The sequence below is a fragment of the Mastigoproctus giganteus genome, chromosome 5, assembly GCF_048544385.1.
Source record: "Mastigoproctus giganteus isolate SK-2022 chromosome 5, ASM4854438v1, whole genome shotgun sequence".
Taxonomy (NCBI): Eukaryota; Metazoa; Arthropoda; class Arachnida; order Uropygi; family Thelyphonidae; genus Mastigoproctus; species Mastigoproctus giganteus.
The window spans coordinates 134,555,338-134,695,828 of record NC_143579.1 but is presented as its reverse complement, the minus strand read 5'-3'; the positions used below and the strand labels follow the sequence as shown (position 1 = coordinate 134,695,828).

The 140,491-nt window shown below is 37.9% G+C and overlaps 2 protein-coding genes across 3 annotated transcripts; one reads left to right on the top strand and one right to left on the bottom strand.

The window, feature by feature from the left end:
* The first annotated feature begins 48,871 nt into the window (after positions 1 to 48,871).
* On the top strand, positions 48,872 to 80,209 carry LOC150085715 (uncharacterized). Of its 2 annotated transcripts, none has more exons than XM_090374197.1 (5): positions 48,872 to 49,017; positions 59,096 to 59,231; positions 63,369 to 63,514; positions 65,802 to 65,937; positions 79,752 to 80,209. In XM_090374197.1, exons 1-5 carry the CDS (start codon positions 48,978 to 48,980, stop codon positions 79,996 to 79,998), a joined length of 705 nt encoding a protein of 234 aa, XP_090230323.1. In that variant the 5' UTR covers positions 48,872 to 48,977; the 3' UTR covers positions 79,999 to 80,209. The 2 variants fall into 2 exon arrangements, with proteins under 2 accessions (XP_090230323.1, XP_090230324.1); XM_090374198.1 differs by lacking the exon at positions 79,752 to 80,209 and adding an exon at positions 68,928 to 69,316.
* A 1,970-nt stretch (positions 80,210 to 82,179) lies between these two features.
* Positions 82,180 to 114,915, bottom strand: LOC150085714 (uncharacterized). The gene is made up of 5 exons (XM_090373460.1): positions 114,792 to 114,915; positions 112,416 to 112,542; positions 91,223 to 91,368; positions 82,685 to 82,820; positions 82,180 to 82,544 (listed from the first exon to the last, which is right to left on the bottom strand). The coding sequence occupies exons 1-5, from the start codon at positions 114,826 to 114,828 to the stop codon at positions 82,304 to 82,306; spliced, it is 687 nt and encodes a 228-aa protein (XP_090229586.1). The 5' UTR covers positions 114,829 to 114,915; the 3' UTR covers positions 82,180 to 82,303.
* Between the last annotated feature and the right edge of the window lie 25,576 nt (positions 114,916 to 140,491).

Genomic DNA, 140,491 nt, shown 5'->3' with positions numbered 1-140,491 from the left:
ATTGTTGATTTACTAATAACCTCAGAAACGCATCCAACGGTTTTATGAAAGAGCTGCTGCACCCCTACCCATCTTATATCACTTCACATCTAAATGCTTGCTCTGAGCACAATTCCAGGCTGAGTCCGAGAACAGAGCTGCTTATCTGAAGTTGGTTACACACACACACACACACACACACACACACACACACCACACACACACACACACACACACACACACACACACACACACACACACACACACACACACACCAATCCTTCTAATAATGCTAATTTAATATTGTTGTGGTGGCACGCCATTCGCGGGATAAATCTAACACTTGCTCTACTAAAAGCAGCTCCTGCAACTAAGAATAGTCTGTAGGCCCTCTCCCAAGGGCAGATGTAACAGCTTCATTCACTCAAGTTCACTCTCTGATCTGAAAACTACTTCACAAATATTACACCTCTGACCTCAAACTGTAGGCAAATCCTACGCCAAAACAGTAGTATTGGTTTCAGTCTGGCTTCTTTTGATATTTCAAGATGGACATGCTCCAAAAGCATATGCCAAGACAGGTAAAGTCTGTTGTACGAATATTAAAGACAAAGACTACGCACATTTAAATATTCAAGAATCCATTATAGAAATTCAAAAATTTTTTGTTGAAGTGGATCAGCTTAGAACGATTTTTTAGAGTTGATTGAGTCCCAGAGTCAAATTTTGGTGAATAGCGATCTGTTCATTTGACCTAACGGGGACATTAATTAGACCGTGTGTTCAACAAGTTGCATTATTGCAACAGTACTTTACCTAATTAAATTTTATTCTACATAGAGGGGTTAGAAAATCTTCCGCTAACTGCTTTCATGTCACAGTGACTCTGCAATCGTTGTAATACCCATAGGTCACATTTAAATGAATGCAAGACTTGGATGACGTCTGGCTTTATTGAACAAAACTAACATCTGTTCAAGAAGTCTGAGAAACTATGCAACCACTGATATACCGAAGATATATCAGTGGTTGCATCGTGGAATAAGGCCCAGAGAAAACTTTCATTGATTTATTTATTTGGATATGACTTTTGTGACATATATGATTCGTACTCCTACAACTTATGCATCTTCAGAAAAGTTTGATACAACTCTTGGTGATATCATAAATCTTTTTTAAGATGAACTGAACTGAATACCTTCTTATTGATTATCACATTTTTTATGTTTTTTTTAGTGCGTATAACGAAGCGGTAGACTGTCTCCGAAATTACACTTCAAAAATGGCTCACACCAATGCAGAGGGAGATTATCAGTTTGGTATCAGATAGCCCAGAAATCGTTATGAAGGAATTTTGCACTCAGGGATCAGAGTTGCAGAACAGTGAGTATTATGCTGTACATTATTGCTATTCTGTGATATTCAGTTAGTCATAGCTTTCCAGCCATATCTGGCAGAAAGCCGTTGGCGAAAATTCAACACGTCCTATTAGAACTTCTAGAGTATTTAAGAGGCATCAGATTGTCAATGGCGATAATCTGATGCCATCGATAATCATCGAGGAACTAGTACTTTAAGAAAGAAATGTTTTTTAATGATCCATACACGTGTGATTTTATCATTTAAAATTTAGATCAATTTTATGAAAGTGTCCATGAAAACTTTCTTAGATTGCGATCAGTAGTTGATCGAAAGCCTTTGAGATGTCAAGAGCAACTACTTGTGTTTCACCGAACCTTTCCATTGGATTAGTCCATAAATGGACTAATTTGATTTCCATTGGATTAGTCCATAAATGGACTAATCCAATGGAAAGGTTCGGTGATACACAAGTAGTTGCTCTTGACATCTCAAAGGCTTTCGATCATGTTGGCTTGTTAGTTTGTTTGTTAGTTTGTTTGTTATTTGGTTTTTAGGAGCATTAGCAACTGAGGCCATATTGCTCCGAGATATGCGGTGGTCATTCCCTGACCTTTCCACATCCTCCGTATTTGGTGGTGACGGGCTCGAACCCTGGTCTAATCAAGAAGCGTGTGCTACGCCCTACTGCTCCTTCCCACCTGGCTACGAAGGCGCCATCGTGTTGGCATAAAGGTCTTCTAAACAAGCTTCCATCTTATGGTTTGCCAACTGTTTTTTGTAATTGGTTATCCAGTTTTCTCTCTGATCGCTCACTGAGGGTGATGGTAGATGGCTCTCTGTCTTCTAACTTCTCGCTAATGCTGGTGTCCCCCCAAAGTTCAGTTCCTTCCTCCCCACTCTTTTCCTCTTGTATATTAATAACCTACTTCCATTGACTGGAAATCCTGTCCATAGATTTGCCGATGATAGCACATTGCATTCCACTTTCCAGTTTGAGAAACCTTGCCTTGCTCAAACAGCTTCTACTTCTCGAATATCCGCTACCAATTCCTTAAATTCCGATCAACAGGTAATTCTACAATGGGGTAAAGACACCTTAGTTGATTTCAATCCCTCTAAAACTCAGTCTTGTCTTATTCTTCTGCTCCTATTCTTATCTTTAGCGACACTTCGATTTCTAGGCAGGATGATATATCTCTTTTGGTTGATTACCCTGACTTCTAATCACTCTTGGCACAAGCACATTACAAATATTTTTCGCAACTTTTCTTCCAAACAGCAGTTCACTCTGTACAAATCGCAAATCCGCCCTATGGGATATTGTTCCCACATCTGGGGCGGTGTCCCCAAAACCTCTCTCAGGCTTCTAGATTCCATTCAGAAGAGGGCAGTTAGGTTAATTAATGACTCCTCTCTAACAGAGTCTCTCCACTCTTTGTCTCGCAGACGTACTGTTCCTGCTGCATGCCTTTTCTACAGATACTTCCATTGGTACTGTTCTTCTGAATTGGCTTGTTTAATTCCCACTCTCTCTCTCTCTCTCTCTCTCTCTCTCTCTCTCTCTCTCTCTCTCTCTCTCTCTCTCTCTCTCTCTCTTTCAAAACAGTCCGAACACGTGCCGCCACCAGCCAACATCCATTTACTCTCCAACTTCAAATTCACAGAACCAACTTTTCATCTTTTTCGTTTATTCATTCAACTGCTGTTTTCTGAAACAACCTTCCTTCATATGTATTTCCTGATAATTGCAGTCTACAGAAGTTCAAGTCTGATGTCAATAAATATCTTGTTTCGTCTTCTCAACCTTCGACCCAAGCACAGTACTAAGTACTATTGGTTCTAATACCTCTCGTATTTGGGGTTTTCATAAAAAAATAATATTTTCTTATATTAAATTCCCTGTAATCGCTTGTTGACTTTCACTGCCGCCGATTTTCCTGGAAATTTATCTCACAAATGGCCTACCTTCTGGCTAGTTCATGGATCTGATTTCTTATTACAGTCCACATTGTTATTCATTTCGCTTTGCTGTTCACTACAAGTTCTTAAAATACACACTATTAAATTTAACATAGAGGAAGTACTGAAGGGATAATTAATAAGGAAGTTCAGCACAATTAAATTCTAACATTGGCGATAATCATTGTGATGATCACCCCGACATCGAGGCACTGCATTGTGGAAACACTTGACTGTGACATCTGACGGGCCATAAACATGTCCCCATGAATGGTCTAAATTCAACACATTGGGCATCTGCAATTTGGATGACAGTCGTGATTACAGTAACTTCTTATTTACATGTTCCGATAGTTGATGGAAAAAACACAAAGAATGAAGTTGGGAAATATGTGCAGTAACATCCGCCATACGATTCCATATACATATATCTGCATGTATTTAGTGGATAATTTATCAGGATCTTTTTCCTCCATGCCAACAAGGAAATGAAAATTTATTTATATGCCAGAGTCATGCGTCTATGCTTGTGCATATAACATACAGACACATCAGCAGTCATTTATGACTGCCGAGTCTTTGTGCATTTGACAGACTTTCCCGAGTAATCGAAATTTCCTCACTGATTCCGAACTTGGCCTAAGAACAAAAAACATGAGTAGCAATTTCATAGCACCGATCTTAACTGGGGAATTCTATCCCTTGACGAAAGCAACTTCCATATGATACAAATAATCTCTATTTCTCAAATCCTGTAATTTTCTTATTTATCGTGCGACCTCATAACACAGTGAAAAGGTCGAAAGCACCATCGTGAATCCGTTTATGAATTTATTTATGGCCCACGCGGGGGTTTGCAGACTGTGCATCGCAAAGGTGCCAAGTCAAGGGGACGCCATTCAGAATGTAACATAGTTCACAAATTTTGAACATTAAAGTATATAAAATTAACAACGATAATGAGTATTCTTGCTTTTGTTTGTAGTTTACTACAAACGTTATAAACTACATATTGTATAACTTTTATTTATTTTACTATGCTGTCCCAGCGAGCTTTCCCGAAAACCCTGCAACCTAATTGCAGTGTTGTACCACTGAACAATGTTGATGTACAATTATCTCAGATTCCTTCGTAGAGAGTCGATTCGTTCTCAATGTACTGTCCTAACACCATGCAATACCATGAAAATATCTGACACTCTAAAGGCGAAACATAAGGTTGTGATGATTACCAAGGATCCAATTGAATTGCAGGATTACAGATCAACAGAGTTTTATAAAGATATTGAGTTGCATAAGAAACTGTCTTTGTTAACCGACCAGGTTGATGATGTGATTAACTATAGATCAAAATTAAATGATTCCTCGCAATTAATAATACAATTGGTTTCAAACATAAAGGAAAATTTTGAAGCATCACTAAAACAAAATTCGATATTGATTTCATTTCTGACCAACTCAGTATCTACAGCCAATTTAAATGGATCTAGTAGTAATGTCAATATGAAAAAAAAATAAATAAATATATATATATATATATATATATATAAGATAATAATATCAGAAATAGAGCTAAGAGAAGTTACAGATAATGTCGATCTTTCTGATATAGAAACGGATAAGTCACCCCTGGGAATAAATACGCATACATTAAAGGATGATGTCGAAGATAATAAATTATCAAAAGTAGGTATTATTTCTAAAGATTTAAATACTGCCAAACGGATGGAGAATTTGGAAAATAATCTTATTAATATAGGTACACAAACAGGATCACACAGAAAAAGAAAAAAAAAAATATGAATATAAAATACTAAGTTACAAATAAGTGATGATATCACAGATCAAATTATTTGTGCTTCATTATATATAATTCATGATAATGGTAATGTAAATAACAAAGAGAAAGATATACTATTTACGAAAATAAGGAAGAGATATCAGACAAAATTACAATAAATGAAAAGACTATCAATAAAAAATACAATGATTGATTATTAATCAGATAATTGAACTTGATAATGTAAAATAATTATAAAGAAATTGGCTTAGAACAAGTTCTGGAGAAAAATATGAAAAAATCAAAAAAGTACCGAAATCCTGTTAATATGGATATTAAAACTGTATAATGATGGGAGACTAATGTACCCTTTCAATGGGACTCTAGTACTGTAATGGTAAATTGGTCATGGAAAAATCTTATCAGGCTAGTGTCAATTGTTAAATATGTTTTAATATAATCTAATTCAAAGAAATATTCTCCCAACTAGAGGAAATATAGTATGTTTATACTAGATCTAATATTCTCAAACTTTGATATTAAGGTCAATTATACAGAAAATAACTATTTTAATTCTGCTCATTTTGCCCTACAATTGGATTTAACTTTGGAAACCAAGTTAAATAAACCTAAAGATATAATAGAGTATTTTGATTTTAAAAATACTAACTGGAATATGGTTCGATGGGCTATCTCTCCTTTAGATTGGAACAACTTCTATGACATTAAAGATACTGATATTATTTTAGAATTCTTAACACATAATTTGTCAAATGTTATAGAACAAACTGTTCCTATTAAGACAAAAAATGTAATGAAAGTTAAATAGCCTATTTGGTTTAATTATGGTATAATCAAATATTTGAGAATAAAAAAAAAAAAAAATGGTTCGATAAGTTTAGAGAAATTAGAAGTTTAACAGATTACAGTAGATTCTCTTTTTTTTTTTAGGAAAGAAGTGAAATTCAGAATAAATAATGCTTATATTAAATATTTATCCTCAATAAAATCTTAAGTTATTAAGAAAAATAACGTTAATTTATTTCGGAATCACTGGACCAAATATAAAATGCAATCAAATACGAAAAAAAAAATACATTATTACCTTATTTACCTTATTTATATTATTACCTTATTAATACATTATTAATGTGCATTATTAATTAAAATGCATTAATACATTTAAAATACATTATTAAAAATACATTATACATTATAAAAAAATACATTAAAATACATTATGAAAGAATTCATGGAATTGTTTGAAAAACTGTATTCATCAAAAAAGTGATAAAAGAAATAATAATCCTACTTTGCAGAATATTTTGGGAAATGATATTAATATTAATAATTTTGAAAATTAGTAAATTAATTTGAAAATTAATAATTTCGAAATTAGCACAGAAATATTAGTAGCAACAATTAGCAAATTTCCCATGAATTATAATACTAAAGTGGATAATGTCCAAATGGCCTTTTGGAAGAATTTCTATATTGTGTTATGTAAGCAACTGTTACATTTCATAAACATTATTTTTAAGCCAGGTCATTTACTTAATTGCTTTAAGATCACTACTACTAGTCCTTTATTATAAGAAAGATAATAAGAGTAATCCTGCCTCTTATAGATCAATCTACAAATCAAGCTCACTGACTAAAATTGTGGAATGCATGGTGTATAAACAAATAACTGCTTTTTTTTTCATAATAAAAAAGATAACATTCATCATGGTTTTATAGAAGGTACGTAGGTCGACAGTTACAAATTTATTGACAATGGAGCATGATATTAAGAATACGCACGATAACAACAGACAGATGGATATAATTTATTTAAAACTTCAAAAAAAAGTTTTTGGTTCAGTTTCTCATAATATATTGTGTATTAAGCTTGCTGATATGGGTGTAATAGGACTAGCTTTAACCTGGTTTCAAGACTATTTTAATAATAGGAAAAGTGTAACCTGTTTTAATGATTTTTATTCGGATCACCTTAATATACAGAGAGGTGTTCCACAGGGTTAATCTCTTGGTCTTTTATTATTTAGTATATTCTTCAATGACATATATTTATGTTTACAGAAAGCCAAGATCAGTATCCTTACATATGCTGATGACGTAAAGTTGTACAGAGAGAGTGAGAGAGATTAACCAGTCTATGGACTGTGAGGGGTTACCAAAGGGCATTCAGTTGATTTATACTTGGATTAAAAGGCATGGCATATCTGTGAATATTGATAAATGCCATGCCATTACCATAACTGATTCTCACAAACAATTAGTCATCTGTTATAAAGAAAGTTAAGGTTAAAAAAAAAGTTAAAAGAAATAAGAAAGTTAAGGTTCATTAGAGCATCAAGGTAAAATTGATGTTCTAATTCTCCTATCTTATATTAATTTAAACTGTCCACCTAGGCCTTTAAGAGAATATAATTTATTTCATATCACCAAATTTATAACAAATCATTTGTTTGTTTATTATTTAGGAGCATTAGCAACTAAGGCCATATTGCTCCGTGAATATGCGGTGGTCATTCCTGACCTTTCCGCACCCTCCGTATTTCGTGATGACGGGCTCGAACCCCGATCTAATCGAGAAGCGTGTGCTACGCACTGCTGCTGCTCTTTCTCACCTGGCTAAGGAGGCGCCTAAACCAAATCATCTTAAATTTGAATATTTTAATAGAACCGCAGCATTTCTAAGTGAATTTTTTTTTCAGCTGGTGCAGCATAAGCCTCAGGCTTCCTTGCACCATGTGGCTAATAATAACAATAAGATGTCGACTCATACTGATATCTCCATCTGCTATCTCCTATGAGGTGCATAACGGCACGTCGCAGGCAAATCGACGAACTGTCTTCACAAGAAAATGCAATACCGAACAATAATTTGGCACTGTGAAATTTTCTGACTTGTGTGAATATGCTTAAATATGTGCTTTGTACATATGAACGTGCACATACCTTGGTGTACTGTCTGCCTCACAACTATGTACATACTCATACCTATTGAATGGCTAATGCTACGTTTTTAATTGTTATGTAATCTTTTATACTGCACAAAGTTTTATACTGTACATATTTTTATATTACCCTATATCATTGTCAAGCCCCTGGCCTCCTGGCTGTGGCGGGCACATTATTGTATCTTTACTGTACAATAAAGATTTTCTAAGATGATTTGGTTTTAGTCACAGATTTGGAACTAGTGGCGTCATTTGTTAATTAGTTATTAAATTTTAATTATTTCAGAATCTAAGGAGACAAGCATATTAAATAACAGAAGCTTAGAAGAATGCATTGTTGTAATGCTCTTTGCAGGTTATCTTGAGGTTTCCTTTTGCATGACTGAATACTTAAACAGTGATGACAGCATTAAATGCATGTTAGACGCTCAGACAGTCATCGAGTTTCTTTTGGAAGAAGATCCACAAGAACGAATAAAAACGATGTGTTGGTGAGTACTGTTAAAGATGATCTGTAAGAAGCAGCGATTATAATAATTATAATATTATTGAATAATATGCAAATAAGATAAAATTCGAAAAAAAAATATTGTTGATACAGGAACTACACGGCTCGACACATTAACTGAACACGCAAAAACGTGGTGTAACTCGTGAAGCTTGCGATGAAGCAGGGCAAAATTTGGTAAGGTGGTGTGTCATAGAATAACAATGAAATGAGGAGACAGCGAGAAACTTCGGACAGATATAAGGGACATTTATAGCGGTTGTATAAGAATTACCAAAGAGGTCACATTACAGAAGTCGATAATAATACTCGAAAATCACTGGCTGCACAATATTAGCCGTATGGGACCTGGCATTGTCTTGAGGGAGAACCCACTTCACACCGAAAAGTTCTTGATGCTTCTCAAAAATGGCGCAGCGAAGTTTGACTCTGAGTTATTCCACGAGACACGAAATGTCACTGGAGATGTGGCTATCCCACTGCTCAAGTCAAACAAATGGGAATGAAGTGATTTGGTCGCAACCCGTGTTTTTATAGGCAAGAATAATTTGGATAAAGTGCTGCTCTGTAAGGTGGTAGATCGATTTCTATTGGATATTCGGAATTTTCATGCCAAGATGCCTATTATATGAAATATTCGCCATCGGCGACACTGTTTATAATAAAATATTCATGAAAAACATTTTGTTCTGTTAATTTGGTCGAGCAGTGTAGTACTAATAGGTTCGAGTGCCTTTAGTGTTTGAGGTTTTCATTACAAGAAAACAGGTGTGCATGCCTATTGGTCACGCAGAAGCAAGAGATGCCCAATTAAAATCGCATGTCTCAGAAAAATAATATTATTACCAGTCCAATTTGAGAACTGGTTATAACGAAAAGTTGAATATTTACACATAATTGATTAGTTCTAATTCTTTATGTTTAACTTTATTAAACTGATTGAAATTAAGTACGCTCGTTATAATGGACTTGTTCTTATACAAACATCGATATATAATGCGCTTATCATTTTGCACACAGTCGTAATAATGAGTGCTTTCTTTTTATTTTTTAACGATGTAAATGTTGTTTGAACTCGTACTTCATTTTTTTTTATTATTAGCGGCTTCCGAAGACTACTGAATTGCACGAATGCAGGGATAGAATCGAGATGCGGCAAGAAAACTGTCGAAAGAACAGAAGAGGCTCTGAAAAGGTTGACTGCCGATTTGCCTCATTTAACCTGTCAAAGTTTTGATCCAATAGGACAGAAATGCCAGGGAAAAATTCCTCCTTCTGGTATACGACCTCAAGGTTCAAGTTCAAAATCTCATGTTTCAAGAGTTCTTTCTGTTTTCTTAGAAGACTGAACCCCAATCCAACACACACACGCACGCGCGTTTGACAGTTTATTACTCATTGCAATTCTTTATTTTTTAATTGAATTAAATGTCATAAGCAGATTCTTTAAGACTATAAATTAGGTAATATGTGCTCGTTGCAAACATTATTTCACATATTGGTCTTCCAGGGAAATGCCCAGATCCCACTGTAATTATGTCTAGCACTCAAACCACTGTTCATCCAACTCGACAACAGCAAGTATGGATATCCCCAAAAAGACGCGAGGAAAACCTGTACATCCTCTCTCTCGCATGTTGTACATGGATGACATTAAACTCTATGAGGCAACCGAGAATCAACTCCAACAGCTACTCCTGCTCGCCGAAGAGTTCAGAACTGACATAGGATGCAATTTGGCCTAGACAAATGCAAGCCCAGTAGATTCTATCAGGTAAATGCAATCGGTCTAGACAAATTCAAGCCCAGTGGATTGTATTAGTTAAATTCAATCGGCCGAAATCGACCAGCTGGTGACCAGTGAACAGATTGAAACCATCACAGAGGGAGAGACCTACAAATATCTGGGAATTATGCAGGCTCACCAGTTAGAAAGTCTGCGCAGGTAGCAAAGTGGTATCATCACCGCCCTACCCAAACCGAGTAGAAAAGGGCAGGATCGAATACCGTCGATGACGAGAACTTTAATGGGCTTTTTCACTTTGTGGCTGAGTTAGTAGGTCTCAGGCATGGATAGCAAGATTTTTTTCGTCCAGAAAAACAGGCAAATCGACCAGAGAACACACGCAATTTACAGACAAAATACATGTATGGGTATATGTAATCAATTACGGATGACTTTAATATAATAATTTGATTTTTCACCTGTTATAAAACAAGCAGATCAAGATCAGCCTCACTGATAAATACTATCAGAAACTAAGAAGTCTAGTAAAAATCAAAACACAATTGGCCAGTAATATTGAGGAAGACGGCTCGAGATCGATTAGAATAAGCATTAGCAGAGGTATATGATGCAAGAAATCAAGCATATACAGCATCAGCCAAAAAAAAAAAAAAAAAGAGAAAAAACTATTTCCCATTTTATCCATCCATTCGCGCCGAATATTTGTCCACTTCTTTATTGGATTTATTTAAATTGATTTATATCAACTTCCACAAAGACAGATGGAAGTTTGTTCCAGCAACCAACTACTCGCTGGCTAAAAGGAGATTTCCGCACTTCCACAACTGTCTTTCCTAAATTTGAGTTTGTGCCTCCTCAGGTTTGTAAACTGAGCAAGAGAAAGAATCCCATCAGAATCGATGTGAATATTTTATCTTGCTCAGAATACAATGAAAAGTTGAATAATTACACCTATTTGATTAGTTATAATTCTTTAAGTTTAATTTTTTTTAAACTGACTGAAATTAAGAAGGCTGGACTTGTTCTTATACTGGACTCGTTCTTATACAAATGCGTCTGAAGACTAGACTCGCAGGTGTGTAGTCTCCAGACTCTGTAATATGCAGAGCTTAAGCCTTTTATTAAGCCTTTCTTCGTAAGAGCACCCTTTGTTCCTCTCACCAATTTTGTTGCACTTTTCTGTATTCTTTCTAGTAAAAAAAAAAAAGTAAAGTAAAGTAAAGTAAAGTGCAGCCATTATCAACCCACTGCAGGGTGGAAGCCTCCTCAACAATTCATGCTGAGGGAAATGGACCATAATCTGCCACGCTGGTCCAGTGCGGGTTGGCAGATCGACCGTATTCAGCAGTCAGGGGCTTGAACCCCGGTCTACTCAAAGAGCGTGTGCTACTGCACTCCCGCTCCTGCCCACTCGGCTACGGAGGCCTTTCTAGTAACTCTACTTCTTCCTAAAATGAGGTATAGAACTGTACGCAATACTTAAGTTTTTCCTTGACCATTGTCTTATAAATCACCTCCTTATCCCTGCTAGCAAATTCCAGTATATCATTGAACGACCCTATGACTGCCATGGTCGCCTGTCTGCACTGCTCAGACAACTTCATATCTGACTCCACAATTACTCCTAGAACTTTTTCACTCTCTAATACCCTGAGGGGTAGTACCACACAGTTGGTACTTTTCTCTGTGGTTATTGCTGCCCATATACAGTATTTTGCATTTGTCAATGTTACATTTCAGTTGCCATTTCTCAGCTCATCTGCATAACTTTTCTAGGTCCTGTTGCAATAGCATACTGTCATTACCGACATTAACAACGCTGCCAACTTTTGTATCAAACGTCGACGTCAAGCCTGCTGTACCTTCATCAATATCATTGATAAATATAGAAAACAACAATGGGCCCAACACCGCACCCTGGGGGACTCCAGGAATAACATTATTCCACGAAGAGCAGTGTCCATTGATTATCCCTCTCTGTCTTCTGCCACTCAACCATCCTTTGAACCATTTTAGCAACTTGCCCTTAATGCCATACTGCTCCAATTTGTATAGTAGTCTTCCATTCCATGTGCAATGGTATCAAAGGCTTTGCTTAAATCCAAATATATGATATCAAAATATTTTTTTTTCAATCGAGTTCCTTTGTGACCACATCATAGTATCCAATCAAATTGGTCAGACAAGATTTCCTCTTAAGAAGCCCATGCTGTGTCTTCAGTATTACTGCAGTTTTGTCAAAATGCTTCTTTAACCAGCGACTCTTCATTATTTTCCCCGGTACAGAAGTTAAACTAACATGTCTGTAATTATTGGTATCACCCCTTTGTGAATTTGGGCAACATTTGTACAAAGTGCAGTCCGTGGGGATCTCCCCTGAATCCAACGATGCTCTCATAATTACGGCTCAGGGTTTGCTTACTTCCTTTGCCGCCTCTTTTAATATAACTGGATAGATCACATCCACTGCAGGTACCTTTATTACGTTAACTTCAACAATTTCTCCTCCACTTTGCTCTCAGTTATTAAACTATCATTTAGCTCCTGTTAGAGTTTAATAAGCTCCTGCTCTCCCCATCCTTACAGAACACTCTAATGTGTGAATGCAGATGCAAAACACTCATTCAGTTTGTCAGCTATCTGAGCAGGATCATCAACAGTCAAACAATCGATACCAAGTGGACCAATCTGGTTCATCCCCTTCATTCTAGAGTTTACATAAGTAAAGAAGTGTTTGCTGTTTTTCTTTGCAACCTTTGCCAAATATTTCTCGGAATCTGCCTTTTTTGCCTAACCTCGTTTGTAATGATTACAGACTAACTTATATCTACCCTACTAGGTTTCTGTGTCTCCTGATATGTATCCCATGCATTTTACTTCTCTGCCAAGAGTCCCATTAGTTCATCTGATATTCATTTCGGTCTAAATATTCACCAGTATTTATTCGTTGCTCCATAGCTTCCAAGCTTCCTTGAATGGTTCCCCCACTAATAATATTAATCCACGAGATCAGTGTCCAGTGATTACCACTATTTGTCATCTCCCACTCAACTGTTCCTTTATCCATAGCAGAAACCTACCCTTAATGCCGTACTGCTCGATTTGTGCAGTAATCTTTTATGTGAAATAGTATCAAACGAGTTCCTGAAATTCAAATATATAATATCAATTTTTTTTATCCAGTTTCTTTGTGACCACATCGTAGTATCCAATCAAATTGGTCAGACAAGATTTCAAGAATCATCTCATAATTATGGCCAATGTTTGCTTACTTCCTTTGCTGCCTCCCTTAATATAAATGGATAGCTCCCATCCACCCCAAGTACCTTACTTACGTTTAACTTCCACAATTTTTCTTCCACTTTCCTCTCAGTTATTACAATATCATTTAGCTCCCTGTTAGTTTCATGAACTTCTGGCCTCCACTTCGTTAAAGATTTCGTGAATATAGATGCAAAATACGCAATCCAGTTTATCAGCTACCTGAGCTCAAGTGGACCAAACTGATTCATCATCTTCCTTCTAGAGTTTACATAAGTAAAGAAGCCTTTGTTCTTTTTCTATGCATCCGTTGCTAAAGATTTTTTGTGATCTGCCTTCGCTAGCCTAACCTCCTTTGTTACTTGATTAGACTAGTTTATATTTACTTATAAATTTGGTTATTGTCTATCAGCAACCAAAACTGCAACCATTCACTTTTGTAAAAAACGCCAGCTACATCCAGAACCTGGATTATCACTGGGAAAACAACTGATACCAATTACCAGCAATATCCGATTCTTGGGCATAACTCTTGACACTAAACTGACATTCCAGAAACACATACTACAAACACGAACTGTCTGTATGAAAAAGCTGAATATACTTAAAGTCATCTCATCTATGACAGGGAGCTGATCGCTATACTCTACTCCACCTTAATCAGATCTTAATCAGATCTCGATTAGATTATGGTGCTCCTGTTTATGACTCTGCCCGAAAGACTCTGTTAGCCTGTCTCAACACAATACAACATAGTGCGCTCAGGATTGCTCTTGGGGCGTTCAGGACTTCGCCGGTGCAAAGCTTATATATAGAGGCCAATGAACCTCCACTCCACCTTCGGAGAAAGATGCTGCTCCTCAATTATGCAGTTAAAATATATAGCCTTCTATCTCATCCTATCTGGTCATACCTCTATGATCTCCCACCACTTTGCTCTCAATGGCTTACAATGGGTAAACATTTTCAGAAATAAGCCTCTTGAAAACAAACCTACAGGAATCCGTCTACGAGAACTGATTCAGTAGTGGAATATGCAGTTGACCAATTTACATCAAGGCAGAGAAATTGTACAGTCTCCATGGAAAGTGTGTATACCTTCGTGTGATGACTATTTCCGACGTTGGGGGAAACACTCCCTGAACAATCCAACCATTCAGAAACTACATGCAGCTCACACTTTGGCAAATGCAGACACTTTGCAAATTTATACTGATGGCTCTAAAAATGACACTGCTGTGGGAGCTGCTGTGGTGCTACCAACATCAACAGTGTCTGTTTCATTATCACAAGAATGCAGCGTTTTCACTGCAGAACTCTATGCCATTAAGATGGGTTTGACCTTACTTGCTCATGTTTTCACTCCGAAGACTATTATCTATACAGACTCCTTGAGTGCAGTGACAGCCCTCCAAGGCAATTCTCGCTCTCCGCATCCACTGATAAATCAAATAAGAACTCAAATATCCGAATTTCATAACAATAGGCAGACTGTCACATTCTGTTGGATTCCAGGGCACACTGGAATACCAGGAAATGAGAGTGCAGATAAAGCAGCAAGAAATCCCACTGATAATAACCACATCCGGATTCCTTACACAGACTATAAATCAATCATACGCCGAATTTGCAATGAAAAATGGCGAGAAATTTGGCATAATCAGGTAAATAACAAGTTACGAAATATAAAACAGAATCCACAGCTATGGAAATCTAGTTTCCGTTCAAACAGACATGAAGAGGTTGTGCTTGCCAGAGCACGTATAGGTCATACCCATCTTACACATCACTATTTATTGCGAGGAAATAATCCACCACTGTGCTTCCACTGTAATTCAACGCTAACCGTAAAACATATTCTTATAGAGTGCACTCACTATCAGTATGCCAGAACCACATCATTCCGATCTCTATCTAATTTAAATGAACCTCTTCAAATTAGACATATGATTGGAGACAACTCCAGTTTACCTGAGTTTTTCCACTATCTAAAACATATTAATATATTTATGCTCATATAAACCCTTTTATTAATCTTTACTGTGTCTCTCCACAGGAATAGGTGCAATATGGCCAAAGTAGCTCTTGCGCCAAAAAAACCCAACAGCAACAACTTATAAATTATCAGGCGGGCACAGAAGCCTATGGCTTCTGTGCCCGCCTGATAATTTATATCAGTGTTTCTCAACCTTTTTTTTAATTATCGCCCCCTAAAGGGCTTTTTTATACAATTTTTTTTTTCTAATCGCCTTCCACGAAATTTTAAACAAGAAAATATTTTATACTAACTCTTTATTCAATGGGATCCCTGAGCCTGATGCTTCTTATCTAAAAGTTTAATGTTTGATACACTGGTGTGCAAAATTTAAGGACCAGTCAGGTTTTCACCTGTAGTTTCTCATAGGAGTGGCCTGGATATGAGAAAAGCATACCAAAGGAACCTCGTGAGGTACCGAAATGATGAAGGAAACAACACCGACACAACAACGGAAACAAAATGGTACAGAGGGACTTTATTCAAAAATGGCACCATAGTACTGGTTGCCCTGATACAGATGCATCACTGCCAAAGATGGAACAAAGGGAAGAGATGGTCCTCAGTAGGAGATATGGCCACCCCTAATGTCGATGCAGGCTTTGCACCGTCTGTCCATAGAACAATGTTGTTGATAAGTTCTTGCGGTAGCATCGTCCATTACTCTGTCAGCGCCATCTTCAGCTGGTGAACATTTTATGGTGAGTGTGGACGTGCCGCTAAGCGTCTCCTCAGATCGTTCCATATGTGTTTGATAGGATTTAGATCGAGGGGAACGGGCAGGCCAATCCATACGAACAATGTCCTCACTTTTTTAAAGTATATCAACAGCTGCAGTCCGATGGGGTGTGGCGTTATCATCCATAAACACGAACTCGGAGACGATGGCACCTCGAAACAGACGCACATGGGGAAGGATTACTTCAGTACAGTAGCGTGCATCGGTTACAGTACCGCCTTCCTGTATGTGAAGTTGTGTATGTCCATCCAAGCCTCCCCATCCAAGCCTGTCCATCCTCAATCCTTTTCAGTGATGTTTTCGGGGTGATACTGTGTGTCAACCTCTCGCCAGATTAGCTGACGTTCAGAATCGCTGCTGAGACTGAATCTACTCATCAGTGAAGAGTACCTTAAGTAAAGATTTTGTGGCTGTAACCTTTAGAAATAGTGTTGGTCCTTAAGTTTTTCACACCAGTGTATGATGTTAGTAAGTTTAATTGCAATATCTCCTTTTGAACGTATTGATTCTGTTTCTTTCCTTTGTTAATATATTATTTACTGAACTAAAACCACTTCCAACCATATAAGACTTTGGAAAACAAAGAAGTACTTACGCCATTTCAGACCACATTGTTGGATAAAGAAGTTTAGTTGTTTTTGATCCCCACCTTTTCCAGTTTACATTTGCAATCTTCGTTACATTTTAATTCAATGAGTTCTTCTTAAATTTCATCACTTGCAGACCTGGCATCCCATTCAATTGGATCCAACATCAATGGCTTAACTTCAAAAGAAAATAAATCTGAAAATCAGTTTTCCGTTTCACCTTTTAAAGAACACAAATAATCTGAATAATTCTTAAGCTCATTCTCGGTGAGAGATTCATTGCTGTCAGATAACTCTTGCATACCATTAAATTGTTTTCTCACTAAATTGCTTTCAAATGTTTCCAGTTCTTCAGTGTAAATGTTTCCAGTTCTAAACTGCAAATGCTTATTAAGCATTTGCAGTTTATCACCTTAATTAATTTACCTTGAAGCGCCTCCGTAGCCAGGTGAGCAGGAGCAGCAGTGCGTAGCACACGCTTCTAGATTAGACCGGGGTTCGAGTCCGTGACCACCAAATACGGAGGATGCGGAAAGATCAGGGAATGACCACCGCATATCTCCAGAGCAATATGGCCTTAGTTGCTAATGCTCTTAAAACCTAAACAACAACAACAACAATTGCCCTTGAAGTTGAAGTGATACTTCATTAAGTTTTCGAAAAATCCGAGCCATATAGTGTATGTTGTTATTTGTGTTTGCCGATCTTCTTTGCTAAATCTGTTTCTTCTTCGCTTTCTATAAAAACTAATTATCGTATCAAAAAGGTTTTCAAATCTTGTTAGACAATTTCCTTTAGAAAGCCATCTCTGACTCTTGTATGTAAAAGAAACCTCACATACTGTTCTTCATTATCAACAAAAAAAATTTCTGAAAAGGCGATCATATTTGCTATGTGACTTCATTTTACGGATGGTTCTAATAACTATACTGAGAGATTGATAAAGAAGTGGACTAATATTTTTTGCAACCAGCTGATGTCGGTGCACAATGCAGTGTATTACAAGAACATCGGGGCATACTTCTTTAAGGTAGGCAATAAAACCTCTGTCTTCCAACCATGGAGGTATCACCATCAGTGGCACAGGATACCTAATTTTCTAATTGTACTTGTTTTTAATCAAACCATGTTTTTTCAGCAGCAAAAATGGATGCTCCAGTGCAGTCACTTTCTATAGATTTTACAAACAATATCTCGTCTTGCAATTTTATAATCATCATCGAAATAACGAACGAATGCCATTAGAAGGGCCTTACTGTCAGTAACTGGATTCATCAATCTGAATAGAAAATTTTCTCGTTTCCAGTTGTCAATTAGCTGTTCTTCGATGTTAACATCTGGTGAGTGTGGGCTTGGCACACCCAGGATCCTGAGCCGGATATCATCATTCTTCTCTTCCTTGGTGATTCCCTTCTCTCTCTCTCTCTCTCTCTCTCTCTCTCTCTCTCTCTCTCTCTCTCTCTCTCTCTCTCTCTCTCTCTCTCTCTTGGGGTAGTTCAGAAATTTTTTTAGTTTTTTTGGCTGGTGCAGCATAAGCCTCAGGCTTCCTTGCACCATATGGATAATAATAATAATAATAATAATCTCATCGATTAGACTTCAAATTGAATTGTTGCTCAATGGCAATGCATTTAAAATACGAAGGATTTTGATGCATCACTGTTGAAATTATAGTCTAACGCGGGTCTAATTAGTCTCAGCATACGAGCACGACCAGTTTTTACAATTATTTCTGCAAATTTATAGGACACAATCATACCATCATCATTTGTTTGTGTGTTCTTCTTAAATAAGGAAGTAACAGTGTTATATTGTTCAAAATTTGGTTTTAAAATTTTAAACTATTCGATATGTTTACCAACTATATCAGGATGTTTCCTTTTTAAGTGATCTAAAAGCCTTGATGGATTCATAGCCTCATTTGAAGAATAGTTATTACACATAAGATACATGGGCTGTCTTGAATGAATGGGCTTTCAATAAAACCATAAGCTAGATATTCATCCAAATACTGTCGACACTTTTTCTTTCCAGCACTTGATATGATTGATGATGAGTTGAATAACTACAAAGAATGAAATAATAAATTATAAACAATTTTTATTTAACTCTCATAGCCCAGGTTTTCAATAATAATAATAATAAAATTCTTTATTAACATAAATTTTATACAATAGTGATTCCTTACACAGAAAGCCAGAGGAATCTTACAATTTGTTGTTTATACAAGTGATTTTGTTTTATAAAAAAAAAATAATAATAATAACTAAATAATTAATAGATCAAAGCAAAGATGATAATTAAAATGTAAAAATGAAGTAGTAATTACAGCGAAAAAGGACTACAAGTTGAGCAGAACATGAAATGACATCGGTTAACTAACTAAGATCGGCACTTACATAAAAGTCCTTTACAAACAGCAAGATAAGACAAGATGCCATCGCGATATGCCTTGTCTATAGTCTGTCTATGTTTATTTAACTCTCACTGTGGATCAAAAATAAACAACTTCCACAAGGAAACAATAAGTCGTTACAAATTGTCGCTTAGAAAATAAAAACAATAGACTGAAACATTTCCTCATCCCATCCATGCCTTATATATTGACCAATGAAACAAAAGAATAAATAAATAAACCATCACGCCGCCAAGGTTGCAGCTGTCGGAAAGGCACAAATGCTAAGGATTGCGGAGACATTACCTCTGAAAGTACTCAGGCCTATGAAAAGCAAAGGTGGTTGTATTAAATCACGGCTACTATCTTCTTTTATCAAAATTTCTCACTCACTCCTAATATAATATACCTGTATGTTAAAAATCAGTTGTCTCAGGGGAAAAAAGGCCCAACGAGAGAAATTAAATATTAATGAAAAAGATGCCATCTGGTAGGGTTGAACTTTGGAGGGCCACAAAGCATTCTAATACCAATGATTTTTTGCCCTCCAAAAACCAATTTTCGCCTCCTTGGGGGCAACATCAGAGAATTTGAATCCCTGATTTATATGCAAACCATGCAGTTTTCTTCTCTGCCACTAGTCTCATTAGTTCGTCTGACATACATTTAGGCCTAAGGCTTGAACAGTATTTGATAGTTGGTATGAAACTTTTATTAGCTTCAAAGATTAATTCCGTGAATGCTTCCCATTTAGAATTTTCTATTGGTAACACATCAGTTGGTCTCGCTGTATAAAATTTTAAAAATATCTGAGACTACTGTAGTCACCTTTATGAAAGCGAAAACCTTTCCCATTACTCCTGATGGTAGTTACATCATTGGGTAAATTCCACATCAGTACACTGTGATCACTGCCACCTAGTGGTTCCTCCATCTGTAAATTCCTAATGCATGAATAATCACTGCTAATAATCAGATCAAGAGTATTACTCCTTCTGGTTGCCTCTCAAACATGCTGCTGTAGAAAACAATCATCCAGTAAATCCACAAAAGTCTTGCGAGTGACCAACTCAAGTTCCAATCAATATCTGGGAAGTTAAAATCCCCATTATAAGTTATTCTGATTTACTGGCCCACTATTTCTCTGTATAGTTGTTCATTGTACTTATCAGAGTCATTTGTCCTATAACAAATTCCTAGCCTCATTTTTGTTTTCCCAGTGCTTCGTTTTTGCTTTTCACACCAAACTGGCTCAATAGTGCACTGTTCACCAATATCAACTGGATGCGCTGCCTTAGATTTTATGCCTCTCTTATCTAACAGCATAACCCCTCCTCCTTTGCTATCCTGTCTATCCTTTCTGTACACATTGAGCCAGTGAGTTTAATTGTAAAGACATCGTTGGACTTGGGAGAGATTCCTTTGGATTGTAAGAGCGCTAGCAGTGAAATCAGTAACTACAGACCTGGTAGTCTGACTTTATTGGTAGGGAAAATCTTAGAAGCAGTGATTAAGAGTGAAATCTAAGGACGTATAGAAAGGAGTGGCATTCTGAATGACATACATGGTTTTGTTGAGGAAAAATCATGTTTAACTATCCTAATAAGCTATTTTGACACAGTTACTCATGAGATAGAAGTAGAGAACAATTTTTACACAATTCATTTGGATTATATCAAAGCTTGACTTAGTCCCTTCTGATAGGTTATCGTATGAGCTGGAATGTGTTAGAATTACTGGAAAGGTTCTGAGATGTATTAGAGGATGGCTGCAGGTCACAAGGCAGACGGTTGTGTTCAATGGATATTCTTCAGATTGGTGTAATGTCAGAAATTGAAGTCCCTCAAGGTCAGGTCTTTTTTCTTAAACGACATTCAAGAAGGGATAAAGAGCATGATGGCAAAATTTGCAGACAACCTAAAGATCACAACTTGAAGACTTCAAGAGCGGAAAGCTCTTATGGAGACTGAAAAATTCTTGCTCGCCATCGAAGTCCATTAATCGACACCTGGTACTAGAAAAAAAAAAAAAAAAAAGGAATAAAAAATATATTTTTAGGCCACCCAAATAATTAAATTCATCTGTCGTGCATTTTGTATTATGCCCGTAAATTTCGTGTGTTCTCTTTTCGATTTACCTCTTTTGCTGGACAAAAAAACAGAGTTGCCTGGGGAAAAACCTTACTGTCCAAGCCTGAGACCGACTAACTCAGCAACGGAGCGAAAAAAGCTCACTAAAGTTAAGACTCTGTGTTATCGACGGGATTCGAACCCGGACCTTTTCCACCCGGTGTGGGAGGACGGTGACGATACCACTGTGCTACAGCGCAGACACCAGGTACTACCGGAAATACATCGCCAAGGACCATGGAATGACATATTACGCATGTCAGCGATGCCATATTGCCCAAGAAACAATCCAGGACATCACCGCGGGACCCACATGAAATACACTCATAGATATGACCAGGTCTCCACGATAACACATCAGTTCATAACAGAAAGTGTATCATGTTGCAAATAAGAACCTCAGGGCGTACTAGAGATCTCTACTCACGAACTATATTGGGACTGCGCAACAACGGAAAAGACGATCCCGCAAAACTGACCAAACATAACCCTCGTCTACAAGAAAGAAATGGCTACTTACCTAATCGACAGAGTGGTGCTGAACACAGGAACTCCAGAAAATCTTAAAAGAAAAATCAGGAAGTATACAGACCTAAGAAAGGAAGTCAAAGAAATGTGTAAAATGGAACAAGTAATGACCATTCCCCCCCCCCCCCCCTCACCATGTTAACCACAGGCATGGTACCAAAGAGCCTACATAATAATATTATCATTACTAATAAAAAGGAGCGAAATGACCCAGTTGTTTACGACACTGGACTACTAGACTGATTGATGGACGCGTGTCCATCAAGCTGGGAGACCGTCATAATCATAATAAAAATAAAATCAGAAATTATATTACAATTAAAATTATATTACAAACTATTATTATTTTTTTTTTTTTGATTTGGTAGTGGTTGGCGTATCGGCTTCTGTGGCCATATTGCACCTCCCAAGGTTTTTGCAGTACTTTGATCCAAGCCCGAGGCGGGAATCGAACCCGCGACCTTTAGGTTGGCGGGCACGTACTTTACCCACTCGGCCACAAACTACTATATGTAATTTCTTACATAAACCCATTTTATGTTATTATGTCTGTTAATTGCTTGTGTTCTCTGGTCGATTTGCTGTTTTGCTGGACGAAAAATCCCAGTTTTTTGGGGGAGGAAACCTTGCTATCTTCGCCTGAGAAAGCCTAACTCAGTCACGGAGTGAAAAAAAGCCCACCAAAATTCCTCCCGTCATCGATGGGATTCTAACCCCGGCCTTTTCCACCGGTGTGGGGAGGATTTCGTTACTATACCACTGTGCTACCGAGCAGACAGTAGCTTGAGCAGGCGTACCTTCCCCAACGTCAAAGTGACAGCTAAGCATGCCAAAGACTAACCCAACCACCGTCACTGGAGGCAAGCCAGAGCTAAACAGGTCCATGTCCATATATGGATGCTGATGTCAAAGAGAAGTAATGAACATACTGCATTGGGTGTAGTGCAGAATAAAGTCACTCGGGTTCAGGCCTTAAGCAGAGGGGTAGGTTCAAGAAAGTGGAGCTATCCCCCGTATTTTTAGGAAAACCAAAGAGCCCTGTCCCCCTTCTACAAGAGTATTGGGCAAAAGGGGAAAGAAGGCAACGGATCACCCGAACAGAAAAGAATGGAGGAGTCATGCAATATATGGAGCAGGGAAGTAAGGCATAACAACCGAATCCACTGCACAGAACTAGAATGGAAGGAAAGGATCCTGCTAAGTCCGAATTCATGGTGTATTCATTGAAGCAAACTCCTTCTTCTCTCCAGCCTTCGGTCGGCAACATCCTCATCCCAATTGCATCCAGCCATCGTGATCTGGGCGTTGTATTCGACTCCAAACTTCGATTCAACGCCCACATAGACATGCTCCTCACACGTGCTTCAAGACTCCGGTGGATAGCAAAACAGCATCTCCTTCATATCAGAGATAAAAAGACAACCGTGAGGTACATAAGAGCAATCATCTTTCCACCTTTACTCTATGCTGCTGAAATTTGGGCGTCAGCGGCACCATCAATAAAGAAACCACTCTTTGCCACAGAATTCTGGCTCCTAAAGTGGGCCAACAGGAAGCACAACCTTCCAGCTCTGATTCACACCACGCAGCTTGCCAACTCTCTCGGGATTCCACGGCTTCCCACCTTAGTCGAAGACCAACGCCTCCTAGCAACAGTCAAGATGATAACAGGCATAATCGCAACACCTTCATTCTGGGATACCTGTGGCTGGAGGATCCCCCCTGCTGCCCTTAGGGCCAATCCTGAGCTCTACTCGCATTCAGCGCGACTCCATCTCTCGGACAGGTTCCTTCCTCAGCAGATGTTCAAGCAAACCCAGGCACTTGACGCCGACCTGAACAAATTCGCTATTGACCGGACTTACAGGAAAAAAATTATGTCTAGTAGGACTAATCTGCATTGACATGTGTACCTTGCATCTGTTCCTGTCTGATTGAGCTGGTGCTCTTATCTCGATGTTAAGTCAGCTCAATCAGACCTAACTCTCGTAAGGAGTTCTCTCCTTTGTATAAAATATGTTTTCTTTTGTAAAATTACCTGTTTTTGTAAATTAATTGTTCTATTTTCCCGGAAGTTTCGGGAAGTTGTACAAATGTAAACCCCTGGCTTTTTGGCCGTGAAGGGCATTAAAGATTATCTCTCTCTCTCTCTCTAAGAGATGACAGAATGGAAGATTGATGAGGAAGTACAACAGTCAATGAGAAAATCCCATAACTGCTGTACTTCAGGAATAGATAGCACCCACAACTACTCGCGCAAGAAGTTCACTTGCAGGCACAAGCACCTATCGTTCATACTTGGATGATACGACTCCCAGAGACAATCCTAGAGTTTCTTACTCAAGGAATCGCATACTTCAATACCAAGGACCAAGAAACAAGAACCCCGACGAAGTACAGGCCGATCACTTGTTTCCCAATGGTTTACAAGATACCGACCAGCTGCATAACCAAGAAGATACAGATCACTTGGAAAGCCAGTGCACCATGGCCGAACAACAGATGGGATGCAAGCGGATGAGCAAAGGATGTAAGGAGCAATTAATCATTGATTCAACAGTTATAGAGCAAGCCAACAAGAAGCACCGCAACCCGTACAAGGGCTAAAACGATTACCGCAAGGCCTCCAACTGCGTGCCTCATAGCTGGCTAACACAGACGCTGAAGATCTACAAAGTCAATCTGACAGTAACACACTTCCTAGAAACAACCATGGCGAAATGTAGTAACACCACCAAGGTCGAAAACATCGCAACCACATCGATCGCCATCAGCAGAAGAATCTGTCAAGAAGATGCCCTGAGTACACTATTGTTCTTTCTAGCACTCAACTTGCTATCCACCATGTTCAACAACAACAAGTACGGGTACATCCTGAAAGAAGGTAGGAAAACCCTGTATACCTCTCTGAAAAATCTCAATTGAACTGGCATCACTCCTATGTACTGGCAATTCCCAAACCAGGGAAAGGTCACTCTATCCCCCCTCACAACTATAGACCTATTTCTCTTACCAGCTGCTTGAGTTAAACCTTGGAAAAAGTGATACACCGCCGACTGACCCGATATCTTCACTTCAAATATCTAATCTCTGAAAGCCAATTTGGTTTCAGAAAAAATCGATCATCCCTCGATCTCATGGTCAAAGCTGAAACGAACATCAGGAATGCGTTTATCCAAAACGACCATTTCATTATGGTATGGCTTGACATAGAGAGGACTTTGACAACACTTGGCGTTTTGGCATCTTGAAAGATCATTCATTCCCTTGACCTGAGGGGCAACTTACCATATTTCATACAAAACTTCTTCTTTCAGCATACAACTTTTCAAGTCTGCTTGAACTTGAATTTTTCAACCTCGCAAATCTATATACAAGAGGAAGGCTCAGTTCTGAGTTCTACTTTATTTGCAATAATAATAAATATTATTTTTATATTTATTATTAAATATATTTAATAATAAAAGTATTCGCTTCCTCGGCCTGATTTTTGATAGTAAACTTAATTTCTTAGAACATGTCAAATATCTGCGGACTACTTGCCAGAAAAAAATGAATATATTCAGAGTTCTTTCTTCTCAGATGCCCAAATTATTCTCTGTATGATTCCTTTCGCCTCAAAGGTGGTACTTGTGCATATGTCCGTTCTGATATTCCCTGTCAGAGACTTGGCAATTTGTAATCTCCTCTCTTTGATCTTCTCTGGTTCAAAATCTCTCTACCTCATTGTGTCAAATTCATCTGGTGTCTCTACCGTTCTCCCAACTCCACTAATCACTTGGAGCTCTTTGACTTCCTCTCTTTGCAACTTGACTTTCTCCAGTCCAACTTTAATAACAGTGAGGTAATTTTCCTTGGTTATTTTAATGTTCACAACTTCAGTTGGCTCCCGTTTTCTAGTCACAACGACCCGGCTGGTCGAGATGCTGAGGCTTTTGCAATTACTAATGACCTTACACAGATTGTTCATTTACCTACAAGAATACCAGACAATAATAATCATACAGCCAACACACTTGATCTTTTTCTCACAAACAACCCTTCTAAGTACACGGTCGATGTGAGAGGTCCTTTAGGCACTTCAGATTACAACTTGGTGATCGTCTCTTCTCCAATGGCATCGCATGGCTATTCCCAACCTCGTGTTGTTTGGCATTACAAGAATGCAAAATGGGATGACCTGCGAGACTTCTTTTCTTCTTTTCCTTGGTTGGATTACTGTTTCGAAAAAACTTCTGAGGTCAACATTTGCTCAGATCGTCTCAGTGAAATTATTCTTACAGGAATGGAATCCTTTTTCCCACACTCCACTTTAAAACCTCGTCCTTTAAATAAACCTTGGTTTTCCAATAAATGTGCTAAGGCTGTTCAAGAGAAAAATGTTGCAAATCGTAATTGTCTTGTTTCTAATTCTCCAGTTTCATTTTCTGCCTACACCAAAGCTCGCAACAATTGTAAAGCAGTTATTAATCAGTCCAAACTAGAGTTTGAACAGGCTAAGAGTAGAAAACTTGCTTCTTGCCCTAACAGTAGCCGAGCATTCCGGTCACTTGCCAAAGCTATTGGCCGCAACATTTGCTCATCTCTGCTCCCACCTCTGTCCAAACCAGATGGTTCTGTTGTCACTTCAGCCAAGGATAAAGCTGATCTGCTAGCATTCCATTTTTCCTCCAATTGATATATTAATGATCTTGTTAAACACCTCCCACCATTCCCAACACACTCCATTCAATGCCTCCTGTGGTCTTCCGTCAAAAGGATGTCAGAAGGATTTTGACGAATCTTGATGCTAAGAAAGCTCCAGGTCCCAATGGTATTTCTCCACTTGTTCTCAAAACCTGTGCTCCTGAACTTACTCTTATTCTTTGCCGCTTTTTTCACTTCCTTATTCCAAAGGTGTTTTTCCTTCTGCTTGGAAATTTGCTCATATCCAGCCAGTTCCTAAAAAGGGTAACAAATCCCTCACATCCAATTATCGTCCCATTGCAATTATTTCTACTCTTTCTAAAGTAATGGAGAAATCAATTAACCACCAACTCTTAAACTATCTAGAAATCTTCCGTCTGATCAATAATCGCCAGTATGGATTTCGTCAGTGTCGATCCACTGGTGATATTCTGGCTTAAGTTACCCATTTATGGACTAATTCAATGGAAAGGTTCGGTGAAACACAAGTAGTTGCTCATGACATCTCAAAGGCTTTCGATCGTGTTTGGCATAAAGATCTTCTAAACAAGCTTCCATCTTATGGTTTGCCAACTGTTTTTAGTAATTGGTTATCCAGTTTTCTCTCTGATCGCTCACTGAGGGTGATGGTAAATGGATCTCTGTCTTCTAACTTCTCCACTAATGCTGGTGCCCCCCAAGGTTCAGTTCTTTCCCCCACTCTTTTCCTCTTGTATATTAATAACCTTCTTCCATTGACTGGAAATCCTTTCCATAGTTCTGCCGATGATAGCACATTGCATTCCACTTTCCATTTTGAGAAACCTTGTCCTGCTCAATCAGCTTCAACTTCTCGAAAATCTGCTACCAATTCCTTAAATGCCGATCTTCAGGTAATTCTCCAGTGGGGCAAAGGCAACTTAGTTGATTTCAACCCTTCTAAAACTCAGTCTTGTCTTATATCTCGGAAAAAGGATTCTTCTGCTCTTATGCTTATCTTTAGTGACACTCCAATTTCTAGGCAAAATGATATATCTCTTTTGGGGATTACCCTGACTTCTAATCTCTCTTGGCACAAGCACATTACAAATATTGCTTCCTCTGCATCTAAAAAACTTGGTTTTCTCTTTCGCTCTCAGCGTTACTTTTCTTCCAAACAGCTGCTCACTCTGTATAAATCGCAAATCCGCCGAGCCATGGAATTTTGTTCCCACATCTGGGGTGGTGCCCCCAAAAGCTCTCTCAGGCTTCTTGATTCCGTTCAGAAGAGGGCAGTTAGGTTAATTAATGATTCATCTCTAACAGAGTCTCTCCACTCGCTGTCTCATAGACGTACTGTTTCTGCTGCATGTCTCTTCTACAGATACTTCCATGGGCACTGTTATTCTGAATTTGCTTCTATAATTCCCGCTCTCTCTTTCAAAACAGTCCGAACACGTGCCACCAGCCAACATCCATTTACTGTCCAACTTCAAACCCACAGAACCAACTTTTCATCTTCCTCATTTATTCATTCAACTGCCGTTTTCTGGAACAACCTTCCTTCATACGTATTTCCTGAAAATTACAGTCTACAGAACTTCAAGTCCAATGTCAACAAATATCTTCTTTCGTCTTCTCAACCTCCAACCCAAGCACGGAACTACGTACTATAGGTTCTAATACCTCTCGTGTTTGGGGTTTACATAAAAAAAAAAAGGTCTCGTGTTGATTATGGTGCCCAGTGTATGATTCTGCCAGCGAGAGCGTGCTAACACGCCTTGCACCTATTCAACATTTTGCCCTTAGAATTGCAACAGGAGCATATAGAACATCGCCAGTACAAAGCCTTTATACTGAAGCCCATGAAGTTCCACTCCCTCTCAGAAGAAAGGTGTTAATTCTGAATTATGCAGGTAAAATTCGGAGCATGCCTACCCATCCAATTTGGCCTATACTTAAGTGATCCACAGTTTAAAATGTTCTATAGAAATAAACTCAGCGCAATTCAGCCTACTTCTATCAGGTTACAGGCACTATCAGAAACTTGGGGTGTACACCTCGAAAAACTCCTCCAAGATCCAAACTGTTTAATCCCCCCCATGGTCCTATATAAAACCATCCCGCGACAATTACTTCCTAAACTGGGGAAAACATTCCCTTGCAAATATCAATATACAACAACTCCATACTGCTCACGCAGAGAATTATCCTCTTTTTACGAAAATGTATACTTATGGATCAAAGTCTGATAGTGGAGTAGGTGCTGCTACAGTTTCCCTTTTAACACCATCTCTATATACTTCCCACCGAAAGTAGCATTTATACAGCTGAGTTATTCGCCGTCAAGCTTGCCCTAGAAAATATTCTCCATCTGTCCATCAAAACATCAAAAAGAGTATAATATATACGGACTCGCACAGTACACTTATAGCCTTACAAAACGACTCCTCACCAAAGAATACTTTAATAAAAACTATAAGATGTATGTTGATAGATACTCAGGAACGCCAGTTAGTAGTCATCTTTTTGTTTTTTAAACAGTAATCCTCGCCAGAGCAAGAATTGGTCACAGTCACATTACTCACTTATTTCTCCTCACAGGCAATGATCCTCCTCAGTGGACACACTGCCCAGGTAATGATCCTCCTCAGTGGACACACTGCACAGGTAATGATCCTCCTCAGTGGACACACTGCAATTCTCAACTCACAATGAAGCACATGCGACAAGGTGCATTCTTGTTGAATGCACCTTGTACTCACATGCCCGGCAACTCTCATTCAGATTTCTTCCTAATCTTAAAGAATCTTTGAAGCTCTGTCATATCATAGCTAATGATGTCAATTCCACAGAATTTTTATCATTTATCAAACGGATACACTTATATGACGTTTCTAACTGTTCGCAAAACAGTCATCATGAGTATCTTCCACATCACTGATAGGCGCAATATGACCTGAGCAGCCCTTGCGCTAAAAATAACAATAACACCGGGAGACAAAAAGTGAATTGGATGGTACAATGCAAGCCTTATATATGAACCAATTGAAAACACCAGAAACAAGAGGAACTCAGTGCCTGGACTTGATTTACTACAACACTTCATATATAAGGTTGAAGGAGAACATTATGAAATTTGCATCATATCACCGACCACTCACATTTGAAGCCACATTAAGAAGACAACGAGACATCCGACAATCTGGTTCGCATTCGAAAAGTATAACAAAGGTAATCTTCTCAACAAAATACATATATATCAAAAATGGCGTCATTTTCAAATACCTTACCGAATACAACTGGCAGAACCTATACCTTTTGAGCACTGATGCTGCCTTAACAACACTCTTGCAATCACTTTTACATATAGCGCAAGAAGGAGCTCCTAAGGAACTAAAAGTATCAGAGAGGGCAAACTCTTGGTTCAGCCCACAATTAAAAATAATTTCAAAAATAAACAAAAACTGTACAGGAAATTGAAAAGAACAGGGCATCCAGAGGATGACATCCGGTACAAGCATGAAAGAGCACTTTCACAAAGGCTAAGAAACAGGCACACCTTGAAATGATTATAACAAAATTAAAAAAATGGCAAAAGAATTGCCAACAAAAAAAGTTACATGCATAAAATGACTGAGAAAACCTTTAAGGATTGAGCTGAAGCTAAGTTCGGAACACCCCTCAAGGAAAATCAAGTTAATAGGGAAGATAACACTAACAAGATGCAGGATGTAATCAAGAAAATTAAAGACATTATCCACACTAATCAAACTGTGACTAACAACGGAGAATTGAAGGAAATCAATATCAGCAGAGACAACTTAAAAAGAGCAATCAACAGTGTCCCAAATAACGTTACAATCGGGCCAGACAAATTCCCACTTTTTATGATTATAATCTGTAGCTGTTTCATCATCGATATATTATTACATCTACTTCAGAGAATAATGGTGGAAGAGGATTTCCCGAAACTGTGGAAAAGCTATTACGTAAACCAATCCCCAAAATAAAAACCCTAAATCTGTAAAAGACTTCAGACCAATAGCTGTTGTATGCTCTTTGCAAAAAATCTTCGAAAAAACAATCCTGGACATCATCGTCCAACAGTGCATCAAACACAGACCTAAATACCTGCACTCAGTACTTCCTCAGAGATCGACCATCATCAACCTCATGGGAACACTACTAAGGATCCAGCAAGCGCTAAATAACAAGCAGAAACTGGAGGTTGTTTTTTCTATTTGTGGCAGTCGCATTCGACAACATATCCATCCCAGCTCTAATAGTTATTCTGAGGGACTATTTCCTCATTACGGGAAATGTCCTCCATTTTTTAACGAACACTCTTCTGTGCAGACAAATCATAATAACAAACTGGAATGTGTGCGCTACGTACCAAGTCGATAAAGGAGTCCCACAAGGCGGCATATTGTCTGCCACACTCTTTGCCAGGCACCTCCGTAGCCAGGTGGGCAGGAGCAGCAGTGCGTAGCACATGCTTCTTGATTAGACCGGGGTTCGAGCCCGTGACCACCAAATACGGAGGATGCGGAAAGGTCAGGGAATGACCACCGCATATCCCCGGAGCAATATGGCCTTAGTTGCTAATGCTCATAAAAACCAAATAACAACAACAACAAACTCTTTGCCATAGCTCTAGAACCATTCTTAGCTCAAAACAGGAAACAATTCATCACATATGCAGACGATATGACATTTTTTATTACCTCAGAAGACCAGAAATCTGTCAACTACTGCAAACAAGTGGCTAACGCCAAAATAAAAGAACTGAAAAATACCTTAACTTTATCGAGCTACACCTAAATGAAGACAAGACTGCGCAAATGACCTTCACAAATAAAATAAATCTAAACAAAATAGCAATATACGTGAACGGCATCCTTGTCCAAAAGGTTCAGCCACTTGTTGACTTTGGACTCAAGTGGGACAAAGGACTGAACTTCCTTCCGCACTATGCTTACAACCGTAGGAAAACATATGCAGCGCTCTGGACAACCAGGCAGGAGCTCACCGGTATTAGAAACCCAATTTAATGATTCAGTATTTATTAATAGATGTGTTATCCCTATTCCTCTATACGCGTCACAAATCTGGTCTTCAGCTCGCGTTTATTAATGACTAGCATCACAAACAGAAATATAAACAAAAGATATTAAGGCAAAGCTAAGTAATATTTGATAGATGCTCTCAAAATACTCCAAAATAAGCATTTGCAACTTTTATACAACAGTTTTGTTAAACACAATTATGGCTGAAATGTTATCAGAAGCTCCCAGTTTGCTTCAGTTTATCATTTCAAATGGAAAACAAATGAAAAGTTCACCAGGTGCAAATTAATATTTAGTTGAACCGCCTGTTGCCCAGCAGCACACTGTCAAGGCATTGACAAGATCAATTTCTGAAGATAATCAACTGATAGTTCGTGGTTCCAAACACGAATTATGGCTGAAATTCACGAAGGGTCTTTGGTTTCTTTCTGGAAACTGTAGATTCCACACAGTGCCAACAGTTCTCTATAGGATTTCAGGTCCGGGCTGTTTCCTGGCCAGCTCCAGCTAAGAGTTGAAATGGACCGTTCTTCTAATCATTTTTTTCACCTGTAACAAATGTAAACACATTACTATCGAACTTCTAATGCAGAAATGAAGCTGAAGTAACTACAGAAGTGCCTACTTACACTTTTCGCCCGATGACAAAGAGCAGAGTCGTCCCGAGAGATGCCGTTACTTGGCAGGTTCAAATGGTCTCTAACGGTTGGCAGAAACGTGCCTTCCAATATAGCCAAGTATCCATTGGCATTTACGGAACCTTTTATAAACTGCAGGTGACCTACTCCGCGATACGAAATGCACCCGCATACCAAGAAAATAACTGACTTCCACTGCTCGGGGGATCCATTTGAGATCCTTAAGTCAAATTAATCGGGCCTTTTTCATTTTTTTGTGAGGAAGGGCTTCTTCTTAGGACGACGGGCTACAAGTCCGTTTTTGAAGAGGCGTTTTCTGTTACTGCACTTGCTACCACTCCTGTATGTTCTTCCCATTCTCTTTTCAGCTCAGACGAAGAAGCTTTACGGTTTTTAAGGAATAGGCGCTTCAAAACGCGGTCCTCTTTTGGCGTAGAGACTCGTTTGCGTCCGGTTCCTTTTTTCCTATCAGCAGAACCAGTATTCTTGAGTTTGGAAAGAAATCTACTCACTCTCGACTGATTACAAGCACTCTATAAGCAATATGCCGGGAAGAACATCCTTCCTCACATAAAGCAACAATAGCACTCTTTCTTGGTGGCGTCAACTGCACGTAACTCGCTATCTTGACACAAGCAAGGAATGACTGCACTCTTGCAGAGCGTGTTTCTACAGCTGAAAGTAACAGATGATGCAATATTATGTCATCGCCTAGGCGTGTCAATCTTATCTGATGCAATCTGTAAGAAATGTTGCCATATGCTTACCTTATTCGGACAACAATTACAATTTTAAGGGGTGATGCACTTTTTTTGAACAGCCTTGTGTGTGTATATATATATATATATATATATATATATATATATATAATTAAGTGTTTTAAAATTTTTAAAGAGATAATGGAGTTATTTATGCTCACCACAATCTAACGCTGCTATTTAAAGCATTTTTTACATGGTGACTAAAATTCGGACTCCTGTAACGGAGCAGTTAAAGGAAAAGAAGTTATAACTTTCAGCTTTCCGATTTTATATTTAATAGCAAGGCATCTCGTTAAAACGCCCTCCCATTACAACAAAGTGTCCTGCTGCCAGAAGAGCTTGGAAGCATTACGCTTGGTCAATAGAGAGAAAACTACTTTTCTTGAATGAAAATAAAAATTGTAGTTTTCAGAAATCGTGCATTTAATTTGGCTCATTGTAACACAGTGGTCTCCATTGAAGCGATTTCAGAGAACCGGTATATGATCTGATAAAGCCAAGAGTTAGCGTTGCTTTAGAAATAATATTATAAATATTATTTATTTAATGCAGTGAAACAGAAATGCATGTCGCAACACTTTTATGTGAAAAAAGGTTGCGACATGTCCGTAATGGCTGGGAGAACCTCGAAAATTGTACGGACAGGAGGATATTTGTTCTGTGGAATGTCCTTCAGCCGTTCCCCTATGTACATTCTATCAGCAGTTTCCTTTGGCAATCGGGGCCTCTTTGGTGAGCTGATTGTTCAGCAAGTTTAGTAAATTAATAGCAGAAATAAGACAAATGCGTCTTCAATTCATTGAGAGAGAGGGAGTTGACATTTGAGTATTTATTTTCTAATCAAGTAATTTTTCGTCGTGTATATTATGCAGTCATTTCATTAACAACATGTGCATGACGGAGTATCTCATTGATGTTGTCTAGGAAAATCGAATTGGTTAACTACTGTTCCTCTCAACTTTCTTCCATAAAGGGGAATCATGAGTACTGCCTTATTAATAAGCGTCACAAAAGATAATTGTGTGGCCTTGGCATATTATGACTGAGTTTGTTTTCTAAGATACCCAAACATTATTTCTGCATTTTATTTCTTTCTGGAAAGCAATTGACATTGTCATTATTTTCGTAAATCCTACTATAATGGTGATATCGCATGATATTAAGATACAAAGAATAACGAAAAAAAAAAAAAAAAAAAAAAAAAGAATACCTTTGGCACTGCTTTTCCAAATCTAATACCTAGCTTGCCTTGAACAATGATTTAGCCATGACGACTACCGCACATTTTCTCATGGCACTACAGGAAATGAAATTATGAAATTCGTAATAAATGTATTTCAAGGTTTTACACAGGAATTTAGATAATCAGATTTCTGTGAAAGACGGAAACACTCGAAAGTATTTGTGCAAACCTTACAAGCTGTTGTTGTTGGGTATCAGCGACTAAGGCATATTGCTGCGTGTATATTGTCTGTAAATTTTGCTCTCGCGAAAATTCTAATGAAGAGAAAAACGTATTAGGGAATATAGAGATATACTGTACTTGGAATTCTTTTTTACTATATTATTGAAAACAACTACATTCACGAATGTAGTTGTTTTCAGGTATGTTCAGTAGAATTGTGATATTTCGCAGAGTGGTCTTCATCATCATCATCATCATCATCAGCCATTTTCAATCCACTGCAGGATGAAGGCCTCTCCAGCAACTTTCCAGTTCCTTCTGTTTTGAGCACTGGCCATCCATTTACTACTCAAAGACTCATGAATTTCATCTATCCATCTCCGCTTTGTCTTCCAGGTTTTCTTCTAGCTCCTCTTGGGTACCATTCTGTTATTTTCTTAGTCCATCTGTCATCATGTCTTCGAGCTATGTGTCCTGCCCAAGACCATTTTAGTTCTTTAGTTTTGATAAGAATGTCCTTTACTTGAGTTTGCTGCCTAATCCATGTGTTTCTCTTCTTATCTAACAGTCTGATTCCCAATATAATTCGTTCCATTCTTCGCTGTGTAGTTCTTAGCTTCTCTTCCATTCTTTTGGTGGGTGCCCAAGTTTCACTTCCATAAGTCATGGTGGGGAGTATACATTGGCTCATTATTTTACGTTTCAGACAAACTGGGATATTGCTCTTCAGTATGTGACTATATTTCCTGAATGCTATCCATCCAAAATTTATTCTTCTCTTGACTTCCAGCCATTTATCATTATTACAGCTAATAACTTGTCCCAGATAAGTATATGACTCCACCTTTTCAATTACTGCTCCTTCAATCATTATTTCCCTTTCCGTGGCATACTTGTTCATCATTACTTTTGTTTTAGCCATATTCATCTTTAGTCCAAAATCCTTATTAACTGTGCATAACTGATTAAGATTTTCCTCTAATTCTTTGGGATTGTGGCTTATGACCACAATGTCATCTGCAAATCGTAAATGGTTTAGGTACTCTCCGTTCACATTGACTCCTTTCTGCGACCAGTCTAATCTTCTGAAAGCTTCCTCAAGGGCAGCAGTAAACAGCTTCGGAGATATTGTGTCTCCTTGTCGAACTCCTTTCTCGATTTTAAATTTGCTACTGTCTTTGCCTAGTCTAATAAAGGATGTAGCACTCTCATATATTTTCTTCAAAATCATAATATATGGAGTATCTATGCCTTGTCTTTCCAGTGCCTGAAACATTGCCTTATGCTGTATGGAGTCAAATGCCTTTTCATAATCCACAAATGCCAGGCATAATGGTGTTTTATATTCATTTGCTTTCTCCATTAGCTGTGATATTACGTGAAGGTGATCCATAGCTGAGAATCCTGTCCTAAAGCCAGCTTGCTCTTTCGGTTGATTCTCATCAAGTATTCTTTCTAATCTGTTAGTAATGACCCTTGTGAACAACTTGTAGATATGGGATAACAAGCTAATTGGTCTATAATTTCCAATTTCTGATTTATCTCCTTTCTTATGCAGCAAAACTATGATTGCATTATTCCACTGCTTAGGCATCACACCTTTTCTAATGCACTTTGTGAAGAGCCTTGCCAGTTTTTGTGTTATGTCTCTTCCTCCCAATTTTAACAACTCTACAGTAACTTCATCTTCCCCCGGGGCTTTCCGATTCTTCATTTTCTTCAATGCATGTTCTACCTCATCAGGAAGAATCGGGTATGTCGTATGTGTTGCTACTTTGCAATCCATGTTCCCCACTGCTGGTATCATTCCCTCGCTCCTTGTATAATTCTCTATAGTAGTCTTCTGCTATTTGAATTATGCCTTCTCTGCTGTTTATAAGTACACCATCGCTATTCTTCAGTTTCAGTATCATTTGTCTTTTTGTATTACTGCTCATGGCTGCTGATTTAAATCCTTTGTTTTCCCTTAATGCTTGTTCTACTTTTCTTGTGTTAAATCTTCTTATGTCCTCTCTGAGTCTCTTTCTAATGGCTTTGCATAACTTAGTATACTCAATTTTCTCCCTGTCAGTGTTTTTCATGTTCTTCATTTGTCGTCTTTGGTTCATCATGACAAGTGTTTCTTGACTAATTTTTTTTTTTCTTCTTTGGATTTCTGTTTCCCTATAGGTTACTTGGGCTTTATCACTTTCAGAAAGTTGTAATATTTCTCGTCGATATCTTGGTCCTGAGCAGTCTGCAGAAGCTCAAACTTGTTCTTAAGTTCCAGTACATACTGCTTTTTTTCCTCCTCTGTTATTTCAAAGACCTTTGTATTATTTACTCGAGTCAGTTTTTTCCTTTCCTTTCCTATATCTATATCAAGTGTACATCTTACCATTCTGTGATCACTTCCATTTGTACTACCATAAGACCAGAGTGGTCTTATGGTAATACAAATATTTTGTTTTTAACAGATGTTTCTGTATAAATTTTCAAAAATATATTACTGTTTTTAAAGATACGCTGTCAAAATTCATGTTTTGAAAGAGAGTGCCGAACTTCTTGGGCATATCTACTATATCTTTTTATATATATCTTTTATAATTTCTTTATGCAGATCGGGCAAGTACCTACGGCGGTCGCCTCATTGGTACTGCCAATTGGTACTGTCAGCCACTGTAGTTAATTTCTGTTCCTGCTTACACGCAGATCATACAACAACAATTTCTTTCTTATTGTTAAGAGTTCGGGTACACAGCCTATATTAACTACAGCTGTTTGGGAACACATCATATTCCACTTTGATGACGGAAGACAGATGATTAGGTTAATATGCTGATTTACAGCATGGTGTTAAAAACTATCGCACGATAGAAACCCGTTATGCTATAAGGGCGAAGTTCTCTGAGGGACCGAACCAAAAACAGTAAATACAATTATGTACTTAATAATACGTATTAAAATTCGAGAAAAATTACATTTATGTTTGAAGCAAATTTTGCATCCACGTATTTATCAGAATTAACATTTTATAACATTAAATAGAAAAATTAACCTGTATTCGATAACGAGACGGTTAGCTTCATGCTCGTGTTCGACTAACACGGGCTACGAAATAAATAATCGGTTCTTAGCAAAATTAATACAATGGAGAAATTTTTACATTGGTTGGTACGAATTTTTGGAAAAATTTAGAAATTTTTCACATCGCTAGGAACCAACAAAAATATCACCTACTACCACTCATCCTGGAGGGAAAGATCGAAGGCAAGAAACGCCCAGGCAGACCGAAAATGGCATGGCTAGATAACATCAACACCTGGCTTCACCTGACAACAGCACAAATTCTACACGCAGCGCTAGACAGAGAACAATATCAAAACGAAGTCGCAAACGCCATTCGGCAGCATTAAAGAAGAAGAAGAAGAAGAAATTTTTATATTGGTACGAATCTATTATTTTTTTATTTTCCATTAGTGAAATCTCGTTCATCTATGTTGTCATTCCTATCTTTTACCAATCGCTTTCCATTTTTTAAGCTTTAAGGTCGTTTTAGATATTACCGTGTGTTTTATAAACAAAGATACGCAATAATACTATATTATATACTAGTATAACATACTCTACAGGGTTTTTTTGAAATCACCGTCGATATTTATTGAAGGAATGATTCATTAAAATACTAGAAGAAAAGTCTGCACTCACTTTGAAGTAAGCACAACGGTTTTGAGTGAGAGCACGAAACAGATTAGTGATGTTATTTCCGCTTCTAGCGTTTGCAAATAATAATCGGTAAATGTATTAAAAGCAATCATTACGAAAAAGCTTACTTTAATTGGAAACGTTTTATTTATGTAAAAACGTTTTCCTTTTAATTATTACTAAGCATCTGAATAATGTTGCTTCTACTGTACGTGGTTTTCAATAAATCCAGAACAAATGTTCGTTGATTAAAATTTTATCTATGAATTGAAACAGGCTCAGAAACTCAATAATGTTGTGCATAGTGACATAGTATTTAGTGTAAGGCGTCACCGGTGGCCATCCACATCTGTGCTGTTATTTGGTTTTTTTTTTTTAGGAGCATTAGCAACTAAGGCCATATTGCTCCGGGATATGCGGTGGTCATTCCCTGACCTTTCCGCATCCTCCGTATTTGGTGGTGACGGGCTCGAACCCCGAGTCTAATCAAGAAGCGTGTGCCACGCACTGCTGCTCCTTCCCACCTGGCTACGGAGGCGCCAATCTGTGCTATCAGTAGTCTTGTGTAGTGTGTGTGCTATGTTTTATGCGCATCGTATTGTGTTGGGTTCTGTTGTTTCTCTGGCGACTTGGTCGCAAGGCCCCTAGTAGGGAACCCTACGTTGCCCGCCACTACCACCACTAGGAGGTAAGCCAGGCTGCCCATTGTTCTCTGGTTGGACTCCGCCAGGGTCGCCTAAGCGTCCTGGACAAAGTCCAAATTCAAAAAAAAAAAAAAAAAAAAAGAAGAGCGTACGGGGAGATAAGGGTAGAGACGGTCAAAATGAGGGGTGATAGAAGGGAAAACAGTCCACCAAGCAGTATAGGCGAAGTGGGGGTTGGGGAAGGGGAATGAAAGTCACAGAAGCAGGTGCCTCTGTGCGAGCGCCAATAGCCGTTCGCTCAGTATGAAAATCCCACACTGTATTGAGTGCCAAAAGTGATCCCGCACACTGCATGAGGTGCCAGCATCCTACCTTGGCCAGGGGTTAGCATTGCAGAGTGTAACTCTGCAGATCCTGCGCTTGAAGTGCTAGCATGATCGCACCCCTTCAGGGGATTAGCACATTCCTACCCATTCGGGGGGGTTAGCATATTCCTATCTCACTAGGAGGTTAGCGTGGTGCTCTTCCAATTCTAGTATTGCGCGCCTGGTCCGTCTGATTATGCGTACAGCCTGGGCGAATCGTGCGAAAGCACCATATGCCGATTTGTCAGCTAGGAGGACGTGTTCCTGGTTCTGTGGAGATCCTTGTATGTCCGTGAGTAGTCTTAGGCGTGGGTCATCGTAGGTGGACAGGCATACATCATGTGTTCCTAGGTTTCTTCTTCGCCGCAGTGGCATCTCGGATCGCTTTCAATCCCAAAGGCTCTGAACGTCTTTTGAAAAAGTCCGTGCCCCGTAATCATAAAGGTGACTTGCAGCCCAAGGGAGAACCAGGGAAGAGGCTTGAATAATGTTGTACAACAGGAGCAAATAAATTTTATTAGTACTGCAATCAAACTAAAGTATGATTAAAAAAAAAAAACATATATCGCAAAGATATTCGAAATCAGCGCCATGTGATAGGAGGCAGGCCACAACACGGAGTGAGAAGAAATCCCGTACACGTTTGAGTAGCACTGCTTGCTTTTAATAGCAGAGGCAGCTTCGTGGATGCACTTCAACTAGTCATCTCTGTTTTTAAACTCTGTGGTGTAAACAATTTGTTTCATGTTACCCGACATTTTAAAAATCCAACAGGTTAAAGTCATATATGTATGTATGCATGCGTGCATGTATATAGCATGTGTATAATTGTATTTTGGTGGCACCTAGAAGAACGTCCAACTTCACCTAACATCATGGTTGGTTTAAACGAAGGGTTCCCAACCTTTTTTTGCTTGTGGACCTCCTGAGTCCTAACTTTGTGTATGTGGACCCCCATATACGCATATGTAATATTCCTAAATGAAATATTTATTTGTAGGTTAGTAAAAGCTAATAATTAAACAATTACAATATAATATAAAAAATGTAAATTACAAATTTTGAAAATTTTAATTGATAAAACTGAAACATATTTTTACTTGTAATGACAGAATTAGTAAAAAAAAATTTAAAAAAATACTATTTCAAACAACATATATAAATTTATTCCTAAGGCTATTAAATAGGATCCCATTAAATAGGCTCTACTAATGAGATCCTTGTGGCTGATGTTTTGATATTAGCATTTTAATATCTGGCTCCAATTTTGTGAGAGTCAGACGAAGATCAACTCTTTTTACTATATCAAGGCGATTACGATTTTTTGTTAACAACTGTGGCTATTAACACGACTAAAGCCAGATTCCACAAGGTAAGATGATGGGAAAACAATGACATACATTTTAGCTTTCTCCCATAAAAGCGAATATTTACATACAATGTCACTATTCTTCCATACATCATGCTTTCCTTTTTTGAATAGACTTCGGACTGTCATCAGAGTGCAATTCAACAAGTTCCTCTTGTAAATCAATTTCATCATCAACATTTACCTCAAATGGAATCAGCACCCAATCTGAGATGTTCAGTTCTAGTAGGTTCTTGAACCGAACTTGAATGTCTTCATAATTTTTTTTTTAAATGATCAACATACATAATACAGTCATCATCTTTTCAATCACTGCTAACTGAAGCAAGGTTTGGAAACTGGTCAAACGCACGGCGTGAGATATTAAGACTGTACAATTTAAGTTTTCCTAGGAATGCATTAATGGTTTCTTTGCTAGATATTAAATCACAATTATGTCCTTGCTGCAGCTTATTAAGAGAATTCAGTTTTTCAAACACATCTGAGAGGTAAAATATGTCTGTTTGTTTTCATGGCAACCAACTGTTTTCCAATCTCTTTTTCGTTTAGAAATGATACAATACTGTCCCAAAGGACGACGAAGCGACGAAGTGTGGGGGGGGGGGGTGAATTATTAGATCTTTACTTTATATTTAATTTTTCTTGAATATATATTTTTTAATATATATTCCTTATTTTGTTTTGTTCCCTTATAACTATATAGACCTCTTTATTCCTTATACCCCCACCTGCACATCTGACTTTGCTTCACAGGAGAATTTCAGGTTCAATGGAACTTCTCAATTATGTATAATTCCCTTCGGAAATTCTGAGTGTTCAAGAATAACAAAAGCACTAATTAATAAACAACAAAGTTTATTTACATATATATACACAACATGAGATACAACTGAACTAGATAACATGTAATATGACATACAAAGTTAAATCAAGGATACCTTGCATATATTATTCTTATTCCTATTTCTCTTCACTAGCTAATCTGAGCTGACCATTATATGAAAACACTTGATTCATTCTTCTTTCCCTAACTAACTCCTAACACTTATACATTCACTATACTTATTTCACTTACTCCTGGATACAATTCTGTTTCATATATTAACAATCAAATATGCTACTTTCATCATTCAGCTCTGTGTTCTCACCACTCTGTTACAATATACTTGTAGACCAATCTTAACCTTCCTAAAGTCTCTATTTGTTATTAGTCTTTCTGATAAACCAACAAATCGTCATCAATAAAAACACTATATTCAGAATTGCTCATATAACTCAATTATCTATCATTAAAACATATTCAGAATCTCTCTTTATAACTTTACTACCCTTCTAACACATTATAGCTATTAGTACATCAATTTAATCTATTACTCATCCTTCGTTTCCCTTGCATTTTACAATAACCTTTTTTAACATAATAAACTCTGTTAGTAGATATAATTTACTTCAGAGATAATTTATCTATCATTTTACTTTCTAGTGCTACCCCTTTTTTAATTAATTACTATACTGTTTCACTAACAATCCTTCTTGTTGACTTACAGTACTTAATATATATCTCACCTACTTCTATCTTTTTTCTTTCCTTTCCGAGGAGGTTTCAAGCTTCCATTTTAGGCTCTCAGGCTACCTTCTGAGGATCTCCTTCATCTGCTTTCTCCTGAATCTGCTTCAGATAATTTTCCGGAACTCTTGGCTGCATGGGTCTGGCGTCCTTTCTCCACCTTATTCGGGCTACCTTCCATTCGCTGCTTCCTTCCTTCTCATCGAGCTACTAATTCCGCGTTTTCGCTCCTTCTCTCGTGCTACTAATTCCGCGGATTTCGCGCCTTCTCTCTCCACCTTATTAAAACTTATTCACAAGAAGAAAACGCACAGGGCATCTCTCACTAACTCCTTCTCTACTCCACTTTTTACAGCTCATTCACAAGGAGAAAGCTCATAGGGTGCCACCCTCGCTCCTTCGCCCCACATATTAAGAACTTCTTATTAAAATAAGGAAACTCACTCAACTCAGTGTCTCCTAACTCATCTTCACAAAACACCAACAAAAACTGAACTCAGTGCTCCTAACTCATTTCCATAAACACCCACATAAAACTCAACTCAGGGTTCTGTGTCGTCTCTCCTCCCTTTCACTCACTTTTTGTACATCTAAATTACGTACCGCCCCTATATGTCAGACAAGCCCTAGTTCTCAGTCTTAACCAATCTTTTCATTTTATCAAACTTTCACACTGTCCTATTCGGCCATTTTAATTTTTCTCAAGCTGTCTCTTCAGTGCTCTATCCAACTCCTCATTTTAAGAAATTTGTAAATTTTCCCAGGCAGTTCGCTGCTTTTAAGTTCGCCGCCATCTTTCTGTTTCACTTAACACTTTTTCTTCCTAAGATACCAAAACTTGCTATCACCGACAGCCAGACGCCAGTCTTAAATCTCACCCGAGCATTTGTCCCGTATTTACTACCCGTCTCTTCTCCAGATGTCACCGATCAAAGGAATGTCCCGACAAACTCGGTCCTTTGCCGTATTGTTCTTTCGGGGCTATAATTATTCACACGTACTCGCCAATAGCCGCTGCTTACCTGTTTCCATTGTTTTGGTTATTCTTGTGTGCTGGGAGTTGCCATTAGCCTTTGTCAAGCTTACCGCTCCCTTCTCTATTACTTTGTCTAATTAAATCCCTAGCGAGTGACCCATTACCTAAATAATATTCGTGACTAGTAATGTTTTGCTGCCCCATATTGCTATATATCAGAAGCTTTACTTTAAATTAATCTCACTTTTGTATAAAATATTTTACTTGTAAGATTTTATATCTTACAGAAGACAATTGCCTTTAGACAACCATCGCACCTCTGTATGCAGTACAAGACGGTCAAATCCTTCATTTTCATCACAAAATTTGCGAAAGAGACGATCTTGAAGAGCATTAGCCTTAATGAGGTTGACAGCTTTTATTACAAGAGTTAAGGCTTCATGAAGACGTCCACTCAATCTCTTGGCCACCAGATGTTGGCGGTGAATCACGCAATGTATGCAAAATACTTTTGGCAATGCATTTTTTAAATGAGTGATAAACTCTCTGTACCTACCGACCATCAGTAGCACAATTTTCGAGTGGAATATTTTTTTCTCTAAAATAAGGCTGGACTTCCTTAAATATTGTTTCACCTTTAGTATCTGTTTTGAGGAATCTTGCAAAAAACATTTCCTCTCTGAGTTGATTATCATCCATATATCTTACATATGCCAATAAAAGTGCTTCATTGCCCATCAAAGTTGATTCATCGAGTTGCATTGCAAACTGTTTCACTCGTAATTGAGCAATAAGTTGATTTTCTACATCTTCAGACATTTCATCAATGCGTCTGGATATTGTGTTATTGCTCAAAGGAAGGTTATCGGTAATTTCACGTGCATTTTTGTTTAACATTTTGAACTGATATCGAAGGCAAGATGACAGTTTCACCAATGCTATGTGGCTTTCCAGATTTTGCTATTATTTTGCTGATTTCATATGATGCTAATAAACCTCTATCTTTATTGCTTGCTTGTTTACTAAAAATCTGATCCAGTTTGTTTCTTCCTTGAAAATTGTCTCGTAGTTTTGGGAAATACTCCACTGATTTATTTTTCTTTTCGCTATGCCTTGTGTCCAAATGATGACGAAGCTTACTTGGCTTCATGCTATCATTAGACAGCACAGTCATATTTATAAGACATATTGGTTTTGTGATATTCTCTGGTGATTCAATAAAACCATATGACAGACATTCAGTCAAATATTGTCTTGTTTTCTTCTTTGCTTGAGCCATGGGTAATCCTGAAAACAATAATAATATTATTAACCTCAAATATTTAATATTGGAAATGCTTGTAGGTACTAATGGAAATATAGTTCACTAGAACAATAACGTTCAATAGATTTCACCACGATGATGCCGATTACTCACTATAGAATGACTGCCTCTGACTGACTGACACTTTCTAGATTAGTCGTTGCTGAAATAATGTTTTCTTCTTCGAGAATTTTCTATAGAAAGAATTTTTTTTTTTTGCGTCAACTAAAGAAGGTTCCAGAAAATACGAGTATCTTCTAACTGCGGATTTCTGGACTTTTCTATGACATTAGTTTATTTTATTATTATTATTTTTATTTAACAAATTATTTTATTTATAATATTTTATCATGAACCCCTTAGCTCATATTATGGACCCCCGAAACACAATTTTTTTTTTCTTGTGGACCCCCTCAAAGCTTCTATGGACCCCGGTTGGGAAACGTGGGTTTAAACTGTATAAAGGGTTAGCCCGATACCACATACTGTACAAGAATCAGGCTACTCTGCTACCGGGGAGCAGTACAACACCTGGACAACTGCTGTCTGGTGCTCGTCCTTAACCAACGAGGAGGTGGGTCTTTTTTTTCTGCTATATGCGCATTATTCGCAAAAATCCCGCACCCACCGGAAGAAGTGCAATACCATCTTGGTTGTTGTTGTTATTTGGAGCATTAGCAACTAAGGCCATATTGCTCCGGGGATATGCGGTGGTCATTCCCTGACCTTTCCGCATCCTCCATATTTGGTGGCTCACGGGGTCGAACCTTGGTCTAATCAAGAAGCGTGTGCTACGCACTGCTGCTCCTGCCCACCTGGCTACGGAGGCGCCTGTGCAATACCAGTGGGTGCCAGCAATCACCAAGCTTAGGTAACAGCACACAAAAAAAAAAAAAAAAATCGTGGGTACATATGTCTGAGGAGTTATCAATATGACTTATTAGAGAGATAATAGCATCCTCACTTGATTTTCCTTTTTTAAAGTCATACTGGCTGTTAGAACACAACTGATGATCTTGGAGCATGTTTAAATACCCGTGGATCCAGCATTCGCCCCAAACAGTTTACCCATATTCGCAAGGAGTGAAATGGGACGATAACCCCATACCTAACTAATGTAAACTGAAGACTAAATGCACAAGGCATAATATGTTATGGGTAGAAATTAACTATATACTATCGGTGTAAAAACACGATAGTTTACCCATACGTTTTTTAATTACATTTCAGATGTACTACTTAAAGTACTACGGTAGTTAAACGCATGGGTAAACTATGGTATATTTACACCGATATTATATACACTGGTGTGCAAAACTTAAGGACCAACACTATTTCTAAAAGTTGCAACCACAAATCCTTACTTAAGGTACTCTTTACTGATGAGAGTAGATTCAGTCTCATCAGCGATTCTGAACGTCAGCTAATCTGGCGAGAGGTTGGCACACGGTATCACCCCGCAAACATCACTGAAAGGGATCGATATGGCGGTCGAGGTGTTCTCATCTGGGGAGGCGTTATCTTGGATGGACGTATACAACTCTAGATACTGTAACCGGTGCACGCTACTGTGCTCGGTGCCATTGGCCCCGAGTTCGTGTTTATAGATGATAAACCCACACCCTATCGCACTGCAGCTGTTGATATGCTTTTGGAAAGTGAGGACATTGTTCGTATGGATTGGCCTGCCCGTTCCCATCGAACACATATGGCACAGTCTGGGGAGACGCCTAGCGGCACGTCCATGCCCACCAGAAAATGTTCACCAGCCGAAGATGGCGCTGACAGAGGAATGGACGATGTTATCGCAAGAACTTATCAACAACGTTGTTCTAAGTATGGACAGGAGGTGCAATGCCTGCATCAACATTAGAGGTGGCCATATCTTCTACTGAGGACCACCTCTTCCTTTTGTTCCATCTTTGGCATACATCTGTATCATGGCAGCCAGTGCTATGATGCCATTTTTGAATAAAGTCATTCTGTACCGTTATGTTTCCGTTGTTGTGTCGGTGTTGTTTCCTTTATAAATTCTGTACCTCACGAGGTTCCTTTGGTATTCTTTTCTCATATCCAGGCTACTCCTAGGAGAAACTACAGGTTAAAACCTGACTGGTCCTTAAATTTTGCACACCAGTGTAGTTACGTATGTAAAGTATAAGGAAGGAATCATAACGGTCCACTAGATACGAATGGTTTAATTGTTGATGAACCTGCTTAGGTTGCTGACAAACTGAATAAATATTTTGCATCTACATTCACACATGAGGATCTTTTTCGGAATGTTGATGCAGAAGTGTGCATCAATGGTTTAACTGTTGATGGATTAATAGGGAGCTGAGAGCTGAATGATGGTGTGATAAAAGGAAGAGAAAGTAGAATAGAAATTATTGAAGGTAGATGTAAAACAGAATTTGGGATGGGTGAGATGTCTCCAATTTTATTAAGGGAGGCATAAAAAGATGTTAGCAAACCTTTAGGCATAATTATGAGAGCATCCCCAAATTTAGGGGAGGGAACTATGCACTGGTGATGTGCGAAGTAATCTCCAATTCACAAAGAGAGATCAAAGGGTAATATTTTTCTTGACTTTTGTTTCATAGCAACTAATAATATCACTGGTTAAAGAAGTAATGCAGGACCATCTAAACAGGAATGATGGTATACTGCAGCCACAGAACGGAATTCTGGGGGGGGGGAGAATTCTGGTCCTGTAAAGACTGATGTACAAATTGGAGCAATGTGACATTAAGGGCAAATTGTTGCTATGGATAAAGAGATGGTTTATTTGAAGATGAGAGAGAGCTGTTATCAATGGGCATTGCTCTTGGAAAAATGCTATTAATGGTGTCCCCGAGGATTCAGTGCTCAGCCCGTTGTTGTTTCAGTATTTATTAATGATATTGATGAAGGCATATATCAGGCCTAATATCTAAGTTTGCAGAAGGCATAAAGGTTGGCAGGGTGTTTAACGACAGTAATGAGTGTATGCTACTGCAATACGATCTATAGAAATAAGGCATGTGGGTTGAAAAGTGGCAACAGAAGTTTAACATTGACAAATGTAAGATATTACATATAGGTTGCTATAATTCCAGATTAACGTACCAAGTGTGTGTGGTACTGGAAAATGAAAAAGAAATGGGAGTAAGTATATAATATGCCGTCAGATATTACATTCTTTGAGTAGTGCGTACAGGATGCCAGGACAGCTCATGGGATTTTGTCAACGACATACAGAAATTTTGCCAGGGATAAGGGGGGTGAGTATTCCTTTGTATAAAGCAGTGTTAGGCCACATCTTGAACACTGCATTGAGGTCTGGAAGCCTCATTTGCGGAAAGATGTAGATCTGTTGAAGTGGTTGCAGAGAGAGAGAGGCGCAACAAGACTAGCGACGGTACAAAAGGGTGCTTTTACTACGAAGGGTTGCATCGTTTATCATGAACAGACTCAATATTCTTAGACTTTGTTTTGTTAAATGAGTAGGTTGTTTAGCATCGAAATCTTCTCCGACATCTGTCCAACTTCAGTTTCCATATATACCAGTGTCACTCGAATACCTTCAGAGGAAGCCATTTTCTTTCATTCACAACTGAATCTAAATAGAGAAAAGAAAATAAACGTATGAAGAAGAAAAACACTATAAAAGAAGTATAACGGAAAGGAAGAATAAGCGGAAAAGGAAAGAAACAATTAATACAACAGCAGGAGATAAAGAATGAATCACTTTTTTCCGATACTTTTGAATAACCTTGCTACTTGAATACAGAAAATTGATCTTCGAAGGGCATCATTTTATTTGTTCGAAAGTAGTCAGTTTCTTTTACATTTCATTTCACTAGCTTTTTCCATATTCTTTGACTTTTTGTTGCTTTTCTCTCTTATAATTCACTTATTTTATCTTTACATCACCTCCCTGAGTCATTTGCCTCTGCGTGCAATTTTTAAAGCACTTCAAGTAGAATTGTCCCTTTTCAATGAATATTAAGTCCTTCAACTTTTCTTTTGAGTGCGAGGAAGCAATTCATCTGCTCTGCAAGAAGGACATTTTTATTTACCGAGACGCTGTCAATAACACTTTGCGTCATCATGCTCAGATTTAACAACTTCTAAGAACGAATCTTAAAGTTTGCTTGCCTGAGAGCATTTACGACTATTACGAAACATTCTGGAAATACTCTGTCACTAATCGCATTGTGATTAAGTAGCAGAATACGGGACAATGAAGAGAAAACTGTTCAAGGTTTTCTAGAAAAGAAATCACCACTATTTCTTGATGCAACTCTACAAGACACTGAAAGAATTAAAAGCCAAACTAGAGGGAAGATACTTATATGGTTTAATAATCACTGTGAATCAGCACCTAAACTTCGCAACTCCTCGTTCGTACCTCTTCTTATCCCCCCTTTTTTCCCCTTCAGCGTCGATACGTTTTCTTTTCATCGCCTGGGGGATTAGAAATGGGCGGTGATTAAGCTACTGCATCTGATATAAACTGGTCTCGAGGCTTCTGCAGACACACACTGAGATTTGAATTTGAAGTCAGATACTCCTTGGATTGTGATTGCAAGATGAGAACCTTCTTTACTATCGTAGTTCTTGTGGCCATTGGTGAGTTTTTTCCTTTTTGTAATTATTATTTTTTAATTCCTGGGCTCACTGATTTACTGTGGAACAATAATTTGTGAAACAATTGTGAAATGCATTTGTGAAACAATAAGTGTGGTGAACGAAACTTTGCTGACTAAACTTGAAAAATAAATTTCCGTTAGGTTTTATGATAAGTAATTTGTAAGGCGAATAAAATTTCGTTCAAAAGCGATTTACAGAAAGATTGAAATAATTTTGGCCCTTTGTATCTTTTCTCTGGTAAGCAATAGCGACTTAAAGTTTCTACTCGTTTTGGCTGTCCAGAAGACGACGTATAACAAATGGACTTAGTGAATTTCATTCTTTAATAAAATTAAAGGGCCATTGCGAAGTATTATTAGTATTTATTAAACGCATTTAAATTATTAGAAAAGAATGAACGTATAAAATACAGGTTAGTTCAGTGAACAAAAACTATTCTGTATTAACATGCTGTCTCTCTAATTCAAGGACAGCGAAAAGGATAACCAAGACAGCGAAAAGGAAAAATAAGCAGGAAGGAGGAAATACTTAAATTCTGGTCCAATCACTTAGCAGCCTGTAGATAGTTTAATGAAAGCTGGTATGACTGTCTGGACAGCAACACCAGTGGTTTCAGCAGGGGGGGGGGGGACAGAGAATCCTCGACATCAACAGTTTTCTTCTTAATTGACTTCTCCTTGGAGTATTACGAATTTCGTAACGGTATGTAGAGTGAGCAAGGTCTTCTCCTCCCTAGTGATAAAACAGCAACAACAAAAATCTCTTCAGTAGCCAATCCCGTCCACTTACGCATTACTGTTAGGTGACAGTGGTACTGGTTGTTTCGATCCCAATTTCTTGTCAAGGGAAAGTCAAACTAATATCCGACATTGTTTTTGCTTAGAAACTGATTTTGCTTGTTTTTTTACAGGATATATCAAACTTTAACAATGTCGCGTTAAATTATTTTTTGAAACCTAAATTATTCATTCTTGGTAAAAATTAAGAAAGAATTTACCAGTTTATCAAAATTCGCTTCCATCGCAAGTATCTATCCTTGAATACTTTATTCGATGTTTGTTGAAAAACAGTGGGTGCTTGGTTAATTAGGATTGCTCTGGCAATTAAATTCTATGGGATAACTAAATTCTATAAATTTAGGGTGTTCTGAAGGAAGAATGGTCGGATGAGTTAATTTTGTATCTTAGCTAAATGCCTGAACAAGGAGTAAAGATCTCTTGAGGAAGTTCCGTCTTTGGGATTCAGATTATAGACTTTTTCGCCTAATCTACAGAAATCGTTACTAAGAAATCGTTACTAAGAACTTGTTGCAAACGAAATCAGTATTAAAAAATAAACAAATTTTTAGTGTACTCCGAGACCGCCACATAATGTACCTATCCTGTGCCTACACATCGACACACTAGTCTGCGATTGGGCCTCGCCTTCACCCAAATTGTCTTTTCTTACCCTTCCTACGTTTCGCAGATTTTTTTTACTTTTCAAACCTAATTTTAAAACTTAAGCAGACCACACAAGTTAGATTAGTTTGATATATAAACCATTTTAATGAAGTTAATTTATATTTGCATATTCTTTGCACTTTTGTGGTTCCAGCTTTTTTTTTTTTTTTTTTTTTTCTTCACACTACAAGCACAAGTACGTTTAATCTATATTCTGTTTTACCACAGCCTAACACTACCTAACACTACCATCAAACACTACATAAAATCATATTAATTGTTCTAATGGGTTACATCTAAACACCGATGGCTTAAATGCTGGATTTTTTATTTCTTGGCGTTTCATTTAGTCAAGCAAGATTGCTTGCGCTTCAAACTAAGATAACTGGGATGAAGAAATTTGAACTTTTCAAATGTATGCATAATATGGATTCTGATCAGAACAAATAGCTGAAATTTGGAATTAAAAAAAAAAAAGAGTAAGATGGAAGGAGTATATAGCATGTAGTGATTATGATGATAATATAAAAAGATATAGGAAATTAAACTCAGCTAATCTCCTGTATCTTTTAAATATCATTCTAATTAGTACATAATACATATTATACAACTTCAGAACCGTACTTTTATAATCACTTTAATTCTTCATTCATTGCTCGAAAACTCTCTTTACTTATTCTTGACCCAACTAACAACATTACCAGTATGTTTATATATTTATTATGATAATTCTTTATTAATCTTTAATAAATTTTATTACCGTATATTAAGTTATAATTTCTTAGTATTGTTCATTCAATCATAATTTTTTTACATAATTGGTTTGTAACTTGATCAAGAAATCTTCTTTAAATTGATCTTCGTCTTCTTTATATTTTGATTCTTACTTCTATCACACATTTCAGTAATTCTGGCAACTTAGCAATGGCCACTACACATAACTGATTCCTTATATATGTACTGTAATTATATACGAATATACATGGAGTTAGGTGTAATAAACATAACTATAAATTAAAAATATTCCAGTCGTATGGCAAGATAAATAAGTGACGAATAGAAAGGAAACTAGTACGTAACGTTGCAACAGACAAAGAAAGGGGAGTAGGATAAATCGAGATAAAGGATGTAGCAGAGGAAACTCGTAATATAATTTGGAAGAAATGTAAATTAATAAAAATGCCAAAATAATATAAATTTACATAAATGCCAATAAATTCAAGTTTAGCGGCACACCCTCGATAGCATCAGGTCCACATTACGTGAAATAACACTGCAGACGGAGAAGAAAACCAACCACAACAAAGTGACAAAACAGGACGAAACAAACAAAATAAACTTGACAGACAAATAAAATAAATAAAACAGACAAAATAAACAAACAAAATAAACAAAATAAATAAACAAAATTGACTACAAAATTACCTGGGGGTAATTGTGCAGTCAGATATGACGTTTTCTGACCAGTGCAGACAGGTGCCATAGGGTCTTGTCACTGATATACAGGAATTTTGCTAGTAGGGATAAGAAAGTTATTATTCCTTTGTATCACGCAATATTCAGGCCGCGCCTTGAGTATTGCGTGCATGTCTGGAGGCCTCAGTTTAGGAACAATGTAGAGTTGCTAGAACGAATACTGAGCAGGGCAACAAGATTAGTGAAGGGAACGAAGGGATACTCTTACGAAAAAAAGCTTAAGTTCTGAAAATTGCAGCGTCTGGAGACTATGCATCTGCGAGGTGATCTGATTGATGTGCATAAGGCCTTGAATGGATTGAGCAGGCTCAATGCTGATGGATTCTTCCTCTTGCTCAGATTACAAACCTAAGGAGGCATAAATTTAAATTGAGGAAAGACAGTTGTAGAATAGATGCGCGAAAATTTGCCTTTAGCCAGCGAGCAGTTGATTGCTGAAACAAAGAATTCCATCTGTCGTTTTGGAATTTGCTAGCTTAAATAAATTTAAGGAAGAACTGGTCAAACTTTTAGGGCAAAGGAATTTGTGAAATGGATTTTTTTTTGGCTGATGTGTAGGCTTGCTTTTTTGCATCATATGCCTCTGCTAATGCAAATAAAACAGATCGACCATTGTATCCCCACTGTTGGTCGCAAGGTCAACAATGGCCGGAAATCACTGTATTTCGGACATTAAATAAATCCATGCATCGTCCACTTGACCCATACACACAATAGTTACTGAATAATGGACCGTATGCAGTGAAAAATTATACTAGAAATAATCAGAGCATTCATATGATAACAACAAACCACGGATGCAAAGTACCAGTTAAATAAGAATATATCAAGAAGGAATTGAACTATAGATGACAATGTGAGCAACGATAGCATCTCGACTCATGTGACATAAAAATAAACTTTAACTAAATAGTCAAAAAAGAAAATAACATAGGTAATAAAAACAGAAAAAATAAGAAAATAATTATAGAAAACATCAATGGCTGCAAAGCATTACCCAACCACATGTTGCAGAAACAATTTAAATATGAAAGAAAAATATGCTAGATGTATGGCGAGCCGAATAAGTGACGAATAGAAAGTAAACCATTACGTAACATACAAACAAACAAAGAAGACGGGGAAAAATAAATAGAAATAAATCTTAATATAATAAGATAATAAATCTAGATATTCATTACATAAAGGGCTTATAAGAGCTTGAAAAATGCGAAAAATGCGCTTATCTGTGACGAGTGAGAATCTACATTTTTGTAAACTTATTCTCTGCATTGTAAATATACCCCTCTGGCTTGCCCACCGTACAAAGGACTATTTTAACTTGCAATCAACTGAATGAATAAATAAATAAATAAAATATAATTCTTTATATTGGTTCTCAACAGACAAATTAAATATTTTTTCGACTGTTTTTCCCAGCACCACCGAATCATATGATATCACTAGCCCTGTTCGTCAGCTAATAATATGGAGTTAATCGAAATTGATACGTACAGTATAGCTTAATTAACAGGTGTGAAGATCTAAGTGAAGATTTTATGGAGAAATTTTATGATTTTGAATAGTAGCGTAGCTACCCTTTTTCGGGCCCCTACTTAATTGATGAAAATTGCAAAAACAGGAGACAGCCAAAGACGCCGGGCCCCTAAAGGACCTGGGCCCGGAGGCAATTTCCTTGCCTGCCTACATGGTAGCTACGCCACTGAATTTGAATGTTTTTACCATCACCACACATTTTCAGTTCTAATAGGCATAAACCTATTAGAACTGAAAACGTGTGTGAAAATGGTGGTGTAATGAAAGATAGCTCTAGATTATGTTCATCTAATGATTCCACAGCTTCAAAGATAGTTGAATGTAATGCATTGAATAGTGGAAAGAGGAATTTCCGTGGTTTCAGTATGAAGTGATGTTGTAAGGTGTTCTGTTTTTTCGTAATTTAAAGCTTTGTGTTGGCTTCAAGGAACCTTTTAGACATGAAACTTTCAAGATTCATGGAGGAATTTACCAACCCCAAGAAGGCGCACGTATCTTTTTCTTTGGAGAAGTTACTGTCACTGGCATCGTGAATCTGGACATGTTTTAGAATTTACTTATACCCCCAGCTGCAGGACGGCAGTGATTTGACTTGATTTTCCAACAAGACCGAGCTTCGCCACATTACCACAAAGAAGTTCTTGCATACCCGAATAGAATGTTTTCTGGGAAGAGTATTGGAAGAGGAGGTCGATTCTGTGGACCAAGGCGCCTCCGTAGCCAGGTGGGAAGGAGCAGCAGTGCGTAGCACACGCTTCTTGATTAGACCGGGGTTCGAGCCTGTCACCACCAAATACGGAGGATGCGGAAAGGTCAGGGAATGACCACCGCATATCCCGGAGCAATATGGACTTAGTTGCTAATGCTACTAAAAACCAAATAACAACAACAACAACAACTGTGGACCACGCGATCTCCTAATCTGACTCCTTTAGATTTTAGTCTGTAGTGATTCGTGAGAGACCAGGTCTATGTTCCACCTATGCGAGAAACCATTATGGAACTTAAGTCATTTGTGAAACAATTCGTCTCTTTGACAAGGACATGTCGTGTCTAATATGGGAGGAATTGGATTATTGCTGGGATCTTCAGAATAACCAAAGGTATCCACCTAGAACGCCTCTAACTAAAACTTGAAGATATTCTTTATGACCGGATCATGTTTCTTACTCACACAATAGGTTATTTGGTAAAGGAGGTCACAGCCCTGTATTTAGTATTTAATAAATTATATGCAAATGGTATTGATATCTATAAGAATTTTTTTATATTATTCCTCATTTTTTTTTTTTTTTATCGTATGATGTGAGCAATACACGAAGGAACCAGTTAATCCTTCGTGTATTGCTCACAGTTTTTTTCCTGCTTCTTTCGTGTATCGTGGCCGTGAGATCCAACCGGATAGTGCGGCACCATCGTGATATCCAAGCCCGAGGCGGGATTCGAACCCGCGACCTTTGGGTTGCCAGGCAGGCACTTTACCCACCCGGCTTTTCCCGGTCAGCTATTCCTCATTTCTAATGAAAATTGCAAAAACAGGAGACAGCCAAAGACGCCGGGCCCCTAAAGGACAAAACACGTATGCAGAGTCATACGTGTTTTATCACGTACTTTATGGAATATAAAGTTAGCCAGATCGGAATTGATACTCTATTTTTAAAATAGCGGTCACTCTTTCGTTGTACTGTAATTGAGCAGCGAAGTTCGTTCGACTTTTACTGATTATAGTTAAACGAAGTGATGTTTATCGTATTATGTATGCACCAACGATTGTTTATCTCTTCGGAAAAAAGGGGAAAGTTTCATGAGCCGCTCAGAAACTGTCATTCAAGTACAGTGAATGAACATCGGCGTGATAGACCAGTAGGAGTGGTAATGCTTGACGCAGTTCAACATGTTAGTTAAATTATTCAGAAAGATCGACATATGACTCTGCACGCAGGTTGTACTGATTTGAAAATTAGCTATCAAGTCATTCAAAACGGCTTGATTCTTATCAGGAAATTGCTTATGGCCTTGCTAGACTAATAGGGAATACAACTAATTAGAATTTTCATTGCAATTGTAATGTAATGCATATAATTCCAATATATTGGAAGATGTGGTCACTTCGCGGGGCAAATTCAAGGGCATGAAGAAATTCAAATTGAGGTGCGCAACTGCTTGATTTTTTTTTTTTTTTAAGAAACGCTTTCCTCTCTGGTAGAATCGGAAAAGTTTGTAATTTGGTGGATTAAATATTACAAGTAATTACACTGCAAAATAGGGTACGCCCATAATTTTTTTAAATAAAATGTTTGAAGCCATACGAAAATTCACTTTATTTATGAAATTGCTTTGATAGATTTCAGTTTATAGATAGATTTCAGATTTTCAGTATTTGCTGTTTATAGAGAACAAAATGATACAGCTATGTTCATTCGCTTAACTATGTGGGAATTACGTTAATTCGCACATAGTTCTATTATCTGTCATCACTATTTCCTAAACCAAAGTGAAATACAGTGCATACGAGCGATGGTGTACTACATTATCGAAAGCTTTCTATAGTCTGAATAGGTACACATTTTGTGTGAAGATATTCGAAAAAATCTTACAATTAAGGCATTTTATTCAAACTTATTTATCGGGAATTGCCAAGAGATGTTTTTATATAAAGAAGAACTGTATTTTAAGATACATTTGCGCAAGTAGATATTAGCTTACCATGTCCGACCCTCTGCGTGTAATAACCTGACTCCAAATGAATAGATTTTCATAAAATTTATATTTGTCTTAACTCTTTTTCAGTATTCGAAATTTCATTAGAATCCAAAAATTTTAATTAAAAATTTTTTAAATACTTATCGAGTTATTTATTAATTTATTTTTAGCTTCATCTCGGGTAAAACTGATTTTCAATTTTCATAGCGCATTTAAAAGTAATTACAAAAATAGTAAATTAAGAAAAAAAAATTGAACCTATCTATTTTAAATATATCCCTATCTGAAATGAAAGGGATATATTTAAAACTTATTTAGCAGGAAGTAAATTCTTCACTACTTATACATAATCAGCAGTCTAAGAAGTGCTCCGTGAAATAATTCGGGAGATGATTATTTAATAGTTCCAAACTGTTTCCTTTTTATAACAGTTCGTGAATGACCACATACTGCGTAATCATGGCACGAAAAGGAAGAAAGAAAGAAAATAATAATAATAATAAACATTGCTATCTGATCAAACCATTTGGTCATACCAAAGCAGGTAAACATATCTATTAATTTTCTATAGTTGAGGAAGAACACCGTAACTTACTTATGCGTTGTCTTTCCAGCTTCTTGCCGACTCAATAAGGAAAGCAGTTTTCTCTGTTTAGTTATATTTTCTCACCAATCCTTTCCCTTCAGCATCTTCCAAGAGTTGTAGGAAGAGGAATGGTGGAAGGTAGAGCTAAATGGAGATTAGAGCTATGATAGACGATGGAGCGATTTGGACAGAACAGCTAACGCCTCTTTTCCGCACACCGCTGTCCACTTCCTCTCGCCATATTTTCGGCCTTCCCTCTTGGTCTTTTTACCCACCATTTTCATTTTTAGCATCTTTAGCTCATTCTCCATTCTCTTTATACTCTGGTGTTATAAGAAACTGCATCACCCCTAAAAATTGTAATTTTCGTCCGAAAATGGCAATATTTTTTACAGATTGCATCAGATACGATTGACACGCCTAGGTGATGACGTAATATTGCATCAGCTGTTACTTTCAGCTATATAAGTATGCTTTGCAAGAGTTGCAGTCATTCCTTGCTTGTGTCAGTATGGCGAGTTACGTGCAGCTGATGCCACGAAGAAAAAGTGCTATTGTTGCTTTACGTGAGGAAGGATGTTCTTCCCTTCATATTGCTTTTGGAGTGTCTTGTAATCAGTCGACAGTGACTAGATTTCTTTCCAAACTCAGGAATACTGGTTCTGCTGAAATAAAAAAAGGAACCTGACGCAAACGAGTCTCCACGCCAAAACAGGACCTCGTTTTGAAGCGCTTATGCCTTAAAAACCGTATTTTGAAGCGCTTATGCCTTAAAAACCGTATTTTGAAGCGCTTATGCCTTAAAAACCGTATTTTGAAGCGCTTATGCCTTAAAAACCGTAGGAGTGGTAGCAAGTGCAGTAACAGCCAGAATACGCCTCTTCAAAAATGAACTTGTAGCTTTTCCTCACACAAAAAATGAAAAAGGCCCGATTAATTTGGCGTAAGAAGCATGTCAAATGGACCCCCCGAGCAGTGGAAGTCAGTTATTTTCTCGGATGAGAAGAAATTCAACCTATATGGCTCTGATGGGAGACAAACGATTCGCCGTAGACGTGGTGAAGAATACCATCCAGACTGTATGGTGTCTACAGTGAAATTTCCTACCGGCCAAATGATATGGGGGTGCATTTCGTATCGCGGAGTAGGTTACCTGCAGTTTATAAAAGTTTCCGAACATGCCAATGGATACCTGGCTATATTGGAAGGAAAATTGCTGCCAACCATTAGAGACCATTTCAACCTACCAAGTAACCGCATCTTTGAGGACGACTCTGCTCCTTGTCATCGGGCGAAAAGTGTAAGTAGGCACTTCTGTAGTTACTTCAGCTTCATTTCTGCATTAGAAGTTCGATAGTAATGTGTTTACATTTGTTACAGGTGAAAAAATGATTAGAAGAACGGTTCATTTCAACTCTTAGCTGGAGCTGGCCAGGAAACAGGCCGGACCTGAATCCTATAAGAACTGTTGGCATCGTGTGGAATCTGCAGTTGCCAGAAAGAAACCAAAGACCCTTCGTGAACTTCATAATTCGTGTTTGGAACCACGAACTATCAGTTGATTATCTTCAGAAATCGATCTTGTCAATGCCTTGATGGTGTGCTGCTGTCATCAGGGCCAGAGGCGGTTCAACATAATATTAGTTTGCACCTGTGAACTTTTCATTTTGTTTTCCATTTGAAATGATAAACTGAAGAAAATTGAGTGCTTCTGATAAAATTTCAGCCATAATTGTCGTGTTTACCAAACTGTTGTATAAAGGTTCCAAATGCTCATTTTGGAGTATTTTGAGAGGACCTGACAAATATTATTTAGCTGCGTCTTAACTATTAATAAATATCTTTTGTTTATTTTTCTGTTTGTGATGCTAGTCATTAATGTAACATACCATCGCGAAAAAGGGCTAGAAATGCGAAATTCCTAGGTGATGCACTTTCTTTGAACCCCCAAGTGTATGTAAAAACCATCTAAGTCTGTTCCTCTCAATATTTTCTTGTAATCTTTCTTCTCGCAGTTTCTCTCTAACAGCCGCGTTTCTTATTCTATCTTTTCTAGTCTTTCCGCAAACCCCTCTCAACTGATGCGTAGGTTATTGGTACTTATTGCTATCCTGCATATTTAGCAACACCTTAACGTGGAAGATATTGTAAAACAAAAATATACATGCATATGAAGTGTAATTTGCACGTGGAGAGAAAGAACATTTATCTTCTTTAGAACTATAATTTTATTTCCCCTTTCTACGTGTTATCGAGGCGAAGGGATAATCTCTGCCATTCGCAAAATTTAATTCTGTTAACTATTTGCTTCTAGGTGGCTACCAGATGGTGGAAGCAGCAGAGTCATGCCACTGGAGAGAACTGGATCTATGTATGGCCACAATGATGTTAAGTGCCCAAGGAAATAATCTCGTTCCTGTAGACAAGGACGGAGTTGTCACGTTTTGTGAGTAAGTAAACACTCTTGATTATGCGAGTCCTTGTTATTAACAGGTTTTAAGCCCGCGTGGAAATATATGTCATTTTTCAGTTTTTGCAGAAATAACACGCCTTTCGAAATAAGTCAATGGCGGAACAATGAATTTTATTAATATGATTGTACGTATTGAACTTTTATTAAATAAAATTGAAGTACGCACTGAAAAACTATACAAATCGAGTACAATAGTTTCAAAATTATTAGATTGATAGCTTCGTTTTAACTGCATTTAATATGCTAGTTAATCAATAAAGTATATTATAATGAAAATACTATCGTATAACCCATGGCAGGATGACAAGAAAAATACTGTAAAAAAAAAAATAAATAAAAACTGGATTTGAATTTTTATAGTAATTTTCATATTGCATGGTCTATTTAAAAAGTAAGGTAACAGATACTTTTAGGACAAAACTGTGCCGTCTCCAATAGTAAAATGGATCTTGAACAGAGGCGTAAGTTTTGGTTTTTCTAAGGCAAGCCGAAGCTGCATATGTATTTATGTACGAATCAAAATAATATCAGCGTGCGAATTTCTTTAAAAACTGCCAACTGGCATAACTTTTTAAACAGAATAGTTAAAAAATCGAATATCTAGTGATTTTAAAATCATTATATATTCGATTGCAAATTGCGATTTTTTTTCTTAATTTCCTGTTACCAAGTTTTTTGAGACATGAAATTTTCTAGCCCAGATTTTTATCAGGTGTACGCAATTCAAATGTAACAGCCCCTTTTTGGCTATCAGGTTTAAACTTACGTTGATTTTTATTGTTTGTTTTTTTATTATTTGGTTTTTAGGATCATTAGCAACTAAGGCCATATTGCTCCGGGGATATGCGGTGGTCATTCCCTGACCTTTTCGCATTCTCTGTATTTGGTGGTCACGGGCTCGAACCCTGGTCTGATTAAGAAGCGTGGGCTACGCACTGCTGCTCCTGCCCACCTGGCTACCGAGGCGCCTTTGATTTATATTAGAAGACGAAGTGCACAAGGCATAATTTCTTATCGGTTAGGTAATTAACTATATAATATCGGTGTAGATACACCATAGTTTACCCATGAATTTGAACTACGTATGTAGTGTAAAAGCATCGTTTTAACTGTATGTCATATTGACCCGGGTACCTGCCCACCCACCGATGATGAGGCCTACTAGCTTCGAAACGATCGTCTGGGTTGTGGTATCCACTGAAAATAAATAACAGTAGTCTTCTCTACTAGAGAAGTGTTATTTATTGGAAGTAGTGCAATACCAGCTATCTCGTTGTAAAGACACCCACAATATGATATACTATTAAAACGATGACTTTTCACTACATACGTTGTTCAAATTTTTGGGTAAACTATGATGTTTCTACACCGATATTATATAGGTGATTTATATTTACTCTGAACCTAAGGACTGTACTGACCATAAAAATACTACAAATCAGTGCATATATATTGCACTGCAGTACCTGTTTTCCAAACACATCTTTATTTTGGCCTACTGGCAAAAAATATAGCTGTCGCCTGAATCTGTTTTGTTTATTTCTTCAAAGCTGATAGAAAGGGAGTCCGTCTCAGACAGCTGAAAGATCTTTGGGGATTGCATTTCTAAGTGCTCATGTACGTTGACCGTTTTTCTGCGGTGGTGACGCAGCAGAACGGTCATAACCTAGAGAAGTGAAATGAAAGAAAGGGAAGATCACAAATACTAATGGAATTTGGGATGGCTTTTTCTAACAGTACAAACTGAAGTACGTTAACTTCGGAATTAATCAATGTGGGAATAGTCTTAAGTACATTCTGCAGTCCTAGTGATAGTTCAGCAGAGAATGAAACTTAAAAATTAAATTAGAATTAAAAATAAGTTTCTTTGCACATAAACAAAACAAACTTATTTTCAGAGAAATATTTATTTTTGACACTTTCATATATTAAATGCGAAAACAAAACAATGCATAATGTATCCTATCTATTATCTGTCCATCAGAAATTGCAAACTATATACTGTATATCCTTATCATATAAGTATCCCTATTCATGTAAATACAAATAACTGAAACTACAGCGATAGTTTTAAAAACACGTATTAAACAGAACTAAATGACAATACAAATATAATTATAACTGGCCACTTTTTGGTAATGTAAAGCAAATTAAATTTTAATATTAGCAATGGCCACATGGTGCAAGGAAGCTTGTGGCTTATGCTGCATCAGCCAAAAAAAAAAAAAATAAATAAATAAATAATAATAAAAATAATAAAAATAAATAAATAACAATAATAATAAAATAACAAAAAATAACAATAATCAAAAAAATTTAAAAAAATAATTATAATAATTAATAAATAAGAGAAAAGGAAATGGACAACTTAAGTCTTCCCCATCCAGCTGACCTTTGAATTTCCCAAAACTGTCAGCCTCTACCACCCATATAGGTAACTTATTCCAGTAATTTATAACTCCCTGGCTAAAATAAAACTTCCTGCAATCCAGTCTAAACAACTACCATCGTAAATTTAAATTATGGCCCCTACTTCTAGAAACATTTATAACCGTGAAATTTTGTGCTCCTTCATTTTGCTTATGCCTCTCAGAGCCTTAAACACTTCAACCAAGTCTCCTCTAAGGTGCCTGGTTTCCAAGCTCTGCAACCCCCATATCCGAAGTCTTTCCTCATATAAATGCTCTCTTACCGATCTGACCAGGCGAGTTACCCGTCTTTAGACCCTTTCCAGAAGCACAATGTCTTTCTTTAGGTGCCGTCTCCTCCATACCTGAACACAGCATTCCAAGTGTGGTCTAACAATAGCCTTATACAATGGGATTATGACGTACTTATCTCTACTAGCAATTGTTCGATACATCATCGATAGGACACCATGGGCCTTCCTTGCAACCTGTCCACAATGCTCAGAGAAGTTTTTTGATTAAATAAACATGTGAAATTTCAACATCATTAATTAAATTTTTTTTCCAACTTCACTCCCATAATTTCTCATTGACCGTCATATTTATGACCGTATAATCATTTTACCCTGTAAATATAAAGTTTTGACTATTAGTAGATAATTTAAAGTGAACTTTTAAAAACAGAATAAAATTATAAATATAGAAATAAAAGGTGCTTTATTTAATTTTCACATAAAACTCTACATTTTCAAATTAATATTTAATTTTGCATCCACCAAAACAAAACAAAATAAAACAAAAAAAATGTTGAAGTGATTAATTATTGGGATTTCATGTGTGGTAATATTTAATTAATGGGATCGCTGAAATTTCATTTAATATAAAAAGTTACGCTCTAACAAAATGTTTCATAACAGAGTTTTTAGAATATTAATACACTCTAAAAAAGTTCGACGCGAACAGGTCCACGTGGATGATGAATGGTGTAGGCCAATTTTCATGTTTTGCTGGCTGAAAAATCCAGTATAAGTCAAGGTAGGGTACCCCACCAAACAGCCCCCCGGGGAGCCCCCCTAGGAGTGAACTGCAGCTTCGATTGAAGAGACCTTTAGAAATTTTTTTCAGTCTCCGATCAGAGTGGAACCTACTTCTCCAAACAAATCACAAGTGCCCAAACGACTATTTTGTCAAGGAGGACACTTAGAGGAAATGAGAGAAGGGCATTATGTGGGTTTTCGTAAGAATTAATTAAATGTCAATAATACTAATTAAAGCGCGTGAGCTGTTGCTATTAAGGAATTTTATTGTGTATCGTTATTGTCTTCACGTTATAATTGGCAATGTTTTGGATTTCATATTGAATTCAAACTATTCAATACAGAATACAAAAACATCGCCAATTATTAACGTGAACATGTAAAAGTTTCACTAACTTAATACGTTTTACATAATAAAATTCACTTGATAGCAAGACATCACCTCCCTTAATTAGTGTTATTCGTATTTAAATAATTCCTTAAAAAGGGTAATCACGTTCTGCCTTTCATTAATTGTTTCAATATTTTTTTTCGATAATTCAAAATGTCCATTACCACTGGACAAAATTCCTTTTGCTTTAAGAAATCTAACTTGTTTCATGATTGAAAAATGCTCAAGGACAGTTTTGAAAGAAGTATTCATATATGTTTACATTTATTTATTTATAGGGCTTATAGCGAAATGGAAGAGTGTTTTAAAAATTACACGTCAAAATATCTAACGCAAATGCAGAAGGAATTGATCCAAATAATATTTGACGTACCAGAGGCGACTATGAAGGACTTTTGTACGCCTGGATCGGAAGCTCAAAATGGTAAGTTTCCAACGTATACTGTATATCGAATACACTTACATGGGCTTGCTACTGTTATACGTTTCGAACTCTACTAGCGGAATGAGTTAGGATGACGTCATAATTTTCTATCAACTCTTGATAGAGAATTATGACGAATAACATATAACATTCATTTTGTATTAGTAAAATTAACGTCGACTATAGTGTCATTAAGGCCACCGTAGCCGAGTGGTCAGGAGCGGGAGTGCGAGTGGCACACGCTCTTTGAGTAGACCGGGTTTCAAGCCCCTGACTGCTAAATACGGTCGATCTGCCAACCCGCACTGGACCAGCGTGGCAGATTATGGTCCATTTCCCTCAGCATGAATTGTTGAGGAGGCTTCCATCCTGCAGTGGGTTGATAATGGCTGCAATTTACTTTTTTTACTTTATAGTGTCATTTCTTTTGATATGTATATTGTTATATTTTTTGATATCTATAAAACTATCTTCCATTTCATACTGTATGCCTGTATGTGCATAAGGCATTTTGTTCTCAATTAAGAGTTTTAAACTTTTGTCGATGCTAACAGATTCACTAGATTCAGGGGAATATCTATGTTGACTCAAAGAAGCTTTCATTATTCCAATACACATGCGGAACTCCGAACAACGTACAAAGAATTATTTTACTAATTACCTAACGAAATTTTCCTTCAATCTGTGACTGATTTAATCAGTCTCAAGAGAGGATAGAGAGGATTGTTCTCGCAGAAACTCGAGTTTTATGTCCAACAAAATCGACAAGGAATACACTCAATTTTAGGGAGATAATACACCCAAGATGGCTTTTATTTTTCAGCTTTTATACAGTATACACGAAGTGGACAGAAATCGTGGGATGCCTACTTAGTAACGGATAGGCCCATCTTTCGACGGATAAGGGCAGTCATGCGACTTATCAACTGCATAAGACCTGAAATAGCTGAAGAACAGCATTGTAGCATAGATTTTGAATAACAAATCAATAGTAACCAATCTTTTGCAATTCTGGTATATTGTCACCGAGCCCACTGACACAGCCATACTGCATCCTCCTACCTAAGGTCCAAACTATGGCATCAATAACCCCTTATTCAAGCGAATAGTTTTCTAATGATCCCTTGGATATAACAGTTCAACCAACACGCAATTCAAATTACCTTAAAGTCTTTTGAAATTAACTTCCCCTAACAAGCTTGAAATTGATCTGATTAATATAAATGTACACATTTTGCAATCTTTGTAACCATATCATCAATTTTCAATAAAGTATGAATGGAACTGACATGCAATTTAGTGCAAATGCATCATTTATGCATGAAGCCAGCTACTATGTCTAGGTGGTACTGGTATCCACCGAGAATAAGTAACATTAGTCTTCTTCACTGGTGAAGCGTTACTTATTCGAGGTAGTGCAATATCATGGTAACTCGCTGTGAAAGTATTAACAATATGAGATTAACTTAAACGATGCCAATTACTAGTTAGTAGTTGGCGTGCAGAAATGATGCATTTGCTCTAACTTGCATATCAGTTAACTTTTTCTCAACCTGAGGCTTACAGCCCTAAAATGCTGTATGATCTTAAGTATGAATGTTTGTTTGTTTGTTTGTTATTTGGTTTTTAGGAGCATTAGCAACTAAGGCCATATTGCTCCGGGAATATGCGGTAGTCATTCCCTGACCTTTCCGCACCCTGCGTATTTGGTGGTGACGGGCTCGAACCCCGGTCTAATCAAGAAGAGTGTGCTACGCACTGCTGTTCCTTCCCACCTGGCTACGGAGGCGCCATAAGTATGAATGGAAATAAAATAATCACAGTTATACAAATCAATGTTTTGGGGAATAAAACTGATCTAACATTCACAACACATCTTCATAAATTCATTCAGAAATGTCATAAAATATTTGGATTCGAAACTACTCTATTTAAATATTGTCTTGTTTCAGATTTCTGTACTTATTAATAGTGTCAAAATTAGAGTTTGGCTTTATGGTACAGGCGTCTAATACATTTTAAGCATAAGAAATTCTTTATAGCTGGGTTTTATTTGTATGTGGATAATTCAGATGTTCAGTATTAGAATTATGCATCTCTGATAATGAATATTTTATTGTACGTGTATAATTCGAATACTCAGAATTATGCATCAGTGACAGCGAATATTTTATAACAAATGTTAATTTTAAAAAATATATTTTATAAACACTGTTAATTTTAGCTTTGTGCAAAATATGTAGTTTATGCATATGTCGAAAATACAAAAATAATTGTTAATTTTCAGAGTTCCTGGAGCAGTCTCCTTGTTTATCCGACTACCTAGCCGAAGATGATAGTAAAAAATGCATATTAGATATGCAAGCAGTGATAGAATATATTCCAGAAGAAAAACCCACAGATCGTTTAGCTAGTTTATGCTGGTGAGTTATGTTCATGTATTCTGTGAAAGTGCGTGTGGCGGAAGTGGTGGGGGGTAAAATTAACACTGTATGTTCACGTCAGGAAAGTTCTTCCCAATTTTCATTATTTTGACAGAAAGTTAAAATACAAAACAAATTGTATTCCACCTTCTTCTTTCATTTTTCAAGAAGCTGTCTGATCCACTTAATTGATTCTCCTCTATTTTGCCTTCTCTCAGCGACGTTGAGAGAAAGCAAGCCAGTCGAAAGGCTTCTTAATTTTATTTAGTTTTTCGAAGATGACGTGTCCATTTTACTTTCATTACAGTCATTTTACTTTCGGGTCATCTACGTCCCCTCCATCATTCCTATCCATCACCCCTCTACTCACATTGTCCATGTGTTTTGGGACATTTCATTCTTCAGTCTGATGCCACATACGCCTTTAATTTTATTTTGTTATACTTAACATATTCCTACCACTCTGTTTACTCTATTCAGCTTATCCTATCAGCTCTCATCGTACGTATTTAATTTCGTGTATGATGTCAAAAATGATTCGCTAAATTTTAATTTCTTGTATGGCTGTGTTTCTCATTCTACTCACATGAATCCTGATAACAATAGTTATATTAAATCTCTTTTTAATCACTTCGCCTTTTTGTCATGAACACTTCAAAAGTACAATACGAGAAGATTTCGGTAATGTGAGAGGACGAGAGTTGATTCCTATTATTCACGACCAACTCTTTATATACGCTTGTCTTCGCTGAAAGAACCCAAATAAATTTTTCTTCCTATGTTTTAAAACACACTCATAGTGCCATTTTCTTCTTCTTCTTTTTTTTTTTTTTTTTTTTGGTAGATGCTACTTAGTATCGCAATCATGAATTTATGGGTTCAGGAAAGCATTGTTATTTATCAAAGCGATGAAACTTTTAATTTGACTTGCATGCAGAGAAGCTTCGGAGATTTTTCAGTTCAAGTAATGCCCCGCCTTGCCCTGACTATAGCGGACTATGCAGACTCAAGCAAGTTCGAAAAACTTGCTTGAGCGTGCATAGCCTGATTTAAGATGCCAATGGGTTTTTCTGGAAAGACAGGAGTTAGAAACTATATCTGTCCTATTGTGTATTCACGCACATTTTCTTCAGTTTAGTCGCTGGGACCAGCTTTATCTTAGACTCTCTTAGTAATCCCCAGTGCGAATGGTGGAACCATGGAGTAATTATTCCCCTCCCGCACGATTATTTAAAACAAATGTTCTTACATGTTCTGCTTCTGAGTTATCGTAGAAAATTAATGGTGTGTTTCTTGTTTTATTTTCACTTAATTCTGCCTACACTGTTCTTATTATCTTTATTCGCCCTCCAGCCAGTTTGCTATTGATGACGTCTTCGGGTCAGATATTATAATAAATATTTGAATATCTCCACAGTGATCTGTTTTATGGGTACATGTTATTTAAAATAAATGGAACTTGCCGTTCATTCGTCGCAAAAGTCCAACCTGGCTCTCGTCTTGGTCTGTTTATAATTTTCTTTCCTCGATTTCGCATATCTTTTCACAGACTAGAATTATGAAAAAATTTCAAATCTTAGAGAAAACTGATTTTCTGTCTATATTTTACTGGAGCGTTGCTTTCCAATGTTTCTACGCTCTTGATATATGTTTATATATAAGTTCTTGCATATAGCTTTTTACATAACTATCTTTTTTACATTACTCAATCGTATCTTATACGAATTAGCAATAATTTCCTTATTGTTAATGTTAACTGCTAGTAATAGAATATATTTGGACATACGCATATAAAAGTTACATTATAGTAGCAGATACTATAGAATAAGTTGAAGTGGCACCTGCCTGAATTCTCGCCATTGACGGAAGTACCTTTATCAATAATAGTAGTGCTGTATTATTCTTGTGCTCTATATTCTCCAGCTCATTTTCATCAAATATATATGTATGTTTCGAATTTTAACATTGCATGATATTTAAAGAATTGCATATCATTCTGAAAAGGTTGTTGAACCTCTCCTAGCAGATAAGTTTATCAATATTTAGGACGTTTAAAGACAATAATAGCAAGAGACTACTTTGCTTGTACTGGTGCAGCCCATAAGGAAAGGAACTATTTCCAAAATACACTTTTTTGCTTCTCGTGTTTCTTTTCAAGTTGTAATGCACAGAATGTCGCTTTAAACAACGAAGTCTTTTCAAATTTATATTTTTTGATGACACTTCCTTTACAAATTTTCAAACTAGAACAGAAGAGGTGAGTTTGTCAGAAAAATTTTATTATACAAAAAAAGGTTTAGAGCCCTTGGTGTAATAGATGCAACACTGTTGTTTTGACATCATTTATTCTCCGGAGCGTACCCTCCCACATTTTGGATTACATGATAGTATTGTCATGAAATTTAGAAAATCATGTATACATTCCTCTTAATAAGCCATCAAGAACAGTACGGCAGGACATCCTCTTATTATTCGAAGTTATTAGCCACTAAAAGAAAAGCTTTTTATGTAAAACTCCATCAGAAGAGATAATAATTAACTTCAATAGGAATCTGATATTCAGGTTACAAAGCGAAAATTAATAGTCGATTTTCAGTGCCCTCAACGTTTTATGAGAGTTTTCTTTATGTAGGATTCTTTTACTATAAAGGTTTGTGAATTAAAATCTCTTGAAGCGAAGTGCTCTATATATTTGTTTCTACCTTTGTTTACTTGAATTGTTATGCAAGTCCAACATTATCAAGTGTACTGGCTTATCTTTTAGTAAAACTTGAAACAAAAATTTGTAAAATTTGCAACAATTTTAATGTTGGTTTAGGAATCGTTTTAATGGTATAACATTGGTATTTATTTAGCAGGGCAATATAGACACTCCACCTCATTGCTTTAATAATTTTTGTTATTAATATATGCCTTGTTTTTATAGTATTTAAACGCATAGCACTTAATTAAGCTAATTATGTAATGACCTATCTTTTATTATTCGTCAGCGGCATTATGAGGCTCTCCAACTGTATCAATACTGATCTGGAAACAAAATGCGGCAAACAAGCTATCGTAATATTAGAGAGAACAGTAGAGGCATTGGGTGCTGGTTTGCCTAATTTAGTATGCGGAACTTTTGATCCTGCTGGACCCAAGTGTGAAGGAAAACTACCAGCTGCTGGAACAGAACCCAAAGGCTCAAGCTCGAAATCTCAGATTTCCAGACTTCTTTCTGCGTTTTTAGGAAACTAGACTTATTGTACTGCGCAGTCGTCTGACTTCACAGGATGGAGGCGACGTATTATGTAGACATGCAAGGCTATTTTTGAAAGATATAATTCTATATAATATTACCTGGAGAGTGCCTTTATTTAAATAAATGAGTTATTCTTTAGTTGAGGAGAATTTTATATATTAAGATTCATTAAGGTCAGTTTACATTCAAGAAACAGAACATCAGTTGCACATATTTTAGTTAAATTAAACTAACATTTTGATTATTTGATTACTATTAATGAAATTGTTGAATTGGTTTTGAAGCCATTTTTTTTTGTTCAGTGCTCATTTCGCTAGATCAGAAGTGATCACTCCAGAATACCCTTTGTTTTACCTAGCCTACCCATTCATGGCACTTGTATTCACAGAAGATTAACAATAAAAACGAAAAAAAAAAGAAAAAAAAAAAACCTTAGTGCCCAATAGAACTGGTACAAATTTCTGCATCTGGCATGAGAAAATGGGCTGCTAAAATGTAGTATAATTTTTTCTTCCGAATAACTGAAAAAAACCCTACAAAGCATTGTTCAGGTCTATTTAAATAACACGCTATAATTTTTACCTATCTGACAGATGATAAATGCACAACTGTACGAAGATAAAATTAAAATTATATATTTCTGTCAATACTACGCATCATATAGTTACAGAAAAAGAAAAGTATAATAGCCCAAAATTTCTTAAATAAAAAGATTATTGTATGTGATGTATAATATGAGCTACACTATGATCCATACAATTGTCAGACAGCTTGGATTCCAAAAACACAACAAAAATTGCACAGAAAACACTTTAACATCTTTAAGTGTTAAAATTAAAAGAACTTTTAATTTTAAGCACTTAAAGTTTTAATTTTAAAATTAAAACTTTTAATTTTAACATATTTAATGCTAAAACAATTGAAATTTACGGTTAGCAAACATCAAATAATGAATTGAACAATAAAGGATTGGTAAAGATTATTGAGCTTCGACATAATTTTGAATCCTTTAAGTTTAAAAGCCAAACGCTTACAATACTAATTTCATCCCTTCCAATCCCCCCTTCCCCCGATGGCGACTATACCAACAAGGTATGGTCGCCACTGGGAGGCGGAAGTGGATGAAAAGGCTGACTGATATCGTATGGCTTTTAATATAAAGAGCAAAGCGTGGACGAGTTTGCACATCTTCAGAAGCGGCATCAGCAACTAAAATCCATATTGTGGTAAATAAATTTCAAGTAACATGCCTATAAATTTCATGGCTTCTATGGTCGATTTTCTGTTTTGCTGAACAAAAAACCCACTTTCTAAGAGAAAACATTATGGTACTCTCGTCTCAGACGACTAATTCAACCACGTTGTGAAAAAGGCCTATAAAATTCCTCTCCTCATTGACGAGATTCGAACTCAGGTCTTTTCAACCAGAGGGGACAGAATATGCATGTAATGGCTGCTAATGCTCGAGCAATATTTTTATATTTTTATAAAAATATACATTACAGAGAAAACTGTAATTTTGAATGGTGTGAATTGTATTTTAGTACCCTTTGCTGATTCGAACCCCCACTCCAACCTTTCATCTGTTCGAGCATTTTAAGAATGCTAATTAGCCCCACTATTTGGACTGCAGAGGTCAACCTACAGACAGTAAAGTTTACAGGATTTCGAACCTGGACGATAGTTCATTCCATCGCAGAGGGCGTCGCTCAACTCAAATCACCAGTTGACTATCTAAAAAATAGAAGTGTTGTTGTGTTGAGAGAGAGGGGCATCACGTGGTTATTGATAATGAATTAATGTGGAGTATGTATAACGCTAATTAAATCACTTGAATGGTTATCAATTGAATTTTATTGTGTATAAAATATTACAATAAGTAATTAAACCTCATCGATAGCTGAAGAGAGTGTCAAACGCGAGAGTACGTTAGTCAGTACACTCGTTCGAGTTTACCGGGATAAGAACTCGAGTGACTGCAAAATGTGGTGATGTGTTTGTAATCTCTATCTCGTGACCGTCGCTGACCCTATGTGACCATCCTGGACTATAAACAGAAAGTTTATTTATTTTTTGGACTATATATTGATTCCTCTCAACGGGCCTAATCGATGTTTATAGACTATAGATTTAACCCTCTCAACAGGCCTAATCGACGTTTCTGGACTATAGATTGAATCCTCTGCAGGCCTAATCAGAAAAGAAAGCTGGAACTAATTGAACATACATTTTGCGGTAGAAGACGACCACTTAAAAACACAAAGTGGTCGAGGAAGACCACTACTTATAAATTAATTTTCGCATTAATTCATAAGTGGTGGTATTTATACACATTTTCAAATCTCAGTTTTATTCAAAGGGGGAGTGCATTATACGTATGTGTTTACAAGGTTTGACAACTAAGTTCTAGGACCGAGTCCTTTGGGCAAATCTAAATTACGCTGGTACATGATGCAGCAGGCCGTGGTAGCAGATCTAAGTCATTACTTCTTTGTACAAGGTCATTTGTACAATGTCAGTCGTTTTCATGCAGTTCACGATGTTGTGATTGTGGTAAGTGACCACAATCACAACATATTAAAAGAAAGAACACTAACTTTTGTTTCAAATTGAGGACCGTGCAACTGAATCCTACAAATTAATAAAAGACGTGCATGGTAATGACAATACATCTTGCTCACGTATTTTTTCACTGAAAGATTTAGACATGGCCTTGAGGATCTGGGACACGACTAGCGCTGTGAACTCCAATTCAGCTTCGAACTCAAAAAACAGTCGAAATAGTTCTCACATTGATTGAGTCTGATAGTCGAATGAATCTTCGCATGATGAAAGAAGGAACAACTTTGCAACTTCACATTAAGAGAGAAACAATTCGTGCAATTCTGACAGAAGGTTTGGGAAACGAAAGATCTGTGCTGTTTCGCTTCGTACTATTTGACACTGAGGAACTAAGATGATCCATTCGATTGTAACAGATGGAAGAAGATCAGGTTGATCGAATGGCGGTCAACATGCTATTCGACACACACACACACACACACACACACACACACACACACACACACACACACACACACACACACACACACACACACACACACACACTATTAAAAATCGAAAACCAAAGCAACGTTGATCACGCTGTACGATAGCAAGGGAGTGATTTAAAGGAATTTGTTCCACCAGATAAGACAGCGAATAAGCATAGCTATGCAAAAGATTTGGTTCGTTTGGTAAAAAGAATTCACAAAAGGCCTCACTTTGGATAAAAGAATGCTGGTTCTTACAACACGAGAGCATTAAGCCACATTCGCAACTCATTATAAGGGAGTTTTTGGCAAAGTGTAGGATTCAGCTAATCCTCCCTATATTCCTCCGATTTGACGCCACCAGGCTCTTTTTCCCTCTCACAAATGAAACGCATGCTGAAAGAACAATGCTTTTAATGTGATGCGGAAATTAAAAGAAATGGGAAAAAAGAATTGGTGGCTGTCCGTTCAAATGAATTTAAAATATGTTTTCAACAGTTTCACAAAGGATCTCACAAGCGTGCATTTGCCCAAAGCGATTACTTTGAAAAATATTGAAAACTTTTTTTTTGTTTCTGGTTTTCTTTAAATTGACCGAAGCCCTGAAATATTGAAGTTATCCGCATTCTTGTAGACTAACTTGTAGTAATTTCATAAGTAATGAGCAAATTGCGAAAAAGTCTTTGACTAAAAGGGAAAATAAAAGAAAGTAGCCAATAATTCTTTTCTTTTCTTAACGAAAGAAATTAACCATATTAAACGAAAGCAAAAAACAATAAGCAGCTCAAGTTCACGCATTTGGCTTCCTCTGCTAACTCACTCCATAAGGTTAGTATGGAGTGGATAGCCGTAGTGAATGATCATGAAACGCTCATTGGTTTTCTCATTACTATAGTCTACTTGATATCGATGGCATAACTGCTGATAACACTGAGTGCTGACTGCTGTTGTTTTGTTGCTGACAAACTGAATAAGTATTTTGCGTCTACATTCATACATTAAGTTTTTAGAAAAGATTCTAAAGACTACAGAGCAATCTCTGTTCCTGTGGACTACTAAAAGTGTTTGAAAAAACAATACAGTCTACCTTAATCGATCACTGCTTCAATGGGTGTCCACAACATATTCATAGTCATTCCTAGGAGGTCTACGCTTTCAGATCTATTAATGGCCAGCTGGGCAATCCAAAAAGCCCTTAACTCTAAGAACCAACTTGAAATCTTATTCCTAGACATACAAGCAGCTTTTGACACCCTCAACACAACAGAGCTAGTTAAAATTTTGAAGCATTATTTCAGAAGCGAATGTAATCTTCTTGCTATCCTCCATCAACTTCTCATTAACAGGCAAATCTTTATTAAATATGATCATGGATTGGAGAGGACCACCATGACCTCTGTCGGCATCTCACAAGGGGATTCTTTCATCATGGTTTTTTGCCACAGCACTAGAGCCCTTCCTTGCGAATCACCCAAACTTCATTTCATCTGATGATCTTAAGAGCTGGTCACATCCGATGATCCAGCAAATGCTGAAGCAGTCGCCTATGAAAATCAGATAGTACTGTTTGAACTCCAGAATTATCTAAGACACTGGGACTTAAACTGAATCTTCCGAAAGCAGCTGAGATGACTTTCACAAAAAGGAGGACTATTAATGAAATTATGCTCACAATAAATGGGACCCCATTAAAAAGGTTCACTTCCACATGGATTTGTGGTTGCAGTGGGATGATGGGCTTACTTTCAAAGACCACCTCAAGATGGCCAGGCTAAAAACGCTAGCGGCGTACAGAGCAATCCGTCAGGAATTGGTCGGTCTTAGGCTTCGAGAGTTCCTCTTGGAATACGTCCGAAGAAATTTAATACCCGTACCGCTCTACGTTTCGGTACTCTGGTCAGGAGTCCTCTACTCAACTAAAGAGATTTCTGGGGGTTGAATATTGGCTTCTGAGATGGCTAAACAGAGAGAGAGGGGCTACCTTTCACCAACTCTAGGAGCGTGTTCTATGCAAACCTGGGCATGAAAACCTGGGAAATCATAGTCAAAGAGAGGAATCTACACACCTAGGTACAACTTCTATGCGGCTAAATGGATTTGTCTGACATCTGGATTATTTCTAAAAACTCTCGGACCTCACAACGAACCCGGTGCATTCAACACCTTGTGTACAATCTTGCCTGCAAAATGTGCAATACCTTAAGTCAGTGTTCCCAGCAAATACGTTCGGAATGTATAACTCCCTGGGAATTGATGCCCCATCTTTCTGCAGCTCGAAGCGCTATAGACAGGACATAGTGAAAGAACTCTATAAACACGAACAATAAGCACTATGTGAAAAGAATTCCCCCCTGAAAAGACTTTCCTGGATTCGCCATCGTGTGTTTTTATTGTTTGTTATTTATTTATTTTATTATTTATTATTTTATGTATTGATTTTTACTTTGTTGTGTATTTTCAATCTGTTTTGATCTCTTGCAATTCCAATGAATGTAATCAACTGGAATTTGCATCATGTACACCCTTCTAGCCGAACCAGGCTGTTCCAGGAGTGCCCACTGATGTGGAAATAAAATGATATTAATAATAAAAAAATAATAAAAATTTTAAGAGACAGGTTTAGATCGTTTGGTAGATAGTTTTTTTCCTGCAGAAATGTTTGGAGGGGATGTTGTATGAAAAAATGAAATTTTTGAATATGGCATGCACACAATATGAATACACTGAGTGGATAAAAATCATGGGATACCTGCTAGTAACGGGTATCCCATGATACTGTTGATACTGTCGAATGGGGATAGTGAAATTTCTGTGCCACCTCTGCGATAGAGTGACCCATGCGTCGGGCACCCACTATCATCCCTCTTTCAAAGTCGGTTAACTCACGACGTTTATCCATACTGACATCGTATTACTGTCTATGTGAATGCAGTGTACATATATACCTACTAAGCGGTGGATTCGTCCACTAGCGAGAGGGGTGACATCATCGCGTTGCCCAGTAACCAGATATCCCATTAATTCTGTCCTTTCAGTGTATATTCAGCATCTTGACATAATTTGGCGTCGACAGTGCCTCTAGCATTCACAAGCTGCTAGGTCAGTATCTGGAACAGTAGAGACAGAGAGGTTATGCGCTAGCTGAACTGGATGCCTCCTAGAAATTTGGCAATACGTTCGGTCCGGCGGACCATACAGCGGCTGAACTGTGAACATCGTTTAAGACACTACTGTATTATCGTACGCTAGCGACCTGACGATTCTTGTTGAAGGGCGCTCAAGAGCAGCCCTCCATTAGAAAGCAACTAAAGTTCTCCGCGAACTGTAAGCATGGATCTAACACATAAAGCGAAGGGTTGTACAAAGAGTACCTTCACTTTATGTATGTGCTTCCAACACTAATGTTCAAGGGATGGTTCAATATCAACAGATCACGAACATCATTGATCAGAATCAATCAATTTGTAATAAGAGAAGTTTTAAATAACTAGGTGCAATTCTCGATAGTCAATCTTTCGTGCAAATATAAAGTACATCATAGACAAGGCAAAGAAATATATCGGTGTGATTACCAGAGTCACCTGACGTAATTAGAGTTTCAGAAGAAATGACCCTACAATTGCTTTATAAGGTAGTCTTCATAACGATCGTTACGTATGGGGCTCCGGTATGGTTCCACCGGGTTGGCTGCATATGAGATTGGCTACAGATGAGAAGTATTTAGAGAAAACGCAAGCCTTATTTTACTCCAGATGTCTCGTAGCTGTAGAACAACTTCTATTGCAGCATTTCAAGTTTCAGCAGACTAACTTCCTTTGGATGGACGCGTCGGTTACTGTGCCTTACTTTCCCATGCATTAAAAAAAAAAAATATATATATATATCCCCACTGATGTCTTTCGAGTTGCTTGAAACATAGATATGGACATCACAAGTGAAAAGAAAAGAATCTGGGGAAAACTGGAACGCAATTTGACAAAAGAGGTGAGAGGAAAGTAAAACTATAAACGTTACCAGGAGGTTCATTCCTCAAGTGAATTTTTTCTCCAAAAGCCAAGTGAATGACCCTCTTAGGTAGTTCGGATGGTATAATCACCGTCCTCCCCAAACTCGCTGGAAAAGACCTGAGTTCGATCCCGTTAATAACGCAAGGAATTTTCATCGATTTTTTTTTTTTTTTTTTTCACAATGTGGCCTAACTAGTCGATCTCAGCCGAGGGTAGCATGGTTTTTCCACCATAAATCCGAGTTTTAAGCACAGAAAAGTTTGCAGACATATTATTATATGCAATATGATCTAAATTTCTGATGCGCCTAAACCCTAAATCGAGTGAATGGTTCCCTTCTAATCTATACGCAGTGCGCTAATTAAATAACAAAACTGCGTGTGTTCTGCGTTTAGTATTGACGTAAGAGGCCAAAATACAGTAGTATCATGGCTAGAGTGTGCTCTTTCCAACGAATGCAAGTTGAACATGTCCGGTCAGTAGTTCATGATTTATGGCGGAAAGAGTAATAGTAGTTCTGTGCATGTCGTCAGAAAATTGAAAATTAAGCAAAGAGCAGGTAACAAATTTTATTGTAAATTGTGAAAAAGTGCTACGGAACCTTTTGACGATTTAAAAAAAAAAAGTTTATGCTGATGAATGTTTGTCTCGATCAGAAGTGTTAGAATGGTTTTCCCGTTCTCTTAGAGGATGATCCCCGACCTGGCCGACCGATCTCTGTTCGAACACTGGAGATTCTCACAAAGGTTAGAAAAAATGTGACTGAAGACTGCTCAGTTTCAACAACAAGGTTGCTTTCTGAGATGATCGGTAGCAATAAGGAATATGTACGAGAAATTCTAAAAGATCTGAGTAAGATAAAAAATTTTTCACATTCTGTACCGCATTCGTTGAGTTTCGAGCAACAAGAAAAAGAGAGTCTGCCGTCAACATCAAGCAATATTTGGCAAAAAAATCGATTCCAGTCATGGAACACCCCCCCCCCCCATATCTTCGGATTTGGCTCCTGCAGATTACGTTTTGTTCCCCAAAATGAAAACAGCCATGAAAGGAACGCGATACGGGACGATAGAGGACATCCAGGCTGCAGTGACCGACCAGCTTAAAGCGGTACCAGAAGTGTTTTCAAAACTTGTATAAGGGAAGTTTTATTTTATTTTAACCAGTGAGTTATAAATTATTGGAATAAGTTACCTACATGGGTGGTAGAGGATAACAGTTTGGGAAAATTCCAAGGTCAGCTGGATAATTACCTACGGGAGGAGGAAAACGCATTGGTTGTCCATTTCCTTTTCTCTTATTTATTGATTTTTTTAAAATTTTTTTCTTCTCATTATTATTTTATTCTTATCATTTTATTTAATTTTTGTTATTGTGTTATTATTATCTATTTTTTTATTATTTATTTATTTATTTATTATTATATTATATTATTTATTTATTTATTTATTATTATTTATTTATTTATTATTATTTATTTATTTATTATTATATTATATTATATTATTTATTTATTTATTTATTATTATTTATTTATTTATTATTATTTATTTACTTATTATTATTTTTTTTTTATTTTGCAGCATAAGCTATTGGCTTCCTTGCATTGCACCATGTGGCCATTGCTAATACTAATACTAATACTGTACTAATATTAAAAGAGGTGCTGACCGGGCTAGCCAGGTGAGTAAAGTGCCTGCCTGGCAACCCAAAAGTCGCGGGGTCAAATCCCGTTTCGGCCTTGGATCAGAATACAGTGCAAGAACGTTGGGAGGTTGTATTATGGCCACAGAAGCCAATGCACTAACAAAAAAAAACTAAAAGATGTAAACACATCGGAGGTGGTTACTTCGAAAATATATAACCTTAATTTGCCGTTAGTGCTATTTTTTTTATTTTTTTTTTAGTAGTGTCAGTCTCGTTATTTAATTGGCACACTGTGTATATAATTACTAGTAATGGCTCATCTTAAACTTTTATAGTTATCCCTTTTGTACCAGCAGTGAAGGAGAGTCACGTTCTGTATCAGTGTCCAATTTACGAGTATTTGCGACACCAATTAACTCTGCAGTTTGATGCTGCAACAACTCCATCTAAACAAAAACTCATCAAGAGTTTCAAAACTATAGACTCAATTTCTGGTGACTTTACAGTTTACTCCATTTCTGTCTTCCTTCGAAGAAAGCATAATATAAGGCAACAATACCAAACGATGTGACAGTTTCTGCCCTCCTCACAAGGGCCATCAACCTCAGTCAGTTCTACTTCCCCTGATGTAAACGTGACTACTACAACCAGTTCTTTAATTCTAGGAACAACAGAAATGCACTCAAAGGGAAAACTCTTTCTCTTTGAACCCTTCAACAACAAATGCAAATAATTCTAATTAATGCTTCTTTCAAGGACAATAATACAAAACATACAACCCCTGTTGGACCTTTGTACAAACAACATTTCTGGAAAGGGATATTCCGACACAGGTTGGCAACCTGCTTGGAATGTGCTGAAGCGAACCTCTTCAGTTTCATTACCTCAGTCTTTTTTGCTGACACTGGCTACTTTCGACGTGGGATTCGATGGCATACTACGCAACATAGGAACCAAGTATACAATATTTTACTGCCTTCAGATGGCTCCGTATCGTTCATCTTATGCTGACGCTAGTGTTTTCCGACAACTCGGTGGATCTGGGTTGTCAAAGGTGGCCAAAGACGTTGCATACTGACGACGTTCTTTTGACCCTGCGTGGGATTTGCAGGGTGGCATCTCGTGGTCTTCATTGTTAATGATTTCATGGATACTCCAAGCTTGCTCTTTACGCTTTTCCGTCTCCACCTTTCTCTCTTCCTGCTACGACTTTTACACTGTTTCCTTTCCTCCTCCCATTATAACTTGATATTTCTTCTAAGAGCATGTGTAATCATCATATTCCCACTTGATTTTTCTCTGAAAAGCTTCCTCTCCATGCCTTTGTGGGTAGCACAGTTGATAGGATTGCCATCCTCTTCACACCTGGTGGAAAAGACCTGAGTTCGAGTCCTAAACTCACACAAGATTTTATCTTGTGTGAGCTCGTGAAGATACCGTTGTGATTTATTCTTACTATCCTTTCCAAATATATTGTATCTGTTTGGAGTACGATATTTACACTGATTTTAAGTGTGCCATTCTCTTCTATCTAGCGAATGGACATGCCCGTTATGTGATAATCCACTGCTACACTTTATAAAGTAAGCTAGATTTTTTTCTCGTTTCATTCTGTTCCATCTTCCTGTCACTGAGTTTAAGTGCTTTTTATGCCCTAGTTTTAACTGGTATTGCTATCAACCCACCACATAACTTATACTGAAATTAACCATGGCTCCTACGGAAATATATTTTTGGAATATTGAGAGGATTTTGGCAAAAAAAAAAAAAACCCAAGAAATTTTTTGTTTCTTTTTCAGATGCAAATCTGCTGTATTTAAACATTTTCATTTGCAAGTATTTCTCTTCTTTTACTATTTTTATAATTGTTGTTTTGCTTTTCTCTAGCGGCTTCATGAGGTTGATCGGATGTTTCGAAACTGACCTGAGACCCAAATGTGGAGAAAATGCCATAGTGGAGGGAACGAAAGGTATAAACGTGTTAACTGCTAATATTCCCTTTATGGTGTGCGGAAGTTTTGATCCTGCTGGAGAACGGTGCGAAGGAAAGGTTCCTGCTCCAGGAACAGTGCCTAAAGGTGCAAATTCCAAATCACAGCTTTCCAGACTTCTTGCTGCTGTTTTAGGCAACTAAATATATATACCTTGTATGGCACAACCTTGCGACGTCATTTCATGAATACTGAAAGTGGTAATATAATTTTAAAGGTGCCAGAAAATATTAAAATATAAAACATGTCATTAGAAGGTGCCATTTGAATGCCATCAAAACTGCACAATATTTGCCAAATTGTTTCTTTGTAATAAATGTATTTTTGCAAATAAATATTTCAAGCAGATTTTTATTCAAGTCCTTTCAGCTTTACACTGATCTAAAAGCAGAACATAAAGATGTCAATGTTATATGCCAAATAATACGAAATTAGAAATTATACATATTACGGGAACAAACATAACATAGTATGGATTAACACTTCTCTTCCGGTTATTATTGAGGTGGCATGTATTACCCTATTATGTCATGTATAATATCTTATATATAAATATCTTATAAAAATAACTTTGATATCCAGATATCTTATATATCTTATATAGCTTGTTTGCAACCTGCCGATGTCACGATTGTTGCCACTGGGAGAGTAATATTTTGCGTATTATTTGCCTGTAGTCTGTATAGGGGACTAACTCTGTGACTCTACTCTGTGAACCATGAATTCCTGTTAATCTAGATGTATGGAGAAGTGGTTTACATAGTATCTGTTCCTAGATTGTGCTTTATTGATTCAATTTTAAAATTTTTATTATTATCATTGTTATTTTGTTATCTTCTTACTGTACTATACACTGTGCTGCCACTTTATTAGGTACACCTACATAGTAGCGTGTTGAGCCTCCTTTAGCCTTCAAAACAACCTGAATTCGTCTAGGCATGGATTGAACAAGACGCTGAAAACGGTGTGCAGGAATGGAGTACCATGCAGACATGAGTGTGTCACGCAGTTCCTTGATATTCGACGCAGGTGTAGGCATGCAGCGAACAGCCCTTTCCAGCTCATCCCAAAGATGTTCAATAGAATTGATATCCAGGAACTGAGCGGGCTACTGCAGCAAACAAAAGTCATTGTCATGTTCCTGGAACCATTCCATAGTGATTCGGGCTTTGTGCACCGGCGCATTATCCTGCTGGAAATAACCTCTGACTGAGGATAAACTGTCAAACAGTAGATGGTATTCCTACTGTTTTATTAAAAAAATGTGAACTACACTGGTTAATTAAGTTATTCCTTCACTTAATAAATTTGTTCTTTGAGAGTGGAATCTATCCCACTCAATTTAAAAAGGGTTTTGTTACCCCTATTATAAAAAAGGAGACCCATCCATACCCAACAACTACAGACCAGTTTGTCAATTAAATACACTCTCAAAGATAATTGAATCAATTGTACTGAAGAAGCTATTTAATTTTATGAAATCTGTCAGATTTCTCTCATGGATTAATCAAGGCAACCAGTAACTGCAACTTTTTTTAAAATTCGGAGGACATTTTTTACTGAATGTGTACATTGACAGATCAACGCGTACGTGTACGTGTTGGGAATGCGGCTCTTCCTTGTAAGAGACGCATCCCCAGTGCTCCGCTGTTGAACACACAAAATCAATTGACTGTTTGCAAGCACTTATGGTCATAAGTGATTGCAAATATCCTGATTATACGCCAAGTTATAATCTGGTCATAGCTTATTTTTATTTGACAAGATTCACGTGAATAACAGAATACAATTCTCTGTATCATGAAAAATAACGTCTATTCTAAAAAGGGGGCAAAGGAGAGTTCCTTTTAAAGATACGAAATATCGTATAGGGAATTGTAGTGGCAAATGACGCAATTGAAACGTGTTGATAAAGCTTTCAAAATTTATCATCACATTATCACTGCTGTTAATAGATTACTGAAATATTCGATAGGGATTCGTAATATCGCATGGCAGTCATCTTCTCTCAGAAACTCGCCAATAGTGCTGTTCGTGGCTTAATTACAGACGTTAGTTAATATTCTTGATAACTTGCAGTTATTATTCACATGCACCACTATGAAAGTTCTTTAGCAAGGTACAAATGTGCGGCCCTATTCAAACCCACTTTGGACAGAGGCATTATTTGGGGAATTTTTTATAATTAATGAAATGCCAATAAAATTCGAGGAAATTTTTTTCTTATTGATTTTACACATTGATCATGTTATTTGAATTCTGAGAGGTTTAAAAATGGAAAGCTATTAAAAGCATCAGTAACAGTTACAAACATGGCTTGCTTTTTTTAAAGCAGGAAAAGTTTAATGAGATCCAGCAACACAATCAATAATCTGACATTTGGTTACTACTAATAGTCAAGAGACATGATTAGCAGAAAATGAGCGCATCAGCAACGTATAAACAGATTTAAAGGTCCAGAGCTGTGCTCAAGAGCTGCGCGATTCTGGAAGACGACGCAGTACCTTTGGGCTCTGTTCCCATCGGCGGCAATTTGCCTGCACATTTCTCTTCGTCAAAACTATCGCAAAGCAGGCTTGGTAGGTCTGTTAAAATCAAACGTAGTGCGTGCATTCCTGCCTCAACAGCGTCCGCACTGCACGTGCTCTCTATATCAGTACTAAGACACTTCATTATCCTTTGGAAGGAGCTGCGAAACAAAAAGAAGATAAAAAAAAAAAAACAGATAAAAGTTTTAAACTATGTTTTGAAATTATTTAAAAAAAAAACAGAATTTAGACTTACAGTTATCTTTATTTCAAAAAAAACTTAAGTAAAAAAGTTATGTACCAGCAAAAGGTAGGAAGGCGTTCCTTAGCTTTCGTTTCTACAACTGTTTCAAGGGCTGCTAAACCATCTTTGCCACATTTTTTTAAGTCATCGCTTTGAAAATACTCGGACAGACAAGACGCATGTGTTAGGAATTCTAAGGGAAATAATAAATATTAATTAGAAGTAAATGTAGGATAAATATTAATTAGCAGTAAATGTAGGATAAATATTAATTAGCAGTAAAGTCTAGGATGAACTGTAAAAGTCAGAATTTTCAGCAAACCAAAGCGAATTAGTAAATCTTAGCATTGGCCGAATTTCGGACTTCATTAATAATGTCTAAGCTATTTCTAAGCTATCTTGACTCTTAATTCTTCTAACTTCTGAAGTCTTCTTTCCTAAGTTGGCGGTTTCTTCTGTTTTCCTTTCTTCTGCTGCTGATTTATTATTATTATTATTGCTCTTATATGATTTCTCCCTGATTGGGGGTTCCACCTCGTGAGGGGTATTGCTACCAAGTACACATAACAAATAACACCCTGGTAGTTGTTATGCTTGGTGTTATTGTTGGTCGATGAACTCTCTGACTATCCTAGAGGCGATCGGGATTGCGACTTTCTCGAGTTCCTTGTTGGTGTTCACTGGGAGACCTACTGCTGCTACGCTGTTATGTACGATCTTTTTTGGCACCATATATATGCCTCTTTGATATCCTGTCTTAGGTTCGTGTAGTTCCTGATTTTTCCCCATAGGTTTTTTGCAGGTTGCCATTGTTGGGTACCGCTATATCAATCAGATAGATAGGCGTTTGTTTCTTGTCCAAAAGGGTTATGTCCGGTCTGTTGTGCGGGATTGTCCTATCCGTTGTTGTGGAGCAGTCCCAGTGCAGCTTGTGGATTGGGGTCTCTAGTACTACCTGGGATTCGTACTTGTAGTACGGTACACTTTCTTCGAACAACTGGTAATTCCTTGCCAGCTTCTGATGTATTATCCTGGCTACCTGGTCTTGTCTATGAGTGAACTCAGTCTGGTTGATAGCATTGCATCCCGCAGTGATGTGTTGGATCGTTTCTGAGGCCAGATGGCATCGTCGACATGTGTCGTCGGACACTCCGGGCTCCTTGGCGATGTATTTTCTACAGCGATGTTTCCTGGCGTTGTTTATTATTATTGCTCTTATATTATTTCTCCCTGATTGGGGGTTCAACAACGTGACGGTTATTGCAACCAAGTACACAGGGTGGTTGTTGTTATGGCTGGTGTTGCTATTGGTCGAGAAGCTCTCTGACTATCTTGTAGGTGTTCAGGTTTGCGACTTTCTGGAGTTCCTTGTAGGTGTTCGCTGAGACACCTATTGCTGCTAGGCACCATACCTGCAGGGTCTTTGGCACCATACCTGCAGTTGACACGATGATCGGGATGTTCGTTACTTGTTGCATATGCCACATCTCTTTGATCTCTCGTCTCAGGTTCGTGTAGTTGTTCCTGATTTTTCCACATGGGTTCTCTATAGGTTGCCAGTGTTGGGTACCGCTATGTCAATCAGGTAGGTAGCCTTTTCCATTTTGTCCACAAGAGTTATGTCCAGTCGGTTGTGCGGGATGGTCTTATCCGTTATTATGGCGCGGTTCCAGTACAGCTTGTGGGTTCGGGTCTCTAGTACTGACTGTGGTTCGTACTTGCAATATAGTACACTTTCTTTGGTCAACTGGTATTTCCTCGCTAGCTTCTGATGTCTTATCCTGGCTACTTGGTCGTGTCTATGAGTTTACTCGGTCTGGGTGATCAATTCCACACCGCGGTGATGTGTTGGATCGTTTTTTAGGCCAGGTAGCATCGTCGACATATGTCATCTGACATTCCGGGCTCATTTGTGATGTATCTTCTATAGTTTCTGGTGTTGATTTCCTCGTCTTGGATGGTCAGCATAAATCTTTCAGTCTCGGGGAAGAGCGTCGCGCTTGTGAGCCATGCATTGGAAGTAATGCTATCGATGTGATCTTGATGGAGGTCATTGGACTATATGCCATGGAGTGTCTTCTTTGCCCATCTTTCTAACTTCGTTTCTTGTGCCGACTGGGCGGAAGGGGATTCCTCGCTCAGGTGTTGAGTGGGGTATACCACTTATCTATCTTCCTTATGGGCTGGTGGACTGGTGAAGTGTTGTTCTCGAAGTAATCCTTCAGGTTAACTATCGCTGCTTTATTAGCTCTATCAGGTCTATCGGGCCCCTTCCTCCCGCTTTCAGACCTATTGTTAGTCTCTCCACTGCTGAGCTCGGGTGGAGTTGGAGGCTCTTGGTCATCATTGTCCTTGTCTTTCGCATGATATATCTTCTCCCTCGGTGTTAGTCCAATCTATGAACTCGAAGGAGTATATTAGTACTGGTGCTGCACGGGTCTTTATAACTTTAACTCTGTTCCCTCCGTTCAATTTTGCTTTCAGCAAGCTTTTGAGTCTCTGATGGTATTTTTCGGTCAGGCAGGCCTTAATTTCCTTGTGCTGTAACTGCTGAGCCTACATCATTCCCAAGTATTTGTAGGCCTCTCCTTCTGTCATAGCTTCGATCGCTTTACCAGTCAGCAGATGGTAGTTTCGGCCAACTAATTTTCCCTGGTGCAGTGTATGGTTCTTCCATTTGTCTAGACCAAATTCCATCCTGATGTCCTTGCTGAATTCTTCGGTGATCCGGAGTAGTTGCTGGAGTTGCTTCCCAGTTGCCGCATAGAGCTTGATGTCATCCACGTACATCAGGTGGGCGAGGGTGCACAGGTTCTTTCTTCCTTCTTTGAGACTATATCCATACTTACTGCCGTTAAGCATGGTGGATAGCGGATTTTGTGATAGACAGAACCACAGTGGGCTCAGAGCTGAAAGATTCCTCTTCTAATGGGGATTGCCCTGGTTGTGATGTTATCAACTTTAATGGTGGTACTCCATTTCGCCATTGTTGCTCCTAGGAAGTTTGTCACTATCGGATTGACCTTGTAGATCTTCAGGGTCTGTATTAGCCAGCTATGAGGTACGGAGTGAAAATCCTTGCGGTAATCAATGTAGGCCGTGTATAGGTTGCGATGTTTCTTGTAGGCTTGCTCCATAACTGAGGAATTTATGGTTAATTTGCTCCTTGCATCCTTTGCTCCTCTGCTTGCATTCTTTCTGCTATTCAGCCATAATGTTCTGACTCTGTAAGTGGTCTGATATCTTCTTGGTTATGCAGCTGGTCAGAATCCTGTACATCGTTGGGAGGTAGGTGATTGGCCCTGTATTTCGCCGGGTTTCTTGTTTAGGCTTCAGATATGTGATTCCTTCGGTGAGAAGCTTTGGGATTGTCTCCAGGTGCATTATCATTCGAGTGAACTGCTCTGCCTGGTGCTTGTGTGCAAGTGAGCTTCTTGTACCAGTAGTTGTGGACGTTATCTATTCCTGGAGTTCGCCAGTTGTGAGAGTTCTTGATCGTCTGTTTTACTTCTTCTACCCGAATCTTCCATCCTCTCATTCTTGTACGCCCTTGGTTTCCTTTCGTTCTTGTTCTATCCAGGTGGCTCGACTGTTATGTTTTACTTCCCTGCTCCATATATTTTCCCAGACATCCTCAATCATCTTCTTCTCGGGTGGTCCGTTCCCTTGTTTCTCGTCTTCTCCGAGATTCCTGTAGAAACCTCTTTGATCCTCATCGAAGATTCGGTTGTTTATTTTGCTCTGGGAGCTCTCTTTGTATCTGCGTAGTCTCTTGCTGAGTGCGATGAGGTTCTGCTTCAGTTTGTCCAAGTATTCTCCTATTCTCTGATTTCTGGTGTTATGTTTGCTGTGGACGCTATCTCTCTCTTGAGGATGCTCTTCACTTTTCCAATCAATTTCTTACATCTATTTCCCTGTTGGTCAACTGGACTATTTTGACTCTTAATTCTTCTATCTTCTGCTGAAGACTTCTTTCCCAAGCTGGCGGTTCCTTCTGTTTTCGGTTCTTCTGCTGCTGCTGGGTCTTTCGTTTCTTTTCCACTAATCCTAGTAGTAGCTGCTATGGCAGCACAGTATACGGCTGTGTGGATAGCCTCCAGCGTTGGACGATTGTTGTTAAGGTAATGTGGCATTATTTGCGATTGAGGTGTTCTGTAACTCTCCACAGGATTTTATTTGGCATCTTCTTAGGTATCACGTGGGTTCTTGTGTGGTCCATTCCTTCAAATTCTGTTAAGGCCTTCTTCCACTCGTCTTCTATTCTGGATATCATGACTTCGTCTCTTTCCACTTCAGCTACTCTGGGTTGTATTTCTTCTTACTGTTCCTCCTCTTGTTCCATGGTATGATGTTCCTCCTCTGATTCGATATTGACCATATTCTTTGTGCTTTGTAGTTGATCGTTGACATCCTGCTTGATTTTTTCCAAGATGGCAGGAGCTATTACGTTCTTCGTGACGATGGTTATTATTATTATTATTATTATTATTATTATTATTACATTATTTCTCCCTGATTGGGGGATTCCACTCCGTGACGGGTACTGCTACCAAGTACACAGGGTGGATGTAATGTCTGGTGTTACTGTCGGTCGAGGAAATCTCTGACTATCCTACAGGTGTTCAGGATTGCAACTCTCTGGAGTTCCTTGTAGGTGTTCTCTGGGAGAGCTGTTGCTTCTAGGCTGCTATTTAGAGTCTTTGGTACCAAGCCGGTGGTTGACATGATGATTGGGATGGTTAATACTTCTTGCATATGCTACATCTCCTTGATCTCATGGTCCAGGTTCGTGTACTTCCTAATTTTTTCCTTATGGGTTTTCTGGACATTGCTAGTGTTGGGCACCGCTATGTCAATCAGGTAGGTAGCCTTTTCCATTTTGTCCACAAGGGTTATTATTATTATTATTATTATTATTGATAGAGGGCTAAGCAAACATGTCTACTGTATTAGCGCTCTTAGAGTAAATTGGAAATCTTTGCCATTTGTAAGTTGTTAAATTCTTTCTTTTGTTGTTTATTTCGTGTAAGTGCATTATCTGAAACGTCTTGTGTTAAAACTAACTCTACTCCAAAGATTTGCAAACATGCGTCACAATATATGCAAAAAGCGTAACCTACCGCTGCAAGTGGTAGAGGTGGTATGTTATGGCTGCAACAATGGGTATCATTATCGACTCTCATTGAAAGAAGCAACCTATAAAGGGATGGCGAAACAAAAGAAACAGCAGTGGCGGTGTATATTGTGCAGGAAAGAAGAGAAGGAAGAAAAAAAGTGACATTTCCTACTCGGCAGAAGAATATCACGATTTGCTGCATTCATCAACTGTAGTAAACGAAGACTTGGAGGTTACACAAAAGCAGGCGGAACACCCTAAATATAGAGGGCGTACTAAGGAAGCTATCCAGTTAAATCCATTTGCTGGATTTACTAATAGAAATTGTACCAATAAAGAAGCAAATGGAAGACCTGAAGACAGAAGCAGAAGATATCAAGAAATCGATTTCATTTGTCTCAGATTCCTTTTACAAAATGCATAAAATCATAAGTAAACTGCAGGACTCCAACGCTGAAATCAGCAAAAGAATTGTGGATCTGGAAGCTTCATTCAAGCAAAATGAGGAAAATTCCAACTTACTTAACCTGAGGATTGACTCAATAGAACAACAATTCTTAGCAAATAATGTAGAAAAAGTAGGTTTAACTGGATTAGCAGGCCAAGGTCTAGAGCTTGTTATACAGCAGCTAGGACTTGCATTGAAGCTACAGCACAATAAAGAAGAACTACTACACTATTATATACCTAACAATAAGAAAAAAAAAAAAATGACAAGCTTACACTAATTGTGAAAATTTCAAATCATGTGGTAAAAATGGATTAGAAAGTCAAAGGAGATCCGATTGACAGCAAATTATGTATATCAGAACAATAGCAATATTCCAGTCTACGAAAATGACCACTTAACAACTCGCCTTAAGCAGTATGGCGCAAATGTGGGAAACCACCAGTGGCGCCTGAACCTAAATACTATGCCATTGTTCAACCAGGTAGAGGTCAAAAATGAGTGGACTCCTCTCGTTTTGAAGATGTGGCTATGGCTGTCGTAGATTTATCAATTAAATCTACATGTGGTAGCGCAAGTGTGCCAGCTGTTTCTCGTGAAGTGGACATGCCGTATTCCACTATAAGGCTAATAATGCGTCAGGTGTTGCGGTACTATCCTTACAAGATGCACATGCTACAGCAGCTAAAGCATGATGATGCAGATACATGTATTCGTTTCACATATACTTCAGTTTCGGGCGCGAATCACAGTGGATATCATTTGGCCATGGAACATCGTTTGGAGTGATGAAGCCCACTTCTTCTTAAATCTACAAGAGAACATATACAACTGTCACATTTGGGCAACAGAAAACCCTCGAGTTATCCAATAGGTCCCGTTGCATTCTCCAAAAGCCACAGTGTGGCGTGGATTTACGGCCACATTCATGATTTGGCCATATTTTTTTGAACAGGTAACACCGACTGGACCCCGCACCTGTTCCGTCACTGGACAGCGATATTATGAAATGGTGGCAAATTTCGCAATATCAGAGCTGAAACAACGTGGGTGCCTTTAGGATACCATATTCATGCAAGATGGTGCGCCAACCTACATCCACCGTTGTGTCCAAAGATTGCTAAGACAAAACTTTACAGACGAACGGGTCATCAGCCGTTGTTTCCAGACATCTTGGCCACCCCGATCACCGGACCTCACCCCATGCGACTTCTGGTTGTGAGGTTTTTTGAAGAACCAGGTGTATCGGGAAGGATGTCAAACTCTGTCAGATGTGAACGACAGCATTAGACGTCATGTGCTGGCTATTCCAGTTGACATGTTACGTTTGCTGTAGAAAATGCTGTTCTTCGAATGGAAACTGTTGTTGACCAAAATGGAGGACACAATTGTAGCGCCGTTCAAGTAATTTGTATTGCCATAGCGCCTTGAACAATTGTAGCGCTGTTCAAGTGATTTGTATTGCCACAGCGCCATATAGTGACAAATTTTATAACAATTTTTTTTTACAATAAATGGCGAGTACTTTCTTTATTGTACCTGTTATCTAAATTTCTCTTCAGTACGAGCCTTAGAACTCGCTCCAGAGCCCTCTACATAGAGATATACTGTATTAATTTTAACAATCCTGTATATACGTGGAAAGATAACTGCATTGTAACTTGCACTGCTATCTTCATATATATATATATATATATATATATATATATATATATATATATATATATATACCCATATATATATATGATACTCTCAAGAAATTAAAACGAATAAAAGATTAACGCAAAATGATTACACTAAAAAATGAATTAAAAAGATTAATTAAAAACATTATTAAAACAATAAAAATTAATTAAAAATATTATTAAAAACAATAAAAATTAATTAAAAATATTATTAAAAACAATAAAAATTAATTAAAAGTATTATTACAAAATTAATTTAACGTAAATTTTCTGTATATTATTGAAAAGCCCCATAAGCTGTTCTTCTGGTAGCGTGTCTGCAATGTTCAGTGACTTCCATATGCACAATTACCCCAGATCTTTTTCATTTTTCACTACCCTGAGTGTACTACCACACAAATCGTTTTTCAAAATTTACGTTAAACTTTTTAATTTTTTAATTGTTTTCAATTGAAGTTTTTTTACTGTAATCATATTGCGTTAATCTTTTATTCGTTTTAATTTCTGAAGAGTATCTTACGGAAGTGTTCTACGTATCATATTAAGGTAAATTTCTCTTATTCTTCTACAAATATTAAAAACAATAAAATTATAAGTATTGCCTAAGAATCAAATTATAATGAATTTATTTTTTTTTATTTTCAGTATATATTTTAATAATATTGTATTCGTTTTTTCAAGTTTTTCAAAAACCATAAAGTATACGCGGTTCACTTAAAAGAATCCAGAGGGTATACTCGTATACCCGCGTATACCTTCCACTACAGCTCTGGTTATGTCTGGTCTGTTGTGCGGAATTATTATTTTATTTATTTATTTATTTCGGCTGTTGCAGAAAAAGTGCGCTTAATTATTTCGTTCAGCCTTATTGATATTAACACTGAACGCGTACAAGTGGGGCGCATCGCTGGTAAAAGGTTACCAAATATAGGGATAAACATGGAGTTAACAAAACGATCAGGACAGAAACTCCTGACACAGTTCGACGTGCTGATGAATTTAGTTACCAGAGCATCAGTTTGTATAAAGTGATGGAGAGATAAAGCGAATGACAGCGCTAACGTTGCCATGCGTAAAAATACTCAGTTTTAAAACCGAGTATTTTTATGCATTTTGTATTAGTTTATTAGAATATTATTAAAACATAGATTAATCACTTAATATATAAAACATTTAATAAATCTATTTTATTCGATAAAAATAATTATTTTCAATGACTAAACATATAAATGGCATTAGTCTCAACTAAGGCTGTTTTCGCAAAAATATAAAGTTTTAGTATTTCTCAGTCATTAACGAGAAATATTAAAACTAAATCAGATCTCTCAAGAGTAAAATGTACTTGCCTGTCCTGATTTCCTGTCCTGGAGTGCAGAACTGGTTGTACGCTCCACGAGATATATCCTCTGCCCTGCCTAGTATTTCCTTCTGCAAATTTGTAGAGCATCTCGATATAAAGTTCATCACACAAGTGAAGCTCTCTTGTACGAGGCTAATAAAAACAATCGTTATAAAGAAAATTTCTATAACCAAAGTGCCAAAGTATCAAAGTAAGCATACATGAACATATGCGAATTAACACACACTATATGATTTTGCTGTCCTCCTGACAGTATAGTGTTTTGCCACTTGTCACTCGTTTGGGAGTGACCTAACTTCGAATCGCGTGGACGCTGGTATTTCTAAAGTCCTCTTCAATCGAGACTTTAGTTAGCCGATCTCAGGCAGAGGGACTAGGATTTTCCGCTGAATCTTATTCCGTGTGTTTCAGCTCGCACCGCCTTCGTGGGTAGCACAGTTGATAGAATCGCCGTCATCCCCACACCGAGTGGAAAAGTCCTGAGTTCGATCCCGTCGATGACGTTCGGAATTTTATGGGCCTTTTTCACAAAGTAGCTAAATTAGTCGGTCTCAGGCAAGAGTAGCATGGTTTTGTCTCCAGAAAACTGGAGTTTTTCGTCAAGAAAAACAGAAAATCGAACACACGGTGCAATACGGCCTTAGTCACTGATGCTCCTAAAAAAAACTCTAGTACAAATTAAATGAACAAATCAGCCTCATCACTTTTACATGCAATTTGGCAGGTAAAAACATATTTCCGCAGATACAATACGGATTTGGATTTGAGTAATGCCAGGGGGCCGTTAAAATAATAATAATATGTGAATTTCTGGTATGCAAAAACTGTGATCAGGGACACCACTAATTTCGAATCTCTGCACAACAGTTTTGTTTTAAATCACTCGATTCGTAGAACATTTTTTATTTATTAAGCAGGCAATCGACCAAAGAACACACGCAATTTACAGACACAATACACATGGGTAGATAAATAACTTTCCGGGTCACCCTAATAAATAGTTTTTTTTTTTTTTGAACTAAAGTGGCATTGGCATTCCTCTACCTTAATTATTCACGGCAGAAAAGAATTTTTAGTGACTTCGTTTTGTACTGTCATTCATTCGGTCCTGCCTGATAATGTCAAGATACCGTTTTATCTCCTGCTTATTATTATTAACCACATGGAGCAAGGAAGCCGAGGCCTATGCTGCACCAGCCAAAAAATTCCCTAGCCATCCTGAGAGAGAGAGAGAGAGAGAGAGAGAGAGAGAGAGAGAGAGAGAGAGAGAGAGAGAGAGAGAGAGAGAGAGAGAGAGAGAGAGAGAATTAAAAGTAGAAGAGACCAAGAAAGAGAAGAGAATATAGCCCACTTCGGAGTTTATCTCGATGCCTATTCTTTCATAGGGGATTTGTCGTTGCATGTAGTAACACATACCTCTAAAAGAAGAACCAAATCTATAGACATGAGTCCAGTTACAATCTGTGGCGAACTGTATCAAATGATACTTGATACAGTTCTCCAGGACACAAACAGCTTGAATAACATCGTTTGTTGTACAGATTACATTTTTTGGCATCTAATTTTTGCAAGGCACAGTCTAACCAAACATGCCCTCCATAGGTGACAATTGCTTATAAATACGCAATCAGACAGGATTTCCAACGACCTTCCCCTGATTCTCCGCTTCTTTCTTGAAATTCTAACAATCATATGCAAAAAATGTTGACCTTATCTGCAATGTGTATAACATGCTATATAAATGGCAATTGTCGATCTATTTAATCCCCAGGTATTTGATGTTCTTGGGGCATTTCAGGTTAACACACCCGATGCTAGTTACCGGGTTTCTATTTATAGACAAGTGTCATTTTAGCAGCATTGTTGTACTTTTGTTTTGTGAAACCGTAAACAACTTCATTCTACTCCAACAATGAAGCTTCATTAATACAGAAATGGAATTTTCCTCCAACCGTTGTCTTAAGTTGCCTTTTACCAGCAACACGAAATCATCGGTATATGCTACCATGGATACTTCCGAATATGTTCGCAGCAACCACTCGTTCAACACCCGATTCGTAGAACAGTGATTGTTTAAAAATTGAATCTTCCACTCTTTTGAAAAGAGATGTGTCACTTTTTTCTTAAAGCTCTACTTTCAAAGAAAAGGAGCCCCACACATTTGGATATGATGTCGCATTTTATGATAAGATGCAGATTCGTTGCTTAAAATGAATTTTTATGATTATAAAAATAGAAGTGAACTGTAAGTCGCTACGAAGAACATATCAGATATTCCATATTATATTGAATTAAATCTTTTAATCCTCGTCCAGTTGATTGATGATAGTGAAACATATTAAAGATGGCATTTTGATTATATGGAAAGTATTATTTTGCTATTATTTGTTTTATGCGGAACTTAATAAAAATAATCATTCGAACTAAGCAGAGAAGTAACCGTTTGGATAATGAATTTGATACTGAACTGTCAATGCCATTTGCTCTGTAGAAAAGGGAAAAGATCTCGATTGAAGATCTCTTCAGTAGGGAAGAGGGTAGGTCTCTCTTCGATCTCAGGCTAAAGAAGTACTGTGACGAAAGAATAGACTTCTCTGTGATTCCTTTCCCACAGATAAATTAAAAAAGATCCACTCCAGTTTTTTTTAAATTAAATCTCAAAGCCTCTTTTATATTAGTGTAACTCATTCTGATATAAGAAATAAGCACCAGGACAAGAGACTCAACTGTAGATAAGCTAACTGGAAAGCAATTAATGATATATTGAGAGTATGTAGTCTTTATACTATGAATTAAAGGAGGTTGACTGGTCTCATAGACAATATCTTCGTATGAACAAGAAATGAAGCAGAATAGGCCAGATTTAAACAACTTTGGCAGGAGATTAAGTTGTTAGTCAAGAAAAAATGCAGATAAATTTACATTACTTTTATTGCATTTAGGCGGTTCCACACAACCCTTGACATTCCCAGATGTTTATCATGCAGATAACTCACAAGGCAGCACAGTGAGTCACTATCCAGGACCAGTCACTATGGAAACACAATATGCCATCATCTGGATTCAACTACTTGGGATCAACCACCAAGTTAGCACAATGAGCTACTTGCTACTTTAATAAACGGATCTAATAAATAAAACTATTCTACCAAAATAATAGTAACGCGTGAATATCGGAAACTTAAGGTTTGTGTAAAGGACCTTTGACCTCAGGGGGCTTCGAAAACTAATAAAGAAATTTGAAACGACCGACCGGGGAGTTAGGTGTAACTCCAGGCAGGGGACGACCACGTATCGGAACGAAGGTAGTGGATGAAGTGGCGGTTGCAATGGTCAGAATGCGAAACACTACCAGTCAGTAGTGCCAAACGTGTCAAGAGACTTGAATCTTCCTTGGTTTACTGTACGTAAAATGATTCGAATAATTTTACGCTGGTTCCCGTACAAGATTCACGTACTGCAAGAACTAAAGTCTTGTGATCAGCAAAAACGAATAGACTTTGCTCTATGATTTATGGCTCGTTTGGAACTTGAGGATACATGGGCTCGAATTGAACTTGACGATACATGGGCTCGAATGATCTTGTGGTCCGATGAAGCACATTTCACTCTTCATGGGACCGTAAATGCACAAAATTGCGGATATTCTCGTCCATCTGCTGTGCATGAGTCCACTACAAAGTCCATATGTTACAGTATGGTATGGATTCACAGCAGAGTTTATAATCGGAGTTTAGATCAGGAGCACTAGCATGGCGATTACGAAGGCATAGCAGTTTGAAATATCGATCTTGGGGCGCCGTAGTCACTCTCTTACGGCCTAATTTAGGTCTTCTCTTCACATCGCCGGTTTCACGCTTTAATTTCAGCACCCGAGATACTGTTGACTTGTGGCAGCCTATTTTATCAGCGATAGCACGCGTATAAAGTCCTTCCTGGGACAGAGCAACAGCTACACTTTTTTTCTTGGTGCGAACTGAACATATGGAGCCATGCTTACACCTCCGAAAAACAGGATACAATACTAATGAGCGTGTATACCCTTCCAACGCCGTATTTATAGAAACGGCTGATGGAAACCTTGCGATTACTGTCTAGTGAAATACCTTTGCTTTGCGACAAACAAAATGACTGTAATCAAACAATATCTTAAACGTTTCACTACAAATGTTACTTTTTTTTTAAGGTGATGCAGTTTTTTGTCCGCCACTGTAGTTTATAAGATTTGTACAAACAAGTTGAGACACCTTTGCTGGAGACGTATCCTGTTCTGTTCATGTTAATGTTCGAACTTCAATTTCTTAGGAGGAAAGTGTGCAGCTTATTCTCGATCATCTATTAGGTAATTCTAACTTAAAGGTGCACATCGACAGTGGATCTGAAGACCACCTGGAAATGAAGCAGTTAAATGGTTATGAAGTTAAAGCAGTTATGAAGGTGAGGTAAATATGTGACTTTCAACTTGATGAGTTAGAAACTGCTATTTCCAATATCAAAAACAACGAATGTCCAGGAATAAACATTGTTGAGGGTGAGATTATCAAGAGAAGTTTCAAGTTGATTCCAATTAATCTTCTCATCCTCTTCAACGCATGTCGACAAGATGCAGTCTTTCCAGCCCAGTGGAAGGAGGCGTTGCTGAAACTTCTTTTAAAATCTCCAGCGAAACCGAAAGACAGAGTAGAACTTTATCGCCCGATCGCTGTATTGAATGTATTGGGAGAAGTATATAAAAGGCTCCTGGCGGTGCGAATAATGAATCATGTGCGATCGTCAGATAAAACGTTGGTACGTTTTATCTGACGATCAATACGGTTTCATTGCAGGCAAGGAACAGATGATGCGGTTTCAGCGGCTAGTCAATTGCGTGCAGTAGTGCACAGCTAAATGTAATTTGGGCATTTTCATCGAATTCGTCAGAGCGTTTCATATAATCGATTCGAACAATGTGATATTTGTTATGCGACAAGCAAAATGTATAAAGCAATATATTCTGTTATAAAGGACTATTTCATAAACAAAACAGTAACTGTCAAGTCTCTCCTGTGAGACGATTACAAAGAATATAGTAAGAGGTTGCCTTCGGGGATTTGTGTTTAGACCACTTCCGTCGAACCTGGTGCTCAATGAATGGCTGTAAATAAATTATAATCATGTCTCGTTGAGAGCTTATTCCGATTAACTGGTTCTCTTAGTGGATTTTTAGTGGATTCACGAGCGCAATTGAACGAACGTTCAAACTTGGTTCTGTCGGAACTACATTAATGGTGCAAACTGCATAGAATGACAGTGTCCACGGCATGAAGTAAAACTGCGTTATTGAAAGGGCACCTGCCTGTGACTAGCAACCCGTGTGGTTTCTTTAGGTGGAGCTCATCTCCAGTCTGTGAAAACGATAAAATACTTAGGGATCCTAATTGATAGGCAGCTACACTTCTTTTCCAATATTACTTACGTGGCAGATAAGATCCGGAAATTAGTTGGAATGATTATACAGATAACGAGGAAGAACACTGAATTTTTTCTATGATTGCAACTTTTTGCCAATTGTTAGTTATGGCGTACATGGGTGGTTAGACTGTGGGTTGTAAAAGGCGGTCGTCAGGAAGCTGTTTGAAATACAGCATGCAACATTATTAAAGCCTTTTTTTTTTTTTTTTGTTAGTTGACGGCGCATCGGCTTCTGTGGCCATAACGCACCTCCCAAGGTTTTTGCACTACTCTGATCCAAGCCCAAGGTGGGATTCGAACCCAGGACCTTTGGGTTGCCAGGCAAGCACTTTATCCACCTGTCTAGACCAGTCGGCTTTATAGAAGCTAAGTAAACAGTACGAAGCAGGACTGTTTCGAACGGCTGCCTCTAGACTTTTTTTCGGTTTTCAGGTCACTGTGTTTTCATTTAAGGCGTAGAGTACCATGCAGGCTTTTATCAACAGAAATTGATTGCTCTGGAGCATATAAAGAAGAGCCCTATTTGGGAACTCTTGGTTGGTCAATGGCAGGAGAGATGGAATGACAGTACTAAGGGTAGCATTACAAATAAATTCCTTCAGTGTGTAAATATTAATGGTAAATCTTGGTCCAGATGGTTTAGTCAAAAAATTTACACTGTACCTTCCTCTTGACAGGACATGGATCATTTTTTTCAAAGTTACATGAGTTAGGCATTGCACACTGTTCTGCTTGCATCTGTGGGAAAGATGAAACTGCGGGACATATATTGCATGACCGTTATGAGTACTTCGATATTAGGAATGAATTAATATCAGGGTCGCCAAAGCTACATGCATTGAATGCTGGATGTGAACAACTTTTGGTAGAAACAGAGGCGGATTTCCTATACTTCCAAGAGTTTACTGTCCAGATATTTCGAAGTTGTTGTGGTTATTAAGGACTAAGATCTCAGGGATTAAGGCCATATGTCTCCGTGTATGTTGTCTGTAAATTGCGTATGTTTTCAGGTCAGTTTTCTGTTTGCTGGACAAAAAATCCGAGTTTCCGGGAGATAAAAACCTTGTTACCCTAGCTTGAGACTGACTAACTCAGTCACATTGTGAAAAAGACCTATAAAAATTTCTCCCGTAATTGACGGGAGGATTCAACTGAGGTCTTTCCTACAGGGTGTGGGGAGGACGGCGATCCTACCAACTGGGCTACCCACGAGGGCGATATTTCGAAGACGGTTAATTTTGTTACAAATAGAGGAGCAAGGAAATTAATTGTGCATGGTGTAATGTCTGCACGGGTAGCACAGTGGTATCGTCACCGTCCACCCCCCCCCCACATCGTGGTGGAAAAGGCCCGGGTTCAAATCACGTCGATGACGCGAGGTACTTTAGTGGGCTTTTTTCACTTCATGGCTGAGTTAGTCGGTATCAGGCGTAGGTAGCATGGTTCTCCCCCCCCCCCCAGAAATGGGGTTTTTTCGTCCAGAAAACAGGAAAATCGACCAGAGAACACACGCAATTTACAGACAAAATAAATATATGGGTAGATGTAGTCATTTGCAGGGGACCCTAATATCTTAATTTGTGTTTTTGTTTTTTTGTTTTGCATCGTATAACGAGGTCTTGTGGCTGATCATTAGAACGGATCTCAATATTTCAATAGGGCAGGCACATGATGTACTGTACTGTTCTAATTATAAGTGGAAGCTTTCTCTTTGTGGGAAATGAGTCCAAATCGTTTCAGAGAGAAAAACATCATGGAGGGGGTCTTGTGCGAATGGACTTTGGACATTGTTGCCTACTTCGAATGGATATACTTTATTCTCTGTACGATACTGTGTATTGTATCTGTAATATTGTATGTATGGTATTGTAAATATACGGTGAGATAGCCCAAATTTCGCAGGGACAGCTGGATAATAATAATAAAAAAAAACTCCAATTGGAGCAGCACACACACACTGACTTGTAATCTGTGCGGGTCTCGCAGACTGTGCATCAGAACAGATTAATATCTATTAGCAAAGTAGACGTAGTATGGGTACTGTTCTGATTACTGATGGGAGTCTGCTCTGCTCTATCCTCAGGTCCCAATGTCTACTATTCACCTAGTTGCATCTCCTCTGTTGAGTAGGAACTACTGTACAACTCCTATCTAATGGGGTCGTCGTTCCTGCTCGTCTTTTATTGAACTGGACTAATTGTATCTGTGTTTTGAATATATGTATCTATGAATTTATGTGTATTTATGTATATTGTATATGTGGATTATTCTATCTATGTCCCTAAGTACGGTATTGTATGACATGGAGGCGATGCTAGTTTTTGGCAGAGAAAGCCTAGTATAATAAATAAAAGTAACTGTGTCCATCCATAGAAACAAATATTGAAGATCCTATATTCATTTGTAAAACTCATTTGTAGAATGAGTTTTCCTACTAACGTTACGTATTCTACCAGAACGGTAATCAATTGCATTTTTCTCAGCTCATATATTTTGTGTTGCCAATCTGTCTACTTATTCCACTTCATTATACACCGCTCTCTTGTTAATAATGCAAGTGTCTAATTATTAAATTTATTAATAAAAAAACACGTATTGTCCCGTTAGTGTTTATCTTTTGTTTGTCCATATTATTATTATTATTATAAAAAAAACTACTTTCCCACTTTATGGGATCTCTTCCCCCATTGACAAGTACTGGTACCAATTATTAATATCTTTATTGCAGGCAGTGAATGGTTACATGATTGCCTGATGCAATAATACCCACAACAGCGACAATGCTAGGGATTTAACATGAAATAACTAATACAGGAAAAATTACGACGCATAATTACGTAAAAAAATTACGACGGACATAAAACGTATAATTACATATTTTATATTTTAAAATTGATATTAACACGGGATATGAAAAACACATGAAAAGCGATGAAAAGACGATGGCAGTCACTCGGTTGAAGACGAAATCTGTTCTCCCCGATGATGCGTCTTCTGTAGAATTTGTCCTTTATGAACTTTTTGTAGTCCACATCCATCTCCTGGACGTTGTGGAGCATCTCCGTGGGCAGGAATCTATCCCCGATCCTGAGCCTCCACGCCACAGACTGCAGAGAAGGGAGGGCTCTTAAGGGTTCCGGGGGGATCCTCCAATTGCACATCTGTCAAAAACTTGGCGTATTGACTTCACCCGCTTTCATTTTAATTGACGCGAGCAAGCGGAGGGTGAACATCCGTTTGGAGACTTTACTGTAATTTAGAAGTTGGGTGATATCTGAAGTATGTGTGAGTGGTGGCAGTTTATGCTTAAAGAGGACCTACCGAAGAAGCCAGTACTCATCAGATGCAATGGTTTTTAACGTGGTTTTCGTTGCCGATGCCCAGATTTCTGAACCATAGGTGATGACCGGCTGCAGAAACCAGTATATGTATTGTAGTATTGGAGCGTGTACTCAGGCTCTGTTACATGAAGGAGGTGTTGTTTAGCAAGCCATCTTCATTTGCAGACCTTGTTGTGAATGTCTGCAACATGATGTTTGAAACTCAGTTTAGGGTCGAATATAACGCCGAGATCTTTGTGCTTGGTGACTGGGGTGATGGGAGTTCCGTGGATTTTCAGGTTTAATTTTGCGTTGGGTTTGATTTGAGTGAAAACACCATTTGTGCAGATTTGTTTGGATTTATCTTAAGAGAAAACTGTGCCAAGTATGTAATCAGATTACTAAGGCTGTTGCTAATGGTTTCAGAAACAGAATCAGGTCGAGCGGTCCCGTCGATCCGATAGAGGAGCTTCAAATCGTCTCCATAACTGATAAATTCTGTTTGCTGGCAGAGGAATGGGTGGATGGCAGCCGTAAAGAAGAGCCCTGAAAGAACTCCGCCCTGGGGAACACCTACACAAACTTTCCTTGTGAAATATTTTTCATTCACAGTCAAGTGAAGGACCCAGGTCATAAGTAGCGACTTCAAGAATTCCAGTGAATTGCCTTTTATCTGGTATCCGTCCTCACAAAGTTGCCGGAGGGGCTGTTTATGCTGTCGAATGTAGACTGGATATCCAGATAAACAATTGCCATCTCAGCCCTATCTTCTAGAGCCCCCAGAATGGTGTTGGTGGTTTCCAGCAGGTTGGTAATGGTGGACCTGCGTTTCAAGGCATAGAGAATGAATGGTGATTCACATGGCAAAACCTGGTTAGGATGGGAAGAAGGCACTTCTCCATGACTTTGTGGAGACATGAAGTTTTCATTATTGGCCTCAATTGTGAAATTGATGTCGCTCCTCGTGTTTTGTGGATTGGTTGGACAATATATTGATTCCAGGCTGTTGGGAAACTTTGCGTTGTGAAGATTCCATTAAAGATACCTAGGAGTGGATCAATGATGAAAACACTAACGCTTTTAAGAATGAATTGTGGTACCCCATCATATCCAGCGCAAGACATTGGTGGGATATCATTGATGACCTGAATAAGCTCTCTTTTTGTGATGATGATGGAAGCGATGGACATCTCGCTGACAACTGTTGTGAATGCTCTTAAGGTCTGACGCTGACTTTGGCTTAAATCTTGTGATGTAGTCTAGCCATTCGATTGGATTATGTAATTCATCATTCCTTGCCTTAAACGGTGCCTTCCCGCTCTTGATTGTTTTGTCGATGTAGGCTTTAATGGCTTCAGATTTGCTTCTATTGAACTGGGCACGGGCTCTTGAGTATGCAATCCTGTCTAGTGGATCTGATTTTGCTTTCCATTTTGCATGTACAAAGTATGTTTATTTTATTCTGAAATTTAAGGCTGAGAGCATAGAGTGTTTCACTGTGTCTGGTTATTATTATTATAAAACCCTTTCTCCTTTATGGGATTTTTTCCGCCCCATGATGGGTACTGGTGCTAATTGCATGTAGTGGTCGGCTTTGTCTGATTGATATTATTGTTGCTACTGTTTGTCAAGAAACTCTTTTATTGTCCTACAGATGATCTGTTCAGGTTTGCGGCTTTCTGGAGATCCATATAAGTGTTTCCTGGGAGGCACTTATATATCTCCCAGGAAACATTGTTGCTAAGTTCTTAAGGAGGATCTTTGTTGCTAAGTACTTAAGGAGGATCTTTGTTGCTAAGTACTTAAGGAGGATCTTTGTTGCTAAGTACTTAAGGAGGATCTTTGTTGCTAAGGTCTTAAGGAGGATCTTTGGACCATGCCGGTGGTTGACACTATAATCGAAATGTCCATTACTTGTTCCATATCCCACATATCTTTGACTTCCAGTCTATTAGATATCAGTACTTCCTGATCGAATTACTTGAATGTTTACTGGAGGTTGCTGATGTTGGGCATCCCTATGTCGATCAGGTTGTTAGCCATTTTCTTCTTGTCAACAAGGGTTATGTCCGGTCTGTTGTGCGGGATTCTCTTGTCTGTTATTATGACGCGGTCCCAGTACGGCTTGTAGGTTAGGGTCTCTAGCATGGCCTGTAACACGGCACACTTCCTTTGATCAACTTGCATTTCCTCGCCAGTCTGATGTGTTATTCTGGCTACTTGGCGCCTCCGTAGCCAGGTGGGAAGGAGCAGCAGTGCGTAGCACACGCTTCTTGATTAGACCGGGGTTCGAGCCCGTCACCACCAAATACGGAGGATGCGGAAAGGTCATTCAGGGAATGACCACCGCATATCCCGAAGCAATATGGCCTTAGTTGCTAATGCTCCTAAATAACAAACATCTGGCTACCTGGTCGTGTCTTCGAGTGTTTTGCGTCTGGGCGATCACCTTGCATCCTGCAATGACGACTTGTGTTGGATCGTTTCTGAAGCCAGGTGTCATCGACTTGTATCATCTCTCCTTCGGGTTCACTGTCGCTTTCTTCTGTTGCTTGATGAGGTCTATCGAATCTTTCCGAGTCAGTCTCTCCAAGGCCGACTTCGGGTGACGTTGGCGGCTCTTGGTCATCATTGTTCTTGCCTTTCTTATGATATCTTCCAGCTCGGTGTTAGTCCAATCTATGATTCTGGAAGAATGTGTTAGCACTGGCACATGCGTTTAAGGCTTTAACTGTGTTCCCTCCGTTCAGCTTTGCTTTGAGAAGGCCTTTGAATCTCTGACGGTATTTTCCGGTTAGGCAGGCCTTGATTTCCTTGTACTCTAGATGCTAAGCCTGCGTCATCCCCAGGTATTTGGAGATCGCTCCCCTTGTCGTGGCTTCGATCTCCTTACCAGTCTGCAGCTGGTAGTTTCGGCTGACTAATTTCTCCTGATGCAATCCGTGGGTCTTGCAATCCGTTTCTCTAGCCCAAAGGTCCCGAGTGCCAAGCCATCTTTCAGTGCGATTTTCTAGCTTTTTTCCTAGGGCGAGTACTAGTGCTTTAATAATCCCTCCACCGCTCGCAACGTTACTGCTTCCCTCGCCGAGCAACATCACTGCTTCACCGCTAGCAACGTTACTGCTAACCCTGCTTGTAACGTTACTGCTATCGCTAGCAACGTACTGCTCTCCTCTTCTGCTGATCGCTTGGTCACTGGTTGGCACCGCTCCTGCCTTCACGTGGTGGGATCGATAACCTGGGAGAAGAATTCCCTCTTCCAGAGATAAAAGGAGCAGCAATGGATTGCGATGCATATCCACAGCTAGAGTCCACGGGCTCCATACCTGTTAACTCTGATTAAGAGCATGACTTGAATCGTCCGAAGAGATAACGGACAGAAACACAAACTACAGACATGCCAGCATTTCTCATAATGCATTCGCTATCCACACAGCCAAGCTATCGCCTTTTTTAATACAGAAATGTTTAGAATCAGTTGTTGGATCTCCCAAAATGGTTAAACGTCTCCAATCTGGAGACCTTTTAATTGAAGCTTCTAAGCCAAGTCACTCAGAAAAATTGTTAAAATTAACAACTTATAACAATATTCCTGTATCAGTAACAGCCCATAACACTCTGAACACCTCTAAACGAGTTATCAGCGAATGGGACTTACTAAATGTGTTTGAAAAAGAGATAATTCAAGAGCTTAGAACAAAAAGTGACTCATGCAAGGAGAATTATGACAAAAAAAGATGGCAACGTATTACCAACCAGGTCCATTATTTTGACGTGCAGTACTCCAAATCTGTCTGCGCGGGTAGCACAGTGGTATCGTCACCGTCCTCCCCACACCGGGTGGAAAAGGCCTGGGTTCGAATCCTGTCGATGACGCGAGGAACTTTAATGGGCTTTTTTCACTCCGTGGCTGAGTTAGTTGGTCTCAGGCGTAGATAGCAAGGTTTTTCTCCCCAGTAACTGGGTTTTTTTCGTCCAGCAAACCAGGCAAATCAACCATAGAACATACGCAATTTACAGACACAAATACGGGTTAATGTATTTAATTACGGGCAACCCTAAAATAATAATTTAATTTAGTACTCCAAATCTCCCATCTTCTGTAAAAACAGGTTACTTAAATTGCAAGATTCGACCTTACATCCCGAATATCATTCGCTGCTTTAAGTGCCAGAAGTACGGCCATTCTCAGACGGCATGCCGAGGCGATGCTGTGTGCCCTATTTGCGGCTCCAAGGAGACTGTACAGCTTCCACTCCCACTTGCCCAAACTGTAACCCGGAAAGGAAGCCATCCTGCATTTTCTAAAGCGTGTGACCTTTCGAAAACAGGTAAAAAAATCTAGAATTATAAAGTGGAGCATAAAGTCGCATACCCTGAAGCAAGAAAGCAAATAATGCTAACCATGTCTAGCCGATCATATGCATCGATCACCAAATATAGCTGCTCAGCTGCAACCCAAACAGATGACTCCATCGAACCGAATATTTCCTTTGCCGCGTGGGCCAAAACTGTGTTAACTTACAATAAGAAAACTACAGTCAATGAGACCAGCAATATTCCGATCAGCATCCCAACTGATGCTATCTCAACCTTGCCCGAAACAACACAATCAGCTACTATCAGCTATTGAAAACCAGAAGAAAGTGAAACAGGAAACCACATATTAGCAACATGGAAATAGAGGTTCAGTCAGAGGATGAAGACACAGCACTAGAGTTACATGCTAATGATACCATTGATACAGGACGCCCAACCTTTCCCAGAAATGAAAAATCAAAACTAAGCAGACAGAAACCTTCTCAGAAGAAACGGTCAGATCAATCTTTCTCAAATAAATCCAACCAATGAATAAATTCCTTCGATGGAACTGTAGAGGATTACGCAGTAATATGGATGACTTGTATGATTTACTCATATAAACTAAAGCAATAGGTGTATGTTTACAGGAAACCTTTTTATCACCTCAAGTTTCTCTGAAAATTAAAAATTATTCTATGTTTAGGGGAGACAGGGATTCTGACACTCCTGCTCGTGGTGGGGTGGCTATTCTTATCAAAACTAGCATACGGTCAAGACATCTCCAACTACAAACCTGCTTAGAAGTTGTAGCTATTCGGATAGCAATAGGAATATCGCTAACCCTTGCATCAATTTATATCCCACCGAATTATCCTTGCTCCAAAAAAGAACTTGACAATCTTATCACACAACTGCCACCTCCCGTCTGTTTACTCAGCGATTTAAACGGTCGCCATCCATTGTAGGGATCTTCCACCATGGATAGGAGAGGACAATTAATAGAAATATTCCTGGATAACCATAACCTTACTCTGTTAAATTCTGGCTCTCCAATTCATATCCAACTACCTACAGGTACTACATCAGCCATAGACTTATCCATATGTTCAACATCTCTTTTTCCGAGCGTGAATTGGTTTGTGCTAAGTGATCCATTCCACAGTGACCATTTTCCTATCATCACTTCAATTCAAACACAGACAGTGTCATGTCCTAAAGGCCGTACTTCTTGGAACTTTCATAAAGCAGACTGGAAAAACTATTTAACTTGTGTCCTACTTGACAACCTATATGTAAATAAAAACGTATTGATGACGTAACTAGTCACATTACAAGCCATATATTATCTGCAGCAGAAATTTCCATTCCAAAATCTGATCAGTTCAAGCGTGTACACCAAAGTAAGTGGTGGAATGTAGAATGCTCCAAAGCGAAACAAGAAAAAAACCGTGCCTGGAACCAGTTTCGCAAATTTCCAACTACCACCAACCTAATTATATACAAAAAAACTCAGAGCCAAAGCAAGACAAATTAGGAAGACAGAAAAACGTGACTGATGGATTAAATTCGCCTCAACTATTAACAAAAATACTGACACTCGAGTCATTTGGAAAAAAATTCAAGCTCTCAGTGGGAAATTTCTACCTCTGCAATCTCCGATAATACAATGCAATGGGCAGGACTTATCCTCTCCTACTGACATTGCAAATGCTTTAGCAGAATCATTTTATAACATTTCTGCCTCTTCCTCTTATGTGACCTCCTTTCAACGCACTAAAACTGATGCAGAACGTCATAAATACAATTTCTCAACTAGACTTTCACTTCCATATAACCAGCTGTTTACTCTATCTGAACTGAGAGAATTTTTGAGCAAATCTCCGAACAGTGCAGCAGGACCAGACGGCATTCCCTACAGTATGCTGAAGCATCTGTGTGAAGCTGATTGCCGCATACTATTATTCTTTTATAACCGGATCTTCTCAGAAAATACATATCCTCTGTCATGGCGTCATTCCTATATTTGTGCTATTCCAAAACCAGGCAAAGATCCTTCTCTAATTCAGAATTACAGACCAATATCATTGAGAAGCTGTTTGGGCAATATCTTTGAAAGGATGGTGCATAAGAGGCTCACCTGGATTCTAGACTCCGAAAATTTCCTTTCTGATCACCAATATGGCTTCCGTAAAAACAGGTCCACCCTAGATTTACTTGTAAAAGTTGAATCCAACATTCGTAATGCCTTCGTCAGGAGACGACACCTAGTGATGGTCAACCTCGATATTCATAAAGTATTTGACACCACATGGCGTCATAGTGTTATTAAAGATATGCATCAGTTGGGGCTGAGAGGTCATCTCCTTTTAATAATTCAGAACTTTTTTAAAATTGCGTTAATTTCAAGTCCGATATAAAAACATACTGTCAACATCTCACATTTAAGAAGAGTTGTTGAAGAGTTATAAAACCCACAGGGTTTCATAACTCTTCAACCCTATTGAGTCCAACCCTATTAGCGATTAGGGTCAGCAATATTTTGGAAGAACTTCCAAAAACGATTGAAGTATACATGTATGCTGACGATCTCACCATTTCCTGCCAATCGCAAAGCATGAATACTATTGAAAGACAGCTGCAAATTGCTTTAACGAGAATTCAATCCTGGACTTTACGCAATGGATATAATCTCGCTGAACGGAAATCCACTATCACTCATTTCTGCAAACTTCGGTCACTTCATCCTGATTCAGAAGTAAAGATAAATAACGTGCCAGTTCCTCTTGTTCACACTGTCCGTTTCCTTCGCCTCATACTAGAGAGGAAACTAAACTTTCAAACACGTGTGGCCTATCTTCGAATCATCTGCTTGAAGAAATTAAACATCCTACGATGTGTGTCATCCATGTCATGGGACGCTGATCGTCATACCCTCATCCATCTTTATAGAGCTCTCATCAAGTCTCGCTTGGACTATGGCTCTCCAGTATATGATCCTGCGAGGAAAAGTACTATAGAATGATTAAACACCATCCAGATTTGAGAGTCGAGCTAGAGGCGTTCAGAACCTTCCCGGTTCAGAGCCTTTACATTGAAGCCCATGAACCTCCCTTACATCTTCACAGAAAAACATTACTTCTGATGTATGCCGCAAAAATCCACAGTCTTCCCTCTCACCCTTGTTGGAGATGTTTGTACAATACCGAATGCGAGTCATTTTACAACAGTAAACCTAATGAAAACCGACCTGCTGCACTTAGATTTAAGGAACTGGCTCAATCATGGAATATAGAAATCGGTAATATATTTCAGGACACGACACCACCAGATCCACCCTGGACAAATATCTGTGCAATATATGATTACTACTTTCAACAGTAGAGAAAGAACACCCTGTCTCCTTCCAATATCGCACAGTTACACGCAACTTACTCCCTTTCTAATTCAAACGCATGTGAAATCTATACGGATGGATCAAAAACTGAGACCCAAGTAGGTGCTACAGCAATCTTCCCGTCATTCAGCACTTCTGTCGCATTGCCAGTAGAATGTAGAATGCAGTATCTTCACTGCTGAGCTCTATGCTATAAACTTAGCTCTGGGTCACATTATTGAACATCTAATTCCGTCTGCTTTAATATACACTGACTCACTCAGTGCTATTTCAGCCATAAATAGTAATACCAACTCCTCTCACCCTGTAATAAAACAAATTCATTCTAAATTACTTGTGTGTAATGAATCAAACCAAGCTGTGACGTTCTGCTGGATCCCAGGGCAACCTGGGACTGCAGGAAATGAAAAAGCAGATCAGCCAAACAACCAGAAACTACTATTTCTCAAACCTTTCAAGGTTTGAGAAATAGTAGCTTAAATATATTGATTTCAAACCCGTTATCCGTAAAGCATGTTACAATAGCTGGTCAATAATCTAGAGAGGTTATCCAGGAAACAAACTTGACCAAATAAAATCAGAACCAAAGCTATGGCTCTCCAGCTTCCGGAAAAGTAGACGAGAAGAAACAATTTTAGGAAGGCTAAGGATAGGACATACGCACCTCACTCATCTATATCTATTAACCAATGACAGCGCTCCTCAATGTACATCATGTCAAGTACAACTGACCAATCGGCATTTGTTAGTGGACTGTCCCCACTTTCAAAACATCCGCCTAAACACTTTTAAATCAATTGCTAATACACAGCCATCAATAAATTTATTGCAGTTTCTTGGAGATGATCCTGATAAAGAAGGACTGTTTACTTTCCTAAATCGTATAGGAATATATCATAAAATATAGTTTTATATTAATGAAGCTGATATTTCATATTCACCATCAGAAAGACACAATATGGCCCTGGCAGCCTATAAGTCGTTAAATTCCACAACAACAACAACAACAACAAACCCAAATTCCATCTTGATACCAATGCTAATCCAGAGTAGCTGCTGTAATTGCTTCTCGGTTATAATTATTATAAAAAGTTTTTCTTCTTTTCATGGGACTTTTTCGCCCCTTGGGTACTGGGTACCAAGTTGTGTCCAGGTGACTGGTTGAAACATGTTATTATCTATCTATACATTTAAAAAGTTTCCTCCTAGCGATATTTATTCAACCAATGGAAGAAGAAGGCGAAGCAATTACGTCCCTACAAATGCAATTAATTATTGACAACTGCCTCCATAACGTTCACCAACCTCGTACACGTGATTCACTGTCTAACATTTGATGTTCCATTGTAACGTTTTTTGTATTTTAATGAATATTCAATATTTGTAAATACTGTAGGTTAGCATTTTGTAAATATTTTAAATATTTGTATAGTTTGTAAAAATATTTTAGTTAAGTATTTCAGTTCAGTCCTGCTCTTTCAGATAAAACAATATTCCTCACGTATTATGGAACCTAAAGCAAAAGGCCTTTTCCTAAGTGACCTATGTAAAAGCAGGTAAATAATTACATAGTGATATTGGCTGAAGTCCAGGATACAGTAGTATACACCGGCAGGTGCTTCGATGAAAGCGAGGAAGATGGCGATAATTGACAAGTGAAGGCACCTCCCTTTTCTGATTGTTTTGTGTCGTCGAGGAGGGGGGCTTAGCTTAGGTAGAATGTTTATCCCTCCATCCCTCTGTTTTAAAATAGGAAAACGAGTTCCCGATTTAAAAACAAATGTTGGGAAAGACATTTAAACAAATTTAAACAAATGTTTAAAAACAACATTTAAACAAATGTTGGGAAAAACACCCCAGGCATATTAACCAAGGATAGTTTTGTATAGTTTGTAAAAATATGTGTAAAAATATGGACAGTGGCATCTGCCAATCACTGCTTTGTTCCTGTCCGTTTGTCGAAATATGGAAGTCACAACTTGTCAATCATTGTTTTCCCACTGTTTTGCTTGTCGCCCTGTTGGTGTACACCGTTCTTGGAGTTTTACCGTGATATTTATTCGACCTTGAGAATGCCGCGCACTACAAATGCACAGGTAAATAATTACATAGCTCATTTCCTGATTAGATATCGACCAGTGCGTTTCGACAGATGTGTCTTTTACATAGAAAAGATTTGAATTATTCCGTATACCTCTACATTTTATGTAGAAAAACGTGCACGGGAGTGGGCGAGCAGGGGGCGAAGCCCCCTAGTTATTATTATCGTATTCGTTGTTCTTTTTTTTTTTTTGGCGCTCACATCTTCATGTTTTCTTTTATCTATGAACTTCTCAATATTTACTTAGTTTACATTATGATGAACTTATTATATTATGTCCTACCAGTTGTGAATCGTACTTTTCATGATCACATATTTTCCGCCACACGGCAGGTGGCCATGACACCCAAAAGGGAAAGATATGAATCGTTGAAAAAAATTATTGAATGTTCTTGCTCTCACTTAGGAAAAGAAATAAAGGAGCAGCGAAATCGCAATCGTGTAAGCGTAGAACACATAGGACAGGACACGCAAAGGAGGATTCGCAATTAAGATCTTGTTTTCCAATAGATGGCGCAACACGTCTTTCTGTACTGCTACTGCATAAACAATCTTTTGATGTCAGTATAACAAAATACAATATTTATCGAATGGGTCAGCAATTTCATTCTGTAAAAACAGTTTTTAAATGAAAATGGCATTTCAATGTAATGATTTTATTCAAACAAATATTGTATGCGAAAAATGATTTGAACTAGAAATGACTGATTACTTTATTCATTTTGATTAATGAACTGCCGACGTACCTAGGGAAATTTAATAAAATATGTGATATGATCAGAATTCAAAAAATATCTGAAAATTTTATAAAGACATATAAGATTGCTGCTTTATAAAATGCACAAGAATTAACTGGCAGCAAAAATACGACCAATAAACTACTTGACTCCGGTAGCAAAACTTTTCCCACTGCTACATGAGACTAATGACACAGTTTGTAGGCCACAGATAAACGGGAGAGGTAGTTTCTTAAAATGCTGTTTCAAATTTTCCGAGATAAGTTATTTTAAATTCCGCGCTGTTGCTTTCGACAGACCACAAATTCAGAGATATACTGCAAGATGATAATATTTAAACTTCTATGTCTCAGAAAGAAACGTGTATTTGATTAGCGAAGATTTTTCACTGTACTCTTCTGATCAAGTTTATACTTGATTAGAAGAGTGTAGTGATAAATCTTTCTAGGATTTATAAATGAAAAGACCCTACCAGATAAGGACATTCAGATAAGATGCATGATACATTGTGAACAATTGCAACATGCTTACAAGTTTCATAAAACTAAGTTGCAATGTGAATCGAGTGTTCATTTTCAGCACAACCATCCTGAATACTTTTTCCATAAATCTCGATTCAGTGAGCAGGGTTGCGTGAAAGGTTTCACCAGGACATCGAGGTTTTGAAAAATAAATATACCATGTTAAATTGAATAAGACAATGATGGCAGACTACTACTGGTGTTTGAAAAGGGTTTCAATAAAAACGCAAATTTGTCCATTAATTAATACAAAAAAAACTGTCGAATATTAAATAAAGTATTTAAATATTTAGTTATAAATGACTGACTACCTCTCTACACCACCAATTATTCTTAACAGTCTGTGCTGAAAAATTTTCTTAATATTTGAAATAGATGTACAACACTTTTTGCATAGGTAATACATTTTTTTTATTTTTCGTTTCATGTAATGTTGACCTGATAGTGCGAAAGCATTGCAGATTTGGAATCAGCACGTAAAATTGTACACGTTCACCTATTTTTCATTAAAATATATAAAAAAAATACAAAATACATTTAAAAAATGTATACCATCGTAATATAACGTTTTGGGTGTCCCTGACTTTTCTTCATTCTTATTTTTTATGCCCCTGTCTCTATTTAAAAAAAAATCTTACATTTTTTCACACCTGAGCAGTTTTCAAGGGCAGCTCATTTTGATAAACTGGCTAAACATTATTTAATGAATTTGCAAGGCTTTTCGATGCATTCGAACTTGTTCAATTAAACAGAATGAGATGTTCGAAAATGTTGGATCACTATGAAAGCCGATAAAATTAAATCGTGGTAGTTCACTTGCACAATGGTATCTCTGCACAATGTTCTACCGTTTGCATTATTACGCTGCGTTCTAAACTGAAATGCGAAAATGTTTATAATAATTGTAATTATTATGAACATTTTCACATTAGATTTTCGAATAATAATTTAAATCCGCAATCTCCAAGATTTTGTGTACTCTGAAAATTCTGAATCAACACATTTTCTCAAAACTCGAGATCGGAGTGTTGGCAATAAAACTTTCATGTGCTATGCACATAAAAGTTCTACTGTGCGCTAATTTTTGACACTGCCGAAACAACGAACTAAAAATAGAAAGTGCCGCTCTGTTTAACTTAATCTGCTTATACTGTACAACAAATTCCATTTAAATTATATTATTTTCAAATTCAAATAAAATAAAAATGATTAAACATAAAATAGTTAACGTCTTCTTGCTTATGATTATATCAATAGATCAAAAATGAATATCATTTGAATTTATGATACTTGTGATTCTTGTGATTACTAGCACGATCGTAAAAAAACTAAAAATATATATATATATCTTACTCGCATGTTTTTGTGAGTTCATCTTCTGTAGCAGGGAGTACAGAATCCTCACTGTCCATGAACATGGTCGCCATACACATGTCGATTTCCTTCCAGTGGCAGTCATCTGCAATCACTTGATGACTAGCTGTAACAAATTGGATTTATTTATTGCTATATTATAACATATCTAAATATTAAATATCAATAGATTTAGATATTAGTTGCTTTAATATCTTAAAAGGTCTGTAAGTTTATTATACAGGCCTACATACTAACTTTTGAGGCATATTTCAGGATGTAAACTGCGCCAGTTGGTGAGCTAAAAGAGTTTTTTTATAAGATCATGGATTAATATTCCTTATATTTCAAGAGTGTAATTGAAAATATAAGCGGTTACAATTATTATTATTTACTCAATTTATTGCTTATGCTTCATCCCTGAACAGCCTTCAGCTAGGATGGTTCGTTTCTACTCCGGATCGAACCCTGGTCGTAAAGTTATCCAGATCAGCTGGTGAATAATCTCGTTGCCAGCTGTGACCGGAACAAGTCCGAGTTAGTATGCATATAAAGGGGGCAGACTGAGAATACACATATACAAAAAAAAAAAAAAAAAAAAGGTCTCCACTAGCTGTTGATAGCTGGATGCTTCTCGCCCATGGGGCCTTCATTTTTGCATGACCATGTTAGGAACTCTAATATCTAAACTGGGTGAGAGGATGATAACCTCTCACCCAGTTTAGTAGTCGAAAGGCAAAAAACCATAGATATCGCTGTTACTATATATAAAGACTGACACAGCAGTGGCTAATCCAAGGGTGTAGTCGCTTACGTAGCTGCTAAATGCGGTAATGTTCTTGTACGTATTGTCTATTTCATAAACCCTCTGACCTGGGTGGCCATTCTGGAGTATAAACGGAAAATCTGTGTTTATTTGTTCTCTAATAATAGAGCGTTTAACATGCAGTTGTTTCGTTTTCATTCTTATTTTATACTGTACGTTTATACTTCAAAGACTATTTAATAAATGAGACACTTATACCACGTTAACGGAATTGTTACAAACAGTTCCGCAACAAATAGTCCTGAAGACGTGCTTGATACCGGCAAAAACTAAAACTTAAAAATAAAGAACAAATGAAAATAAATTTAAAAATTCAGCATAAATAAGTAAGCGAGGGACGACACTCACTCAGGGGATCTGTACAGTCTTCTACGTAAGTATGGTACCTGCTGCCGGGAACAAAGCATGAAAAGTAGTAAATGTAGGAACAGAATAGTAAGTCCAGTTGCCGAATACGGACACCTTTAGAGAAGTAAAATACAAAAAGAAAGAATGTTTGGGGAAAGCACAATGACCACTTCTTCAAAGAGACAAAAAGATACCTGTGGAAATTATCTTAACCACTTTACATTTCCATTATGGCTTGCTAATCACAAATGAACCAAATGCCCCATCGCGAGTTATCTAGACAGACAACAACAGAAAATGCGTCTTCAATGTGTATTTATTTATGCCTTTATTCTGAATTTTAAAGATTGTTTCTAATGTTCAGTTTTTGTTGGTATGGTTAGCAGTAAAACACTTCTTCAACACTTGTTGCAGTTCAAAACAACTCCTTTAAAGTGGTATTACAGTGGTGAAATCAAATGATAATGTATTTGATAATATAATCAAATTTAATGTAATTAAATTATCATTTGATTACACCACGTTTAAAATTGTAGTGCACATATCATATATATACTCTATATATTTATTTATTTATTTTAAAGAATGAAAAATAAACAAATAAATGTGAGAAAATGAACAAAGGGTGGCAGTCTCTCTACGTCTGTCTTAGTGTTCTGCTGTTACAAATAACATTTTTTTGCTGTAAACGTGTATTATAGTTTAGTCTTCTTTACATGTTGGTATGTGGGCAGTCAACAAAAAAATATCAGAAGACACTCTTCATTTGAAAACCGTTTGTGAACTAATACAGTACTAAATAGTGAACATGTACAAATTTTTCCTAATATTTTTTCATTGGGCCCGTTTTGGCATAATGATATGAAAATATTTTCCGCAAGAGGTCTTATCATTATAATGTTTTCATTGTCATCGCTCTGTTTATGCTAAAACAGTTCATCTAATCATAAAGAACTAATTTCTTGATTATAAGGCTTATGAAAACATCCTCATTTAATAGTGTAAATAGTTTTTTTTTGTTTTTTTTTATAATATAAATTGATAATTTTCACTAAGCACAGTAATCACAAGAAAATTCTATTTATTCGTATCGATCAAAGGTCTGTCTTAGTGTTCATCTTTCAACAATCTGGAGTAAGATGAACACTAACTTTTTTAAGTGGCATAGTGACTTAGTACAATAATTTCGAATGGAAACTTACCCAAAGCCACAATGACCATAGAGATAATACTCTTCATGGCTCAAATTATGAATTTCTAGAACCGTACACTTCTGTTCTCTTGTAGAAGGTGAAAAATTTAGTTCTTATATTTGTATTTCTTAGTGCTTCATCAATATATATATACGCGCGTGTATACAAGGCGCAAGGTCAGGTAAATATTGTCTATTTTCCCTCTTCAAATATAGGAAATCTCTGGTGTTTAAGAGAAATTACGAATTTCTGTTTGTAACTAATGAATGTACTTAAACTACTGATGATCGTAGATGACATAATTCTAGGAAATAATATATAAAGAAGCATAAAATGTACAATAAAATTGCGCTGTCAGAAAGGCAAAACTTGTCCTTTCTCCTGCTGGTAATTTGTGGCTCTGCTCATCCATGTTAAAAAAAGAAATCACTGATTTTGGACACACGCAAGTCACACATTTAGGTAAAAACCTTGAAGAGTTCTGCCCTTCTCCCCTCCCCTCTTAAACACTTGAGTGACAACTAGGAATGACAACGAGTTAGGAATATGTACTTGGAATAATTTTATAAATAATCACTGTTCTTATAGCATTTGTTCAAACGAATCTACTCTAATGTCTGCAATGTTAATTCGAACAAATGAAGTTAATTCCAGTATTTGTAAAGAATGAGTGGGCATATATTTTTTGGGCATCCTCATTCGATTCTAGAGTTTACTATGTTTTCTTAATAATAACAATATAAAGTGAATATGTAATTAGTTACTCGTGTTCTGCCATGTTTGTAAATATTTTGATTGCGAAGTGGTGAGCATGAATACATTTCGTGCTCACTAACATTTACATTAATTACTGTAATTTGTGTTTCCTGGGGGATTTAAATTGCAACTTATACACGACTGGTATCTCCTATTGTGAACGATAAAACATCACTATTTTACTGTGCTTTGTGCATTATGAAATGACTCGATCCTCTTCATAAGATAGCTGCATAACCACATGAAAACTGTTCCTTATTTGAAGATGCTTATATGTACATTTTAACATGTCTAATGAAAGTATAAACGAGAGTTGAATAAACAAATAAAAGAACTAGAGTTGAATAAACAAATAAAAGAATGACAGCTGAATAAACAAATTCAAAAAACATTTTTTTAGGAAGGATTTACTTCTACTGGATCAGGTGTAGGGTAACAAGATTGGTGAGAACAGAAGAGTTGTCCTACCAAGAAAGGATTCAGTTTTGCAAATTGCACTATCTTGAGACTAGGCACCTGCAAGTGATTGGATTGATGTGTTTATGGCTTTGAATCGATTTAGCAAGTTCAGTACTGATAACATTCTTCCTATTGTTCGGACTACCCATATGACAGGGCAGAAAATGAAAACGATGGATGCAGGATAAATGTGTGGAAGTTTGCTTTCAGCCAGCAGGTAGTTGTTTGTTGGAAAAAACTTGCATCTGTTGATGTCAGTAGTTTGAATGGATTCAGGGAAGAATTGTACAAATTTTTGAAGGAAGTGGGAAACGTTTTTTTTTTTTTTTTTTTTGCTAATGCTGTATAAACTTGCTTTCTTGTATCATTTGCCATTAATAAACAGTGTTCACTTACCAAGAAGATGCACTATCTGTAAAATAAGCACATCTTAGGAGACTTGACTTGCAGTGGGGTGTTTGTTTAAGGCCTTAAATGGATTGAAGAAATGAAATGCCAATGGCATTTTAACTCTTGCTTGGATTGCATTCATAACGGACAAATTTTAAATTGAATATAATTTCAGGATAGGCGTATGAAAAGTTGATTTCAATCAGAGAGAATGTGCACTTTTTGGAACAAACTTCCAATTGGTGTTTTTTTTTAGATGGAAAGGGCAGTTGAAGTGGGTATTTTTTTTTTTTTTTTTTTGGCTAATGCTGTACAAGCTTGCTGCTTTGCATCATTTATCACTAGTAATATTAATATAATATTAGCATAATATATAAAAATAAATATAAATTTAAAAATTGAAAGAGATGCAAAGAGTTGAAATCACAAAGAAAAGAAAATGTTATTGAAATACTTAAAACAAGGAGAATAATAAAACCTAGTGATAAAGAAATCAGGACAGATGTTAATTAGCATTAGCATTAGCATTAGTAGAGGCATTTGATGCAAGAAAGCAAGCTTATGCAGCATCAGCCAAAAAAAAAAAAAAAAAAAAACCCCACTTCCACTTCACCCTTCTGTTCGTTCAAAATACCTGTCCAGCTGAGCCTTAAACTTATTTAGGCTATCAACCTCCACCACAAGGGATGGAAGTCTGTTCCACCAACCAACCACCCGCTGGCTAAAGGCAAATTTCCGCACGTCTATCCTACATCTGTCTTTCCTCAATTTGAATTTATGCCCTCTCAGGTGATTTTTCTGAGCTAGAGGAAGAATCCCATCAGCATTCAGCATGCTTAAACCATTCAAGGCTTTATACACCTCTATCAGATCACCTCGCTGGTGCCTAGTCTCCAGACACTGTAATTTGCAAAACTTAAGCCTTTCTTCGTAAGAGCACCCCTTTTTTCCATTCACTAATCTTGTTGCCCTTCTCTGTACTCGTTCCAGCAGCTCTACATCCTTCTTGAAATGAGGCCTCCAGACCTGTATACAGTACTCTAGGTGTGGCCTGACCATCGCCTTATACAATGGAATAATCACCTCCTTATCCCTGCTGGAAAAATTCCTGTATATCATTGACAATACTCCATGAGTTACTCTTGCAGCCCGTCTGCACTGCTCAGAGAACTTCATATCTGCCTGCACAACCACCCCCAAGTCCCTTTCATTCTCTACCACTGTCAGTGTAGTACCACAGAGTTGATACGTTGCTCTGGGGTTGCTGTTTCCCATGTGTAGTACTTTACATTTGTCAATGTTAAACTTCATTTGCCACCTCTCAGTCCATCTGCTCAACCTTTCCAGATCCTGTTGCAGCAGCATAGTGTCAGTAGTGTCCTTGACAACCCTGCCAACCTTTGTATCGTCTGCAAACTTGGACATTAAGCCCGATATACCATCATCAATATCATTTATAAATACAGAAAACAATAATGGACCCAACACTGAGCCCTGAGGGACTCCACTAATAACATCAGTCCACGATAAGCAGTGTCCATTGATTACCACTCTCTGTCTTCTCCCCCTCAACCACCCCTTTATCCATAGCAGCAATTTGCCTCCAATGTCACACTGCTCCAATTTGTGTAGCAGTCTTCCATGTGCAACAGTATCAAAAGCCTTTCTAAGATCCAAGTATATAATATCAAAGTTATTCCCTGCATCCAGTTCTTTTGTGACTGCATCATAGTATCCAATCAAGTTGGTCAGGCAAGACTTCCCCTTAACAAAACCATGCTGTGTCTGAGCTATAACTGAAGTCTTGTCTAAATGATCCTGCAGTGCTTCTTTAACCAGTGCCTCCATTAATTTTCCTGGAACAGAAGTTAAGATCACAGGTCTATAAATTGGTCTCCAATTGATAATTGATAAATATATTAACTAGAATGTCATATTACACTCAGAGAACTTCATATCTGCCTGCACAACCACCCCCAAGTCCCTTTCATTCTCTACCACTGTCAGTGTAGTACCACAGAGTTGATACGTTGCTCTGGGGTTGCTGTTTCCCATGTGTAGTACTTTACATTTGTCAATGTTAAACTTCATTTGCCACCTCTCAGTCCATCTGCTCAACCTTTCCAGATCCTGTTGCAGCAGCATAGTGTTAGTAGTGTCCTTGACAACCCTGCATATTATATTGGAATTAATGATCAGTGTGTGTGTGTGTGTGTGTGTGTGTGTGTGTTCATAACTGTATAGGAAATATTTCTCTTTGTGTGTGTTTATGGATAATTTGCATATTGTGAAGGTTGAAAAAATGCACAACTCATATGAAAAAATCTGAACACCCTATGTGTGAGTTGGCTAACTACAGTGTCAAAACGATGACAGCTCTTTCTCCAATTGTTTGAGATGAATCAAACCAGACCCCATTAACATATCTCCAATTATAATTGCAAATGTATTTGTTCAAAATGATCTGGTAATTATTAACTCTTTATTAGAAATAAGTAGTTAAAAGGAACTTTAACCAGATATTATTGTATGCTATGACATTATAATAAAACTAAAATAATAACTTATGTCAGTGATAAATGTATCACTATAATGCAACATATCAAAAGTCTGATCCATCTGCAATGGCTGTATTGGGAGTACTAAATTTCTTAACCCCATCAGACCTGAACAATGCAACAATTAATGCACAACCATCTAGCTGTTAATTCTTGCCTTACATCCTTCAACAAAGGGTGCGTTTTACTTAGTTCATTTGACAGTTCCCAAAGTATTTTCTTTCCAATTGTGGCTACATGAAATACTTCAAAATATTTTGGTCAAGATGTTGAAAATGTTACTCCAAAAAAAAAAGTGTTGTTCAAATTGTGTTACATCAAGTACTTGTAAATGATTCCTAAGAAGAAATACCCCAAACTACATAGATTATGTTCCATTTTACTTCCCGATGAATCTATATCCAGAGGAGAAACTTCTTTGAATGAACCCAAAAGCTTTCTTCAGCTAAACATTATTAAAATGTAAAAAAAAACATTACTAACAGCCAGTGGTATATCCAGGTATTATCGTAAGTGAAGGGACCTGGTGACCAGGCTTTTGAGTTTTTTTTTTTTAGAATGCCTCCTGTGTTCTTTTTCTTTAATTTGAAAATTTTGGTTAGGGGGACATATTTCCCCTCTGCCCACCCATGAATATGCCCCTGCTAACAGCATGCTACATAACAATTTCTATATTTAAAAAGGGTCATCTTATGATGGTATTTTCTAAAAGCAAAAAATTACATATTTATGAATAGAAAAAAAACTGAATATGGAAAACAAATTGATTCAAAAAATAACAAAATGCCTAATCTCTCTGGATCGTATCATTCTTCTCTTTGTTGGTGATTCCCTTCTACTTCTTTCTTTCAGGGTAACTGAGAATTTTTTTTTTTTTGGCTGGTGCAGCACAAGCCTCAGGCTTCCTTGCACCATATGGCCAATAATAATAATATTTAATATGTATTTTTTTTTTTTTTTTTTTTGTGATTGCCATTTACCATACCATGTCAAAAACAATGTAAACAATTTATAAAATAATGTATATTGTTATTCATTGTCAACAATCATGATTAGTTATAAATGCATACAATAAAATTACACTATTAAAAAACTTAGCAGTTTTTGACAACTTATGGGCTCACATCTAGTGAGTATGGGCTTGGCACACCCATGGTCCTGAGCTAGATATCATTTTTTCCTTTCTTGGTGATTCCCTTCTCTCTCTCTCTCTCGCCCTCTCAGGGTAACTCAGAATTTTTTTTTTTTTGCCTGGTGCAGCAAAAGCCTCATGCTTCCTTGCACCATATGGCTAATAGTGATAATTAGTGATAATAATAATAATAATTCAACAATCATAATTCTTTCGTTTCTCGCCAATATTGATTAGATAAATTGTTGACTCGACTGATCATTACATTAATTATCTGTGCTTTCGTTCTGAAACTTCTACATCTGTTTTCCTGTTAGACTGTCTACTGCTAGTTGTCATTACTTTCCTTCAATGGATGCAAAACAAGTTCCTGAATCTAATACTTCGCAAAAATCGCCTTAATAAAATGTATATAAAACTCAAAATTAACTTTAACTCTTTACTTTCTTTTCCCTTAGAGTTCATCTTGGTAAGAATGCAACGTAATCACAATACTATAATTATCTTCTCTCGATGGAACCTGAACTTACTCCGAGCTCATGAGCCGAATGTCTCTGCCATCTCCTTTTGAATGGTTGATCTTTTTGCACCCGATTTCTCGGAACTTCAATCCCCCAAACAGCCCCGTTATAGGTCCAAGCTAATCAGTTTGAATCCAATAGTAATGACTGTTTTGGTGGATTAATCCTCGCTTCTAAGAACATCCAATCACTATTTATCGTCTTAAAAATTCCACTCTACCTGGTTTATAAATAAAATAGCAAGGATTTCTCTAACACGAATTCTTAAAAACCTCCTAAAACTCTTCTATTCCTGCTCTATAAATATCATAGATACGAAAAAAAAAGTTCCTATCCTCACCTTTTCAATATCATCAGCAATATGCTTTTCTTCACACAACATTTACTCTCAAATTTTGTGTTTTCTCATTTCTACTAACTAGTTTAAATAAAGAAAATCAAGTCGATTTTCTATTTCTTGACAATTCACATGCATTTGACTTTTCATATCGATTTACTTCTCTTTAAGTTTTTATCATAGGAACTACCGCTGCATTTAGCGGATTTATTTGAATCACTGCTTTTCCGTAGCCGAGTGGGCAGGAACGGGAGTGCAGTAGCACACGCTCTTTGAGTAGACCGGGGTTCAAGCCCCTGACTGCTGAATACGGTCGATCTGCCAACCCACACTGGACCAGCGTGGCAGATTATGGTCCATTTCCCTCAGCATGAATTGTTGAGGAGGCTTCCATCCTGCAGTGGGTTGATAATGGCTGCACTTTACTTTTTTTTTTACTTTTTAGTAATCGCTAGTTAACGATAATAATTGAAGGTACTTGATCAATTTAGTTCACTGTTTCACCGGTTATCCTTCAAGCCCTTAGGCGTCTGTTTATTAACGATTTATCAACTGTATTTCAATATACTAACTGGCAACTGACCTGAGAATAATTGTGCAGTCAGATATGACGTTCTCTGAACAGTGCAGACATGCTGCCAGGACAGTACATAGGTTTTGTCAATGATATGCAGGAATTTCACACGAATAAGGAGGTGATATCCCGATGTGTAAAACAATGATTAGGCTACATCTTCAGTACTGCGCGCAGGTCTGGAAGCCTCATTTTAAGAAGGATCTGGATCTGTTGAAACGGTTGCAGAGAAGAGCAACCAGATTAGTAAGAGGGGGGAAATGGTGTTCTTACCAGGAAAGACTTCAGTTCTGAAAATTAAGCGTCTTGAGACGGGGCACCTGCCAAGAGGTGTTTTAAGGCTTTGGGTGGATTGGGATGTTTAAAAATTTAGAATAGATGGAATCGTTCCGCTTTCTCAGAATACACACATGAGGACAGATTGTACTGAAATCTGCCTGCAGCCAACAGGTAGTTGATTGCGGGAAAAAAACTTCGCTCCAGTGTTGTCGAATGGGTAGTTTGAATAAATTCAAGGAAGAACTCGAAAATGTGTTAGATATACTGATGACATATATGACTGAATATACCCTCCCAATTTAGAGGGTATGTAATTTCATTAGTTTATATGCCAGTAAAACAGCTATTTCGCACTAAAGTTGATCATTAGTCTGCTAGTCTTGATTAGAGGGAAGTCTTTCTCACGAGGAACAGCACAGAAAGAGACTTTGCATGAACTAAATAAAATCACACACAGTCAGGATAAGTCAATTACATTGCAAGCAAAACAACACATATAGTTGATATACCCATCACTAGCAGTTTTAAAACCATAATCAAGAATAGCAGTGTTCAGGACATGGAACGCAATCCACATACAAGTCAGAATAGTGTCAAGAATGAACAGGGGAGGTAGCATATTTTTATTAACTACTAAGAAATACCCAGCTCAGTAGCAGACTGAGCTGGGTATTTCTTAATATTTTGTCCAAACCTATACCTTCAAGAAGCAAAGCAACAATTCAGCAGTCTCTATCACAAGCGGCAGCTCACTGTGGCGATCTAATCCTCCACAGGAGCCCCCAGTTTCTCCGACACAAATCTAGCCACCCAGAGATGATAGGTGTGATTCAAAGGTGACGGATCACAAATTCACACTCAAGTCTGGATCCTAAGTTCTGTCCCTACTTCAACATCGAGATCAATTTCATAGTTGGCTTATGAGTTCATATACGTCGCATACCATTGTACGAGATGGTCCGCACTCGCAGACACTTCCGATCTTCTACCTAAATTGCCACAAGAGAGCGTCCACTCACTTGTTCGAATGAAGTGCTGCTCATTTTGTACACCAACATGAGTAGGATCAGAGTCATTCATTCGTCAGGTAGTCCACAGGTGTGTAAACAGGAGGCAGAACTTTTCACCATCAGATTAACCATTGAAACGCCTATGCCCGTTTTCAAAGAGTAATGTTTATCGTCAGGTCAGCCTACAAGTATCCGCACAAAAGCATGTCATTCATCTCACAAACCACCTACCGTATTATCAACAGGGTAAGCAAACATTATTATTCGAAACGGTTACCTCAGATGCTGTGCTTACCCTGTCTCAAATAATTTCCGTTTCGAAGGCTACTAACCAGTCAATGGATTCAATCCAACATAAATTTATATGCGATTCTTATCATATCTATCTATCTATCTACGAGCGCAAAACAAAGAGTTCTATGCAATGTAATGAAAGCAATAGTGTACAATAGGTGTATTGTAAAAGATACAGTGGTCATTTGCACAACAATGAGATGCAACTGACAAGGTGTCAGAAAACCAGCTTCCAGTGCATCATAAATTAGATGCAAGGAACACTAAAGTTTAGCGGATCATTAGGACTAACACTGTACAGCGTAACAAGACGCGTGTTCCTAGCAATACAAGATTAATTAGTAGGTACCGTCCAACGTGTGGTGGGACTGAGAATTGGTCGCACCTTATGAGGATGCCCCCTGTATGAGGGGCATCTTCATACAGGGGATGAGGATCTCCGCTGCACCTTCATCACTTCCTTGACCTATATTCCCAAAGACCAAGAAACACACCTGGTTGATAGTAGGGAGGAATATACAGCTTTTACGCATTTCGCACAAGAGCTCTTCAGCCGAAGGAAATCCTTATCTACAATACCAACACCACAATGGTCCCAAGAAAGACAACTAGGGCTTACAATACCGATCAAAATCTTAATACCGGTATTTCAGTATTTTTAATTTATGAAACTGGGATACCTGTATTCCAAAAACAAACGTTTTTCTCAATAAATTTTGATGACAGTTAATAAAGTAAGGAAAAAACAAGTACTGTAATTACTTGAATTCAAGTTTTAAATAAACATTTATTGCAATAATAAATATTCTGAAAAAATAATAAAAAATACAGTTATTCTAAAAACAAAAAACTACATATTGTTACTGCAATTTGTAGTTTACATATTGTTTAAGCATCCACACTACCTGTCCGAATAAAGTGAGCTCTTAGGAAACATAAGCAATCATATTAGTATGATCGTTTAAAATGGATCTAATTTTGGTACATATTTGATTAGCGGCAGAAAACGCCCTTTCGCATTCTATTCTGGTACTGAGATAATCGTAGACGATCTCAGTCCATATTTTCTAGGCTTTGAACTTTTTTAGCAAAAATAGTTAAGTATTTCATTAATTTCCGACTCAAGTTCATCTTTTAAAATCTCATTGGAGTCAGGCAATTTCTTATTTTGGAACGAATTTGCGGTTCCATGTTGGTCTTCCATAATTGAATTATGTTCATCATTTTCTGATGGAGAAAGCCGTTTTATTCAGCGAAGTATAATTTTCCCTATAGTATCTTTACTGAGTCTGGGAGAGAGCAAAGAGTGGGGATAAGGAATAAAGAGAGCAAAGAGTGCAGTTAAGGAATTCTTCGCATATATAAATGCAAATAAGAGAAGGACAAATCAGATCGGACCCATATGTAATTACGTGGGATAGTATTAAATACCGAAACTGATGTTGCAGATAAACTCGACAGTTACTTTGCATCGATATTTATAAAAGAAACATCCTTCACGTCAAAGGGAAATTATGGGAGCGAAGTTGAAAAAAATGTAATTAATGATGTAATTAATAATTTCACATGTTGATTTAATGAGAAAACTTTCGCGCCCACAGGCGAGTAAAGCTCCTGTGGTTGATGGCATTTACCCTATAATCTTAAAGGAGGCGGCAAGTCAGTGCATTAAACCATTAAGGCTAGTTATGAGAGCATCACTGGATTCAGGAGAGGTTCCATTGGATTTGTGTAAATTGGAACATAAAGGCGGTTCTAAGAGTGTAACGGGAAATTACCGACCGGCCAGTCTAACTTCAGTAGTAGGGAAAATCATGGAGGCAATGATCAAGGGTGGAATTCAGGATCATTTAGATGGAAATGGGATTCTGTAGGATACACAGCATGGTTTTGTAGAGGGAAACTAATGTTTAACTAATCTGGTTAGATATTTTGACAGGCAACTCATGAGCTGGATTTAGAGAATAATTTCGACATTGTTTATTTAGATATCAGCAAAGCATTTGACTCAGTCTCAAATGAGCGGTTACTTTATAAGTTGGAGCAGGGTGATAAATGGTTATTTCTCAGATTGGGTTAAAGAAGCGAGATTTCCCAAGGATCAGTATTGGGATCACTGTTGTTTTTGATTATCTTAAATGACATCTATGAAGGGATATTGGGTGTGATGTCTAAACTTGCAGATGATGTGAAGATCAGTAGAGTAATTAATGATCGCCATCAAGCAGAGCTTCTTCAGAAGCTCTGCTTGACCATCTGACCATCCCGGAAGTCATAGATTTCCGGGATGGTCAGAAAAGTGGCAGCTATATGCTTTAATTCAGCAAAATGCAAAGTCTTACACCTGGGGGAACAGCAACCCCGAAATAACTTATACACTTGGTGGAGTTGAACTAAAGTCAGTAGTGGAGGAGTTACGATACGGTCAGACATGAAGTTGTCCGAGATTTGTGGACAGGTTTCAATGTTGCATGGTGTCCTATCGATGATATCTCGAACATTGGCTAGTAGAGATAAGGACATCATAATCACATAAAGGTGATTTTATAACCTTTATGTGATTAGATTATAAACTATATTTTTTTAAAATTAGTACCGAAAAGCCGGTATTTTTGTATCAATACTGGTATTTGAATACTGAAAAAAAATTATCGGTATCACGGTGTTCGGGATCCCGGGATCCCTGTATTGTAAGCCCTAAAGACAACAGACGTTTTGAGACCATGATGGACTTCCATCCAGACTAGACAGTCATGAACTTGACCGTCACACCATCAAACGGACAGCTATCCGACGACTGGAGTTTGAAAGCTACCATTGGATTGACTTAAACACCTGGATTGGACACCACCCGGACTCACAGAGACGCCAAATGGCGATCCTATCTGTGTTCCCTTGCACAGTCACTTTCGACGCCATTCTTTCCCCTTTCTTCGCTTTCACCTGATGGACTGAGTGTCCATTGACTGGTTGGAGATGCCTTTGCCTATATCCCCTTACTCTTACTTTCATTCCCCCCTCTTCTACCGTACACCCTGTACTACCTCACTCTATCTAATCGGTTTTTTTTTTTTCATTATTATTTATTTTCTTGTTTATTTATTTTTCTTTTTATTATTTTTTGTCTTTTATTATTATTTTTTATTTATTTATTTTCTTTTTGAAACTTGGCTCAGGAAGCTGAGGCACCCCTGACGGAGACTAGCCAGAGAATTATGGGCAGCCTGGCTATCTCCTAGTGGTGTGTGCAGGCAACGTGGGTTCCACCAGGGCCCTGCGGCCAAATGCTAGGACACTCAACAGAACCCAACACAATACTGTACATTCAACACACAGTACTTTTCTGGCATTTGCAGTAGTACTGCATTTTTTCACAATGTATATATGGCAGATGTGGGAAACCACGGATAGCGCCTGATCCTAACAATATGCACTCTATATGGTCCATGTTGTCAACTTTGTCATCTACACTTATGCTGAGTCGGGGAAGGAACTACAATCCACCACAATAAAACTAACCCAAAAAAGTCCACACTGAGTAAAGCTCAATGAGAAAAACTTCATGCAAGGCAGCTGATCCACATGATTGTTATATATTGTCCAGACCTGTCCCTATACTAATGCTGCTCTACCTCCAACAAGAAGCTCCTTCTTCTAAAAACCTGGATTGCAAATACCTGCAAAGTCTCAAAATTCTATTCTGTAATAAAAAAAAAACTGTTCCTCGCATTCAGGCTCCAAGTGTAAAGCCTGCCCACTAAGGTCCGTCCTGCGGTCTTCATATTTCTGAAACATAATTAAGACATCTTCCGAATAATCCCTAAGTCTAGAAACGCAGTGCATACGCTCACTTATTCGTACGTCATATAACTTCGCATACAATGACCCATGGCCTTTGAGAAAGAACGTTGTCTGTAGAGTTAGAATGAACCAACGCCTCATTCCACTACATTCCTTATTCACGGTAGGAAAGAATTGTTTATTGATAATTCCTTTTATACGCTCAAACATTCGGTACTGCTAAATAGATACCAATAAGGTCTAGATACGGTTTTTCCTCTAGCTTATAACCCACCTCGCAGCCTATCTCAAAATCCACATTCTTTCGTAGGGGATTCGTCGTCGCAGGTTATAAAACATACCTCTAAAAAGAAGAATCCAATCTATAGGCATGCATTTGAGATCATTAATAAGTCTGGCAATGAACGGACCTTTTCGAGTATTAATGATGAGTCTAATATAAATGTAACGTTAGCCAATAGTACGGCCTTCAATGTCATATCTAATTTTTGGCAAGTTAAACTAGATTGGATTAACAGCGATCACAGAGCGATTACTTTCAACTTAGACTGTGCTAGAAGTAGATTTATTGAGCCTCATTCGTTACAACTTCGAGGATTTGCGATTAAGCACGCTGACTGAGGTAAGTTTGACAGATTTGTTAGGGACATTTTTGGCGAAATGTTGTTAGCCGAGTTAGATAGGATTAATGCATTTGATTTGGTTCAGTTATTACAAGACAAGTTATTTGATGCCTCGAGGGAGTCAATGAAATTAAAGCAAAATAAACGTGCTCCAGTGCAATGGTGATCCTCCAATCTTACTGATCAGTGTGGTAAGAAGATACAACTGGGCGCGTAAGAAGTTTCAACATCAGAAATTGTTGGATAAAAAAGAATCTACTGCTCGATTGAAAATTGAGTATCAATTGATCAAAAGAAAATACACCAGTTTAATAGCCAAAAGGAAATTTGATGCATGGAAAAACTTAGTGCAAACAGCTTGGTAATGAGGCTCCATTGGGTATTGGTTGTGCAAACTTATTTGTGCAAACAGCTTGGTAATGAGGCTCCATTGGGTATTGGTTGTGCAAACTTATTTTAATTTGTTCAAACACAACTTATAAATAAGTTGTGTTTGAACAAATTAAAACCATCTGATTTTAATTTGTGCTAACGCAACTTATAAATGTGATAAGTTCTATGCGTAGTGGAGACTCTGAAACTGTAGATTGGCTTTGCAGTATTAATGTTATACTTGATCAACGGATCTCATCATCATGTGAATGAGGTGGAGCATTCTGATAGTACTGATCGTTTGTTTGTTATTTGGTTTTTAGGAGCTTTAGCAACTAAGGCCATATTGCTCCGGGAATATGCGGTGGTCATTCCCTGACCTTTCCGCATCCTCCGTATTTGGTGGTCACGGGCTCGAACTGCGGTCTAATCAAGAAGCGTGTGCTACACACTGCTGCTCCTGCCCACCTGGCTACGGAGGCGCCTAGTACTGATCGGTTAGATTGTGGTTGTGTTAGTGATATTCAATAGGAACCTTTTTTTCAATGGAAGATCTAAATTTAGTTGTTAACAACATTCGTAATAACAGGTGTCCTGGTATGGACCTAATTGAAGGAGAAGTTATTAAGCGTTTCTTCAAACTGTTTCCTGAGCATTTTCTTCTTGTTTTTAACAAATGCCTGCTTGAAGGAATTTTTACCTCGCCTTGTAAGGATGCTCTTCTTAAGATCATTTTGAAGACACCTGAAAAACTTAAAACTGAGCCCACTTCTTATCGTCCAATTGCCCTTCTTCCAGCTTTGGGCAATGTGTATGAATGCATGCTTTCACAATGAATATTGCAATATACGCAAGAAAATTTGGAGTTCTCAAATAACCAATATGGCTTTACCCCTGGTCGTGAGCAAGATGCTTTAAACTTTTTGGTTAAATTGATTAGAGATTCAAATGCAAAATACGTTCCTGGCATTTTCGTTGATTTTGAATGGACTTTTGATAATATTTCTTCGGAGGGTGTGTTATTGATGCCTCGCCTCACAAAATGTTTCCATCAGCTTTATAGCGTAATAGTTGATTATTTTAAGGAAAGATCTTTTACTGTTAAGTCTAGTTGGAATTCGATAATTAGACCTGCTGTTCTAGGATGTCCGCAGGGATTTGTTTTTTGGCCACTAATGTGGAAATTGATATTAGAGGATTGGTTACGGAAGTCATGTTCATATGATTGCATATGAGGATGACCTTGGTAATCTTAGTTGAAGGCTCTTCACGGCTACAAATTGAACAACGATCTAATGAAATAATAAAAGATCTGAATGTTCGTATGACTTTCATAAATTAACAATAATAGATCAGAAACAAAAATATTATTGTTAAAGGGGAACCTATCTGTTCGGAGAGAGCCTCATGTGTTGATTGATTGTGAAAGTTTAAAGTCCGTTAAGATGATTAAATATTTTGTAGTCTTCATTGGCAGAGGTCTTAGATTTGAAACCCATATCAATTTTCTATCTGAAAAGGTTGCAAAATTTGTTAACATGATAGCAAGAATTACTAGGAAGGATTGGGGTATTAGAGGTATTAAACAAAATGTTAGAAGATTACAATTACCATCACATAGTGATGTGAAAGATAATCATGTTCACATTGTGACAAACAACGAATTAAAAAACAGATGGTTGTAACTCACATTCAAACTCTGTGATGATGTTACTTACTGTAATTCTTAATGTTTGGTAATCAAGGAGGAAATCACACTGGGGAAAAACCAAGTTGTAACGTACTTAGCGAAAAAAACCCAGCAAACTAAATTGTTTGATGTACAATATCTTGAAACAGAAGTGCACTCAAAAAATACATTTTATGAAGATAACTTTAGCCAAAGATGTGTTACAAGTCCAAATAACCCCCAATTGAATTTAATCAACATTATACATGTATGTGACTAACTGTGAGGAAAGAATCCGAAGACAAGACAGAACCGTTGGCTGGAGGATAACAACCACAAAATTCCATGGCAAGCTGGCGATTTATCACATGGTGATATCCAGGCATGGTTATGGACTAAAACAGGCAACATCGATTGTATTTTTGCTAAAGAGCTATAAAAAATAAAAATATTGAAAAACTTTACATCACTGCCCCTTACAGATGTAACTGAACTGAACTGAACTGTCCACCCGTTGTTTTCTTTAGACGCTTGGGTACGCACTCAATGATCCGAGTAGTGTTTTTCAATTTCTATCCCGTTATCCTCATTGAAACCTCTAAAGCTTACATTAGGCTGTTCAAAAACCATTGGACTCATCTGAAAGAAAAACTTGATGAAATTTTGCTTTTCATATGTGGAAGGGCTAAAAAGACTTTACAATCGAAATAGGCAATTCCCAGGCAATTACAGAATGGCTCACTGATGTTGGTAAGGCTGAAGTGCCATTAACTCTTGGCATTTCCAAGTTTGAGGTCTTATCTCTTGAAACCTCATTTATTGATGATTTTTTACAGACATTGGAATCAGAAAAGCCTATATTCCGCCTAATTTTCCATCTCCTAATTTTCCTAATTTTCCAACTCCTAATTTTCCTAATTTTCAACTCCTAATTTTCCGGTATATTTTCCAACAATAGTCGAAATACCGTTTCAACTTGTTTATGAACATCACGTCTGTATGGTGGTACCTTATAATACGATATAATTTTTTTAAGATAAATGTAAGAGGGAGGATATACATTCTGTATTCAATTCCCATGCGGTCTTCCAGGCAATCCTCGCTATGGTCAGAGAGTTAATGACAGCTATTCTCTCAAATACAGCGGGTGATGAAAAGGACACATTTTGCCGAGAACACATTTTTTAATGTGTTCTCGGCAAAATTATGTGAGTGACTATTTATATATTGACATTAGATTTCACATTCTGATGCTTGTTTAGAAATAACTTTGCAATGTTGCTGCTATTTTGTAAATAATATATCTGTTGGCTACCACCAATAAGGTATTTTGTAAATTTCTACTTATCTGGGTCTGTGTGATTTCTTAGTATTAACGATAGAAAGAATATGCTTTTAAGTGCTAAAACTGATGCCAAAAACAACAAAAATGATTCAACGTCACAGACCACTCCCCACACACTCATTTTTTATATCAGTTTTCAACAGTGGAGGGTACCAGAATGGAGATATGTCAACAACAAAAAAACAAAAAAAAAAAAAAAAAATACACTGAAATCACACTTTCACCCAAACTTTCACATTTGAACCCAAAGACGAGTTACAACTTCGGACAATCAGACCTGCTTTAATTCGTTGTTTGCCTCCGCTGTGCACATGCTATTAGAAATATGAAAATGGGTCGTTATTTTCAGTGTATCGTCACTCACTTGATGATTTTCCAGTCACACCATTATTTGTGGAAACAGGGTATTATTATTATTATGATTATTATTATTGTTGCTCTTATATTATTTCTCCCTGATTGGGGGATTCCACTCCGTAACGGGTACTGCTACCAAGTACACAGGGTGGTTGTAATGTCTGGTGTTACTGTCGGTCAAGGAAATCTCTGACTATCCTACAGGTGTTCAGGAATGCGACTTTCTTGAGTTCCTTGTAGGTGTTCTCTGGGAGACCTATTGCTGCTAGGCTGCTACGTACAGTCTTTGGTACCATACCGGTGGTTGACACGATGATTGGGATGGTTGATACTTCTTGCATATGCCACATCTCCTTGATCTCATGTCTCAGGTTCGTGTACTTCTTATTTTTTTCCTCATGGGTTTTCTGGATATTGTTAGTGTTCGGAACCGCTATGTCAATCAGGTAGGTTTTCCATCTTGTCCACAAGGATTATGTCCGGTCTGTTGTGCGAGATAGTCTTATCCGTTATTATGGCGCTGTCCCAGTACAGCTTGTGGGTTCGGGTCACTAGTACTTCCTGGGGTTTGTACTTTTAGTATGGTATACTTTCTTTGGTCAACTGGTATTTTCTCGCTAGCTTCTGATGTATTATCCTGGCTACCTGGTCGTGTCTATGAGTGTACTCAGTCTGGGTGATCACCTTGCACCATGCGGTGATATGTTAGATCGTTTCTGAGGCCAGATGGCATCTTCGACATGTGTCATCTGACATTATGGGCTCCTTTGCGATGTATTTTCTATAGTTTCTGGTGTTGATTACCTGGTCTTGGATGTCCGACATGAATCCTTCAGTCTCGGGGAAGAGCGTTCATCTTGTGAATCACGCATTGGAAGCAATGTTATCGATGCGATCTTGATGGAGGTCCACTTATCTATCTTCCTTATGGCCTGGTGAAGTTGTGCTGTGTTGTTCTCGAAGTAATCCTTCAGGTTAACTATCGCTGTTTTCTGGTGTTCTATCAGTCCCCTTCCTCCCTCTTTCCGAGGTATGTTATTCTCTCCACTGCTGACTTCGGGTGATGTTGGCGACTCTTGGTCATCATAAATGGCTATTCCTCAGATTGGGTTGATGTAAGAAGTGGGGTTCCCCAAGGATCAGTATTAGGACCACTGTTGTTTTTAAAAATCAAACTGGCAAAACAGATGAAATACCTAGGCATTATCCTAGATTCCAACCTGTCCTTTAAACAACACCTCTTATATCTGAAGGAGAAGCTGAGAAAATACGCAGCACTAGTAGTCAGAGTAACACGCAGAGACTGGGGACTAAACAAAAGAACATTATCCCTCTACTATAAAGCAATTTTCGTCCCAGCAATTACTTATGGAGCCCCAATATGGTACGTCAAAGCAAGAACTGCAGTAAATAAAAGAATCCTCGATACAATACAGCGAAAAATACTCCTCACCATCACCAGGGCATGTAACACGGTGAGTACCTGTGCGCTGCAGGTCCTGGCGGGAACTCTCCCTCTGGACCTGGAGGTGGCGAGATGTGGGTTGATGTACTACCTGGCAAAGGGAACACCGACCACGTTTGACACTTTTACACTGGACCCTACAAACAACCACCGAATGGAAAAACAGAAAATCATGGAACACCTGAAAGAAACTTGGCAGAGGAGATGGCAAGAGACGACCAAGGGTGAAGTCACACGGAAATTTATACCCTACGTAGACAAGACCTATCCAAAAGCCCCCAAAAAGTTCTACCCAGGACTGAACACCACCTTCCTCCTGACGGGCCATGGGCCCTTTAACGCAAAACTGAATGCATTCGGACTGACCGAGGACCCAACTTGCACCTGTGGCAATATGGAGACGTGGCAACATATCATGCACAAATGTGAATGCTATGAGGAACAAAGATCAGTACTCATCACCAGTATAAAATTTGTACCAAAAGACAATGAGCATCACCTCCTGGATTCGGAAGACGAGTACACCGCGTTCAGCCGCTACGCCCAGGACATCTTTAACAGAAGGAGAACAGAAATCGCTATCCGCAACAATATGGAAACATCTGAATAGAAGAACTCCATTGAAACTAACCAAGGAGGAGACTACAGCATGAACATACCGCATGACTACAACCGATCAGAAGAAATTACCAACAAAGATAACTCTCCATTCATGACCTGGTGCAAATGGCCAGGACTGATGCTCTCAACGAATATGACTACCTGAATTGACATCAAAGCAGTACTACAAACTGACCAGAGTCATCACTCCTCTTCCTGATCCCATAAGATGAACACGAGACAAGTGAGACTGAACCAAGACTGTGACCTACCTGAAGTGACACTGAACTGAACATCCAAAAACCATGACTGTGACCGCAGCTACGCTGTTGCCTCGCCTTTTGGCGATCTGGGTTGGACACCTAGTCTGGCCCACTTTCTCTCCATATCTTGGCGGTGGGAGGGGCTGGGACCGTCCCCTCCCCCGTCTTCCCCGTTTACTTCTCCTGGTGCGGCATGGGCATGCCACACTGATATCTGGGGTCGTCTACCCTATTGGCCTCATACTTCTGTCTTTCCCCTCCAGTCTTCAGTCTTTCTCCCCACTCTCTCTCTCTATATACATTACAGTGTACGCCCCACACGACAAAAAAAAAATTAAACTTCCAAATTATAACAGCCAAATCGTGCATCAATTCCAAAACTTAACCTCATTAGCGAACCACCCCTTAAAATCGCGTTATTATTATTATTTTTATTTATTTTATTTTATTTATTATTACTATTTTTTTTTTTTTTTTTTTTTTTTTATAGGCCCTAGCCACTGAAATCTCAGGAAATTAGGTGGCAGGGCCTGCCAGAGTAAATAATTATGCTGGGTGTACCTGGTCTGCCTCCACGGGGCTGAGTGTGGGCAACGTTGGGCCCCAGCAGGGGTCTAGCGGCTAAATGGCCAGAGGAACAACGATACACAACACAATACTTCCAAATCCCATACACTTTTAAATCTCTGGCCTTAACAGTGATCTGTTACACCTACAAAGAAAACCACGCGGAGATGGGGGAAACCCCTGGTGCCGTTTGACACGAACACACTTTACACTTTACTTTACACTTTGTTGTTTTTAATTTTCATAAACGACATTGATGAAGGGATAGAGGGCGTGATGTCTAAATTTGCAGATGATGTTAAAATTGGTCGAGTAGTTAATGATCACTGTCAAGCTGAGCTTCTTCAGAGAGACCTAGATAGACTTCAAGAATGGTCAGAAAAATGGCAGCTGTGCTTTAATCCAACAAAGTGTAAGGTATTACACCTGGGAAACAGTAATCCCAAAATAACTTATTCACTTGGTGGAGTTCAACTAAACCCAGTACTGGAGGAAAGGGACTTGGGTGTTACGATACGGTCAGACATGAAATTCTCTGAGCATTGTAAACAGGTTGCAAGGAAGGCCCATGGTGTCCTATCGATGATCTATCGAACTTTTGCAAGTAGAGATAAGGACGTGATAATCCCATTATATAAGGCCTATGTTAGACCACACTTGGAACACTGTGTTCAAATATGGAGACCGCACCTAAAGAAAGACATCGAGCTTCTTGAAAGGGTGCAAAGAAGGGTAACTCGCCTGGTGAGATCGGCAAAAGGGCGTCCTTATGAAGAAAGACTTCGAATATGTGGGTTGCAGAGTTTGGAAACTAGACACCTTAGAGGAGATTTGATTGAGGTGTTTAAGGCTCTGAGAGGCATCAGTAAAATGAATGAGGACAAAATTTTCAAGATTATAAATGATGCTAGAACTAGGGGACATAAATTCAAGTTACGGGGGGAAATGTTTAGATTGGACTGCAGGAAGTTTTACTTTAGCCAGCGAGTTATAAATTACTGGAATAAGTTGCCTTCGTGGGTGGTAGAGGCCGACAGTTTGGGGAAATTCAAAGGTCATCTGGATAGTACTTTCGGGTAAGGGAAGCGCATAGGATGATAGGATTAATTTCCTTTTTATTTATTTTTTATTTCATTTTATTATTTTTATTTATTTATTAATTATTATTATTTATTTATTTATTAATTATTATTATTTATTTATTTATTTAATTTTTGTTTTTATCATTGTTTTGTTCTGATTTTTTTTGGCTGGTGCAGCATAAGCCATAGGCTTTCTTGCACCATACGGCCGTTACTAATACTAATACTAAAATACTAATCATTGTCCTTGTCTTTCGCATGATACCTTGTAGCTCGGTGTTAGTCCAATCTATGACCCCGAATGTATATGTTAGTACTGGAACTACATAGGTGTTTATGGCTTTAACTGTATTGCCTCCGTTCAATTTTGCTTTCAGCAAGGTTTTGAGTCTCTACTGATATTTTTCGGACAGGCACTTCTTGATTTACTTGTGTTCTAACTGCTCAGCCTGCATCATCCCTAGGTATTTGTAGGTATCTCCTTCTGTCATAGCTTCGATCTCTTTACCAGTTAGCAGCTGGTAGTTCCGGCCAACTAATTTTCCCTGTGCAGTGCGTGGATCTTGCATTTTTCTAGACGAAATTCCATCCTGATGTCCTTGCTGAACTACTCCGGATCACCGAAATTCTTCGGTGATCCGGAGTAGTTGCTGGAGTTGCTTCTCGGTTGCCGCGTAGAGCTTGATGTCATCTATGTACATCAGGTGGGTGAGGGTGTACAGGTTCTTTCTTCTTTCTTTGAGGTTATGTCCATACTTGCTGCCGTTGAACATGGTGGATAGCGGGTTGAGTGCTAGACAGAACCATAGTGGGCTCAGACCATCTCCCTGAAAGATTCCTCTTATAATGGGGATTGTCCTGGTTGTGATGTTCTCCACCTTAATGGTGGTACTCCATTTCGCCATTGTTGCTCCTAGGAAGTTTGTCACTATCGGATTGACCTTATTATTATTATTATTATTATTATTATTGCTCTTATATTATTTCTCCCTGATTGGGGGTTCCACCTCGTGAAGGGTATTGCTACCCAGTACACAGGGTGGTTGTTGTTATGCCAGGAGTTACTGCTTGTCGAGGAACTCTCTGACTATCCTACAGGTGTTCGAAATTGCGAATTTCTGGAATTCCTTGTAGGTATGGTGTTGTTGTAGGTGGGCACCATACCTGTGGTTGACACGATGATCGGGATGGTCGTTACTTGTTGCATATGCCACATCTCTTTGATCTCCTGTCTTAGGTTCATGTATTTCCTGATTTTTTTACCCATGGGTTTTCTGCGGGTTGTCAGGTTTTGGGTTTCGCTATATCAATCAGATAGGCAGCCTTTTCCTTCCTTTCCACATGGGTTATGTCCGATCTGTTGTTCGGGATTGTCCTATCCGTTATTATGGCGCAGTACCAGTACAGCTTGTGAGTTGTGGCCTCTAGTACTGCCTGGGGTTCGTACTTGTAGCACAGTACTCTCTTCGACCAACTGGTATTTCCTTGCTAGCTTGTGATGTATTATCCTGGCTACCTGGCCATGTCTATGAGTGTACTCAGTCTGGGTGATCACCTTGCATCCCGCAGTGATGTGTTGAATCGTTTCTGAGGCCAGGTGGCTTCATCGACATATGTCATCGGACACTCCAGGTTCCTTGGCGATGTATTTTCTATAGATCCTGGTGGGAAGTATAGTGGACTATAGCGGGATCTATAAAGATTCATACCTGCCGTGGATGGCGAGCATGACTCCTTCAGTCTCGGGGAAGAGCGTACAGCTCGTGAGCCATGCATTGGAAGGAATTTTATCTATGTGATCTTGATGGAGATCATTGAAGTGTCTGCCATGGAGTCCTTTCTCTGCACATCTCTCTAGCTTCATTTGTACCTTTCTAGATTCGTTTGTACCCCACCTGGTTGGGGGAGGACTCCTCGCTTAGGTTGAGTGGGGTATACCGCTTGTTTGTCTTCCTTATGGCCTGGTGGAATGCTGCTGTGTGTTTCTGGAAGTAATCCTTCAGGTTAACTGTCTTCTGTTGCTCAATGAGGTCTATCAGGCCCCTTCCTCCTTCTTCCCGTGCAATTGTCAGTCTCTCCGCGGCAGATTTAGGATGGTGTTGGCGGCTCTTGATCATCATTGTCCTTGTCATTCTCATGATATCCTCCAGTTCGGTGTTAGTCTAATCTATGACCCCGAAGGAGTATGTTAATACTGGGAGTGCATAGGTGTTTATGGCTTTAGCTGTGTTCCCTCCGTTCAGTTTTGCTTTGAACAGGTTTCTGATTATTATTATTATTATTATTATTATTATTATTATTATTATTGATCTTATATTATTTCTCCCTGATTGGGAGATTCCACGCCTTGATGGATACTCTTACCAAGTACACAGAGTGGTTGTAATGTCTGGTGTTACTGTTGGTCGAGGAAATCTCTGACTATCCTACAGGTGTTCAGGATTGCGACTTTCTGGAGTTCCTTGTAGGTGTTCTCTGGGAGACCTATTGCTGCTAGGCTACTATGTAGAGTCTTTGGCACAATATCGGTGGTTGACACGATGATCGGGATGGTCGATACTTCTTGCATATGCCACATCTCCTTGACTTCAAGTCTCAGGTTCGTGTACTTCCTAATTTTTTCCTCATGGGTTTTCTGAACATTGCTAGTGTTGAGCACCGCTATATCAATCAGGTAGGTAGCCTTTTCCATCTTGTCCACAAGGGTTATGTCCGGTCTGCTGTGCAATATGGCCTTATTCGTTATTATGGTGCGGTCCCAGTACAGCTTGTGGGTTCGGGTCTCTAGAACTGCCTGAGGTTTGTACTTGTCGTATGGTACACTTTCTTTGGTCAACTGGTATTTTCTCTCTTGCTTATTATTATTATTATTATTATTATTTCTTTACAGTTAGTTAAACACATGTACAAGTTTTGTTAAAATGAATTGGGGGTTGTTTGGACTTGTAACACATCTTTGGCTAAAGTTATCTTCAAAAATGTATTTTTTGAGTGCACTTCAGTTTCAAGATATTATACATCAAACAATCTAGTTTTGTGGGTTCTTTTCGCTAAGCATGTTACAACGTGATTTTTCCCCAATGTGATTTCCTACTTGATTACGAAACATTAGGAATTACAGTAACATCATCACATAGTTTTAGTGCAAGTTACAACCATCTGTTTTTTAATTCGTTGTTTGTCACAATGTGAACATGGCTGTCTTTCACATCACTGTCTGATGGTAATTGTAATCTTCTAACCTTTTTTTAAGGTTAACAACTTTAAACTTTTAATTTCTAAAGAGTTTAATGCTTGCAAAAAAAATAACTTAACTTGATATTTCATTCTTAAACTTGTACTTTGTAGCAGGTTTTTTGTCCGGTAACGTGTGCTAGTTGTGAGTTAACAAGTCCAGGAGCTAGCCATCAGAAATATCATATACTGGTTTTTAAAACGCGTATTTCTCTACATTTTCTGTGGGTTTGCGTGGAGTTATGACGTGTATGTGATTACTACCTGTTTCTCGGTCGACAAACTGCAAAGACGTGTGCACATGCAAAGTCTGTGCCCAAAGTGTCCTTATGTCCCCAAGTTACCTTAAATGTGTACTTGGGTTTTCAATAAAAACTATGCTTTTTGTAAATTAAAAAAAAAAAAAAAAAAACTAGCTTTATGCTATGCTTCAATAAAAACTAGCTTTATGCTATGCTTCATTTTTCTATTTTTAATTTTGAATTCCACGAGCTTGTAAAAATCAACAAAATATAGAAATAAAATAGTTGTTATTAAAATTGTTCGGTTTTCTTAAGGTATAATGCCAGTACCCCTAAACGAGGAATGAATCCCCCAAACATAAGCATGAGTACCTCGAGATCAAATTTTTAATCTGGCCACATACGTTACAGTTTCTTCTCTGACCGACTTCGCAGTTTACACTAAACAGGGACCACAGAGTACTACTCTCTGACAGGGACATGACGATATTCACGTGACGTGACAATAGTGTGTTTCTGCCCTTAAACACACACTGTATTCTTGGTCACCACAAAAATAAAAGCTAAATATCAAGGTTAACGTTTGGTAATTTTCACTTTAAGTCGTTTAAGCAAGCACACTTGATGATGCGAAAATATACATTTTATTCTTGTTGTAACAATTTCGTCTGGTAACAATTGAAACTGTAAAATTACAAGTTTAAAGAAAAAATAATTGGGACTGTAGAGAAATTTCTCTGTGAAAAATGGTCACAAACGCAAGTCAGAACCAACAGAGGAACACCTTGCCTCCAGACAGAATGATTTTGTACATGTCAGCTATCAACACTTTAATTGTTGGTAGAGAAATTCTAAGGCCCTCCCCGGCTTTACACTGCGCATAATGTCAGGTAAATATCAACGAACAACATGGCGACGACCCTCCTTAAGCAACGAAACATAGCCATGAAACTTTCATCCCAGAATGCATCTTCTAAGACCCACAATACAAGGTCACATAATTAACATTAAAATAATATTCCCAAAATTTCAAAGTCCTGCTGTTGATAATTTTACGTATACCCATATGTACATACAGTCTTAATCGCATGAGAAAAATAACAAACACAATTTTTATTTTTTCTGCTTGCAACTACAGCGAGGAGAATAAACACTTTTGCAGCTCACACTTCCCACATAATGTCGGTAAAATGTCAACAAACAACATGGTGGCTGCCATTCCCTAAGCAATAACATAGCCACGGATCATTGTGAACACTTTGATTGTCAGGGGGAAAAAAAATCTAAGTTAAGGTCTTTCATTCTACATAATGTCAGAAAAATATCAACAAACAGCATGGTAACTATCCTTACCTAAGCAATAACATAGCCACGAAACTTACATCCCAGAATACATCATCCTAATTAAGTCCCAGAATACACTCCCTACATAACTAACTTTCAAAAAAGTCAGTCATGCAGAAACCTTCCATCCGAGAATGCAATGATCCAGTTCCAAATAAAGTTTCCCAGCATACATCGCGGGAGCGGCGACCGGCCCCTCCCACACAGTATAACCTCTCCAAAATAAACTTCTCGGAATGCATCTTCTGAATTAACACCCACAATGCAACACCACATAATTTGCGTTAAAAATATTCACAAAAAATTAATTCATTTTGATGTCACAACCGATACCTTCAAAGACTACATCTAACCTGAAAGTAATGGCGGGTCCAGTAGCAAAATAGGAAACGTCACCAATCACTCATTCAGATCCTGGTTATCCCCAAAGGTAAA

Coding starts and splice junctions, on each gene's coding strand:
- LOC150085715 (XM_090374197.1), top strand. CDS start 48,978: ATGAGAACCTTCTTTACTATCGTAGTTCTTGTGGCCATTG. Junction 49,018..59,095: donor CGTAGTTCTTGTGGCCATTG/GTGAGTTTTTTC, acceptor ATTTGCTTCTAG/GTGGCTACCAGATGGTGGAA. Junction 65,938..79,751: donor CGTTTAGCTAGTTTATGCTG/GTGAGTTATGTT, acceptor GCTTTTCTCTAG/CGGCTTCATGAGGTTGATCG.
- LOC150085714 (XM_090373460.1), bottom strand. CDS start 114,828: ATGAAGAGTATTATCTCTATGGTCATTGTGGCTTTGG. Junction 112,543..114,791: donor TATGGTCATTGTGGCTTTGG/GTAAGTTTCCAT, acceptor AATTTGTTACAG/CTAGTCATCAAGTGATTGCA. Junction 82,821..91,222: donor AGGACAGGAAATCAGGACAG/GCAAGTACATTT, acceptor TATTTCCCTTAG/AATTCCTAACACATGCGTCT.